Source organism: Spermophilus citellus (genome assembly GCF_964194105.1).
Source record: "Spermophilus citellus genome assembly, chromosome: 1".
NCBI lineage: Eukaryota > Metazoa > Chordata > Mammalia > Rodentia > Sciuridae > Spermophilus > Spermophilus citellus.
In genome coordinates this window covers 246,186,165-246,330,343 of record NC_138182.1, presented here as the reverse complement: position 1 = coordinate 246,330,343, position 144,179 = coordinate 246,186,165, and the positions used below count along the sequence as shown (strand labels likewise).

The 144,179-nt window shown below is 34.8% G+C and overlaps 1 protein-coding gene across 3 annotated transcripts; it reads left to right on the top strand.

Moving 5' to 3' along the window:
• The first annotated feature begins 25,179 nt into the window (after nt 1-25,179).
• Nucleotides 25,180-143,929, top strand: NDUFS4 (NADH:ubiquinone oxidoreductase subunit S4). 3 transcript variants are annotated; one of them, XM_081310681.1, is made up of 6 exons: nt 25,493-25,513; nt 52,957-53,009; nt 76,457-76,535; nt 108,230-108,402; nt 126,337-126,410; nt 143,716-143,929. In XM_081310681.1, exons 1-6 carry the CDS (start codon nt 25,508-25,510, stop codon nt 143,817-143,819), a joined length of 489 nt encoding a protein of 162 aa, XP_081166807.1. In that variant the 5' UTR covers nt 25,493-25,507; the 3' UTR covers nt 143,820-143,929. The 3 variants fall into 3 exon arrangements, with proteins under 3 accessions (XP_081166806.1, XP_081166807.1, XP_081166805.1); XM_081310679.1 differs by having other exon boundaries at nt 25,493-25,711; XM_081310680.1 differs by lacking the exons at nt 25,493-25,513; nt 52,957-53,009 and adding an exon at nt 25,180-25,322.
• The last annotated feature ends 250 nt before the right edge of the window (nt 143,930-144,179 follow it).

Below are 144,179 nucleotides of genomic sequence, written 5' to 3'. Positions count from 1 at the left end.
CTATTTACACATTTCTCTTTATCTAATTACATCCCTATACTAACAAATATGACTACATTAAAATGGCTACATTTGGCTACTTTAATTTTTAATTTGCTCATTAAGGACTACTTAGTTGATTCAATTCTAGCAAAAGTATTTTTTTTAATTTTTTAGTCTTCAATGGATCTTTATTTTAATTATTATTATTATTATTATTATTATTATTTACTTATTTATATGTGGTATTGAGGATTGAACCCAGTTCCTCACACGTACGAGGTAAGTGCCCTGTTACTGAGCTACAGCCCCAGACCTGCAAAAGCATTTTTTGAGGATTAATTCAACCCAGCAATGGGAGACACAGTGACTTATTTAAGCAATAAGTTTAATAATTGCTAGATTCCCTCAAAGCAAAAGCAGTTCTCCAGACTTTTACAATATGGGTTGAAATGTACCCAGAATTACTTAAATATGCAATAATTGCTCCCTGCACCCCTCCTTTTTAATGATCTCATTTTGTCCTGTCAATGATAAAGAAAACTTTATGATCTACCTAAATTTAACTATTCTAACTAAAAGTCTCTTAATCAATTATATTTTTAACTCTATATGAAAGATAACTCTTACAGCTAGAAGGCTTTCTTCTTCCCATCTCTCTTGCCAAGATGGTGTCTGAGTAGAGAAAGAAGCTTCCATATACTTATGTTGGCAGAAAAAAGAAACTTTGTAGATATGGAAATTTTATTTTATTTTATTTTACAGCTTTTAATTAAGGATATTTGATTATTAATAAATTAAATATGTTTTCATATTTATTGTCAACTCTGTTTGTCATATAACACTCATCTGGTAAGGCTATCAATGATTTTTTGTGTGGTGATTTTTCTTATAGAGTTACCCATTTGTACATTACTATTCATCCTTTAAAATATGTGTGAATTTTTCATAATTTTTAATTATTTATTATTTAGTTTGTATACAGTGTTCTTTGCCATAAAGATATTTTAAAATTTAATGCAATTTCTAAGCAATAAAATATAAGCATATGCTCCTATTTTCTACAATCTTTAAAAAAAATTTTTTTTTAGTATAGGGAATTAAACCTAGGGACATTCTACCACTAAGCTACACCCCAGCTCCTTTTATTTTCTTTGAATCATGGTCTTGTCAAGTTGCTCAGACTAGCCTTGAACTTGTGACCATGCTGCCTGAGTCTTCTGGAATTATAGGCATGTACCATCAGGTCCAGCTTTTTCCTCCAAACTGTTTTACACTTATATCACTGATTTACCTTTAAGTTTGTTAAAATCTGAATGTAGGAATTTAATTTATCTTTTCTAAGTCACTAGCCAACTGTTAAATATCATTTGATGAATAATCCATCTTTACTCTGCTAGTTTGAATGCACCTTTACATATAATTAATGACTATACATACATATTGATTCTATTTCTAGAGTTACCAGCTTTTTCTCTAAACCTATCTATCTCTGAGCTAATAACACACTGTTATTGGTAGCTTTCCAGTACATTTCAACACGTAGTAGGTAGTATCATAACTATAGCACAGTTTCTGTAGTCCCCGTGATTTCTGGTTGGGACTTCCAATAAACAGATTAAAGGGATTAAGTGAGATCCAAGTATTTATTCTCTCAATTCCCTACCCTACTCTCTATGGATGACTGTGTCTCTGGTTCTATCAAAAGTTCTTGCTCTGAAAAGCCAGCCTCTCCACTAGCTGATCTCTGATTTCAATGTTTCCTCACCTTAGGCTTTATCTTCACAGTAATAACAGTGCCCTGGGTTTCCAGTCCTATGTGTTGCACTAAAACTTCCAATTTCCCTTATATGCTCTCTAGATCTTTATAAATAATCCCTTTGTTACACTCACAGTATCCCAATTTGAATGTGATCTATTTGTTGCTGGTAACCTAAAGGATACAAAATGGTTTATAGTGAACACTTCTATCTAGGCCAACTTAAATTGGAATGCTTCTAGTGTTCCACCATTAACCGACTGCAACTACAGGAAACTATATATCCTTTAACACCCATCTGACCACCTCCACCCTCTCTCTCAGTAGATCATCTACCCACTACTTTGTAAATAAAATTAGAGCCATCCAATAGAAATATCCTAAACTTCCTGCTTCTGCACCTGTAGACTTGCCTGTGTATCCTTCCTCCTTTCCTTCTCCCACAATGGAAGAGCAATTTCTCCTTCTGCCTCAGCCTAATTCTGATCTTAGCTATGCTCAGGATTCCATCCCTTTCACTTAGGGTTCTTGGGCTATCATCTACTGACTTGAAGATACCAGGTTTAATCATTTCATGCTTATCCCATCTTTAAAAAGAAGTCCTGTTGACTCCTGTCCTCCTTCAGCTTCTTCCTCTCCCTTCTTCTGCATTGTCAAGTGTTTTGAACTTCACTGTGCATCTACTCTTCCACTTCCTCCAATTCCTGTAACTACATGTAAACTGCTCTTGCAAGATCACTGTGTCCCACAAAACTAGACAGAGCTACGAGAGCAAAGGCTTTGATTGGGAAATGTAAAATGGAGAGGAATCAAGATTTGAGCATGGAAGGTCTTTATACAGTGATCAAGATGGGGAAAATTCCTGGGTAGTCCCAGAGGACACTCTGGGACAAAGAAATGTCCTCACTTGAAGCCGCTATTCATCATTGGCTGGAGCTGCTCAGAAATAGTGGACTGAGTATGAAAGCTGAGGTGGCTCTTGAGGATGCCAAAATCTGGGCTCTATCCACACACTGCACTTCTGGTAGCTGCAAAGTTCTGTCTGGAAGAAAAATCTGAGCAGCATACCTTCCATGGGTGCCACCGCCACCAAAATGTCTCTTTTTTGTAAAGGACATTTTGGGTTTTCATTGAAAAAAAAAAATCCTGTAATGTTTTACACTGTTGATAACTTTGTCCTTAGAAACAATTCTTCTGTGATTCTCCCAGATCTGTCTCAACTTCTCAATCACTTTTGAAAGATGTACTTCCAAGCAGGACATGGAGGCCTGTAACCCCAGCCTTCTTTGGAGGCGAAGGCAGGAGGATCATAAGTTCCAGATTAGCCTGGGCAACTCAGTGAAACCAAGTCTCAAAATAAAAAACATAAAGGGCTTGGAATGTAGATCAGTAGTAGAGTGCCTCTGAATTCAATCCCTGGTATCACAAAAAGAAAAAGAAAAAGAGAAAGAAAATCCCATTACTTAATCACATCTTTTGCTATATAAAACAATACTCACCCTTTTGCCATAGAAAGCAATATTCACAGATTTCAAGGATGAGGATGTGGGCATATCTATTGGGGGAATAAAATTATTAGAGTACAAAATTGAATAAAAATACAATGCAAGCAATAGAGCACCCCCCCCCAAAAAAAGCATGTGTAGGTACACTTGCACACAAATTGGAAAGATATAAATCAGTACAACTCTATTCAAAGCATGAATAAGGCAACCATGAATCAAGACCATTAAAAATATTCATATTCAGGCTGGGAATGTAGCTCAGTAGTACAGCACTTGCTTAGCATGCAAAAGGCCTTGAGTTTGATCCCTAACACAGCAGGGGAAAAAAATCCATACTCATATCTAATGATCCCTCACCCAGGAATCTGTCTTAAGGGACTGAATCCAGAGTCTTGCCCAATCTAGGCAAGTGATATACAACTGAGCTACAAATACATTTCATGTGGATAAACAAAAAATTTGAATTCATATATGGATAAAAATTTACATGCCTAGTTAGAAAGACTAGAAAAACATGCAGCAAAATGACTATAGTGGTTATCTCTCGAGAATAACATATGAACAATTTTTATTCTTGTGTATGGTATTTTTTTGACAAGCATGTGTTACTTTAATAATCATTTAAGTTTATTTTTAAGTTTAATTGTATGATATGTGGATTGGAGTTGGATTCACAGAGAAGTAATAAATGAGTAACCATGGAAGAGTTGAGAGTGATTTTCCAAATTATCTAAAATTCTATTTGCCGCCATCTCCAGAGCCAACGCAAAATAGAATAAAAAATAGATTCTGGAAATCAGATTTCTGAAGAACTGTAACTCAGCCACCAAAGATGTCATGGTTCGTCTATCTCTTGAGGAGATTAAAAATAAGAGACAGCTAAGTTAACCTGGAATGGCCTGCTAGGACCACCCTGTTATAAGGGTGAAGGGGCTCTTAAGAAGTCACCTTGTTCATTTTATTCCCTAATGGCAAGATGTACTCAAGTGAAATTTTAAAGTCTCTTTTATAAGAAGTATTTTAGAAAGAGAAACCCAATATCTCCATTGGGCTTATATGTTCTTAAATATATCAATTATATTTGACAATGTTCTGCAGGTTAAGTAACTGGAGGAGAGATGTGAGTCTATGAATTTTCTTTTGGGAACAATTTAAGAAACAAAGGAGAGACTGTTCCTTTGATTCTGCATTCAATCTAGCTATTACAAACAGCACAAAATTAATTTATGATTCTATTTATAACAGACTCCTGTATGAACTCTGGTTTAAGATGTTGATATTGATAACAAAATAATTGTTAAGCAAAGTGTTATCTCTTATGTAAAAGATCAGAAAGTAAAATTTCTCTGCAATTAGAGATTTTTTTATATGCCAAATTCAGCTAGGAATACTGTGTTTAAGCCCTATCATCAACTTTCAAAATCGCTTACTTAGCTCAATAAGACAAATGCTTTCTTCATTATTAAGTGTTAGAATGTATACTTAGATATGACCTGAGAATGAAAATCAGCCTTAAAATATAGAGAATTTATTTAGCATGAGCTTATTTAGTAATTATTAACTTCATCCATTCAATGTATTACTCAATAAAATCACTAAGAAGTAAATATCTTACAGATCCTGTCTCAGGAGGCCTTAGAAGAAATGATGGCTTCCCCATTCACGACACACAAAACATCTTAAGGATTAAGACAATTGTAGTCAAAGGACTCTCTGCTCCTATTATGTAAAGAGATCCTCAAAGCCTTTAACCTAAAGAGATTATGCAGAAAATGTGCATACAGTTTCCCCAAAGGAAATTCAGTTTGGGTGACTAACTCCATGAGAAGATGAAGCACAAAGAAAGGGACAAGAATAACCAAGGAAGACATGCTGGAGTTGTGCAAATATGCTGAGAATTAAGTTCCAGTTAGATGTATTTGTCCTCAAGACAGTAGTTACAGTTCTGAAGGAGATCTTTTAAAGGAAGTGACTGTTCTATAAGCTGGGGGTTTACATAGTCTAGATAGGAAAAAAAAAAAAAAAACATTTGATGGAACTGGCAAAGGTATTTAGGCTTTCTTAACCTTTAGAGGGAATTGTTTTAATTAAAAATAGAGTCTAAAAATAAATATGACAAAAGATAAACACATACATATTTCAAACATACATATAAAAACTCACAAATATCTATGAAGACTGTCCTTGGCACTCTGTTCTTATAAAGTTACAAGAGGATAGAAATATTCAGTTTTGGAGTAAGCTTGAGAAGGCTCTAGCATCCAAGAGAGTGACATGAGGCCATCACTCTCTCATATCAACTGATGTGTTTGATGTCCTCATATCCATCTCTTCATTAAGAAATTAAGAAGGGTCATAACAGAATAGTTACATAAATTGTCTAGGATTGCGTAAAGGAATATTACACAATGGTTTAAAATGATGATACACACGTTTACTTGTTGTCTGTGACACTTTTTATTATAAAAAGCAAGTATTAGAACTGTATGTGTGATATGTTTCTATCAATGTAAAATTGGTTTCTTTTTTTTTTTTTTCTTTTGGTGTGTGTGTGTAGAAAGATCTCTCAGTATTACAGTGAGCATCCAATAAATATTTTGTTGAATAGACATTGTCAATTTCATGGTATAAGACCCAGGGTGAATTTTAGTTGTTTTTTTTTTTTAATCTGTATTATTATGTTTTCATATAAGAAATATTTTTACAAGTAGAGGAAATTTTTCATTTTTTAAGAAAGAAGAAAAAACAAAAATAATAACATTATTTCTCAACATGTGGCTCAGTAATACAATCATCTTGAAACAATAATTCAATTTGAATTTTAGTTGATTTTATGCTGTTGTTCTGAGATTTTTCTTGTTCAAAAGCCTAAGTTTAGGAGATAGAGAAATTTGAATTAGGAAAACTCATTGAAGATAACAATGTATACATGAACTTCTGTAAAGTTAGTAAGGAAAAAAGTGACTTCACATTTCTATGTTTTAATTCAGGTTTCTCACACTTTCCTACTTGGGGACTCTAAAAGTAGAGGAAGAATGAACTTGAGAATATACCTGAATGGCCTCCAGAACAATGAGATTTCTTTTAAGTTTTAATTTTGATCTAAACAATTATGAGAATTTTGCTTTGTATTCCATAATATAACTGTATTTTCAATGCAAAATAAAATTTACAATTACTTATCCTAGAGTAAAATTGATGCTCCAAGAAGCAGCCGACCACATTTTCCTTGCAGATTTGAGTGTCTGGTAGGCAGAGGGGATGGGATGTTCATCTCCATAAAGAACAAGTCACTTGCAATTCTCCTGCCTCAGCCTCCGGCCACTGGGATACAGGAGTGCGTACAGAAGGCAAAATCACCAAGGAACCAAATAATCTTGTGAAATGAGGCTCCAACTTGTTCCGGGTTTCTTAGCTCCTGATGAAAACTTCAGAACAAGGAAGGAGAACACAAGATGAGAATGTCATAGAAGGTGTTGACTTTTACTCACCATGAAAATATTGCACATCTTACCAGTTCTTTTCAACGTCCAAGTCCTTGAAATGAAAATAAAAATTTTAAAAAGAAAAAATATGGACTGGTAGGGTTAGTAAAACATAATCTTTATGCACTAAGTACTTTGATTTTAGCATGTCAAAAAGAAAATCAGGGACAAAACTAATGCAAATTTTTTATTTCAAATATTTCATGTATATGATGATCTTACTGGTATTTGGTATTTTGTTAATATTATATCTTTTTTTGTTGTAGTTCCAGGGGTTGAACTCAGGGGCACTTGACTACTGAACCACATCCCCAGCCCTATTTTTTTGTATTTTATTTGGATACAGGATCTCACTGAGTTGCTTAGCATCTCACTTTTGCTGAAGCTGGCTGAGAACTTGCAATTCTCCTGCCTCAGCCTCCACCCACTGGGATACAGAAGTGCGTCACCACGCCCAGCAATATTATATCTCTACTGCAGATTTTTTTGTGAAATTTAAAATGTTTACAGATATTAGAAAATAAATAAAGCCCATGATATTCAGAAATCAACCACAATACCAAATCTAATTTTAAAATAAGGAATTTTTCCCTCCCAGGACAATAAAACAAAATTTATAATATGTAACTGCCCTCCAGACAACAGAATCCTGTAAAGTATGCACTTTTCTTCTTTCATGAAAACTGTTCTCATTAGGGAGAGAGAGGATGGCAGGGAAATGGAAAATACTGGGGATTGAAATGGAGCAATTATGAAATATGCATTTATGAATATTTCAAAATGAACACCACAATTATGTATGACTATAATGCACTAATTAAAATAACTTCTCACAATCCTAAAAAAAATCTCCAAAAATGTATTTTGATAATTCAAAATCTAATAACTTTGATCACTCTTATTGTATCAAAAGAAAAAAATTACCCAGTGTATCTCAAAAAGAGAAAGGCATGGAGTAATAAGGAAACTAATTGAAACGTATTAAATTAAAACCACACGGAAACTAGTAAGAAGGTCATGACAAAATTAACATTTGGAAATTAATCTTTTTGAATTTGTGGTAAATGAGCAACCAGGAAAAGTAAAATCCTTGTTGTTGTAAACATGTGCTATTCAAAAACTCTGATGTTTGATTTTGCAGAACGCAGCTGGAGCTGACAGTCTGGGGAGTGTTTTCAGTGCTAACTAAAACCTTTAAAAGTTTCTTTTTCTTTTATAATTATTCATTTATTTGGTTTATTGAAATGTTTTGAGTTGCAAAGAATAATTCTATTTTATTTTTCTCCACCCTCCCAAAATAGTGCAATAAAAGTTATGGAGAAAAATTAATCTACTTCTACCCAAAGAAGCATTTCTAAAAGAACTACAAGTAGCTTGTTTTGTTTTGTTTTGTTTTGTTTTTAACTTTCAAAAGCAACTTAATGTAGTAAATAAATTACTGTATCTGAATATCCTGTTTTTGCACCACATCATTTAAATTGTCAGAGCTTGAAAAAAGTAAGTGCCTTTACTTGATTCAAAGAGATATTTATCACATTCTCCAAACTAATGGGAAGAATACGTAGACACAATAGGGATTACAAGTCGCTTTGATGAAGTCTCCCTGATTTGAACCTGTTTTTTCCTCTTTCATGGCACAAGAGATAATCACCCTGAAATAAATATTTCCCCTTTTGAAAAATGATTTAAATAAAAGATAATTGGGCAAAATAAGGTACTAATACATGATTAAAGTGAGAAATAATAAATAAATAAAAACAGTTAAAGCACTAGGATTATATCTCTCCCTTCTATTCTCAAAAGAAAAAAGGTAATGAGCAGACAACCACTTGTAATTTACAAGCTGAAGTCTTCCTTTGACAACTCACAGATCAATTAAATCCTCTTCAAATTAGTTTTGATGTGTTAATGTGCGAGTCTCCCCAACTCCCTAAGTTTCCATGGGCGGTTACTAGGTTTCTATGCTGGCTTTGCACTGAATTGTTTTTGTGTTTTGTTGCACATTAATACCGGCTCATTCAGAACTATGTAAATACAGAGAAAAGTAACCTTGAAGCAGATGATTCCTTACCATGCCTTATTTTCTCACACTATTTTCTGCCTTTTGGGTAATTAAATGTGGGAAATACTTGAATCTTGATTATTTTTCCTTTCCCTATCTGTATTTGTGATCGTTAGCAATATTTAGATTACCAAAATATAGCAGGTGGCCCTATTTTAATTTCTGAGACCTGTTCAAAAACACCTAGATTTTAAAAAGTGTTAATCTGTCATAAATACTTAACTCTAACTCGCAGGGACTAACAGGTAAAGAAAGAATATTTTAAATTTATGACTGGGTAATTCTTTTCATATATGATGGAATCCAAAACAATACCTCAGTTTTATCTGACAGGGAATTACTGTCACGTTTGCCTCCCCAATGCTTCCTGTTGGGGGTGAGTGGTCTATTCTTCAGCATGACAAAGTCTGATTTCTGAATGGCTGGTAGTGTCAAAGGGCCATTAGTATGCTAAGCCTTTTAGTGGCATGGGATAGCTCCATCCTGCTTTCCTCAATTGTTGCAATTGGGCCACATAATTAACTGATGATTTCAAGGCAAGCTTTGGAATCTTGATGTCTTCCAGAAATTAATATTCCTTCTGGAAATATAATCTAGTGATGCCTCTTGCTCAATTCTTTAATTCCTAAAAGGAGGTAACTCCAGAGCTATGAGGCAAGAGAAGACTCAGTGCATAAAATTACTAGTTTCTCTCATAATGAGGTTTTAAGAATTTAAAAAGACAAATCTAACCTTTTTGGAGAACCTGTTGACAGTTTTTAAAAATTCTACAGAAATTGGTGACAATTATACTTTGAAAGCAATTTTTCCAAGTTGAATTAATTATAAAAAAGTTGTAGTACTTTTTTTTTTTTGGTAAACTTTTAAATACTCAGCACTGTTTCTTTTTCATTTCTTGAAAATATTCTTGTCATGCTTATTAAATTCAGCACCAATAGTACAACAGAATAAGGGCAACAACAGTCATTTCAAAATTAAAGGAAGTGGACCGTATGCTTTCTGGTTCTATACTGACTGATTATTTTATTATGCATTATACTTTCTCTACATTTAATCTGATCACCAGATTTGTTGAAATAGTTCAAGACATGAGCAGATGATTTCAAAAGAGACTAGTGGGCAAAACTGACTCGTCTTCTGACCTTGCAGAAATAATATCTATATAGTGCATGTTATTTGGTTAAAGGGTTAGTACAAGAATATCAACCACATACATATTCAAATGCAGACAGAACATACCTCCCAAAGTCCAATACACAATGTTATTTAGATTATGACATTTACATTTTCTACAAATTGGTGAATAACTGAGCACTGAGCAAATCTTGTCACTTCTGTGACCAAAGATAGAAGAGACTGGCAGGCTTTCCAAAAAATCTGTTTCTTCCTTTCTTTGTTTCTTTTTTTCTTTCCTGCACACAACTAGACCACACATCCCTGCCTCCCTTACAGTCAGTATAATTATGTGACTGAGTTTCTGCTAATAGAATGTATTTAACTAATATGATGTGCTCACTGACAGTTCTGGCCCATAAAAGTCTCTCTCATACATGGTCATTTATGCCCTTTCTCCATCTGTCAACCTAGTTCAGAGCATGGCAACTTTGAAAGCTTATGAGGAAGAAGGCTGAGCCATAAGCTAGAATAAGCATTGATTCTAGAAACATTTTAGAGGAGAATCAGCAATCAGGAATATCAATATTGGAATTTATGGGAGTGAGAAATAAATGTATATTATTTCTGAATTATTACACATCTCATATTGGAAGCAACATACTGTAGAAAATAAGAACTTTGGTGACATTGGCTTAGTGGTTGGGCATCAATCAATGAGGAAACTAGAAAGATAGTGAATCATTATATCCAGAAGCAAAACACATGGTAAAACTGTCTCCAAGAAGAACTTGAAGGAAGACTGTGGAACCACTGAACCTATAGTACAAGTGAAAATAAATGGAAAAAGTAAGAGTGCTTTTAGCAAGCAACCAAAAGAGAGCATGAGCTCAGATTCAGGCATTCAGACACATTTTCCATGGATTACGGATACAGAGTCCTTCACACTAAAGGCCCAGGGAAGTGGAGAACCTAATTATGGAGCCAGGTAGCAGTGGGTGCAGTTTTCATGGACAGCAGTGGCCCTGGCTCCAGCAGTGAGGTGTGGGCAGCTGTGCATCTGTATTTAGAACAATACTGGAGTCCTCATGGGACTTGTTTTTGTGGCATGATTTAACTTTGCTACTGCTTTCTATCTGGCTTCCCCTGTTACTGATCTTTTAAAATTTAGCTTATTTCTTCAGACCTCCTGTGATTCTATTTCCTATCTGTTTTCAGTAACTTCCTTTTCTAAAGCCACAGAGGTTTTCATCCCTTACAACTAGGAATCCTAAAAGACAAGAATGTAGAGCAGAGTTAAGGCTCTCAATAAGTGGTAAGGCTCTGGTAGTAAGTGGAAGGTATGGGAATTGGGTGCTTTTGACTTTGGAAAAGGTGGTATGCTGGCCTTTGCTCGCTTACTGTTTCATTCCTTTCCTTCCAGCTTCTAGGTAGGCTCAGCTAGTGGGAGGCAATGGCAGATTGAAGGGCAGGTTAGGAATATTTATCCTCTTCTTCTCCCCCAGTCTACCCTATCCCCCTCTCAGCCCCTACTCCCGCAGGCTTTGGGGTGGGTTTATACTTGGCAGTGCATTTATGGTTTTTCCCATGATTCTAATTCCTGCTGGACATCCTCTCCCTCTGTAGATCTCAGCTTCTATGAACAGTCCTTGCTATGGTATCAGATTTCCTTGGATACCTAGGCTTTGGAGCTCTGGTAACACCCCTAATTCCCTGTGATGCTTTAGCCCTAGGGGTGATAGCACATTCTGTTGACTCTAATATCTGAATTAACTAGTAACTTCCTGGTTTGGCTTCTCAGCAATTCAATCACCTGTATAAACAATTCCCCTGTATTAAATGTCTTCTGTTTGAAATATCCAAAGTGATTTATTTTCCTGACAGGACATTGACTGATATATACATCAGGGAAAGATTCACTAAAAAGGTGACATCTGATCAAAGACTTAAGGAGGGAGTTAGCTATGTTGATATATAGGATAAGTGTATTCCAGGAGGAGAGAGGGAATAATGAAAGCAAAAGCCCTAATGTGAGAACATGTTTGGCATGTTTAAGAAAACATGAGTGAGGAAGGAAAGAATAGTAGTAGTTAAGGCAGGAAAGGTAATGGAGCAGATCAACTACAATGTGAATGCCCATTAGAAGGTGCAGAACAAGGGAGTGGCATAAATTGCCTTATATTTTGAGAAAACCTCCATGTCACCTGTATTGAAAAGATGCTTCAGAAGGGATGGAAGAAAGGAGAAACATTAAAAGATATGGAGCAATCCAGACAAGAGATGTGATAATTTGGGTCTATGTGATAGCGACAAATATGTTGAGAAGTGGTCATACTGTTGTGGTACTTTGAAGGTAGAGACAAAGTAATTTATTGGTGAAAGAGAGGAGTTAAAGTTATGTAGTGCATGCCTGTAATCCCAGCAACTCAGGAGGCAGAGGCAGGAGGATCTCAAGTCTGAGGCCAGCCTTAGCATCTTAGTGAGAGCCTGTCTCAAAATAAAAAATAAAAAGAATTGGGGGAGGGAAGGACTGGGGACTTAGTCCAGTGGTAAAGCTTCTGTGGGTTCAATTCCAGAGGTGTGTGTAGGAGGGTAGTGATGGAGGATTTTGATGGTGTGAATATCACTGTGCTCTCAAATATTGGCACAAGTTTTTTTTTTTTTTTTCTCCTTACGTTCTTCTGGACAGCTCCCAATATTACCGGTAAAAGTCATTAAAGCAGTTTCTGATTTTTTTTTTAAGGTCTTTGTTGTCAAAATCTCACAGATAGGGACTTTGTAGCTACTCTGTAGTATAGAATCACTTTTAAGAAACATCCCAACATGTTTCAGAATTAGTATTCCAAGGAGAAAAGGAGAAGACAAGGAAAACACCAAAGGTTTTAGCTTGAACAACCAAAAAGCTGAAGTTGCCATCAGTTAAGATGAGGAAAAAAGACTGTGAGTTGAACAGATTCTGGAGAAATCAGGGGTGCAGTTTTGGACATGTTAGGTTTGCAGCATCTACTTTATTCAGGCAAGTAAATAAAGGGGTGCAAATATAATTTTCAAATCATGAAAAAGGACGGGGCAGGAGATAAGATGTGGGAATTGTTGGAGTACATGTGAAATTTAAAGGCCATGAGACTGAATGACATCAACAAGGTAGAAGAAAAGAAGACCAAGGATTGATTCCTGGACACTCCAACATTAATAAGTTGGGAAGAGAAGGAGGAACCAGCATTGGAGCCTAAAAGAAGCAGCCAGATAAACTAGTGGGAAACCCAGGACAGTATGATGTCCTGAGAGCAAATTAGGTTGTGTCAAACCATAAAAATCTGAGAATTGATGTTTGGTTTTAGCAACACTGGTGACATTGAAGGAAAGGTTTCAGAGGAGGAAAAGTATGACTGGAGTGGGTTGAAGAGAGAAGCATTGAGGCAGGGCAACTCATTAGAAGAGTTTTGTTGCAAAGAGATAGGGCAATAGTTGGTGGAATACACTGGATCAAAGAAAGTTTAGTCTTTTTGAAATCAAAGAAATGACGCCATGCATGTAAGCCAGACAGAATGTTCCAACAGAGAGTGAAATATTTACCAGTAAAGAGAAGGGGCAGGTCTTAGGCAGGTAGTTCAGGATGGAATTGGATCTCATGCTTAAGTGGAGGGATTAGCTTTTAATAGTGGCATGAATAGTTTATCTATGGTAATAGGAGGGAAGGTAGAGTGTGTGACTAGTTGCTGGAAAGTGAAGGGTAGTGGATGTCTGAAGAAGTGTTCTTCTGATCACTTAAATTTTCCCAGTGAAGTAGCATATCATTGGCAACAAGTGAGGATAGAAGAAGCAGTAACAGATCTGAGGAAAGATAAGAAGGTGTGAAAGATTCAGCTAATAAAGTGAGAAAATGAATGGGGATAAGAAAACAGGGAAGTTCAATATGATTGCCAAAGAGCATTAGGGCCAACTTGAGGTTTGAGAGACAAACCTGTGGTCCAGTGCTCTTCCCCAGTCATGTAAAGCTGTTTGGGTGCAGGTGGAGAAGAGAGTTCGATTCAAGGTAGGCAATAGTTTTGCTGAGTACAAAAAAGTGAAAAAGCAAGGGTATTGTGTATGTAAGCAAGAAAAGAATCACAATAGTTGACCATGGAATTTAATCTGGATAAAAGCAGAGAATCCTCATCCAGGGAGTAGAGAACAAATAAATGGTGATAAAAATCAATATTCTTTGGAATCAAAGTATAGTTATGTATCGAAACTCCTTCCACTTCATTATTCTTTCTTCAAAGAACATAAATCTTGTCCTCCTAATCTGAGTTTATACATTTACATGTAGGTAGTAGAATAGGGGCAGGGATAAAGGTTGGGTGAGATGTAATTGTGATAATTGTTTAGAAGTTGCCACATTATATTTCTCCTTATATTTAATTGGACAGCCTAGTCATGTAGTATTCATAGCAATAAGGAGGCTGAGAAAAAAAAGTGTCTTTATAAATCAATAAAACAACAACAACAAAAACCAAACAACAACAACTAGATTCTAATACTAACGATGAAAGGAAGAAAATACTTGAGGTAGCAAATTACTAAATTTCTTTGCTTCTGATCTGTGCATTTTCTCTCTCTGAAATCAAAATATATAATTGGTTCTGTGTCATGGATCAGTTGCTGATTTTTTTTCTTTCTTAATAGTACAGAAGATAATGATGCATTTTATAGTTGATGACATCTTCAATTGGAAGAAAGATGGTAGTATTTTGCCAAGATAGGGAATACTAGAGAGGAGAAACAGATTTGCTTGGAGTAAGAGAAAGGGAAAAAATATAATTAGTATGGTTTTCTACATGTTAAGTTTGAGAATGCCACATAAGCAGATGAAAATTTAGGACTGGAATTTAAGAGTGTGAAGAGGCATGTGATCGAATTTATGTGGGAAAATTCCTTGAGTTCTTAGGAATTTTGATTGTATCTTTTGTTCTTCAAAGATGATTTCAAACGGCAGTTTCTTACTCTATGTAGAAATTATTTCATTGGTTGCCAAAGTCCCAGAAGCCCTGCCCAGTTGTGACAATTTTTCAAGATGATAAGGTATTACTAATTCAAGGTTTTCAATTAAATTAACAGGGAAAAATTAGATGTGATTTTAAAAAATTAGTTTGTGGCAAATAAGTGATGGTGGAATTTTGTCAGTCTATAGTGTTTGTATATGAAACTTCTGATAGAAATGTCTGATTTTAATTTGTTTTTTTTTTGGATGCTTTATTAAAGACTCATGTGCAAAGGGAAAAATTAAAAACAGACAGCTTTAAATCCATTGTAAACTTCACATGCTATCAGAAAGAATAAATTAAATGTTTCTTTTGGCCTCCATGCATGAAATGAATCAAAAAATAAGGCTGACTCACATTTTAATACTTCTATTTGAAACAATAAAATGACATTGGAACTTAGACATTCTATTAAGCTTACTATTATAATCTATAGTTGGGTGAAATTGTAAAAAAAGAAATGCACACAGCAAATTATTTCTGTTCCATTCTCAGATTTATATCCGATATTTGAAATGTGAAAAATAAGGGAATGAAAGGGGTTAATAATTTTTTAATGCAAGCCTAGTAAAAAGTAGATTTATGCTTTCAGGTCTCTTGTCAACAATACAGAGCCTTTATACCAGATATCCTATCAAGGTCTTCAGGAAATGGCACTTGATCAAAGATGAAATTTTAGAAAACAATAAGATTCACAGACCTGAAAGAACAATCACGTTCAATATAATTTGTGGAAGCTTTCTCTAAGCAAAAAATAGCACTTTTTTTCTTATTTATGACATTTTGAAGTTCTAATTAGCTTCATTCACTCATTCACTTACTCTACACATCCTATTGTAGGAGTCAGTCTGTGTCAGTAAGGAATCGGGAGGTGGGAAAAGCCTGTAAGATACTCACAGTGTTTAATACATGCAGAGACTCTAAAGGAAGTAACTCAGCTGTGACCTGAAGGGCAAGTGAGAAGACTAGCTAAGAGGAAAGGAAGAGCAGTCCAGGAAGCAACAGCCTATGAAGGGCTCAGGGACAGTACAGGTAAGGACATAATGTGCGGTGGACTAGAGAGGAAGATGGGGAAGAGACCATGTGAATTCTGTCAAATCAGGATTTTGTTTTTATTTTGTTTTATTTATTGGAGGGATTTTAGAAGTGATGTTATATAAGCTAAAGGCCAGAATGAATATGAAAATTCAGTGGGGACTATAGTAAATGTCTACGTAAAAGTGAGAATAAAGATATAAAGAAAATGTGGTACATATACACAATATAATATGACTCAGCCTTAAAGAAGAATGAAATTATGGCATTTGCAGGTAAACGGATGGAGCTAGAGAATGTCATGCTAAGCAAAACAAGCCAAACCCCCAAACCAAAGGCCAAATATTTTTCTGATAAATGGATGCTGATCCATAATGGGAGGGGTGGAGAATGAAGGGACTTTGTATTGTGCAGAGGGGAGGCAGAGGAAGTGAGCAGGTGTGTAGGTGGGAAGGACAATGGAATGAGACAGACATTATTACTCCATATACATGTATGATTACACTACCAGTGTGACTCTGTACCATGTTTAGCCAGAGGAAGAAGTTGTGCTCCATTTGTGTACAATGTGTCAAAATACATTCTACTGTCATGTATAACTAATTAGAACAAATTAAAAAATAAAAAATTAAAAAAATAATTTGAAAAAAATAAAACCTAAATAACCAATAGCTATTCAAACATTAAAAAATTATGTAGTTTACTAATTAGTATAAATTAAGTAAAAACTTTTTCATTTGATCAATATTTATTGCTGAATTAGAACAACGGTTCCTGGTAGCATTCCTGTGAAGGCAAGAAAAAGTTTAAGTTTATTGCTGGAGGAAGATAGATCTGACTTATCAAAGGATATTTGCTCTTATTTTTAATTCATATGTATCATAGAAATTTCATAAAGTACTGAAAGTTATAAAATGCTAAGCAAAAAAAAATAAAGCAGGCAAAATGTATAGAAATCCCTGGTGTGGTGCCAAAATTATAGATACGGTGGTTAGAAAAGACTGTAGGAAGAGGGAAGAAGGAAAGGAAAAAGGGAGATAGGGGATATATGGGGGAAGAGTATTCCAGACACAGGGAATAGTATCCTATAGGCATAAGGAACATCAAGTGCAAAGGTCCTTGGATATAGATGTACCTGGTGTGCTCTGGGAATACCAAGGCCAGTGGTTCTAGAGTGCAATGACTAAAGGGGACAAGAGTAGTAAATGAGGTCAGAGAGCCTTCCTTCTTTTTTTCCCTGGAAGCTGGGGATAAAACACAGGGTGTTTCCCATGTGTGCTTGCCCAGGGAAACTACCACTGAGCTATAACCTATAAAGAAGAATGAAATTATGGCAGGCTGTACAGGGCTTTAAATATCATAAGAAGGTCTTTGGCTTTTACTCTGATGAGATAAGAAGGTCATGGAGTGTTCTGAACATAGGAATGGCATGATCTGACTTCTTTTTCAATAATTCTGACTGCTGTGTGAAAGCAAGTGGAAGGCTATTGCAAGAATCAATGCAAGAGGTGATGGTGACTTGGATTACTGTAGTAACAGTAGAGTTAGGAAAATAGTTAATCTGGATATATTTTAAAGATTGAGGTGATATTAAGATATTTAACAAATGAGGTGATATTAAGATATTTAACAAATGGTGCTAGGAAAATTGGAAATCCACATGTAACAAAATGAAATGAAACTCCTATTTCTTCTCCCTCATGAAGCTCAACTGAAAGTGGATCAAAGACCTAGGCACTGGAACAGAGACCCTGCACCTAATAGAAGAAGAACTAAGCCCAAATCTTCACCATGTTGGCCTAGGATCTGACTTCGTTAATGAAACTCCTAAAGTGCAAGAAGTAAAATCAAGAATAAATAAATTGGATGGACTAAAACTAAAGAGCTTCTTCTCAGCAGAGGAAATAATCAATAACATGAAGAGAGAGCCTAGAGAATGGGAGAGAATGGGAGAAAATATTTACCACAGGCACCTCAGATAGAATATTAATCTCCAGGATATATAAAGAACTCAAAAAACTTAACACCAAAAAAAAAAAAAGAAAAAGAAAACCCAATCAATAAATGGGTTTACTGAACACACTTCACAGAAGATAGACAATATATTGAAAAAAATGTTGTGAAAAAAATGTTCCACATCTCTAGCAATTAGAAAAATGCAAATCTGGGTGGGGATGTGGCTCAAGCGGTAGCGCGCTCGCCTGGCATGTGTGCGGCCCGGGTTCGATCCCTAGCACCACATACAAACAAAGATGTTGTGTCTGCCAAAAACTAAATAAATAAATATTGAAATTAAAAAAAAAAGAAAAATGCAAATCAAAACTATTCTAAGATTTCTTCTCACTCTAGTTAGAATGGCAATTATCAAGAATACAAGCAGCAATAAATGTTGATGAATATGTGGGGAAAAAGGTACACTCATACATTGCTGGTGGGACTGCAAATTGGTGCAACCATTATGGGAAGTAGTTTGGAGATTCCTCAGAAAACTTGGAATGGAACCATCATTTGACCCAGCTATCCCACTCCTTGGTTTATACCCAAAGGACTTAAAATTAGCATACTACAGTGACATAGTCACATCAATGTTTATAGCATCTCAATGCATAATAGCTAAACTATGGAACCAACCTAGGTGTACTTCAACAGATGAATGGATAAAGAAAATGTGGTAAATATACACAATGGACTATTACTCAGCCTTAAAGAAGAATGAAATTATGGCATTTGCTGGTAAATGGATGGAGCTGGAGAATATCATGCTAAGTGAAATAAGCCAATCCCAAAAAACAAAAAGCCAAATGTTTTCTCTGATATGTGGATGCTAATTCATAACAAGAGTGGGGTTGGCTAGGGAAAAGTAGAGGTACTCTGGATTAGGCAGAAGGGAGTAAAGGGAGGGGTGTTAGGGTCTGTAAACAAGTCAAGATGGCACCTGGCATTTTGCCAGAGGGAGTGGTTTGTGAAGTAACGCCAGCGAGCCATTAAGTGTGGAGATTCCTTATTGGTTGACTGCTGTATCTAGTTTATGTTAATTAAGATAAGCTGTGTGTAATGTATATACACCCCTCCTGTCCTACAATAAACGGCTCCCACTCCTGCTGTATCAATCTACACAAGTTGCTCCCCCCCCCCCCCCCCCCCCCCCCCCGGTTATTTTGCTGCAGCCGGACTGCGGCAGAGGGGAGAGGTTATGGGGGTAGGAACGGTAGTAGAATGAATCTGACATTATTACTCTATGCACATATATAACTCTACATCATGTACAACCAGAAGAATTGAGAAATTATACTCCATTTATGTATGATGTGTCAAAGTGCATTCTACTGTCATGTATAACTAATTAGAACAACAACAACAAAAGAATTACTCCAAGGATATTATGTGTTCCAAAATCAGGCATTTATTAATAATGTGAAATCATTTTTAAGAAACATCTGTTGCACTCTCGCAAAATTAGTGTTCCCCAGAATATCACTTGGGAAATGATATTACAGTAAATGAAAAACTGTGTCAATACTTGGGAGGATGGGGCAGGAGGATCACCAATTGGCAGCCAGCCTGGCCAACATAGTGAGACCAGACTCTTAAAAGAAAAACAAGGAAATTGATTTGGGTGTCCACATACTTTATATAAACAGAGATATGAAAAATTGTGGTGTATTTGTTTAATAAGAATTGCAATGCAAAAAAAAAAAAACAAAGTACATGTATAAAGACATGAATTGGTGCAAATATACTCTATATATACAAAGATATGAAAAACTGTACTCTATATGTGTAATAAGAATTGTAATGCATTCCGCCGTCATGTATTTAAAAAAATAAAATCAATAAAACAAAACAAACAAACAAAAAAACCAAGGAGAATGGGATGGTAGCTCAGTGGTATAGTACATGCTCAAGGCCCTGAGCCTAATCCCTAGCACCTAAAAAACATTAATAAAATAAATAAAAAAGCAAAGCTATATCAAACTATTGAAGAACCAGATAAAGTTAGATAATACTCATGGTAGTAAATCAAGTGTCTTGGGTTACTGTTTTGTTTAGCAATGCTGAACAAAATGCTTCAGGAAGAAGAGTCTGGTCATAGTACATGAAATATAAGCAAAAGGTAAAACCAATTCACATTTTAGTTCTCCTGCTGAAAAAATAATGTTTAGACCTAGACATTCTATTAAGCTTAATGGTAAAATCTCTGGTTTAAGTGAAAACTACAGCAATCAATCAATCAATTAATAAAGGCACACATAAGGTACTTCTGTTTTTTTCCCCAAACCTATATCCTGTATGTAAGTTCAGTAAGGATCTCAGGTACCTGTGGCTGAGGGAATCCAGCAGAGGTGAAAGGATCCAGAGATTTTGTTGGAGTAGATGCTTGGCAATGCTAATCTTGGGTCACAGGTTGTGTGGAAGATAAAAAGACCACAGAGTGGAGGCTTTCGTAGGGATTCAAAATCCTTAGAAGAGGGGACAAGAATATCAGTACATGAAGAGGCTGAATTTTGATTAATAGGGATAGTAACAGGACTAGAGTAATTTCCTTATTGAACACTGGGACACATCATAAGTTACTCCTTGATATATAAAATCATTATTAAAATTTAGCCCAAACATCAAAACTACCCCTGGGTTTAAAATTCCCTCTGAAATAGAGAACCCAGAAATAGCCACACACAAATATGGCCAACTGACTTATTTTTTCCATTTCTTTTAATTTTTTATTGGCGCATTATAGTTGTATGTAATGATGGGACTTCTTATTATATGTTTATACATGCACACAATATTACAATATAATTTGTCCAATACTATTCCCTAGTATTTCCCCTACCTGCTTTCTCCTCCTTCTTCCTGGTCCCTCTCTTTCCTCTAGTCTACTAATCTCCTTTCAATTTTCATAAGACCTCTCCCCCAGACCCCACACACCTTTTCTTTCCTTTTCCTCTCTGGCTAATACATATGAAAGAAAATATACCCTTGAATTTTTGAGTTTGGCTTCTTTCACTTAACATAATATTCATCAATTTTCCTGAAAATGACATAAGTTCATTCATTTTTTATGGCTGAATAAAACTTCATTGTGTATTTATACCGCATTTGCTTTATCCTCTCATTCATTGATGGACACCTAGGCTGGTTCCATAGTTAGCTATTGTAAATTGTGCTGCTGTAAATGTGGGTATGCATGTATCACCACAGTAGATAACTTCAATTCTTAGGATAAATATTGAGGAGTGTTATAGCTGGGTTATAAGGTGGTTCTATTTCTAGTCTCTTGAGGACCCTCCATACTGATTTCTGAAGCATTGTCCTAATTAACAATTCCACCAAGGGTATAGAAGTGTTCCTTTTACTCTACATCTTCTCTAACATTTATTATTATTGGTATTTTTGATGGTTGCCCCTTCTGACTGCAGTGATATGAAATCTAAGTGTAGTTTTGATTTGATTTACATTTCCTTAATTGTTAGCAATGTTGAATATTTTTTCATGTACTTGACTAACTGACTTTTTTTTTAATTGGCACCAGGGATTGAACCCAGGGACACTTAAACACTGAGCCACATTCCTAGTCCTTTTTAAATTTTTATTTTAAGACAGGGTTTCACTGAGTTATCTAGGTTCTTGCTAAATTGCCAAGGCTGGCTTTGAGCTTGGGATTCTCCTGCCTCATCCCTCCAAGCAGCTAGGATTACAGGTGTGTGTCGTCATGCTCAGGAGGCCCACTAACTTTGAATAAAGGTATAAAAGCAAGTTCACAGAAGAAGGATTATCTTTTCCACAAGTATTCCTGGATTAGGTATGCACAAACTAAAAACGTGAATCTTGACCTAAACCTCACTAAAATTAACTAAAAATGGGTCATAGGTTTAAATGTAAAACTAAAAAACCTTTAAAAGAAAGTCTTTAGGGAGGAAGGCGGTCAACAGTTCTTAGAAAAGACAGAAAAAGCAGAATCCATGAATTTAAAAAGTTAATAAATAGACTACATCAAAATTTAAAATAATTTTCTGTGAAGGACCCTGTTAATAGGATAAAAAGACAAGTTGAGCCACATATCTGATTAAAGGCTCATATCTGGAATACACAAAGAACTCTTAAAGTGTAACAAGAAAAAAGGAAATAATCAAATTAGAAAATGGGCAAAAGACATGAGACATTTAACAGAATATACAAATGGCAAATAAGAACGTAAAAAAATACTCAACACTGCTGGGCACAGTGGTGCATGTGGGTAATTACAGTGGCTCTGGAGGCTGAGGCAGGAGGATCATGAGTTCAAAAGCAGTCTCAGCAATTTAGAGAGGCCCTGAGCAACTCAGTGAGACCCTGTCTCTAAATAAAATACAAAAAGGGCTGGGGGTGTGGCTCTATGGTTAAGTACCCCGGGTTCAATCCCTGGTACAAAACAAACAAACAAACAAACAAACAAAAACTCAATAACTCAACACTTCAACCATTAGAGAAACACAAATTAAGACTCATGATAAGATATCACTAGACTTATTTATTTTAGCTTGGGAAGAGAAAAAAAAAAGCAGTGACAATACCAAATGCTGGTGAGTATATGGAGAAACTGAATTTTTATAACTAGCTGGTGGGAATATAAAATAGTACGATTACTCTGGAAAATAGACAAGTAGTTTTTTTTTTTTAATTTTTTTAGTTGTAGATGGACACAAGATCTTTATCTTTGTTTACTTTTTAAATTTCTTTCATACATGACAATAGTGGATTGCATTACATTCATTATTATTCATTCACAGAACAATTTTTCATAACTCTGTATATAAAGTATGTTCATGCCAAATTATGCCGTTATGCATGAGCTCTCATTGATTTTTTTTGCATTACAATTTTAATATAGCTTTATTACACAAATATACAAAAAAATGCTCATCATCTCTAGCAATCAGAGAAATGTAAATCAAAACTACTCTAAGATACCATCTCACTCCAGTAAGAATGGCAGTTATTATGAAGACAAACAACAACAAGTGTTGGTGAGGATGTGGGGAAAAAGGCACACTCATACACTGCTGGTGGGACTGCAAATTGGTGCAGCCAATTTGGAAAGCAGTAGGGAGATTCCTCGGAAAGCTGGGAATGGAACCACCATTTTACCCAGCTATTCCTCTTCTCAGACTATACTCAAAGGACCTAAAAACAGCGTACTACAGGGACACAGCCACATCAGTGTTTATAGCAGCACAACTCACAATAGCTAAACTGTGGAGCCAACCTAGATGTCCTTCAGTGGATGAATGGATAAAAAAAAAATATGGCATTTATACACAATGGAATATTACTCAACAATAAGAAAGAATAAGATCATGGCACTTGCAGGGAAATGGATGGCATTAGAGAAAATTATGCTAAGTGAAGTTACCCAATCCCCAAAACACAAATGCCGAATGTTTTCTCTGATTTAAGGGGGGGGTGACTCAAAGTGGGGTAAGGAGGGAGAGCATGGGAGGGAATAGGGGGTGGGAGAGAAGGGGAATAGCAAGGATGGTGGAAGGAGATGGTTATCTTTGTTTATTTTTATGTGGTACTGGGGATCCAACTCAGGGTCTCACAGGTGAGAGGCAAGTGCTCTACCACTAAGCCACAACCCCAGCCCTAGACAAGTAGTTTTGTTGTAATTTTGTGGTGCTGAGGATCAAACCCAGGGCCTCATGCATGCTAGGCAAACACTCTAACACTTTGCTATACACCCCCCAGACGTGATGTATACCTCCAGTCCAGTTTGGTAGCTTCTTAAAAAAAAATCTAAACACACATGTTCCACATGACCTAGCAATTGCATTTTGGGACATTTATCTCATAGAAATGAAAACACAAAAGCCTGTACATGATTGCTCAAAGCAGGTATTTGTATTGCCCTAAACAGAGAACAATCAAAATGTTCTGCAGGAGGTGAATGGTTAAATTATCCATACCTTTGAATACTACACAGCAATAAAAAATAGTAAATGAACTATAAATACATGTAAAAACTTGGATGGATCTCAAGGGTATTATGCTGAAAGAAGCCAATCTCAAAAGGTCACAAATTGCATAAATCTATTTATAGTTATATAAATAGAATCATACAGTCTCAAAATGTAGCAGTACAATATCAAAGCTAGGAAACTGATATTGATGTTAAGTGTTTGTATAGTCCTATATTATTCTCTAACATGTCAATTTGTCTCATCACAATCAAAATCCAGTACTACTTCATCACAACAAAGGTCACTCTAGGGCTACTCCTTTCTTGTCCTAACCACTGGCAACTTCTAGTTTCCATTTTTAAATTTTTACAGCTAATCATTGTTCTTAAAAGTCAGTAGTCCACAATACAAACACATATCCAACACTTGTTTTGGAAGACAGGTTTTGTTTTATTGCACTGTGCATTAATATTTAATAAATTAAATTTAATTAAATAAATATTATTAACAATATTTGGGGGACTAGGAGTGTACTTGTGCTTAGCATAAACAAGGCCCTGGGTTCAATTCCCAGCACTAAAATAATAATATCTTTGATGTCTATGAATTATAATCACACGTTCAGGATTTACTGTGGAAATAGTAATATCAAATATAGTGCTCCATATGCAAGATATACCTGTGACGAAACACCACATTATACTTCATACATGTTTAATAATTTGAATCAAAAACGAACGTTAAAATTTTTAAAATTATTAGGTTCTATTGGGTTTCATATGAGTCCACATGTTGAAAAAAATCCTTCACGAGGCCAGATTGTTTATGGAAAATGTGATCATTATAACTACAGAAATTCAAACTGAATACAGTCCTGTCCTGGGGGCTTGCAAACTCAATCTGGTAACACTTTGGGAAAGTGCTACTTTTGTTTCTCAAGGACTCAACGAGCTCTCTGGCTCTCCCAATGGGCTCAGCCCTTGATATTTTGAGTTCTTTGAAAAATTATGAGTTGCAGGCGTTTAAATTTTCAATTATTTTCTTCTGGCCTTTCCATTATCATTTTAAATAATAAGTCCTACCAACTAATAAGGATTATCTTTTTTATGGAGCAATATTTACACTCAATGCACTTCTTCATTTTTCTTTCATCCATTTTCCTTCTTATCTCTTTCAACCAAACCTTTTAACTCTTTTCTAAACCCCAGTATTGGAAGGAAAGCAGACACCAAACGAATCCCTTACGTTGCGGTTGTACTGGCTTGAGAACGAAGGAAGTTAGACCCTTGCGGGGATCCGTCCTCCCATCTGCCTGCAGCAAGATGGCGGCTGTCTTAATGTCAGTGGCGCTGAAGCAGGCGTTGTTGGGGAGAAGAGCAGCGGCTACAGCTGCTGTTTCCGTTTCCAGGGTTCCAACCAGGTAACAGAATTGTCAGGCTTCTCCTTCAAGATTCTCAGGTTCCTCCACAGTTGTGGAGTCCTTGCTGGCCGGGTCCCGAAGGAGGCCTCGGGAAAGCGTCCTCCGCTGACCCTCTCTTCGGGAGAGGGCGGCGGACTTGGGACTAACTGCGTTCGCCGGCGCTGGCCTGGCGAATGGGGGCGTGAATGCGGGTAGGGGGAGCCGGACCTCTGGTTTCCTGGAAACTTTTGGTCCGTGGCCGAGGTAGAGGGTCTTTGGGGAGTGGTTGTCTCGGGAACTCTGAGCGGAACCTTTGCCCTCAGAGAAGGACAGGAGTCTTCTTGGTTTCTCTCCCCACTCTCGCGGCCCTTCCGTTTGTCACCTGTTTGCTCACCACTTCGGTCTTTGGTGTAAGTGGTGTTTATTGGGCTTCCGAACAGAAAGATTGTTTAATTAGTCTGCATGGCAGGAAAACTTTTTTCTTAGGACTTTAGTGTTATTAAAAATGTCATTGCTAGTAATTTTGGAAGACATTTCTTAGTTCTTATTTTTTATGGTGTTGGGGAGGAACCAGTGGCCTCGCTTGCCAGGTGCGAGCTGTTCCGCTGAGCTACATCCCGAGCCAGGGAAGGTAATTTTTTAGACTGATGGTAGTTCCCGAATTGTTCCCATCCATAGTTTTATAAAGCGTCACAATAATTTAGCAATTGTTTTATTGTATTGCTTTGAAGCAATACAGTGTGATGGTGGTTTTTTTTTTTTTTTACTGCCTTACTTAATCCTTCACTTCCATATTTCTCTGAATTTTTCTGAATTTATTTCAGGATTAATAGCGTACACACATTACATACACAGGTTAGCATTTTCATCAGCAAAGTCTTAATGTTTTGTCGCTTTTTACACAGCCTATTATAAATACAACCTGGGGGCTTATATTAAATGTCTACTGCATGCTGTGGAGACTACACTAAATGCTTAGACCAAAGTTGAAAAGATTGTACAGGGGTAGGAGGAGGAATGTGAGTGGTTAAAGATTGAATAGAAAACGTGTTTCAGTGCTATTAATCTAATGCTAAACAAACATAAAAGGAATGCGGTAATGCAGAGTTAAACGAGTTAATTGGAACTTTTGGAGGTGACTTATTAGGCTTTTTTTTTTTTTTTTAAGAGAGAGTGAGGAGAGAGAGAGAGGGGAGAGAGAGAGAATTTTTTTAATATTTATTTTTTAGTTCTCAGTGGACACAACATCTTTGTTGGTATGTGGTGCTGAGGATGGAACCCGGCCGCACACACACCAGGCGAGCGCGCTACCGCTTGAGCCACATCCCCAGCCCAAGGCTTTTAAATACTGTTATGTGGAAAAGAAGAGGATTTGCTAGATAAATTTAGTGGCTTCTGAAAAGACTTGAAGGCAATTGTGGAGCAATATATAATGTAGAATAGCTAAGAAAGTAAGGTTCTCAAATTGGGGAAAGGTAAAGAATTAATTTTTAATTTAGTGTTCTACATTTGGGTAACTTGAAAGTAGTTCTCTAAAGTAAAATACTCTACTAAATAACTTAAGGCTAGTATAGAGGTAATCCTGTTTAGTTCTTCCCCCTGGGACATTTTGGGGATTAATTGTACTTTCATAAATAATAATGTACTCATGGTAACCCTAGAACTGAAATCAAGTTTGACGGGATCATTGCTGTAGGTTAATAAAAACATGTCAATATATCTAAGTTTGGGGCACAGCCATTGTTTTTGGTTTATAGATAAATCTCTAAATCTAAAATGTTAGATTTTGGGAATTGATGATAATTATTGACTACAAATCCAAATTTAAGAGTTTTTTTTGCTTGCAACTGTTATGAGAGATTTGAAAATAAAATTTTAAATCATTCAAGATGACTTTTGATTCACATCTTAAAAAACTTAAGCCAAGGAAAATAGTTTTTAAATACAAATTAATACATTTATTTACTTTTTACACATTTTGTTGTTGTTTTTTCCCCAGAGAGCCAATGATGTTCATCTTACTTTGAGGGAAATTTGTGGTTCCTTTCCCTTAAATGTTATTTTGAAGCTCTCTTTTACTATTATCTTTGAGAGTAATGAGAATCTGAAAAGGTTGAGTGAAAAAAGAACCAACTAATGGGGAAATAATGTATCAAGTTTTATTGTAATGCTTAAAAATTTGCAAATGACATTTCAGATATTTTGAGTAAAATATGAGAGTGGAATCAGAAGGCATATAAGAAGGAGGGGAGTCAGGAATAGAGGAAAAGAACTATCAAGGAAGTAGTAAGCTGCTACATTAACATTTGAATTTACTTACAGTATATCAGTAAAAATCAAAAAGCTAAACAAAATCCAACAACATATACACACAAGCTAGAGAAAAGGTTATTTAAATAGAGCCAGTGATTTCAGCTGATCTACTGAGCTTGTGCCATAGAGTGTCCATTTCCCTGGATTGAGCCTGAGGTGAGAGAAAACTTGATAAATCATCTACATTTATCCTCACTTTCCTAAGGAATTTTCCAGCGTAAATTTAACTATTTAGGATAGCAATGTGTCACCAGATAAATTTGCATTCTTTCAAAATAGCAATACTTGGGACTTAGGTTATTTGATGTGGTGTTATTTATTTATTCATTTTGATGTTTTCATATATATTTGTCTCACCTAGTCCTATATCAACTTCTCAATTTAAACTTGATCTGTGTTTACCTCAAACATAGTTCTTAGGGTGGTAGATCCTCAGTGGGTGTTAATTAATGACTATAATGGGGACTAAGTGATTGAGACCTCTTTGTAAAGTTTATTTTGTGCTCCAATCTATGGTTTTATCCTGTTGCTTTATTTCCCAGTATGCAATTGAGTCTGCAAGGACCACTGATGAGCAAGGGGTCCTAAGGTTAATAACAGTTTTATGTATATTTCATCTTTCGGTGAAACAGGCTCAGCCAAAATTTGAGAAACTTTTGGAACATTTAAAACCAATAGGTTGGCTTCTAATTCAGATAAAATGGATAAACAGATTCCTATCCCTCAGGTGCAGCTAGCTACTTTTGCTGTCTTTGTTAATAATGTATCAGACAGTGTTTGAGAGCTTGAAATATTTTTGAAGTATATTTGAAATATTTTTCCTCATTACAAATTCCCAAACTTGGTTGATCCGTTTTCATCAATAGCATACATGTTTGTTGATTTCTTCTTAGGAAAATTGAATAGTTCAATAATATAAATATTAGAATAGTGTCTGGCACATAGTAAACCTTCCCTAAATAAATGCTAATTTTATTATTGTTTTGAATCGGCTAAATATTTTTCTCTTCTTTAGTACTTTTGATAGGTATTGTGATAGATTGTTATGTCCCTAGTCCTCAGCCAGGCGATTTGCTTTGGCCAGTGAAATGTGAGTGGAAATGATGTGCCATGCCAAACTGAAGCCCAAAGAGCTGTCCTATTCTGCCATGTACCTTTTCTCTTTGCTGTGAGATAATCATGGGCTAGGTGGAGTCTGCTCCTTTAGACCAGAAAAACAACATGGAGCAAAGCAGAAACTGGTTTTTGTAGATTGTATAAAATGTAAATGGAATGAGAAATAAAGCTTTGTTGTAAGCCACAAAGATGTTTGGTTTGTTGATTTCTTCAGCATAACAACCTATACTTTTCTTTTTTAAACACAGACACACAAACATTTGCAAATGAGCAGGTTTTAGCATATGAAATAAGGATATCAGTAGTGAAATCACAAACCTTTTGAAGGCTGCAACAAATCTTTTTTTTTTGTATACTGTACTGCATCTAGTTTAATGGCTTGCACACAGCAAGTAAATTCTTATCACATAGATGAAGAAATATATATTTAGAAATGAGTGAGTGTGAGGAAAAGCAGGAAGCCATAGGCAGTGTTTCTGATAATAGTCTCATCAGTGAAAGCCAGGTAAATAGTAACATACATAAATGTGAATTAAAAAATACCTACAATAAATATTTATTCTTTTCTAATTATTTGTAGTGGCTTGAATTTAGGATTTTCACCTTGAATTCTATTAATTTCTGGATTGAAATTGTGTTATTCATAGATTTTGTACTCATATACTTTGACAAGCATCTTGACCCCACTTTTTATTCAGTTTAAAAAGCAAGAGGCAGAAATAGATTTATTTGGGAAAGGGTATTCATTGGATTATGACAGCCTCATGTAATTAGGGTAACTAACTTCATCTTTATATATAACTTTTTAATTATATGAGGGGCTTAGTGGAGAAAGATGGAATAATTTGATTCCTGTGTAATACCTGCTGGAAGAGGTCAGTTTGGGGATGAGGTAAATGAATAATTCAGGCAGAATACAAATCTACCAAATACAAACAGTGTCAAACGGAAAAACTTCTAAAATGTATCATATCCCTCCGTAAAAGTTGATGTTTTGGGGGTGGGTACAGTCCTGGGGATTGAACCCTTTCCAGGCAAGCTGTCTACTACTGAACTATATTCCCAATCTGAGTATCATTTTTATGTATTTATTTTGAGCTCCAATGAATAACAGCAGCTAGCATTTATTTCTAACTTCCTGAATATCAGCTAGTGTGTCATTATCTCATGTATTTCCCACAGTAACCCTATGAACTCAGTGTTCTCATTTTCTTTCAGATGAGGGTACAAAAGTGAAACTACTAAAGTTTACATTGCTTGGAAAATATTCTGATTTAGTTGTACATGGGAGGCAAGCACTCTTACCAACTGAGCTATATCCGCAGCCCTATTTATCTAAATGAATATTTTGACTTTTGCAGTTAGGAATATTATATCTGATAATTGTACATTAAAACCTCAGTATCTTCTGCCTTTCAGCAAGTTGTGTTCTTTATTTGCAAAACTATCTGATATTCTTGTTATTCTTGTTCCTTTTGTACAATGAAAGGGGTTAATATTTTTAAACTATGGATTTTTTTCCCTCAATTTTGTAATTATTTTGTGAGTGACTTCTTATAGGTGACTTCATTATATTTTTTTACCCTCTTAAACAAAATACATAATTTTGTATGTATTTAAATACATTTAAATGAGGTATGCTGAACATAACTTTTTATGTTTTCCTTACTGCAGTGATAATTAGGAAAACAGTTATTATATTCTGCTACCTTCAAAACCTTATCAAGTGTGTATTATGATACTTGAGTTCTTATGTCAGCTTTTTAATAGTATTTTTTAATAATGTTTTTGTATTTTTAAAATATTTTTTTTAGTTGTTGATGGACCTTTATTATATGTAGTGCTGAGAGTCAAACTCAGTGCCCCACACCTGCCAAGCAAGTACTCTATCACTGAGTTACAATCCCAGCCCTTTGTATTCTTTCTTGCCAGCCTGTTTTCCTTTAGCTGTTTCACCACCTCTTTTCATTTATCATATGCTTGAATATTAAGCAACTAAATCTGTCGATTATGTAGGCTTAATTAAGCTCTGATAATGGCTGAACTTTATTGTGATTAAAATCTTAAACTCTTTAAGGCTGATGGATTATACAGTTAATATTTGAGTTCTAATAACTTTGTTTTGTTTGCACAGTCCAAAGATTCTGGTAGATGGGCTGGGATTGTGGCTCAGAGCTTGCCTGGCATATGTGATTCCATCCTCAGCACCGCATAAGAATAAATAAACAAAATAAAGATGTTGTGCCCATGTATAACTAAAAAAAAATTTTAAAAAAGATTCTGGTAGAACTTTATTGTAACTGAATTAAGCAGTGGCCACTTTTTTTATAGTGACTGTTATTAAAATATTTGAATATTTTAGTAAACTATTTTAAGTCTTGCCTCCTTTACATACTGATAGGAGAACAACTTAAAAGTGCTATTTAAAGTTCAGTTCTTTTTATCTGTTGTTTTGATAGTTAAATACAACCTTGGGTTCTTAATAATTAGTTGCTCAAATGTAATCTTTTCTTCTTGTCTAGAGTCAGTGGACTTAATTTTTTTTTCTGAGATCATTTTTCAGTTCAGTGGTTTTTAGATGTTTGCTGTGCATCAAAATTACTAGTTTTATGTATACAAAATTCAGATGCCTTGGCCCCAATATTTTGGTCCAGTATGTTTAGGTTGAGGCTTAACTCTGTGGTGATTCTGATGGGAAGCTGGCTGAAAACTTTTTTTTTTGTAAGTTTTCATTCAGAAATAGTTTTCTTTGGGAGAGAGATAGGGGAAATCTCCAGAAACAAAATTGCTTTTATTGATGAATATTTTCTTAATCTAAATTAAGTTTTATGCTTTTCACCCATGTGCAATACAAAGGCTTTGGGAGGAGGTTGTTAAAAGGGAGAGAAGGTAGTTTGATAGTTTTGGAGAAAGCCGACCATATTACTCCTCTCTAGAGACTCTTGTTCTTCCTTTTGGAAGGCTCGGGTTTAATATAGAGCAGCTGTTGAACTCTGCCCTTCAACATTTTAAGAAGAAAGTGTTTTATCCTTTAAAATGGAAATGTTTTTGTTTTGTTTTGTTGTGGGGGAGGTGGTCTTTGGCTGACTGTAGTTCTCTAAGAAAGTTTCTTGCTTCTCTAGAGTTCTCTTGTTTCAGTGATTTTTTTTTTTTTAGAATTGTTTCAGATGTTGGGGAGCACCACCTTTGAGTGTAAAGATCTGACTGCTTTTATAATGTTTTGCTATATCCTTAACAAAACTAGATGAAGAGTTTATTTCTTTGTGTTTTCTAGGGCTTAGAAATGTTCTTTCCTTTATTCAGCTGCTTCATACATAAGTAAAGGGTCCTTGAATAGGACTTACTAGACAAAAGATCCTGTTCTAGATGACTGTTAAGAAAGCCATATGGTTCTCCTAAAAATGTCAGTCTGTCTTGATGAGATTTAAAGTGAATACAGATGTTTTGAGTACTACAGTTCTTTTGAGGACTACCACTCTGAATGAAAAGAGCACTTCTTTTTTCAAGAAATTTTTTCAGTATACTTATAGAAATTTGCATGAAACATATAAGCTTTGTTTCTATTTCATTAACCTTAATTAGTAATAATTTTACTATTCTTATTATAAATGAGATTTGGAGAAGTAAAATCATGTCATAGCTTTTGTTCATTTCTTGTATTTATTCAACTTTTTTAAAATGTGGAACTTAAAATGCTTTGTTAACATTGTTGTGTGATAAGAAGTGATGTTTTGACAGGAAGGAATACCTTTGTGTATGGTCAGTGCCTTCTATCATATGTTAACTTTACAAGTTATAGTTCGTAGATTCCTATAATATTTGACTTGAAAGAAAATTCTAGGTTCATCCAACCCAATCCTTTTGTTAATGCAAGAGTCTTGAGAACTTTTCTTCTTGATTATCTAGCTATTGAGGAAGTATGGTGAATTTCTGGGAGCTCTAGAAAAGCTCAATATTTTTAGATTCCTTGATACGTTATATTTCTCTTTAAAACTATACAGAACAGGTTTAACCCCTTGTGAACTTTTCAACCCCTCACATTATTGAAGACGTGGTTTTCACTCATTCTCCCTCCGGTCTATGTTCTAGACTTAGCATCTTCAGATCTCTTACTCTATTAGTGACCATATTTCCTGATGCTTTACTGCCATTTGGTACTCCCTAGGAATGTTTTCCATTTTGTCATTGTCTTTCTTTGAACTGTGTTCTATATTTTAATTAAATGAGATTATCAGATTATAGTTCAGCTAAGTTTGAATTGAAGAAAATTGACACTAGGTTAAATTTTTAATCATTTTATTTTAAAGATTATCATGAAAGAAATTTTACCTTTTTCTTGTGGCATATAAGTTCTTAGAATCTGCCCCCCCACACACACACACATCCATTCTGTTCTTAGAATTTTAACTTGTGTAGAGAGTTCTGTAATAGCCACCATAATCAGTACAGAATACCAAAAGACTTCATTACCCCACTCCCTCATGTTATCCCTCCCTGATTTCTGTAATCCCTGGCCACATTTATCTTTATCTCTATAGATTAATAATTTTCTAACTGTAATATAAATGAAATTATACAGTGCACAACCTTTTGAGATTAGCTTCTTTTAGTCATCACAATGTCTTTGAGATTCATCCAAGTTGTATATATCAAGAGTTCATTCCTTTTTACTGCTAAGTATAGTCCATTATGAGGATGTATCATTTTATTTATCCATTCACCTATTGAAAGACATCTAGATTATTTCTGTTTTTTGGCAATTATGAATAGAACTATTATAAACATTTGTTTACCAGGCTTTATGTGAACATGATTTCATTTCTCTTAAGAGTAAACAAATACCAGGGGAGGGGATTCCTGGATCAGAGTTTAATGAGTGTATGTAGAACTTTATAAGAAACTGTCAAACCATTTTGCAAGAGTGGTTGTCCCATTTTGCTTTCTACCTCCAGTGTATGAAAGTTTTAGTTGTTTTCGCATCTTAATTAACATTGGTATTTTTGGCAAAGCCATTCTAAGTGAGTAACGATTATTCATTGAGTTTGTATTTTGTAACAACTTTATCAACCTATAATTCACATATCATAAAATGTACTCATCAAAGTATATAATTTGATCATTTTTAGTATATTGACACAATTGAACAACCATAACCACAGTCAATTTTAGAACATTTTCATCATTCCAAAAAGAAACCCTATATATATTATCAGTCAGTCCCTGTTTCTCCCTTCCTCCAGCCCTAAGTAAATACTAATCTACTTTTTGTCTATAAATATGCCTGTTCTGGACCTATCATATAAATGGAATTGTAGAGTATATGGTATTTGTGTCAGGCTTCTTTCACTTAGAATAATATTTTCAAGGTTTACCCAAATTATAGATTGTATCAATATTTGATTCCTTTATGTTGATGAATCATCTGTTGTATGGATGTACCACATTTAATTTGTCTGATAAACTGATGGGCACTAGGGTTTTTTCCACCTTGTAGCTATTACAAATAATGTTTTATGAACATTTGTGTACCAGCTTCTTTGTGGACGTGTTTCAATTTTATGGGTCGTATGCCTAGGAATGGAATTGCAGAATAATCTGATAACTATGTTTAGCCTTTTGGATAAAATGCAAATTGTTTTCTTTAGTGGCTACAGCATTTTACATTCTTTTTTTTTAAATTATTTTTTAGTTATAGGTGGACACAATGTCTTTATTTTATATTTATGTGGTGCTGAGGATCGAACCCAGTGCCTCATGCATGCTAGGCGAGCACGCTACCTCTGAGCCACAATCCCAGCCCCCATTTTACATTCTTACCAGCAATGAATGGGGGGTTTGGTGTCTTCATAGCCTTTCAGATTCGTATTATCTTTTTTAAAAAAAATTATAGCCATCTTATTGAGTATAAAGTGATATCATGTCTTTGATTTGCATTTCTGTGATGGCTAATTCATTGTGTTTTTTTGTTATTGCTGTTGTCATTGTTTTAGTGTTGGGGACAAGGTTTTGCTAAGTTGCTCAGGCTGGCTTGGAACTCAAAATCTTCCTGCCTCAGCCTCCCTAGTAGCTGGAATTACAGGTACACACCACTTTGCCTGGCTCATTATGGTTTTAATATGCATTTCCCCATATTGAACTTGTGAAGTATCTGTTTATGTGTTTTGCCCATATTTTAATCGGGCTCTTTATTTTCTTATTCCTTAGCTTTGACAGTTCTTAAATATTCTGGATAAATTTTTTTTTTTGTCACTTAAGGCAGGAAAAAAAAAGTTATTTTTCTCATCCTTGTTGACTTATCCTAGGGACTCATGGATGAGTTCCCCTATAATAAAACACAGATGAACAGAACAGCATACAACTTTATTTAATGTAAGTCTTACTTGATACAGGAGATTTCTTAAGGAAACAAAGACCTAAAGTAACAGTTGAACCTATGTTTTTTATTCTTAGTTTTGATCAAGAGTGAATAGTCAGGAGAGATGCCATAGGGAAAAGAATGTGATCTAAGGGTAGTAGGAGAAACTTTGCAAGCCATATTTGTTCATTCTTTGACACTTCAGAATAAAGGGTGTGCCTTTCCTGTAGGCATAGAGAGAGCACCACTCACATGAGAGTCTTAATGATGTGTGTCAGGGAAGATTGTGAAATCCCTTCCTAGATTTTATAACCTGCTGTAAGGAAGAAGGGTAGGGGACGAAGATGAGAGAGTGCTTCCGAAGTAGCATATTTTGTGGTATAGTTATGTCAGGTATGTAGTTCATGAACTTTTTTTTAATAATCTGTAGCTTTTCATTCTCTTAACAATATCTTTCACAGAGCAAAAGTTCTTAAATTTGATTAAGTCCAGTTTACCAGTTTTTTTTTTAAATGAAGTGTGCTTTTATTGTATTTAAGGGCTTTTGGCCTAACCATAGGCCATGAAGATTTTAAAAAATATTTACTTCTTGAAATTTTGAAGTTTTATGTTTTGCATTTAGATCTTTGATCTATTTCGTATGAACTTTTGTATAAAATGCAATGTTTAAGTCAAGGTTAATATTTTGTGTATATAGATGTACACAGTTCCAATACCACTTATTGAAGTCTTCTTTTTCCTTTTACATTTTCTTTTCTTTATGTTTTTTGGGGGGGTGATGCTGGGGATGGAACCTAGAGCCTCACACTAGTTAGGCAAGTGCCCTATTACTGAGCCACACTCCCAGACTATCTAATTATTCCTATTTTTTTAAAATAGTTTTTGATCTATTTGCCTAAATCCCTTTGTCAGTATCACACAGTTTTTATTACTATACCTTTATGTTTTTTGTAGTTGAGTAGTTATGGTTCTTCTAATATTACTTTTTCTTATTTTTTTTAAAGCTATTCTAGTTTTTTTCCATCTAAATTTTATAATCAATTTGTCTTTTTGAAAAATCCTGCTGGAATATTGATTAGTATTGCTTTAATTCAGTTGGGGGAGTTGACATTTTTTTTCCATGTTGTCTTCTAATTCAGAAACATGGCATGTCTTTTATTTGTTGATTTATTTCATGAATGTTTTGTGACTTGAATATGTGTATCCTATATATATTTCTTTAGATTTATGCTTAAGTATTGCAATTTGGGAACCTTTGATAAATGGCACTTTTTAATTTGTAGGTGGATACAATACCTTTTAGTTTTACATAGTGCTTAGGATCAAACCCAGTGCCCCACATGTACTAAGCGAACACTCTACCATTGAGCCACAACTCAAGCCCATAGCATTGTTTTTTAAGTTTCATTTTCTAATTATATATTTGCTGTATGTAGAAGTAGGATTAATTTTATGTTGATTTTTATATCCTGAAACTTTGCAAAATTCACTTGTTTTGTAATTTTAAAAAATAGATTCTTTGTGATTTTCTAAGTAGATAACCATGCATTTTGGAATGGAACAATTTATTTCTTCCTTTCTAATCTCTAGGTTCTTTATTTCTAAGAGGCTGTTAATGTTAAGTTAGATATACTTAGGGAAAACTTTCAGTTTTTCACCATTAAGTACAATGTTAGGTAAAGTTTCTTTCTTTCTTTTTTTTAAATAGATATTCCATTTGTTAGATTGAAAAGGTTCCCTTTTGATTCTGGTTTGCTAACAGTTTTTTTCTTGAATGGATGTCATATATATATATATATATTTTTTTTACCTGAAGCCTTTTATATATCAATTGGTACGTTTTGGTGGGTCTCTTTCTTTAAACTGTTAAATATGATGGATTACATCTATTTGATTTTCAAATTGGACTAGCCTTTCATTCTCAGAATAAACCCCACTTAGTTGTGTTCTTTTATTTTTGTATAATGCCATATTTGATTTGCTAAGAATTTGTTGAGAATTTTTAAACGTTATGTTTACGAAGAGTACTGATTTTTAGTTTTCTCTCTTTGTACTATCATTGTTTAAATTTGGTATCAGAGTGATGCTGGACTCATAACATAAGCTAGGAAGTGTTTCCTCATCTTGTTTTCTTTTGTATTGCTTTAACATCATTTCACAAATTTTGATATGCTATATTTTATCTTCATTTGGTTCAGAATATTTTATTTTCCCCAAGGCTTGATTTTTGATCCATGGATTTAAATAATCTAAATGAGAGAGGGGAAGATGGCGGCGAAGGGAGTGCATCACACCAGTGCGCCGCGTCACTGTGCAGGAGAAAGACGAGGTGAAACAGCTGAAGGCTATCTTGTTGTGAATTTCCAGTGAAATTGAGGTGCTCCAGAATCTAGTGGACGGATTTCTATCGCGCGAGGTTCGGCTGCAGGGGCTCGGACGCCGGCGATTTCTCCGCACGGAGGGTCGCGCCCCGCAGCTGGAATCTGCGGCGCGCGCTGGGAAGCGGCGAGGTGCTGGAGCGGGGGTGCAGTGATGCGGATTCTGGGGGCTCCTGCCAGTGGTGCAATGGCCATGCTTAGTGCTGAGTTCCGGCTTTGAGACAGAGGAGAGAAGCGGTCCAGTTCGGTTCTCGACACCGGTCGGACCACGGAGGAGGACAGCAGCCGCCATCATGGAGAGCTGATGTAATCATCCCTGTTTTCTACTGATCTCAGCTCATTCAGCTACGGAACAGGTGATTTCAGGCTGGTATTTGCCTGCGTTTCGCAGACAGATCGCTCAGGCTCGGGGCTGGAGAACCAGTGGAGAATACTCCTAGGGGCTCGCTCCTGGTAAGGCGTGCGCCGGGCTCTGAGCGGCCAGAATCTGGTTCTTGGGGCTGCTTAGGCTCAGGGCTGGGGAACCTGCGGAGACTGCGTGTTGAGGCCAGCTCCAAGTGGAGCGTGCGCTGAGCTCGGGGCGGCTGGGTTCTGACTCCCGGAACAGTTTTGGCCCGGGGCTGGGGAGCGCGCGGGGACTGCGTCTTTGAGCCTGCTCCCAGCGGAGCGTGCACCAAGCTCGGAGAGCTTGGAGCGGCCGGGCTCTGACTCCTGGAGTTGCTTTGGCCTGGAGGGGAACCCACGGGGGTCGCTCCTTGGAGCCTGCTCCTAGCGGGGCGTGAGCCGGGATCGGAGAGGCCGGGTTCTGGCTCCCGAAGCTGCTTTGGCCCAGGGTTGGAGAACCTGCGGTGACTGCTTCTCGGTCCGGGTCCTGCTGGGTGCTGTGGGGGCTAGGGGGGCAGAGTGGAGCTGCCCCCTGCGCCCAGAGCAGGCCAAGTGACCCGCCGGCGTGGTAACATGACACCCCAACTGCAGCTGGGGCCGAAGAGAGTAGCCGCCCACACCTAGAACAGGACCGGCGACCCGATGGCGTGGTAGCCAAGTCACCCCATTTGGAGTAGGGGCTGTGCAGAGCCGCCGTCTGAGCCTGCAAGGTAGGCAGACCTGCGTCCCACTGGCAGGACAGGCCCGGTAGCCTGCCAGCGTGGTGGACACGTAGCACCGAGGCAGAGCCGCCGCCCACATCCGGATCAGGACCAACGACCCGAGGGCGTGGTAGTTACGTCACCACAATTGGAGTGCGGGCAGAGCAGAGCTGCCACCCGCGCCCGCAGGGTGGGCAGACCTGCGACCGACCAGAGTGGTAGACAGATCACCCTAATTAGAGGAGGAGCACAGCCACTAGCCGCCCTGAAAGGGAGATTTTCCAACTATACAACAGCAATATAAATAAATAGGGGGAAAATTTCAAAAACACAACAGTTTCACCAAGCAGAAAAAAACGCGAGTAGTATGAAAAGACAAGGAAAGAAAGGACCACAAGCAATGCAGGTCAACTCAGCTTTAGAAGAGGTAATAGCTGCAACAGATGGAATGTCAGAAAAAGACTTCAGGATATACATGCTTCAGATGATCTGGAGTCTCAAGGAAGACATGAGACAGCAAAATCAGACAATGAAAGATCATTTTGACAAGGAATTACATAAACAAATCCAGGAAGTAAAATATCAATTACACAGGGAGATAGAGGTAATAAAAAACAAATAGAAATCCTAGAAATGCAGGAAGCAATGAATCAACTTAAAAACTCAATTGAGAATACTACCAGCAGAGTAGATCACTTAGAAGATAGAACATCAGACAATGAAGACAAAGTATTTCAACTTGAAAAGAACATAGACAGCTCAGCAAGACTGCTAAGAAAGCATGAGCAGAACATCCAAGAAATATGGGATAACATTAAAAGACCAAACTTAAGAGTCACTGGGATACAGGAAGGCACAGAGCTCCAAACCAAAGGAATAAACAATCTATTCAATGAAATAATACGAGAAAACTTCCCAGACTTGAAGAATGAGACAGAATCCCAAATCCTAGAAGCCTACAGGACGCCGAATGTGCAAAATCATAAGAGATCCACACCTAGACACATTGTAATGAAGATGCCCAACATACAGAATAAGGAGAGAATTTTAAAAGCTACAAGAGAAAGGAAGCAGATTACATTTAGGGGTAAACCAATCAGGATAACAGCTGATCTCTCAACACAGACTCTGAAAGCTAGAAGATCCTGTAATAACATATTTCATACACTGAAAGAAAATGGGTTCCAACCAAGAATCGTGTGTCCGGCGAAATTAAGCTTCAGGATGGAAGATGAAATTAAAACCTTCCACGATACACAAAAGTTAAAAAGAATTCGCAGCTAGAAAACCATCTCTTCAAAAAATCCTTGGCAAAACATTACAGGAAGAGGAAATGGAAAATAACATTGAAAACCAACAGTGGGAGGTAGAACAGTAAAGGGGGGAAAGTAATCAAAGAGGAAAACAAATCAGGTTTAGTAACAATAATAAACAAATATGGCTGGAAGAACAAACCATATTTCAATAATAACCCTAAATGTTAATGGCTTAAACTCACCAATTAAGAGATACAGGCTAGTTGAATGGATCATAAAACAAGACCCAACAAAATGCTGCCTACAGGAGACGCATTTGATAGGAAAAGATATACATAGACTGAAGGTGAAAGGTTGGGAAAAATCATACCACTCATATGGACTGCGGAAACAAGCAGGAGTGTCCATACTCATATCAAATAAAATAGATTTGAAGCCAAAGTTAATCAAAAGGGATAAAGAGGGACACTACATACTGCTCAAGGGAACCATACACCAACAAGACATAACAATCATAAATATATATGCCCCAAACAATGGTGCAGCTATGTTCATCAAGCAAACTCTTCTCAAGTTCAAGAGTCTAATAGACCATCATACAATAATCATGGGAGACTTCAACACACCTCTCTCACCACGGCACAGATCTTCCAAACAAAAGTTGAATAAGGAAACTATAGAAATCAATAACACAATTAACAACCTAGACTTAATTGACATATATAGAATATACCACCCAACATCAAGCAGTTACACTTTTTTCTCAGCAGCACATGGATCCTTCTCAAAAATAGATCCTATATTATGTCACAGGGCAACTCTTAGACAATATAAAGGAGTAGAGATAATACCCTGCATCCTATCTGATCATAATGGAATGAAACTGAAAATCAACGATAAAAGAAGGAAGGAAAAATCATGCATCACTTGGAGAATGAACAATAGGTTACTGAATGATCAATGGGTTTTAGAAGACATCAAGGAGGAAATTAAAAACTTCTTAGAGTTAAATGAAAACACAGACACAACATATCGGAATCTATGGGACACATTGAAAGCAGTTCTAAGAGGAAAATTCATTGCTTGGACTTCATTCCTTAAAAAAAGAAAAAAACCAACAAATAAGTGATCTCATACTTCATCTCAAAATCCTAGAAAAAGAAGAGCAAAACAACAGCAAAAGAAGTAGAAGGCAAGAAATAATTAAAATCAGAGCTGAAATTAATGAAATCGAAACAAAAGAAACAATTGAAAAAATTGACAAAACTAAAAGTTGGTTCTTTGAAAAAATAAATAAAATCGACAGACCCTTAGCCATGCTAACGAAGAGAAGAAGAGAGAGAACTCAAATTACTAATATGGGATGAAAAAGGCAATATCACAACAGACACTTCAGAAATACAGAAGATAATCAGAAATTATTTTGAATCCTTATACTCCAATAAAATAGAAGATAGTGAAGGCATCGATAAATTTCGTAAGTCATATGATCTGCCCAGATTGAGTCAGGAGGATATAGACAACCTAAACAGACCAATAACAATTGAGGAAATAGAAGAAACCATCAAAAGACTACCAACTAAGAAAAGCCCAGGACCGGATGGGTATACAGCAGAGTTTTACAAAACCTTTAAAGAGGAACTAACACCAATACTTTTCAAGCTATTTCAGGAAATAGAAAAAGAGGGAGAACTTCCAAATACATTCTACTAGGCCAACATCACCCTGATGCCTAAACCCGACAAAGACACTTCAAAGAAAGAAAACTACAGATCAATATCTCTAATAAACCTAGATGCAAAAATCCTTAATAAAATTCTGGCGAATCGGATTCAAAAACATATCAAAAAAATTATACACCATGATCAATAGGATTCATCCCTGGGATGCAAGGCTGGTTCAATATACGGAAATCAATAAATGTTATTCACCACATCAATAGACTTAAAAATAAGAACCATATGATCATCTCGATAGATGCAGAAAAAGCATTCGACAAAGTGCAGCATCCCTTTATGTTCAAAACTCTAGAAAAATTAGGGATAACAGGATCATACCTCAACATTGTAAATGCAATCTATGATAAGCCAGAGGCCAGCATCATTCTGAATGGAGAAAAATTGAAGGCATTCCCTCTAAGATCTGGTACAAGACAGGGATGCCCTCTCTCACCACTTCTGTTCAACATAGTCCTGGAAACACTGGCCAGAGCAATTAGACAGACAAAAGAAATTAAAGGCATAAAAATAGGAAAAGAAGAACTTACATTATCACTATTTGCAGATGGCATGATTCTATACCTAGCAGACCCAAATGGGTCTACAAAGAAACTATTAGAGCTAATAAATGAATTCAGCAAAGTGGCAGGATATAAAATCAACACGCATAAATCAAATGCATTCCTGTATATCAGCGACAAATCCTCTGAAACGGAAATGAGGACACTACTCCATTCACAATGTCCCCCCAAAAAATAAAATACTTGGGAATCAACCTAACAAAAGAGGTGAAAGACTTATACAATGAAAACTACAGAACCCTAAAGAGAGATATAGAAGAAGACCTTAGAAGATGGAAAAATATACCCTGTTCATGGATAGGCAGAACTAACATCATCAAAATGGCGATATTACCAAAAGTTCTGTATAAGTTCAATGCAATGCCAATCAAAATTCCAACAGCTTTCTTGTAGAAATAGATAAAACAATCATGAATTCATATGGAATAATAAAAGACCCAGAATAGCAAAAACAATGCTAAGCAGGAAGTGTGAATCAGGTGGTATAGCGATACCAGACTTCAAACTATACTACAGAGCAATAGTAACAAAAACAGCATGGTACTGGTACCAAAACAGGCGGGTGGACCAATGGTACAGAATAGAGGACACAGAAACCAATCCACAAAACTACAACTATCTTATATTTGATAAAGGGGCTAAAAGCTTGCAATGGAGGAAGGATAGCATCTTCAACAAATGGTGCTGGGAAAACTGGAAATCCATTTGCATCAAAATGAAACTGAATCCCTTTCTCTCGCCATGCACAAAAGTTAACTCAAAATGGATCAAGGAGCTTGATATTAAATCAGAGACATGGCGTCTGATAGAACAAAAAGTTGTCTATGATCTACATACTGTGAGGTCGGGCTCCAAATTCCTCAATAGGACACCCATAGCACAAGAGTTAACAACTAGAATCAACAAATGGGACTTACTCAAACTAAAAAGTTTTTTCTCAGCAAAAGAAACAATAAGAGAGGTAAACAGGGAGCCTACATCCTGGGAACAAATCTTTACTCCACACACTTCAGATAGAGCCCTAATATCCAGAGTATACAAAGAACTCAAAAAATTAGACAATAAGATAACAAATAACCTAATCAACAAATGGGCCAAGGACCTGAACAGACACTTCTCAGAGGAGGACATACAATCAATTAATAAGTACATGAAAAAATGCTCACCATCTCTAGCAATCAGAGAAATGCAAATCAAAACCATCCTAAGATACCATCTCACTCCAATAAGATTGGCAGCCATTATGAAGTCCAACAACAACAAGTGCTAGAGAGGATGCGGGGAAAAGGGCACACTTGTTCATTGTTGGTGGGACTGCAAATTGGTGCAGCCAATTTGGAAAGCATTATGGAGATTTCTTGGAAAGCTTGGAATGGAACCACCATTTGACCCAGCTATTCCCCTTCTCGGTCTATTCCCTAAAGACCTAATAAGAGCATGCTACAGGGACACGGCTACATCGATGTTCATAGCAGCACAATTCACGATAGCAAGATTGTGGAATCAACCTAGATGCCCTTCAATAGATGTTGGATAAAAAAAAGTGGCATTTATACACAATGGAGTATTACTCTGCATTAAAAAATGACAAAATCATAGAATTTGGAGGGAAATGGATGGCATTAGAGCAGATTATGCTAAGTGAAGCTAGCCAATCCTTAAACAAATGCCAAATGACTGCTTTGATATAAGGGGAGTAACCAAGGACAGGGTAGGGATGAAGAGCTTGAGAAGAAGATTAACATTAAACAGGGATGAGAGGTGGGCGGGAAAGGGAGTGAGAAGGGAAATCCCATGGAAATGAAAGGTGATCCTCAGGGTTTTACAAAATTACATACAAGAGGAAATGAGGGGTAAGAGAAGAATAATACAAATGGAAGAAATGATTTACAGTAGAGGGGGTAGAGAGAGAAATGGGGAAAGGAGGGGAGGGGAGAGGAGGGGGATAGTAGAGAATAGGATAGACAGCACAATACATCAGACACTAGAATGGCAATATATAAATCAATGGAAGTGTAACTGATGTGATACAGCAATCTGTATACGGGGTAAAAATGGGAGTTCATAACCCACTTGAATCAAACTGTGAAATATGATATATTAAGAACTATGTAATGTTTTGAATGACCAACAATAAAAAAAAAAAGTGAAATGTTAGAAAATTCAGCATCTTAATTTTGTTGTATGGTATCAATTATTTTCTGACCGACTTGTGGAATGAATAAAGGGTGATTTATGTGGATATTGAAAAAAAAAATCTAAATGAAGCGTTTTGCTTAATTCCCAGGTATTTAGAGATTTTTCTTTCTTTTATTGATTTCTAGTTTAATTTCATTATTCTCTGAGAATCCAGTTCCTTGGGCTTTCCCTTTGCGGTATCTATCACAAAACTTGTGGCTTTCCTTAGCTTGGTCTATAACATTGTTCTATCAAAAGCAGAAGCTAAGGAACTAGAGGACAGAGGCGGGGGAAATCCAAAAGAGCATTGGATGCTGACCCCACCTTCTTAGAACCACAGCTCCAATGAATGGAGAAAAAACTCCTGTATAGTTTTGGCTCTTGCAGATTTCCATTGTTGCCACTGCATGTGGTCACAGTATTGCTTAAGGCTGGTCCATGGTGTGTAATAATAAAAGGAAGAGAGAAAATAAATGGACATTTTCCATAGTCTCTCAGCATAAATTCCCTTTCTTGCTGCTTGTGGCAGAGGGCTTCTTCTAAGAGCAGTTCTGGTTTCCAGTTAAATTCTGGCAGGGGACCTTTGAGGCAAAAAATAAGGTAAACTGTTAGATCAGTGATTTCTGGTGATCTTGCCTTGTCTGCCTGCTTTTTACTTTTCAGAGGCTCCAAATTTCTGCTGCAAGTATTCTGTCCAGATTTATTATTGCATTCAGTGAGAAAGACAAGGTGAAGTGTGCTAATTAATTACACTTACCATCCTATAATGAATTATTTTTAAAGCTAATTTTGAATATTTCTTGCATTCTAGCATATCTGAGTAGATTTGAAGTATTAAAATGACAAAATCAAAATTCTTATATGGTCAGATTCTCAACCAGTTGATTATCAACTCAGAAGACATGGAAGAATTCATATATCAGAATCTTAGAAAAATGCAGCACAGAAAGAGTTTCAAAATACACGTGCTCTTGGTTGAAAATGATGGCATTTTAATAAAAGACGGAAGTCTGTAAGTGGTTTAGAGGCAGAAAATTATGTTGGATCATTAATTTAGACCATCAAACAATAATTGTTAACTTTTTTGAGAGAATGTGAAGGTCAGAATTTTGAATAACCAGTGGAAGTTTTGGTGATTTAAATTAATAAATAGAATACATACACAAATATGTATATTATATACACACATAAAATTAGAATTATATTGTTTATGCTAGCTCTTGTGTAAGATCTTTTTTTACTTTAACATGTCAGAAGGCTAGAAACTCAGATGACTGTTTTAGGCAGGAAGAAGGAATTGCTGTATATCACCAAGCCATGGAAAGGATAAGGGACAGCTAACTGTCTCAGAGAAAAGAGCAAGAAAGCTACCAGGCTGTCTTTTTATAATATATCTTTGTCTTTCTCTGAGTCACATTACTACTCTTCCACGCGGCCTGCGCAGTGGTTTCATTAATGAGGTTCTAGGCATAAAGTTAGTTAGAAGAGATCGAAATAAAACACACAAACCAGTTACCTTATTTATATTGCTAGGTCCGAGACGGCTCACCTCCCTGGTTCCCGCCTCCAGCCGCCCAGCAGGGCAGCGAGGATTACTCTGGGCTAGCAGGAGAGAGAGAGAGCGAACACGCCTGGGAGTAGCCTTTTATTTGGGGAACAAGAGATTCAGGGGAGAATTCCATCCAATGAAGGTTGAGGGGGGGCTGCACTCCAAGGTCAGGGTCAGTGATTGGGTCTCCGGGGTCAGTGGTCACGCACACCCCCACACGGATGGGCTCTCTCATCAGGAAAGGGTCGGGAAAGCTCCGACACAGCCAGAGCGCCTCAGGCCCTTAACGGGAGTCACCCAATCACGTGTCAGAATGGCTCCCCACAACTACTACAGATTACTTTTTCCATATATTGCAGGTGTCATAACTGATGGTAGTTTTTTTCCAGGTTTATATTTTATAGCTTTATTACCAGAGAAGGACTGAAAAATCTCATTTTTTTGATACCAAATTGAAAAATTCTGGAGAGGGACTGAAGTTGTAGCTCTTGTCTGGTATGTATGAAGCTCTCAGTTCAATATTTAACCTCATCAAAAATAAATAGAGAAAGCAAAAAAAAGAAGAAGAGAGGGAGAGAGGAAAGATGTGTAAGTAGCTGTTAGGGAAAAACTTGATTTGCAGCCTCAGATTTTACTATTATACTCAGTGTTTGTAATTCTACTTATTCTTTGTATCATATGCTATAGATCACAGGAACCTTGGAAGTCAGATGTAATGGAAGCTTCCCTTTGACTTCAAAAATGAAGAATAGGAATATTTTATATAGCGATATCTTTAGGGAATGAATAAAGTTTGTATAATATTATATAGGCTGACCTCCTTTCTAATGAACTCTGAAACTTTTCTGAAGTTTATTCACTCATTCAACAAATTTGTTTCTAGTTTTAAAAGCCTGAATTTCTATAGACTTTATTAGTATGTGTATTTTTGGCATATTTGCTTTCAGGGTAAACAGTGTTTGAACCTAGTGAGACAACTGTTATGTGCCAGGATTGACCAGGAACTGTGTACAGTATAACATTCCAGCAAAGAAAGATCAATCTATAGTTTCCTCTTAAATTTGAGAATATGATAGATAGTCTAATGGCCTAGAAGATCTCATTTCCTGGGTAAGCACATATTTTCATTTTCTTCAACAGCTGCCTTTTAAGCTCTTGTTCTTCCCTTTCTGCTCTCTTTCCCTGATAACTGTGGTGGTAGTCTTGTCTTCCATCTTATTAATGTCTCAGCATACTATTTTAATGCATGATTAGCACTGGGATGAATATAACATTCATCTGAGGTTATTTCACAAATTTAGTTTCCTTATTCCTTGGTTGACATTCACAACTTTATTGATTTGATGAGTCCATCCTAGTTATTTCTTACAAGTGGCCCCTTGTTAGGCCTCAGGTTTTAATTTTGGTCCTAAATTGAATCTTTTGGCTTTTGAGTTCAAACTATTGATATGGCCAGCTCCCTTAATAATTTATTAACAAGTCCTTGATCCAAGTTTTGGGAAACACTGCTTTCTAGAGCTTTTCTATTACACGTTGGTATTAGCCATATTGTTGGGCTATATTCTTAGCCTTTTCATCTTGAACTACTTTATTACATCCATTTATCCTAGTAGTTAGGAGAGCTTGTTCTGTGATTAGTTCTACCTGCACTTGAGTCTCACCTCTGATACTTTTTATTTATGTGCTTTATTTGTTCCTATTTCCATTTCTGTAAAATAGAGATAAAATTGCTGTTTTGCAAAGTATATAAAGTACATAGTGTGGTGCTGAACACCATCATCATTATTCTTTCTTTTTAATTTCTTTTCTCCTTTCTCTGTATTTTTTTTCCTTTTGTAAATTTCTCTTCCTAGGTTGTCAGAACATCCTGAATTTTGTCTTTATTTATTCATAGTGTTTTGTTCACATGTGTATCAAAGAATTTTCTACACCTGACTTTTTCAGATTATGACCTCCCATGTATTCTTCGACCCAAAGCAATTTTTCTTTGGCACTCACCATTCCACTGAAATAGCTTTCATCAAGGTCAGCAGTGACCCTATTGCTAGGTTGAATAGTTTTCTCAGTCTTTATCTTACATAACTTTTGCAATCCAAACAGATGACTTTCTCATTCTTGAAAGATTCTTCCTTTCCCTTCTGTTTTGACTTTGCTCTTTCTCAGTTCCCTTTGGAAACTGTTATCTTTTGATCAATCGTTGAACTGTTAGTGTCTCTTAGAGCTTGATTTATAGCTGTTTACGCTTTTAACAAATTTCTAATTTTTAAATTGTGTAATATTTCACATACACATGAGTATATTTAACAAATATGTTAGGAAGCATAATAGCAAAATAAATTCTGGTGAATTACCAGTACCTTTTTTCTTTGTACATTTTAAAGTTGAAAAATGGTTCCTCAAATATGTCCATATCCTAAATCTTAGATCCTATGAAAGTTACCATATGGCAAATGAGTCTTTGCAGTTATGATTAAGTTTAAGATGTTGAGATGGAGAGTTATCCTGGTGGAACTTGTGGTATCACAATGGTCCTTATAAAAAGAACACAGGAGTTAGAGGAGAAGGCAGTGTAGTCTGAGCAGAGATTGGAAATGATGGGATCACATACCAAGAAATGCAAGCAGTTTCTAAAAGCTGGAAGAGAAAGGAACTACTTCTGCCCTGTAACCTCCAGAAGTAACCACCTCTGCTTGTACATTGATATTAGGCCTAGGAAATTAATTTTTGACTTCTTACTTCCAGAACCGTATGAAAATAAATTTATGGGGCTGGGGTTGTGGCTCAGTGGCAGAACGCTTGCCTCGCACATGTGAGGCGCTGGGTTCGTTCCTCAGCACCACATAAAAATGAATAAACAAAGATATTGCATCCATCTTTAACTAGAAAATATTAAAAAAAAAGAAAAGAAATTTATGTTGTTTTAATCCACCAACTTTATGGTTATTTGTTACAGCAGCTATAGGGAACTCATATATTGTCCTTGTATCTCATTGTCTACCATGATTTCAATTTATCATCTGTTTAAATCCTAAACGTGTATACTTCATTTTTATCATATGTACTTGTTTTTTTTTAAGCATTTTTTCTCTTCTAACCTTTATTTTATTTATTTGTTTTTATGTGGTTCTGAGGATTGAACTCAGTGCCTCATATGTGCTACACTGAGCCACAACCCCAGCCCTCATATGTACTTTTTAACTCAAGAAAATTAATACACATAAATGGCAATCAGAAGTTCATCATTGCATTTTTTTCTACTTGACAGTCATTTAGTTTTAGAGTCTGTAAACAAGTCAGGATGGCGCCTGGCATTTTGCCAGAGGGAGTGGTTTGTGAAGTAACGCCAGCGAGCCATTAAGTGTGGAGATTCCTTATTGGTTGACTGCTGTATCGAGTTTATGTTAAATAAGGTAAGCTGTGTGGAATGTATATATACCGCTCCGGGCCTACAATAAACGGCTCCCACTCCTGCTGTATCAATGTACACAAGGTGTTCGTCACCCCCCCCCCCCCCCCCCCGCCCCATTTTGCTGCAGCCGGACTGCGGCAGTTTACTACTCAACTAGAGGAAGAGTAATTTGTGGAACTGTCTGTCTTAAGAGAGATGGTTGTGGGTCTCCATTGGGGGATTATTCCTAAATAATTTTCGGGGGTTATTTTTATTAGTTACTATTTTTGCCAATCTAAGTCAATCTAAGTGTTTCTAACACTTTAAAATTACTCTCTGCTTAAGATGTGATTCTGTCTTTTTTCTGAATTCTAGACACTTTGATCTAATCTACTTTGGACTTTCACAGGCATATGCTTCCATCTCAGCATATCTCAAACAATTTGATGATCATTTTTCCCTTCTTAGTTACTGTCACCAGTACCCAGTCAGCTGTCTAAGCTAGAAACCTATGCTTTGTTCTTATATCCTTCCTCTCTTGGGCCTCATATCGATTAGTTATTAAATCCTAGTACTCATTTTCTTATTCAGTTTCCATCTTTGCTGCAGTTGTAGCTACTATCATCCTGCTTCTTGACCAGTCTCCATTTGATCAGTGTTAATTTGTACTTCATATTGCATACAGGGTAAAGTCCAAACTTCTTAGAATGTCACTGAGTCCTTCATATTCACTGCTCACATCTTCTGTCCATTCCTAGGCATTCATATTTTCAATAGTTTCTTCCTCGACTGATCTTCAGCTATACATTAAGTCCATGTTGTAGTGTTTCTGAACTACTTGCAATTCCTGAATGCTTTTTCTCTCCCTGTAACTAAGATTCTGTTTTACTAGACTGTTTCTTCTTCCTTTGTCTCTGGGCCTGCTGTGCCCCTGCCTTCCACCCCTAACACCCTTTGCCCGTTTAAGTCCTATTCATTCATTAGCTAACAATTTAAACATTCTTTGAGGAACATTATTTGAATTTACAGAGTTAGATTAAGTACTAATTTGGTGTGGGTTTAGAGTTCCTGTTGTTACCTTGTACCTCTTTCTAGTATCTTTTACCTGAAATGCTTGGGACTGTAATAGTTTTGGATTTTGTAGTTTTTTAAATTTCTGAATATATGTGTATGCATAATAAGATCTCTTGGGGATGGGATTCCAGTCTAAATGTGAATTTCATTTGCTTCATATATACCTTGTACACATAGCTTGAGGATATTTCTGTGTAATGTCTTTAATAATGTGTGCATGAAAAAAGTTTGGTACTATGGAATTTTCCACTTATAGTATCATGTTGGTGCTCATTAAGTTTTGGATGTTGGAGCATTTCCTATTTTGGATTATTAGATTAGGGATGCTCAACCTGTATTTCCTATACTTCATTGTGATTCCTTATTTACTTGTCTTTGTTTCCCTCTAGACCAAGATCTTTGAAATCAGGAACTGTTTTCCTCTTTACCAGTGTGTTTTCACAGCATTACACAATGCTTATTATATAATAGATTTTTAATATACATTTGTGGACTCATTTGATGGTGGAATAGTGTAGAGATTACATATGTTCCACAGCATCATTCCTATAAGCCCAATAATAGCATTTTAGGGATTCTTTTTCTTATGAAATAACTTTGGGTTTTAAATATAACCATCCTGAACAATAAATGTCACAGATTACTGAAAAATGATAGCTTTTGTAGTTTTATGATGCTTCTTGCTTCTTCCATACTATTGAATAATAGCATCATAAACATTAACTTAAGACAATGTTTACTAAAAGGTGCAAGTGGAATTCTGTAAGACAGATTTTTGTGCAATTTGGGTTCTTCTTAGAATATTAAAGTTTTCCATAAAAGAATGGAAATCTATTTCAAATCTAATGAATTGCCAATAGTAAAGTATTATTATTATTATTTTCTGTAATGAATAATGGTACAGCTATTATGCTGTAGATTTTGGAATGGTGGACTGCTCAGAATGCAAAATAAAGTCTCTTGGCTTTGGAGGTTGAAAAGATTCTGTTGTTGAACAACCACATGATTTTATTCAGTTAAATTTATTAATTTGTATTTATGTTAGAAATAAAAGTAATTCAAAAACAATCTCCTATGGCTTAAGGCATATTTGAATATTATAGGTTTGTTACATTTTACCATTTTATTTAATTTATTGGAAGGGAATTTGAAAGAGACAAAAATAAGTATTGGTAGAAATATTTGGGAACATGAATTCATGTCTTTTTCAACCAAAATTAAAATAATGGTTATATGATAGTATGCTTAAATTTAAAAATAAATCATCGATCTGATTGACAAAACTGTACTATTCATAATAAGTGCTCTTTTAGTCAGCTTTTTCGCTGCAATGACTTAAAGATCTGACCAGAACAGTTTTAGGGGAGGAAAAGTTTATTTGGGGGCTCATGGTTTTAGAGGTCTCAATCCATAGACAGCAGGCTCCATTCCTTGGGGCTTGAGGTAAAGCAGGACATCATGGTGGAAGAGTATGGCAGAGGGAAGTGGCCAACATAATGATCTAGAAGTAGAGAGAGAGGTCTCCACTTGCCAGATACAAATATATACCGCAAAGCTACACCCCCAGTGAACCACTTCCTCCAGATACACCCCACCTGCCTCCAGTTACCATTTAATACCATCAAGGATTAATTCACTGATTAGGTTAAGGCTATCCCCAATCATTTCTCTTCCAAACCTTCTTGCATTGTCTAACATGTGAGCTTTTAGGGTACACTCACATCCAAACCATAACAAGTGCTAAATATGTGAATGATTCATGGTAATGTGATGCTAAACATTTTTAAAGTGGCACATAATAATGATACAGAATAATAGGTTTCATTGTACCATATTCATACATGCACATAACATAGTTTGATCAGTTTCATTCCCCAGTACTATTGCTAAACATTTTAAAAATCTTTCCTAATCCTGGGGCATTGGATACTCAGTGAAAGCAAAAGTATCTGGACAGGACAGGCAAATAGGCTTCAGTATGGTTTCCTAAGGAATTTTTTTCTGACAATTCTACATAATTACACCACACTACTCTCAAATACGTAGTTTTTTCCTCTATGCATGGAAAAAATACCTCATATATACCTTTATCATTTGAATAATCATTTGTAATTGGCATTCAAATCAATTACATTGAAATTATGTTTATATGTCTAACTTCTCCTAGTAAACTATAAAATCTTGAAAGCTACCTATTGGGTCTAGCTAGAATTGTGCATAAGATCTATGTATTAGATGTTTCAGTAGATATTTGATGAGTTGAGAATAGCAATTAAAATTTTGGTATATATTTTTAAGTATATATTGTCTACAAAGTTCAACTGAGTTTTTAAAAAAGGTAGATGCACTGTGCACTGTTATATAGTTAATCAGTTTTAACTCTTGCCAAATTTTTACAGTTCCTCTTCAGAGTATTTTATATTTTTTTCTTCCTTTGGTCATTTTCTTTTGTTTTCATTTTCAGTACTGGAAATTGAATCCAGGACCTCAAGCATGCTAGCATGGTTTCTACTACAGAGCTATTCCCCTAAACCCCATGTATTTTATTGCTTCAGTGTTTACTAATATAACAAAAACTATTTTAAAGTTTTAAAATAGCTTCTTTTGGTGAATTTTTTTCCTCTTTATTTTTTTCTTTTTTTGGTACTGGGGCTGGAACCCAAGACTTGGTGCATGCTAGGCAAGTGCTCTACCTATGAGCCACATCCCCAGGCCAGGTAAGTATTTTTTTAAATGAAGAAATGTTAGTATGAATAGTCTGTGGAAAAAGTACTGGTTTTTTTTGCTTATTTTTTTATTATGTTAGTTTTGTGATTAAAATCAAATTGCATATACAATTCTGACAGTAGTTCTTATTAAAAAGTCATTGGCTTAGACTTTTAGTTGGGTAATTTACTAAGAGAAGACAGTGGGAGTTTAAATTAGTCTGGTCACAGTTAAATTGACTGGATTTGGATGAATCATAAAATGATTGGTAAATTTTTCCTAAATGGTACGAAGGCCTATAAAACCAAATTTAATAACAAGTAGGTTATTCTTCATTCAGCTAACTACTATGAAGTTTTATGTGTGTTTGTATCTGTGTGTCATAATTTATTTTTAGGTAGCTTTTAGTACTGGTATTCATATATATTTCATTCTCTTTCATTTTTGAGGTGATAGATGACCATATTTTGTAATTTTGTTTTAAAATTCTACTGGGATTTTCTTTTTTAAGTTTAAACAAATTCATAGGTCTATCAAGTTTACAAACATGAATTATTTTTTTTTCAAATGACACTGCTTTGCCTAGTAGTACAGAATATTTTCAGTTTCTCTTTTATTAATAACTCACCGATAGATAAAGTAATTTGTTATTAAATCTTTCCTTGGTATGTATTTGATTTCAAAACAATGATTGCTTTAGAATAGGCCTTAGATAGAAAATATTATAGTTGTTTAGGAAAATGAATTATTTATTTTTTCAATCTGAATCTATTTTAGCTGAATCCATGCCTTAAAGTTGTCATGGATTTTAAGATTAAGCTAATAAAAACTTTTAAAGCTTCTAAATGGAATTCAGTTGTTAGTTTAACAACTTTAGTTTCTCAAACTTAATAATAATGATTGTTGCTAATAATTTTGCTTGGATTATGTCAGGAACTGTGCTAAGTGTTTAACATTTATATCTCATTTAATCTTCGAAGTAGCTCTATGAGGTGATACTTTGGTTGACTAAAAGGTAGACAATACTAAAGGTAGTATAGGACAATAACATTCTGATGATATGAGTGGTCATTCATATAGTCAAGTCAAACAGCATGTCGTTGATGAAGAAGGCTCTCAGGGACTATGATGAGAATCTTGATTCAGTAAAGCTAAATAACCATAGTAGTTTGATGGCAGGACTGGTCAGATCATAGAACAATGTCTTCCACAATGTAGAAGAGCCTAGGCCTAGATTGAGCTTTTAGCATTGTTAGTGTTAGTGTGCTGAGCTCATTACATTGTGAAATGTTGTTCAGTGGTGCTCATATAGTTTTTCTAGCCAACAATATGTATTTTAAATACCACTCATTACATCAAGGAAAAATCATTTAAACCTTGATTTATGCTAACTAAAAAAATCCCATATTTAATGTAACTTTTTTAAAAAGAGAGAGAAAATTTTTTTAATATTTATTTTTAGTTTTCGGTGGACACAACATCTTTTATTTTTATGTGGTGCTGAGGCTCGAACCTGGGTCCCACCCATGCTAGGCGAGCACTCTACCGCTGAGCCACAATCCCAGTCCCTAATGTAAATTTTAATAATGGTATATAAAGTACATGTCCCTGAATATCCCCTTCTGGAAAGTGTAAATACCTATCCTTAGGGTGTACTTTAAATTAACTTGTATACATTAGGTCGTATTATTAATATTGAAGGTTTTTTTTCCTTGTGTTTACAGCTAGACTAGCAAACATTTATTGACCACGTGCCAAGCACTTGCTAAGACTTTATTATATACATTGTCTCATTTAATCCTCACAGTAACCATATGTCGTAAGTAGAAATACAGTTACCATTGCTTTTCAGTATAATATTGTAGTGGGGAGTACTGGGGATTGAACTCAGGGGCACTCAACTATTGAGCTACATCCCAGCTCTATTTTTGTTTTTTTATTTAAGATAGGGTCTCCCTAGGGTTGAGGCTCAGCGGTAGAGTGCTCGCCTAGCACATGTGTGGTCCTGGGTTCGATCTTCACCACAAATAAATAAATAAATAAATTGTGTCCAACTACAACTAAAAAATAAACATTAAAAAAAAAAAAAAGACAGGGTGTCACTGAGTTGCTTAGCACCTCTCCATTACTGAGACTGGCTTTGAACTCAAGACCCTCCTATCTCAGCCTTCCAAGCTGCTGGGATTTCAGGCATGCCACCGCACCCAGCTGAATAGTGGATGGCAAAGAGATCTTTTCTTCTCCCCCTCCCCCTCCCTTTCCATATATATATATATATATATATATATATATATATATATATATAATTTTGTGTAATTCCCTCTCATCTCTTCTTCTACCTGTTTATTTATTACTGCTCTCTCCACCCAGCACCTTCCAAATCATTGTTATTAGTTTCTAATTGGTGGAATTTGTTTATGCATACTCAAGAAAATCCGCTCTTCTTATTCTGCATTTTTCCAAAAGATGAGGTATATTAATTATGATTTTTATTTCAATTTTACTACTTTTATTAAAATTTCCACACATGCAAAAAATTTGAATACAATGAATCCACAAACATACCACTTAAATTTCACATTTATTAATATTTTGCTATCCTTTTGCTTATTTTGCATATATGTGGATATGAATGAGTAAGATGCATATATGCATATATTCTCTTTTACCTAAGCCATTTGCAGTGTACTTCTCATAACAAGTATACTTGTCATGGTACTCCATCCCCAAATGCTTCTATTTTCTAGGTAAAAATGGAAACTTTTAAATAAAGAGTGGCATGAGTGGTTGGAAGATATTTTTGAGAGAGGACTGGAGGCGGGGAGGCCAGTTAAATGATTGTTCTATTAGTCCAGGTGAGAAAGAATGGAGACAGAAACAGAGAGGTGGATTTGGTAGTACTTTGCAGTTGATGGTATGGAAAAATGTCAGCTATTTACATTTGTTCAGACAAAGTCTGGAAGAGATGTGCTTGATCATCTTTTTGTAGTATTCTCTCTACTCTTGTCACTAAATGAATTGGTTCTGCTTGTTGCTAAAGGAAGAAATGAACATTTGTTTCTACACTAGGCACTGCATACCAATTACTTAACATGTTATTTAATTCTACCAGTAACTCTGTGAGGCATTATTATACTTTCTTGTGCAGATGAGAAAATTGAAGCTTAGTGTTGTGAAATAATTTGTTCAAGATCATGTTGCTGTTAAGTGGCAGATCTGAAATTTTAACATGGGTCTAACACTATTAGAAAAAATTATAAATGTTAATGATTTTTCTTCTAAATACATTGTTATTATTCTTAATCATGTGATCATCAGCCTCGAGAAATATTTGTCCAAGAGTGTCATATTTGCTGGTGGACAGACACATTGTCTTTGAATTGTAGAGCAAGCAGCATCTACCACTAGCTTTTTCTCTGATGTTGTTATGATATAATGTTGTTAGTCTGTTCACTGTCGTCCTGTCTTAGAATTTCAGCATACTTTCTGCAATCTTATTTACTGTTTAAAGAATACCACCCCCCCCACCCCCCACCCCCACCCCCACCGAGATGATTGCACCCAGAGTTGCTTAACCTTTAGCCACAGCCCCAGGTAAAGATCAGGGTCTCACTAAAGTGCTTAGGGCCTTGCTAATTCGCTGAGGCTGGCTTTCAACTTGGGTTCTGAGTCTCTGGGATTATAGGCATGGGCAACCATGAGGGGCTGTTTTAAAGTATTATGATGCAAGGATAATGTCAGTGGTTTATGGCTGATACAGATTCCAAAAGATTCTAAAGTAAAAATTAACAAATTGGAAATTTTTAAATGCATAGCCCTTTCTTCTTTATTTGGGAGTTAGATTGTCCGAGATGAAACAGTAGCTTTAGAGCTGCTGTGAAGAAATTATCCAAAGGCTTTTTGATCCCTTCTGAGCTTCTAAGGCATAATAAAATAAACCGTGCTGTCCTTTAGACCCAAAATGTAGCTTTTCAAATGTAACATCTTTATTCAGTTGAAAATAGGGAACTCTCAAGATATAATACTGTGAACCTCATACAGTATAAACAGACATCATATAGCATATCATATGGCATTCCATAAAGAAATTCATGATTAGAGAATTGCTTATCAAGCTGTATCAGTTTGATACTAAACCCGAAAATATCTCTGACTTAAAATAACATTTGTTTCTTGTTCATGATATAATACATACCTTTTGTGGGACAACTAGGAACGGTATTCCATATGCCCACACTTGGTGTCCTACACTGACCACTGTTGGTTTCTAATGGCAGAGGAATAGTTAGGCATTGATTTTTAAAACTTGTGCAAAATAGTGTTACTTCCTCTCATATTTCATTGGCTGAAGTAAGTCACATTCTTACACCCAACTCCAGAGGTGGCAAGGAAATATAACCTCACCATATGCTTAGAAGAACGGAAATATTAGTGTACAGTTCTAATGCATTAGTGCACAGCCCTAACACAAGTCTTTTGAAGAATATACATATTATTCATAGTTGATTAGTACATTAACTTTTTAAACAGATGCTAACTAAGTTGCTCTGAAGTAATCCTGTTTTGATCAAATCATGGGTTTTGAAACTAAAAGGTAAACTAGGTACCTGAAAATGTCCAGTAGTTATTTATTTACCTAGAGGAGTCACCTGATTTATTGGGCCTACTTTTCCTTGTCTTGTTCATTACATTTTCATAAGGATATTAAGGAAGATTTGATATTATGTATTTGCTTGTAACAAATCTATTAGTAAAGAAAGATTCAAAGTCATCCCCTATTTTTATGCAAGATGTTTTGAATAATGGTGCCAGTGAAAGGTCTGAAAACTCACAAGGTTGGTAATTGGTAGGACATATGGTAACAAAAAGAATCACCATATTTTGTGTTATATAGACATGCACTAGAAGTTTTTAAAAAGTGTATAATTTTGGAAAATTTGCTACATGAGGCAGTACAAATGAATAATTATATTGAAGTTAAACAGTTTCAATCTGGACTTCTAGAATTTTGTGAAATGGGTGGTTAATATATACAGACATAGTATTTCTACATACATATGTGAAGAGGCTTTCTCTAGGCAAAGTTCTGAATCTTTAGCTTAGACAAACTTTTGCATTTGTTATTCTTTATTGGTAGTAGAAACCAGGGTTCAACAGTTTCTTCACAAGGTATACTCTTTATTTTTAAATTATTGTAAAATATAAAATATACATACAAATTTGCCATTTTAACCATCTTTAAGTATAATTCATTGACATTGAGTTTCATGTTGTTATGCAAAACCATCACCACTGTCCATCTCCAGAACCTTTTCATCATCCCAAACTGAAACTCTACCTATTAAACAATAACTCCAGTCACCTTCTCCCATCCCCTGCTTCGGGCAACCACCATTCTATTTTCTTTAAGTTTTACTAACTCTAGACTCTTTATATAAATGGAGTCACATACTGATTTTTCTTAGTGATTGGCTTATTTCACTTAATGTCTTCGGGTTCATTTGTATTGTAGCATGTGCCAAAATTTGTTTCTTTTTAAAGGCTAAATAATATTCTGTTGTATATTTATACTATGTTTTGTTTATTCATTCATGTGTCAGTGAACACTGGAGTTATTTCCACCTTTTGGTCACCGTGAATAATGCTCCTATAATCATGGATATATAAATGTCTGAGTCCTTGCTTTCAGTTTGTTTGATTAAATACCCCAAAGTGGAATTGCTGGATCATACAGTCATTTCAAATGCTTTAAGGAATTGCCACACTATTTTCCATAGTAGTTGCATCATTCTGCATTCCCACCAGAAGTGAACACAAGGGTTCTAGTTTCTCCACATCTTTGCCAATAGTTGATACTTTCTATTTATTTTAGTAATAACAACCATCTTTTTTTGTTTGTTTTGTTTTGTTTTGTTCTTTTTTCCATACTTGGGATTGAATCCAGGGATGCTGTACCACTGAGCTACATCTCCACCTCTTTTTTATTTTGAGACAGAGTCTCACTAAATTGCTGAAGCTGACCCCAAACTTGTGATCCTCCTGCCACAGCCTACTGAGTTGCTTATAAGTTCACATCACCACTACAAATGGCCATTCATTTTAATGGGTATGAAGGAGTATCTTGAGGGGTTTTTGATTTGTTTTGTTTTCCCTAACATTCTGGCACACATTTTTGTGTAGACTTAAGTTTGTAGTTCAGGAACACAATTACTCATTATGTGTTGAGACCATGGCTTAGCTTTGTAAGAAACTGAGACTTATCTTTTAAAGTGACTATTTTTGCATTCCTATTAGCATTCCTATTAGATTTCATGTTCTTCTCATTTGGTGGTCTGTGTTTTGGATTTTAACTATTCTAATAGATGATCAGTATCATTTCACTATTTTAATTTGATTTCTAAATGATGTATGCAGTTGAACATGTTTTCATGTGCCTGTTCATCATTCATATATCTTCTTTAAAAATTTTTTTTTGTAGTTGTAGGTGAAAACAATGTCTTTATTTTATATCTTTATTTATTTATTTGTTTGTTTATTTTTATCTGGTGCTGAGGGTCAAACCCAGTGTCTCACACATGCCAGGCAAGTGCTCTGCCACTGAGCTACAGCTGCAGCCCCTGTATATCTTCTTTGGTGAGATATCTGATCAGATCTTTTGTCTGTGTTTTAATTGGGTTACTTTCTTGTTGAACTTTCTTTTATTTCTTTCTTTTTTTAAAAATACTTATTTCTTTATTTTAAATGATTTTTTAGTTGAACTTTCTTTTAATTGTTTGTTTTCTGATGCTGGGGCTTGAACTGGGGGCCTCTCACATGCTACATCGTTCATAGAACTTAGCTGCACCCCCAGCCCTATTTTTTTTTTTTTTAATTGTGCCCTTGGTATTGCTTCGTTTCTTTCTTTCTTTCATTTTGTAGATGGGTACTTTTATTTTATTTTATTTTTTTTAATGTGATTCCGAGGATCCAACCCAGTGCCTCACATGTGTGAAGCCAGTGCTCTACCACAGAGCCACGTCCCCATCCTGCCCCCAGCCCTATCTTTAAATTTTATTTTGAGACAGTATCTCACTGAGTTGTTCAGGCTGGCTTCAAAATTGTGATCCTCTGCCCCACCCCCTGTTTTTTTGTGACAGTGATCCTTTATCAGATATGTGTTTTACTCATTTTTTTTTTCCTCAGTGCGTGGCTTGTCTTTTTGTTCTCTTAACAATATATATCATAAAACAGGAACTTTTAATTTCAATGAAGTGCAACCTACCCCTTTTTTCCTTCATGAATCATGCTTTTGGTATCTGAAACCCATGGTCACCTAGATATTTTCTTACATTGTCTTTTTAGAAGCTTGGTTTTTCTGTTTTGAATTAATTTTGAGGTTTTTGTTTGGGTGCTGGGGATTGAACCCAGGATCTCACACATGCTAGACAGGGTCTGTCTTTGGCTACACTGCCAGCCCCTTGAATTAATTTCTGTGAAAGCTGGAAGTGTTACCGCTGTTGACCAGTGACGAGTCCTTGCTTCCCCAATGTTGAAGAATAACACCAAAGAAGCATGCCGAGGCAAGGTCAGAGTAGAAATTAGAAGTTTATTAAAGGACAGCAGAAAAGACTTCTCCCGGAGGAAGAAGGGGACCCAAGAGGTAGAATCCGTGGAAGTGCGGTTGTTTCCCCTTTTTATAGTTTTGGTGATAGAATGTAGATTGGAAGGGTTAGGGCACAGGTGGGCCAAAGGGGCAGGAAGGACTTTTGGGATGGACTTATCACTTCTCTGGGATGGGCTATCTCCAAATCTGTTGGGGGCTGTTTCCTGGGCTCCATTAACATTTCTTTGAGGTGGACTTTGGCCTAGGGCCTTTTCAGGACTTCATTAACATTCCATGAGTTGTCCTGTTTTCCCTGAGTCATTCTCAGCATGGCCTCCATTTTAGATTTCACTCGGTATTAGACCCGATCTAACTACACTGACTACCTAACTTTAAATCTGGCTTCAGAAGGTCATTGTATATATTCATTTTTTGCAAGTTGATGCCTAGTTGTTCTAACACCATTGAATTGCCTTTGTTCCTTTCTCAATAACTTTATGTGTTGGCTCTATGTAAATAGTTTATTTCTGGGCTATCAGTTCTGTCCCTTGACCTGGTTATTGTTTAGACAATACAATAGTGAAGCCAGATTTAAAGTTAGGTAGTCAGTGTAGTTAGGTAAATCGGGTCTAATACAGAGTGAAATCTAAAATGGAGGCCATGCTGGGAATGACTCAGGGAAAACACAGGACAACTCATGGAATGATGACGAAGTCCCGAAAAGGCCCTAGGCCAAAGTCCACCTCAAAGAAGTGTTAATGAACAGCCCCCAGCAAACTTAAAGATAGCCCATCACAAAGAAGTGTCCCACCCCTCGGGCCTTTCAACCTACATTCCATCACCAAAACTATAAAAAGGGGAGACAACAGCCCTTCCTCGGATTCCACCTCTTGGGTCCCCTTCTTCCTCCGGGAGAAGTCTTTTCTGCTGTCCTTTAATAAACTTCTAATTTCTACTCTGACCTTGCCTCGGCGTGCTTCTTTGGTGTTATTCTTCAACATCGGGGAAGCAAGGACTCGTCACCGGTCAACAGCGGTATCAATAGTATCTTTATTTTTATTTTTTTTTCTTTTAGTTGTAGGTGGAAACAGTGCCTTTATTTAGTTTATTTATATGTAGTGTTTGTTGGCAAAAGTATAAACGGCAGCCGCACCCCAGAGAAAAACACCAACATGGCACCTAACGACCTCCTCTTCCTACTTTCCCCTTTTTCTCACTGGCGCGAAAAGTTCCCGCCTGTGTGAACTCTCTCTTGCTGGCGGGGAACCTTATCCCCAATAAGAACTAATTCCTGGGCTCTGGAGCTGATATCTGGAAGAACTTGCCAATAAACGGGTGGCCTGCCATTTATCTAAGCCCTGCCATCTCCCCTTAGATCTATATAAGCACACAGCCTTTTGCAAAAAAATTGGAATTCTCCTGGTGAAGTGTCTTTGCTTGGGGAATTCTTTCAGTGCTGAGGATTGAACCCAGGGCCTCACACATGCTAGGCGAGCACTCTACTGCTGAGCCACAACCCCAGCTCCCCAATACTGTCTTTATTAATGTGATTGTGTTGAAAGCTTTAAAATCCAGTAGTGTCAGTCTTCTATCTTTGTTAATTATCTCTCAGTATTGTATTGATTATTTTGGATCATTGGTATTTTCATATGAATTTTAGAATTAGCTTATCAATATCCACAAAGTAACTTGCTGTATTTTTTTTTTCTCTCAGTGAAATTGTGTTCAATCTGTAGAGTAAATCAAGGAGAATTTTAACAATGTGAAATATTTTTATTCATGAGTATGGAATATCCCTTTAGTATTTAGATGTTCATTATTTCCTCCATCAGAGTTTTCTAATTTTCCTTTTAAAGCTTCTATACATATTGTTAGAGTTATACCTAAATGTTTAGTTATATTCCTGTGTCACTTAACTATAGGGATTTCTTTTTATTGTTGGGTCATTATACTTATACATAATAATGATACCGCTGTTGACCGGTGACGAGTCCTTGCTTCCCCAATGTTGAAGAATAACACCAAAGAAGCACGCCGAGGCAAGGTCAGAGTAGAAATTAGAAGTTTATTAAAGGACAGCAGAAAAGACTTCTCCCGGAGGAAGAAGGGGACCCAAGAGGTGGAATCCGTGGCAGTGCAGTTGTTTCTCCTTCTTATAGTTTTGGGGATGGAATGTAGGTTGGAAGACCCGAGGGGTGGGACACTTCTTTGTGATGGGCTATCTTTAAGTTTGCTGGGGGCTGTTCACTAACACTTCTTTGAGGTGGACTTTGGCCTAGGGCCTTTTCGGGACTTCGTCAACATTCCATGAGTTGTCCTGTGTTTCCCTGAGTCATTCCCAGCATGGCCTCCATTTTAGATTTCACTCTGTATTAGACCCGATTTACCTAACTACACTGACTACCTAACTTTAAATCTGGCTTCAATAATGGGATTTATTATGCCATATTTGTGCTTTTGTACAAATATGGCATAATATAATTTGGTTTTTCCACAGTACAGTTCCTTTTTCTCCTTTCTCCCCCAATTCATTTGCTGTATACTACTGATCTCCCTTCTATTATTTTTTAAATGGGTATATTATAATTACATATAAAAGTGGGATTCATTGTGGTATGTTCATATATGGACATGGCTTAATTTGGTAGATTTTGTTCTGAGTATTTCCCCATGCCCTACTCTCTCCTCTCCCTCTAGATCACTTTCCTCTACTCTCTCTCTTCTGTTTTCATGAGACCACCCTCCCCCGACTTTTTTTTTTTTTTTTTTTGGTGATGCTGGGGATTGAACCCAGGGCCTTGAGTAGGTAAGGCAAACACTCTACCATCTGAGCTAAATCCCCAGCCTGAGATCCCTTCTTTATGCCTTTTATTTTTCTCTCTAGCTTCCACATGAAAGAAAACATTTGATCCACAACTTTGAGTCCAGCTTGTTTTACTTAGCATGTTGTTTTCCAGTTCCCTTTGTTTATCAGCAAATGACATTGTTTCATTCTTGTGTAGGCTGAGTCAACTCTATTGTGTATTTATATCATTTTTTAAATCCATTTGTTTGTTAAGGGACACCTAGACTGTTTTCATAACTTGATGTTTGTGACTTGCACTGTTATTAACATTCGTATGCACGTATCTCTAATATGCTGATTTTAGTTCTAGGGTAAATACCAAGGAGTGGGATCTTGGTCATATGGTGGTTCTTTAACCAAAAACTTGGTCTGATAGGAAAACGAGGAACCAGGAGACAGGTGAACCAGATGAAAGATGAGACCAGGGAGAGATATACACAAGAGTTTGTCAGAGCTGACAAATAAAGGCACATCTCTCCATAGAAGGAGAGAGGCAAAACAGGCTTGGGGTTCTGGACTTTTGTGGGGCAGGCTCAGGATTAGAGCCCCAGTGGTTCCTTATGCTGGCGGTTAAGGGGGGGTTGGTAAGGGAAAGAATGTGGTTTGAAGGATTAGATTGGTTTGAGGGAGTGGTGAGACTTTCTCAGAAACGCCCTTGGGTGGGAAAGCAAATTTTTTCTTAAAATGGCAGCTGTCACCGAAGATGGCTGTCCAGATGCCAAGCAAGGACCTTACAGGGTCCCCATCCCCGATGCCAGTCCCCATCCTCAATGCCATCAATGCCAATTTAATAATGAGGATATGATTTTGAGAAAGGGAAAAAAGAAGGTTTATTGCTTTGCTAGCAAAGGAGAAACACAGGGTACTCCTGTCCCAAAGGCTGTGACTCTCCCCATCAGGAAAGACTGGGAGGTTTACAGGAACTCTTCTAGTGTTGTAATCCAGATAAGCTCTGGTAGGGCGTGTCAAGGCGCCCTGGTGGCTGTTGGGATTCACTTGTTAATTTGGAGATATTTACTTCTCAGATCCTCAGCTGGCAACTCTTTCCTGAAGTGGGTGTGTTCAAGGGCAGTTAACTAGGGGAATTAATCTTGTTTGTTAGGGATGGGGAGAGGGGAGAAGAGAGAAAAAACTTTTTTTTTTTTCTTTTTAAAATAAGCCTTACAGCAATGAGGGCTATATTCAGAAAGTGAAGGGACCACTTATACAGTTCCATTCCTTGTCTTTTAAGGAATCTTCATATTGCTTTCCAAAGTGATTGTTCTACCAACAATGTGTAAGGGTACCTTTCCCCTTGTGTTTTCTCCAGCACTTATTGTTATTTGTATTCTTGATGATTGCTGTCCTGACTGAGGTGAGAAGAAATCTCAGTGTACTTTTGATATGTATTTTCCTGATTACTGAGGATGTTGAACCTTTTTTTCATTTATGTGTTGCCCAGTTGTATTTCTTCTTTTGGTAAGTGTCTGTTAAGTTCTTTTGCCCCTTTATTAATTGAATTATTTGCTATTTTGATGTTAATTTTTTGAGTTTTTAATACATTTTAGATACTAATGCTCTATCTTAGGAGCAGGTGGCAATGATCTCCCATTCTGTAGGCTTTCTCCTCATGCTCTTAATTGGTTCCTTTGCTGTGCAGAAGCTTTTTCTTTTTTAACAGTATTCCCTGTTCCAATCATATAGGTTATTTGGACTTGCTTCTTAAAATTAACATCAATTTGAATAGCAAAGTGTTAGGTTTATGAGTATTAACATTCAACTTAAGGGCTGGGGGTTCAGCTCAGTAGTAGAGTACTTGCCTAGCATGCATGAAGCCCTGGATTGGATCCCTAGAACCACATACACACAAAAGATTTGATTTCAGATATATTTCTATATTAAATGTATTTCTGTATGTTTAATAATGTCAATGCAAATAATACATACATTCCACAAATATAATGTGTTAGTAATTTCTAGGTCTTTTGTTGCTAGTTTTGAGATAACTAAATTTCGAATTTTAATAAAAATCCTATTTTTATAAAAAAAGTTGTATTAGTTGTTGATAGACCTTTATTTTATTTATTTATATGTGGTGCTGAGAATCAAACCCAATGCCTCACACGATAGGCAATCGCTGTACATTGGAGCCACATGCCCAGCCCTGCAGAAGCTCTTCAGTTTGATGCCATCCACTGATTTTTTTTTTTTTTTTTAACTTGCACTTTAGGAATCTTGTTAAGGAAGTCTGTTCCTTTGCCAACATGTTGGGCCTATATTTTCTCTTAGCAGTTAGAGTTTCTAGGCTAATTCCTAGGTCTTTGATTCACTTTGCATTGACTTTTGTTCAACTTTTGTATAAGTTTCATTCTTATACATATGGATTTACAATTTTTCCAACACCATATGTTGAAAAGACTATCTTTTTTTCAAAGTATATTTTTGGCACCTTTGTCTAGTATTAGATAACTGTATGTATGTGGGTTCCTCTCTTTGTCTCTAATGATCCTTTGTATTTCTGTGGTATCAAGTGTAATGTCTCTTTTTTTCATTTGTAACTGTATTTGTTTGGGGTTTCTCTTGCCCTGTACCCTTCAGTCTACCTAAATAGGTTTATTGATTTTGCTTATCTTTTTTTTTTTAAACTAACTTTGTTTCATTGAGCTTTTGTATTATTTTTTAGTCTCTATTTCGTTTATTTCTGCTCTGATTTTTGTTATTTTTTTCCTTTTAATTTTTTATCTTTTTTTCTTTTTAGGTCCTTGAGATATATCATTAGGTTGTTTGGAATCTTTCTATTTTTTTTAATGTAGGTGTTAACTCCTATAAATTTCCTTCCTAGTACTGCTTTTGCTATATCCCATTGTTCCTTCAGTAACATGTTACATCTCCATGAATTTATATAATTTATGAAGTTCCTTTTGTTGTTTATTTGTAGCTTTACTCCATTATGCCAGAAAAAGATGCATGATATAATTTTGACTTTTTAAAATTTGTTGAGACTTGTTTTGTGGCTCGATATATGGCTTATGTTAGAAAATGTTCTATGTGCTGATGAAAAGAATTTGTGTTCTATATCTTTGAATGTTAAATCCATTTGATCTATAGTATTGTTTAATTCTGATGTTTCTTTGTTGATTTTTTGGTCTGGATTTTTTTTTCCTGGATAAAGAAAAAGATTCTCTTGAAAGACATTTGCCAGGGCACTCAAATGAGTCAAGCACAAAGAAGAAAAGGATAGTAATAATTGATGGTGAGAGGCACTCTTCTGGGGCTGTATGTTTAATTCATTTAGTTCTTTTTGTTCAAACTAATGAGATAACTTCCGCTGTTGTTCCCCATTTCTAATAAGGAAGTTGAGGAATAGAGTGGTTCTCTTACTGGTCTAACTCATACTGCATGTAAGAGAGGATGCCAGGGTTTGAACTCCAGCTTTTACACTTATAAGTTGTTTTGTCTGTCGATACAAGTGGAGTGTTTATGTTTCCCACTACTATTCTATTGGACTCTCTTTCTTCCTTTAAAACTAATAATATTTGTTTTATGAAAGTGAGATGCTCTGGCATTAGGTGCATATGTAGTTGTGATTGTTATATCTTATTGAATTCATCTCTTGATCATTGTATGGTGAACTTTTTTCTTTTCCTTCAGTTTTTGTTTTTAAGTCTACTTTGCTATAAGAAGAGCTATACCGGCTCACTTTTGTTTTTCATTTGTTTTCTTTCAGTTTGTATGAAATATCTATTTCCATCCTTTCACTTTTGGTCTGTGTGTGTCTTAATTGGTAAAGTGAGTTTCTTGTAGGCAACATATCATTGGATCTTGTTGGTGTATCAATTCAGCTTATGGGAATTGGGGAATTTAGTTCACTTACATTCAAACATGTAGTTATTCCGCTATAAGTGTCAAGTGTGTTGTAGAATGTATGAAAGTGTTGTTTTATCAAGTTGCAAAAATTCCCTTGTTTCTAGTTTGTACAAAGTTTTTAGCTCGGATATGTGTTTTGTCAAATTCCTTTTATATGACAATTAGTATGATCATTTAATTTTTCTTTGTTAGCCTGCCAGTGTGCTAGAACAAATTAATTGATTTTCAAATATTGAGCAAGCCTTGCCTACCTGGAATAAATTCAATTTGGTCATGGTATATTCATCTTTTTTGACATTTTTGGATTCACTGTGCTAACATTTGTTGAGGATTTTTGTAGCTATGTTCATAAAAGAATGATCTGTAATGTTTATTTCTTCCAATGCCTTTATGTAGTTTTGATATTAAGATTATACTGGTCCTAGAGAATAAGTTAGGATGTATTTGTTTGGTATTGTTTATTCTTAAAATGTTTGGTAGAATTTACTTGGAGACCATCTGGGCCTAGTGCTTTCTTTTTTGGAAGGTTATTGATTGAATATCTTTAATCAGATGTAAGTCTATTCAAATTTTTCTCATGTGAATTTTGATACTTTGTGTTTTTAGATGTTAGTCCATTTATGGACTTGAAATATTCATAATTATTTCCTATTATATTTAATGTTCATGAGATCAGAAGTAGTGACACTTGTTTCACTTCTATTTGTGATTTATCCTTTTTTTATTTTTAAACTTTATTAGCCTGGTTAGAGGTATAATAATTTTTTAAAAATATTTTTTTAGTTGTAGTTGGACACAATATTTATTTTTATGCGATGCTGAGGATCGAACCCAGTGCCTCACACATGAGAGGCGGGCGCTTTACCAATGAGCTACAGTCTCAGCCCAGGTATAATAAATTTTATTGATCTTTTCAAACCACAGCCTTTTGGTTTTGTTTATCTTATTTACCAATTTTCTATTTATAATTTCATTGATAACTGCTATAATATTTAAACTTTTTTCCTTTTGTGTTAGGTTTATTGCTCTTTTTCTTTCCTCTTATTTCTTATGGTATGGAAGCTTAGATTATCAAATTTAGACCTTCTTTTCTATTGTATGTGTTCAGTTCTATTAATTTTCCTCTTAGCACTCCTGTTGCCGCATCCCACAAATTTTGAAAGTTGTATTTTCATTTAGTTCAAAATACTTTATTTTTTTTTTTTAAAGAAAGAGTGAGAGGGGAGGGGGTGAGGGAGGGAGGGAGAGAGAGAGAGAGAGAGAGAGAGAGAGAATTTTTAATATTTATTTATTTATTTTAGTTCTCGGCGGACACAACATCTTTGTTGGTATGTGGTGCTGAGGATCGAACCCAAGCGCGCTACCGCTTGAGCCACATCCCCAGCCCCTAGTTCAAAATACTTTAAAAGTTTTCGTTGGGATTTCTTCCATGACTCATGAATCATGTAGGAATGTTGTTTCATCTCCAGATAATTGAGGATTTCCAGTTTATGATAATGATTTACAGTTTAATGCATTCTGTGTTTTCTATTCTTTTCAGTTTGTTAAGGTTCATTTTACGTCTTTAAAATGTCATCTGGTGAATGTTTTGAATTTGAAAAGAATGTGTTCTGCTATTGTTGAATGAAGTAGTTGATAGATGTTATGTTCAATTTGTTAATGGTGCTGCTCAGTTCAACTATGTCCTTACTGGTCCTCTGCCTTCTGGTTCTTTCAATTACAACTAGAAGAATATGGAAGTTTCCAAGTATAACAATGGATTTCTAGCATATTTTGACATTCTCTTGTTAGGTGCAAACACTTTGAAGATGGTTAATATCTTATTTAAGAACTGACCCCTTCATTGTTACATAATGCCCTTCTTTGTCCCTGATAATTTTTTTTACACTAAAGTCTGCTTTTTAGAAAATAAATGTACCTACTACAGAAAGAGTTGATTAGTGTTAGCATGGTATGTATTTTTCCATGACAGTTTTTGCTTTCTTTTTTTTTTTTTTTTTTTTAGAGAGAGTGAGAGAGGGGAGGGAGAGAGAGAGAGAGAGAATTTTTAATATTTATTTTTTAGTTCTCGGCAGACACAACATCTTTGTTGGTATGTGGTGCTGAGGATCGAACCCGGGCCGCACGCATGCCAGGCTAGCGCGCTACTGCTGGAGCCACATCCCCAGCCCACACAGTTTTTGCTTTCTAATTTCATAGTTTGTGGGAATTTTGTCTTGACTTGGAAGACTTTATCTACCCAATAGTTATTTTTAAGAAATCATATTTTAGGGGCTGGGACTGTAGCTGGTGAGGCCCTGGGTTCGATCCTCAGCACCACATAAAAAACAAAAACAACAAAAAATAGAAATAAAGGTTAAATTCTAAAAAAATAAAATAAAGGCATGCTGCCCATCTGCAATTACAAAAATAAAATTTTTAAAAAAGAAATCATAATTTTAGTATTTTTACACACAGGTGCACATGTATAGTGTATATGTGGATACATATATTTTTAAGTCCATCTGGAATTCTTGGTTATACAGTGTAGCTGTTTTAGAAGGGAATTCAGATTTTTTTTCCCCATGAAAGAATAGCCCGTTGTCTAAATATAACTTCAGACTTCTACCACTAATTTGAAATTTCACCTTTATTATATAATGGATCTTCAGATCTGCATAGTCTGTTTTTGTAATCTGATCTGTACTGTTCAATCTATTTGTCTGTGCCTGTGATAATACCCTGGTATTTTAATTACTGTAACATATTATTTGGCAAGGCAAATTCTACTTTATTACTTTTCAAATTTTTCTTGGTTATTTTTGTGAATATTTTTCTTCCCAGTGAGAATCATATAATTTCATAAAAATGTCATTAGGATTTTAACTACTATTGTATTCAATTTTCAGGCTAATAGTTGACATCTTTATGGTAAATTTGCTTCCAGTTATTTGTAAGACATGTGAAAGTACAACAACACAATTTCTTCCTCTAAAACATTTTAGAGCAGTAGAGGTACTGTATTGTTTTGTAGTCATTAGAGTTCAGTGATATGACTTAGCTAAATGTGAACTTACCATATATTCTTTGTGATTTGTAATATAATTATTCTCATTATCATGACATATGTATACTTATTCCCCTTATTTTACTTTATGTATGTTTATCTTGTTAAATTATTGCTATAAATTGAATATATTTCTTTTCTCCTTACATTTTCCATCATTCCCTACAATTTCTTTATTATTACCTCCTAATACATTGCCCACATTCTTCTCATTACTCTTCATTTCCATTCTAAAGTGTAGTATGTGGGCATGATTACCTTTACTTTTCTTTCACTAGTCTTTCCTTAGTCCATTTGAAAAGATTCAGTTTGGGGCTAGACTTTTATCTGAGACACATCTGTTTGTTTGTTTGTTTGTTTGTTTGTTTGGTAGGGGCCTTTAACTCAGTGTTGCTCTACTACTGAATCACATCTTCAGCCATTTTTTATATTTTATTTAGAGATAGGGTCTTGCTAAGTTGCTTAGGGCCTTCTTTGATAAATTGCTTAGGTTGGCTTTGAACTCACAGTCTTCCTACCTAAGTCTCCTGAGCCTCTGGGATTACAGGCATGCACCATAATAGTTCCTGCCACTAGATCTGCCTGGCTCAGAATGAGAAAAAGGACATCAGTAGAAAGTTATTCTAATTTTTTACTAATTTTAACAGCTAAACATTTTAAGATGATATTAAGTACATATTAAGTACTATAGGTAAAGACTAGAAATTGTTGCAATAAATTAGAATTAGGATAAAGGAAATTAGATTCTATAAAGAGATAAGTGAATTTTCTTCACTCTTATTTCCTTTGAAGTAACCAAAGGATTGGTAGAATTTTTTCTTTCATTCGCTCTATTTTTCCCAAATAGTAAGTATTTCCTTCACGCTTTAATTTTCCCATGGACAATTGATTCTGTCTTGCTTTTGTTGAGAGAGTACAATATGATGAACATACTTTAAAGTTTCTCTCTTCAAAATCTTAAAAAGCTTCAGGATCATTAATTTAAAGGTGATTGACTCAAATATCAACATATTTTAGGTCCAAGATGATTATTGTAGCAAGGACAGTGTTTAGTATTATTTATAATAATTTCAGTTAGAACTTTCAGTAATATTTATTATAGTTTAGCATAGAACTAAACCCTTTCTGATTCAATGGGAATTTGGTTTGATAAATTTTTAATAGATTGAAAAAAAACATAATTGGCTCTAATCAAAAGGCTAAGTATTAATTAATTCCTTAAAAGATTTCTAGAAGATTAGGGATTCCATTTTATCTAAAACTCCAACAGATTATTTCTGGTCCCTTAAGACTACTAATTCACTGTTTTTATTTTAATTTATATATGACAGTGGAATGCATTACAATTCTTATTATACATACAGAGTATAATTTTTCATATCTCTGGTTGTATACAAAGTATATTCACACCAATTCGTGTCTTTATACATGTACTTCGGATAATAATGTCCATCACATTCCATCATCATTTCTAACCCCATACCCCTTCCCTTCCCCCCCACATTCCTCCCACGCTCCCCCTCTCTACCCCACTATGAATCAGCCTCCTTATATCAGAGAAAACATTTGGCATTTGTTTTTTTGTCAGAATGGCAGCTATTATGAATACAAACAATTATAAGTTTTGGCGAGGATGTGAAGAAAAAGGCACACTCATACTTTGCTGGTAGGGCTGCAAATTGGTGCAGCCAATATGGAAAGCAGTATGGAGATTTCTTGGAAAATTGGGAATGGAACCACCATTTGACCCAGCTATCCCTCTCCTCGGTCTACTAATTCACTTTTAATGTTTTTAGCCATATTTGGTTATTTGTAGAGTTAAAAAAAAAAAACCCTATAGCTGACATTTCACCAAAGAAAGGCAATATTTATGCACATACTCAGCCACCCACCCCCCACACATATATACCTGTATGTATGTATATATGTGTGTGTGTGTGTGTGTGTATACACACACACACATATATACATACACATGACAAACCACTCCAATATTCAGTTGCTTAAAACAATAATAGTCTACTTAGTTCACAAATCTATAATTTGCACTGGCTTTTTCAAGGAAGCTTGTCTGCCAGAATAGCTCAACTTGAGCTAGAGGTCCAACATAACTTACTTACATAACTTGTAAAGTAGTTTTGGCTGTCAGTTCTTCTTTTGGTGTTCTCTCTATGGGACAGCCTCATCTTCCTCACAAAGTGATGGCTGGGTTCCAAGTGAAATATCTCAAGAAACAGTGTTCTAAAAGTTGAACAGTGTTCAACTGCCACTTCTTAAGTCTTGACCCTAGGAACACATAGCCTTCATTTCTACTGTCATAAAGTGATCATGCAGTCAGAGAATTCATATTCTAGGAGGAGGGATATAAATTTCAAGTTCTTAGTGGCAGAGAGGGGGGGTCAAAGAAATTTGGAGCCTATTTTCAAACTGCCACAGGAAATAGGGGAGTTTGAAAAAATTATTCTTAGTTGATAAAGTTTATTTGCTCCAAAAGGGGTCAGTGATATCATTCTTATTTGGATACTTTTTTTTTTTTTTTTTTTTTTTAGTACAAATGAGTTCTTTTTATCTTTTTACCATTTAAGATTATGAGAAGTATCTTTTCAGTGTTTGTAAGCTAGACATGGTAGCATATGCTTGTAGTTCCAGATACTTGGTAGGTTCAGGGTGGGGGAATGCTTGAGCCTAGGTGTTTGAGGCCAACCTCGACTAGTTGCTGTCTCACAAACAAACAAAAACAGTATTTATATGATCTATATGATTTATATGTACACTTTATAATCCCAACAACTTGGGAGGCTGAGGCAGGAGAATCACAAGTTTGAGGCAACTTAGACCCTGTCTCAAATAAATATAAAAAGGGTTGGTGGTATAATTCAGTGGTGGAGTACCCCTAGGTTCAATCCCCAGTACTGAAAGAAAAGAAATTCTAAGATGATCCTAATAAGCATTTATTATAGATAGGAAGAAATAAAAAACATGATTCATAAAAGAGAAAATTAATATTGGACTTCTCTGTGAAACATACTGCAAAGAAAATGACAAGACAAGCCCGGACTGGGAGAAAATATTTGCAAAACATATCTGATAAAAGACTTGTATCTATAATACCTAAAGAACTGAGCAAAATTGTCCAGTCAAAAAGTGGATATGAGTCTGTAGGGTATAGCTCAATGATAGGGTATAGCTCAATGATAGAGTATGATGTGCTCAGCATGCATGAGGGGCCCTGGGATCAATCTCTAGCAAATAACAATAATAATAATAATAATAGGGTATAGCTCAATGATAGAGTATGATGTATTATAGAGTATTATAACAATAATAATGATGATGATGATGATGATGATGAAGATGGACTAAAGGTCTGAAAAGACAACTTCTCAGAGAGGAGGTGCACACACACATAACACATATATATACATACATGAATGACAAATGAGCAGATAAAAAGATATTCACCATCATGTCATAAGGAAATTGAATATTAAAGCAATAATGATAGCATTGCACACCTGGTAGGATTGCTAATATCCTAAACATTTTGTATGGTCAAGACTGTACAAAATGCTGGCAAAGATGAAAAGAACAAGTAATCCTATTCATTGCTGGTGGGAATGCAATTTGCAAAATGATACAGCCACATTCAAAGACAATTTTGCACTTTTCTACGAAGGTAAAACAGTCTTAGCAGGATCCGCACTTGTGCTACTAGATATTTACTCAAATGAGCTGAAATTGTATGTCCATACAAGAGCATTCACATGAATGTTTTTAGCATAAATAACCCAATGTCTATCAATGAGTGAATGGATAAAGAAACTGTGGTCTACATATATATTTTTATAAATTGTAACTGCACAGACTTTTTTTTTTTTTTTTTTTTTTTTGTACTGGGGATTGAACTTAGGCACTTGACCATTAAACCACATCCCCAGCCCTATTTTATATTTTATTTAGAGACAGGGTCTGGCTGAGTTGCTTAGCGACTTGCCATTGCTGAGGCTGGCTTTGAACTCGTAATTCTCCTGCCTCAGCCTCCCAAGCCACTGGAATTATAGGCGTGCACCACCATGCCTGGCTGCATAGGCTTAAAGAACAAATTATTTTATGAGTTGAGTAATTACTACATAGAATTTCCATAGAGAATTATTAAAATCAACTAGAACCATACTCCATTTCACTAATAGAATTACAGAGATTGTCATTACTGAAAGAGACTTTAGAACAACATGATTCTTATTTTTTACAGACTTACAAAGAATGAAACTTAGATACAGAGAAGTTAAGGGATTTGTTCATAGATATCTAGTAAATTATAGGACCAGTGTTAGAAATAAGATCTCTTGATCTCCAATCTCTTTCTTACAGGAAACTTATACAGAAAAGCTAAATATAATAAATGACTTTGTACTTTAATAATGGTAATTGATAATAATTGTCATGACCCTCAGACTCAAAATTATCCTTTGGGCTCAAAATTAAGATTGATAGTTCAGAAACTGGAAATGAGAACAGACTAATAAAACAAATAGGCAGAAATAAAGGCAAACTATGAGGCAAAGTTTTTCTTATTTTCTCAGAAGATTACTCAATAGTATGTAAATTTACTAAATTTAAGTAAAATTACCATTTATTTTCTGATGATTACATGTTAATCATTATTTCTACATGCATGCTTCCAATTATTATGATATATTGCCCAATAAAAAGTGTGTCTTTTAATTTTGGCTGTTTTTTGCTTTTGACTATTCTAAATAATGCTGTTGTAAACATTTCTGTACAAGTTTCTTTTCAAGTCCCTACTTTCATTTCTTTGGGATATATACCCAGAAATGGAATGGTTGGATCTGTGTTTAATATCTTGAGAAACCAGCATATTGTGTTCCACACTAGCTTTTCGATTTTATATTCTCACAAAGGTTCCAGTTTCTTTACATCTTTGTCAGCACACATATATTTTGTTTTTGCCTAACATTCCTGAAGGGTGTGAAATAGTATCTCCTAGTATTTTTCTTTGTATTTCCCTGATTCTTAGTAATGTTGAGCATCTTTTCATAAGATTATTGACTATGTCTTTTTTGTATAAATGTATAAATGTCCTTTTCCTATTTTTAATTGGGTGGTTCTATTTTCTTTTGTTGAGTTTTGTCTTGTTTTGGTTTTCTTGTGGTACTAGAGATTGAACCCAGGGATACTTTACCACTGAACTACATTACCAGCTTTTTTAACTTTTTATTTTGAGACAGGATCTCTCTTAAGTTGCTTGAGGACTCACTAAATTGCTGAGGCTGGCCTTAAACTTATGATCCCCTTCCCCTCAGCTCCAGAGTAGCTGGGATTACAGGTATGCACCAGCATGCCTAGCACTAGCTTACTTTTGAAAGAAAAATGTATATAAGATGGATTAATAGTTTGGATAAATCTAAAGTGTTAAGTTGTCAGAATTAGGGATTAATATGACATTTTGTTAGTATAAATGACATTGTGTACATGAAATAAAAATAAAAACCCTGTTGGTTTTAAGTAATTTCTTTGCAATGAAATAGGAAGATGCTTAATATAAAGGAAATAGACTTTAATCCTGTTTTACTTACAATTTAATATTTCTGTTTTAACCATTCAGACTTTATTCAAATTTTTTGAACAGGATACAGGATTAATTTGTTAACATTACTTAAATAATCACACATCATTTATATTTAAATTACTTATGGTTTAAATTTAAAGAAATTTTTTCTTATGATTGAGATTTTCCCTCCTTTCTGATGCCATCATTTAGGAATCAGCATTCCAGAGTAGTTGATATAGTTTTGCATGTTTTTGCTTGGTCTTGACAAACCAACCACTGTGTTCTCATAGAGAGCAGTACAGTACTTGTCACTGGTGGCCTTTCAGTGACAGAGAGCCTGTAGACTGACATAAAGTGCTGCCTGTTGTGAACTGTAAAGTGAGAGTCTGCCAAAAACTTAGCAGACAGAACTAATTGGGGAGAAAAAGGACTTTTGTGTCCTCCTCTCTTTCTTTCTTAATTTTTAATAAGACAGATATTGTTAAAGTAGCTTGTTTATGTAAGATTTGTCTGCTTCTCTTTTCTCATTGCGTGGATCACTTTTTAACTTGAAGTCTTGTACTGCAGATTGTTGAGCACATCCACATGGAGGCTGGCACAGGACCAAACTCGAGACACTCAACTTATAACAGTTGATGAAAAATTGGTAAGAATTCTTTACTATATTCTGCTATGGTTTTGCGTTTAGGATTATTTTTGAACAATATTCAATATGGTCTTCTAGGTTCTTTTAGGAAAGTGATACGAGTTTGAATTTCTAGATTATAAATAAATCTTTTTTTTTTTTTTTTTTTTTGTACTTAGGATTGAACTTAGGGGCACTTAGCCACATCCCCAGCCCTTTTTTATTTAGAGACAGGGTCTTACTGGGTTGCTTAGGGCCCTCACTTAGTTGCTGAGGCTGGCTTTGAACTCATGATCCTCCTTCCTCAGCCTCCTGAGCCTCTGGGAATATAGGCGTGCACCACTGTGCACAGTGATTATACATAAATCTTAAGTATTTTCAGAGAAAAAAATCATTTATGTTAAACATGATACAAAAATATTGTCATACAAATATTAAATTAAAATGATGAAAGCTTTCGTGGTGTTTAAGTAGTGATTGGAATGCTTATTTATAATGAAGTATTTTTTATTTTCTCAGTGTAACACTCTTATTTAAGTTGTAAGATACTTAACAGTACTATCTAAAATTAAATATATTGGGTTTTTCCAGAACCATGCAATGTTATTGTTATACATATTATATATACATTTACATACATAGCATTTCTCCTGTGAGAGTTAAGTTAAAACATTACAACTAGAAACAAATGAATAATTCTTTGTTCATCAGTAAATATAATTTTGCCAGCCATCACTGAAATTTTCAGTATGTGGCCTGTTACTTTAAATGCAAGTTGATATTTATGCTTACATGATGTAATAGCATAAATTTTGTAATGTTTCCAAGACTTCTGATAGAAATGTATAATAGTTTAAGTGTGCTTTGCCTTTTATGTCTGGTTTACTATTATCAAGTATGTGGGTGTATTTCTTAACTACTCCCCTTTTTATGGCATAGTGTTTTATCACTTAACTTTGAGCCTGTTAGCATAATCTAAGTAAGAAGTCACACTCAAATTTGTGTTTGCACCATTAAAGATATAGACAGATAAATAGAAAAACAAGCAGACAGTTTGGAAAACTCTTAAGCTTCAGGCTGGCTGGCTGGTTTTATCTTCAGGTTATCTCTTAGGCTATTTACTGATTTTGCCATCATCTAGACTGATTCAAGTCTCCCAGTTGATCTCCTCACACACTTTAATCTTCCTCTGATTGATTTTCCCCAGGATAGGCTATTTATTATTATTTTAAAATGCTATTTTTGTCACCGTCTACTGTGAAATCCTTTGGTGCTTCCTATTGCCCCTAGAATAAACATTAAAATCCTAACATAGTCTTCGAGTTGTTATATGATTTAACTCCTGCCTTCCTCGTAATTTATCTTGTACTAATATCTTTTTTACAGTATTCTGTGTTCCAGCCATACCAACCCTGGAACTTCCTATTCTTTTTCCTGCTTCAGAGCATTCAGAGTTCCTGTTCATGCAGCCTACATGTTTTTGACCAGTCCCTAGATCTTTATCCAGTCACCATCTAAAATTTATTCTTTATTAATGAAACATCATTTGTTTATTTAAGTATGAAAAGATGAGACAGTTATATATGTGTGAGAGAAGGATTTTCACATTCCATGTGCTCATTATTTAATGAGGATAGTATTCTAATTTTTCCTATGACCATCTCTTCGGGGGGAGGGGGGGCGGCGGAGAGAGTACTGGGGACTGAACTTAGGGCCACTCAACCGCTGAGCCACATCCCCAGCCCTATTTTGTGTTTTATTTAGAGACAGAGTTTCACTGACTTGCTTAGCATCTTGCCATTGCTAAGACTAACTTTGAACTCAAGATCCTCCTGCCTCTGCCTCCTGAGTTGCTAGGAGTTACAGGCATGTGCCACCACACCTAGCCCTATGACCATCTCTTTTAAGCCCAAAAGGTTGACTTCTTATTCTAGTGTAATGGTTTGAGTAATACTCAGGAGGCATAAGCGTTTTCAGCCTAAGGCATAAGAGTTTTCCAATAATACTTCTTTCTGAGTTCTCTTATTTCAAGTTTAAGGAATGAATGAATTAACCAATAAACATACTGCTCTAAACAAGGTGTTATTTAGAATACCAGAGAGGTATATAGACTAGTGTGGTATTTTTAATTATATATTTTAAAATTAGTCACGTACCTTTGATGAATTTTGTTGCTCTGTATGTTTTCCTGTTTTATCTTTCTTGAAGTATTTGAATCAAAATGTCAGTATGATATTCCAGGTGAAATCAATGGAGGTCTTATTTATAGTTATTGAAGTAATATTTAATACAAATATTTAATACAAACCTGAGTTTTAACCATTCATTTAATTTTACATCAAAATTAAAGCATTAGGTAATCCAGTAAGTAACATAATGCTAATAGATTTTTGCATCTTGTTCCAATGCACCCCCTAATGGAGGGCTCATCAGTAAGTAAGTAACATAATGACAAGACCAGGAGCTCAAGAGGGTCCTTCTGGAAATACTGAGTAATTGAGTTGATTATATTTGCATTTTGAACAAAAAAAGGGTTGAAATATAAATATATCCCAACATTAATGATAAAGATATTTCAAATTATAAGGCAAAGCCTATGAGTATTATAAAAGATGTGGAAACATCATTTTAACATAACTATTATATAAGCCAATTTTTTAGATTAGTATAATATTTTTATTAACTGTGCAAAACTGGATAATGGTCATATTTGTACCTGAAATTGGATGGAAGCTAGAATCTTAATTGAAATTATGAGAACTTCCCATTATCATGACCTGTATTAGATACTCATATATAATATTTTTTAAATTAAAAAAAAAAGATGAATATGAAGCCTAGGGCTTTTGTGTATGAATTAACTTTAGTTGAGGATTGGTTTTCATGGTTATTTGTAGGTATTTCTCTTTTCTGAAAACAGATCTTAGAAATTTAAGCCTAGTGGATAACTTCAGGTTATCTAGTGATGCTACTGAATCTGATTATTTTTAATTTTAAAGAGACTCAATCTTTTTTTCAAGAGAAATCTTACATGGGAATGTAATAGTAATAAAGTAGATAAAAGCTGAACTGCTTAAAGGAGGTAAGATTTGGGGCAGGGCATACACGAACACTTATAAGGCTCCAGAGTTGAGTTCTGAGAGAATTTCAAGGAGTGAGATTTGGAAAAATAGTTTAATCTTTTGCCCTTTTCATTAGATTGAACATCTGTTTCTCCAACTTTGGTTTTAAAAATTTCCGCTTAACTGACTCATTTCTTTCTGATGCTGCTGTTTTTACCGATCAGCCATAAGTATCAGATAGCTTTTCCTATGGATAAAGAATAGTTTTTTTCAACCAGTGATGATGGAACAATTGTGTATTTATATGAAAATTTTTTTTAAAAGAACCTTCATTTATACCTGTGCCATAGACAATATTTAACTCTCAGGTTCTAAGTATAAACATTGTTCCAAATTTCAAACTAATAAAATATGTAGGAGAAAATCTTTGTAACTCTGGGCTAAATAAATATTTTTTAGTTATGGCACCAAAAGTGTGAACCATATTTTTAAAAGACATTGCTAGGAGAATGAAAGGAGAAGTCACCATCTGGGTGAAAACATTTGCAGAAAACATACCTGATTAAAGAATTATATTCAGAAAATATAAACAACACTTATAAAAGAAACCAACCTCAAAAGGCTACATATTGTGTTATTCCATTTATTCCTATATGATGCAAAACTCTAGGAATAGAAAATTGATCCGTGGTTGTCTAGGCTAGATGTGGTACCTGAAGAAACATGAAATTTGGAGAATTATGTAACTATTCTTGATTGAGGTGGTGTTTTTTTGTTTTTTAAAGCTCATATTTGTATTCATTTGTAAAAGAAGAAAAACCATAAAATTTGTACATTGTTTACAAATTACATCAATTTTTATAAAGGGGATGAAGTTTATTTCTCAGTTTGGTGTTAATCTACTTTTTATAACGTCTATCAATTGGTTCACAATCTGAACTAATAATTCATATGGCTTGCTGTTTTCTATATGACAACCTCTATAAACCGAATTTGAAATCAGCTCTTTGGTCTCCTGATTCAGTGGTTCTTAAAGGATAATCTGTAGAGGAGACTGAGAATTTTTTTAAGAGGTCCACTCAGTCAGACCATTTTTATAATTATACAGTATCTTTATTTGCCCTTTTTTTTTGTGCTGACATTTATACTAGTGGTACAAAATAATTGAGATAAAACTGTTGTCATCTTAGCACAAATCAAGGCAGCACTTCCTTGCAGTCAAGTTTTCTTTAAAAACAAAAACAAACAAACAAACAAACAAACAAAAAAACCCAGACTCCAGTTTACTTAGTGAAGCACTGAAAATATTTTCTTTTTCTTTTTCCTTTTTTGGTACTGGGAATTGAACTTATGGGTATTTTGCCACTTATCTACATCCCCAAATGTTTTGTTGTTGTTTTATCTTGAGACAGGGTCTCATTAAGTTTCTGTTGCTCTCTGGATCTTGTGATCCTCCTACCTCAGCCTCCTAAGTCACTGGTATTACATGTTTGTGCCACCACATCTCTGTAAACATCTTCTTTTAATGTCCCATATAGCAAGACAGAAGAACACATAAAACACAGACTACAGTGTTTAAGGAAAAAACTTTGTATGCTTTTATTGCTGTTATGAACTGAATTAGCCACTTTTTTATATATAACCTTTATTTGAAAAAACAACAGATGACAAATTATGATTAGTAGATATTTTATCAGAAATTAACCTCCCACTTTAAAAATGTTGCTTGTAATAAACTTCAGAGTTTCAAGTGAGAATTAGAATTTTTATAGCATTTGACTCTGCCAGTGATGTGATTCATTTTGACACCTTTCTAGGACTTAAAGACTGCTCTAACGGGATTGGGATTGGAGAAGATATTAATAAATGTATTTTATATGTATACATATACACACACACAAACACATTTAGTAATGAAACATATTAACATTTAGAAGGTAGGCATATTTCCATAGACCATTATTTCCATATGGGGTTATTTTCACGCATAGGTAAAGACTTCTATGTAAAGTTCAAGATGGGGCTGGGGATATATCTTAGTTGGTAGAGTGCTTGCCTTGCATGCATTGGGTTCAATCCCTAGCACCACAAAAACAAAATAAAGTGTAAGACAAAACAATGGATTTTGTTGTAACTAAGTATGAAGTTTTAATTTTATTTACTTATTTATTTTGAGAAGAATATTCACTGTGATGCCCAGGCTGGCCTCGAACTCACTGTCTTCCTGCCTCAACCTCCAAGGAGATGAAATAGGTGTGTGCCACCATGCTTCTTTTTCTTTTCTTTCTTTTTTCTTTTTTGATACCAGGAATTGAACCTAGGGACATTTAACCACTGAGCCACATCCCTAGCTCTTTTTTATATTTTGATACAGAGTTTCACTAAGCTGCTTAGGGCCTTGCTAGGTTGCTGAGGTGACTTTGAACTTGCATTCAGGTGTGTGCCACTATGGATGACATCATGCTTCTTTTTTAAAAAAAATTTTTATATATTTTTAAATTTTATATATTTTTTAGTTGTCAATGAACCTTTATTTTATTTATTTATATGCTGTGCTGAGAATTGAACCCAATGCCTCATATGTGCTAGGCAAGTACTCTACCACTGAGCTACAACCCCAGCCCCCATGTTTCTTTTTCTAACTTCATATCTGTATGATGATGGATTTTCATTATTTATTTAACCAAAAGGACCTGGCACAATAGTTTGAATACAAGAACAGATGTTAGAATTGATCTTGTCTTCTACTAAGCTAGACATTAAAGAATCAATCTTTCTTCATTTTTCCTTTATTCTCTTTCCCTCCCTCCTTCCCTCCCTCTTCTCTCCCTCTCTCCTTTTGTGTCCGTCCGTTCCCCCCCCTCTGTTTCTTAGTTGGGATTAAATCCAGAGACACTTATATCACTGAGTTACATCCCAGCTGTTTTTTATTTTTTAATTTTGAGACAGGATATCACTAAGTAGCCCAGGCTGGCCTTGAACTTACAATCCTCCCCTCACCCTAAGATTTAAGAAAATGCAAATCAGTACCACTCTCCTCACTTGACGTTTTAAATTTTAAAAATATATTTATTTTTTGCTAAAATGTTGTTTATATTAATATTTTGACATTTTAAATTTAGTATACATTTAAATTTTCTATCCATTTTATTTTATTACATGGTAAATATCTATAGAAATGCCTCAAGTAAACAAAATCTCATTGTTGTCCCAGTAACTTTTAAGAGTGTAAAGGAGGGGCTGGAGTTGTGGCTCAGGGATAGAACATTTTCCTGGGATGTATGAGGCCCTGGGTTTGATTCTTAGCATCCCAAATAAATAAATAAATAAATAAATAAATAAATAAATAAATAAAATCCATTGATAACTAAAAGATATTTTAAAAAAACAACAGTGTAAAGGAGTCCTGAGACAAAAATAAATGATGATGATGATGATATTGTTTTCCTAAGTCTTCTCCTTCCTGGTTTAACCATCCCAGGACTTTGATTTATTTCACATGCATTCCAGGTAATTAATCATCTTGATTACCTCCCATTTGCACTAAATCTCTTTAAAATATTGTTGCCATGGTTTCTTATACTACACATGTGGTACAGGGTGTGATAAGGATTATTATCTCTATTCCTTTTAATCACAGCAGTTCTAGTAAGACCACTTAAAATTTAGGTCCTCATACTTTTTATCTGGATTTCAGGGAGAGGTAAAACCTCAGATCCTTTTATGTGTACTGTTATCAAGTCATATTTCTACCTCCTTGAGCTTGTGCTGCTTATGATTTTAACTGTTATTCTCATATTCACTCAAAGGACGTGTTACCAAGTGAGGCTTATTTTTACTGTTACATCTTACATGTAGAATTTGTAGAATTTAATAAATTAAGGAAATTTTCATAGTGTTTTGCAGATGTTAGTACCATTGTAAGTACAAATAAAAATTGTTTTCTTCAATTGTATATTGACAATGTATATCCTATTCTTTTTTTCTTGGCATAAAATGTAGAAAGTGAACAATCTGTGTAGCATTTTTTTTTTTAGCATAAGGAACATTCTGTTATCTTTATTTTAAAATGGGGTGTCTGTTGATAGAGAACAAATTTTCAGAGAATAAAATTGTCATAATTCTATATTACTATTAATAAAGAATTTTATATCAGAATACATATTAAATTTTTGATCAATCACTTTTAAGAATGTCTTGTGTATAAACTGCTAATTAATCTTTTTATTTACTCTTGCAACTAAAAAGAATGTAAATATCAAAAGAATAGATGACAACATCTTAGAATAATCCTGTAAATTTATGTTTAGAAGCACAATGTTTTTAAAAAAGATCTTTTTGTGGGTCGTAACATGGTTTCCAAATATGTGATACTTCCTGCAGATAATAAGGAACTCTTACAAATGGATGTTTGATTGGCCCTTGGGTTTTGTTGCAGGAGAAGCTGTGCCATGGAGGTTGGGTGAAGAATGTCTTTGCCTTTGTGCTTTATTAAGAGGGTAACTTTTTTTCCTTTATGTGTCCCCCCCACCTCAATCTCCTTTCAGTACATTTGATGAATACCCACGTCCAGTGCACGTGTTGTCTTTTTATATTCAGTTTGACTATACAAAAGAGAGAAGTTAAATTTGCAATGTTCTTTAAAGATTTTGAGTAGATGCTCCCCCCTAAAACATACAAAGCATAAATTAGACCTACATAGGTATACTTTCAATTTGCTTTTTAATCATTTTTAGTACCTGTTTTTTACTTATTTCATTTGTCACAGTAGCCTTATATTAATTATTACTATGACGGTTAAAATATTAATACAAAAAATAGATAAATAATTTCCATAAAATGTAGAATGTTTGGATTTATTCATGATTTTGTAAAAATTATGTTGGTTGTCCTCTTTCCTTCATTCTTTATTTATTCAATAAATGCTTGCAGAGCATGTTTTACACACTATGCTTCTGTGTTTATTTGCATACTCTAAATTGTTTTTATTTACATGGTTTATTGTTTAAAAACCATTAAGCATCACCTGATTTAATTTTTATAAATGTATTATGATTAGTTATATATGTATCCTCAATTTAAATGCATGTGGAAAAAAAAGAGACATTTAGTAGTTTATAAATCTTAAATCTGTTGGGAGATGATGTGGAATTGAGAAAGGCAGCTATCATTTCAAAGCATTTTTGAAAAATTATGTCATTGCTATTAAAATGTAAAATCCTAACATTTCAGACATGTGCATGTGAAACAGAATCAGTGCTCTGAATGTTGCCAATTTGTTGTTTTATTTCTTAACAACTTCTTCCAAATAGCAATAAAACAGCAATTAAAACTTTATTTTTGCATTAAGGAATCGCTATTTGATTAATAAGCACATATACTAGCAGCGTGCTTAGTCAATGAGGTTTTCATGTTAGTGTTTTATAATGTATATAAGTGGCAAGTTGTTTAATTCATTTTTTTGTCACTAAGAGTTTTTAAAATTTTTTTCAGGACTTTAACTTGTTCTAAAATTTGTAAGATTGAATGATTTTCACAGACCTTCAAAATTAAACAATTATTATATTGTTATAAGTGTTTTATGTTGTGTTTCTTCCTAATGTACTGAAAGTTTATGGATGAAAATATTTTGTAAATCTGCAGACTTAAAAATTGTTCATTAAGAAGTGACCTGCACAAGAAGATAAACCTCAGTTAAAGGCTTACATTTACTTTGTTTGCTCCCCTCCCACTCCCCTTTAAAGGGTCAGTTTTCTTTTGGTGAGATTACTTTCTTTTGGTGTATGCAGCACTATCTCTGCTAGATTATAAGGAGTAGTGTCTGTGATTGGGGTTATACAGCCTTCTAGCATCTCAAGTGTCTGTTTTGTCTGGACTTTACTCACACAGCATTCTTGTGCAAAAATTTCAAGGCTTTAGTCTGGAGCACTGGGTCAAAGGATATGTCTCTTTGAAGGGAAGACAGGAGTTTTTTTTTTAATGTTTTATTCACTAAGTAGTATTTCATTTTACATCAAAGAATAGCAGCTTTTGAGAACCTACCATGGTGGCAGTTTAGTATGTGAGTTTTTTTTCTTTAAGAGTTTAACTAAATATGGATAATGTTTCTTCAAATTTTTCCGTCTTCATTAATGCTTATTTATATTCTTCTAGTTAGGTAAGACTACTAAAATCAAAAGATAAAAACCACTAAGTGAATATAAATGTTAGTTTGTAATGTATTTTGTATTTTAAAAACAACTGTAGTGTTTTACAACATACTTCCTTATTTTGGTTTTTATGCTACCCAAACTGCTGAAAAAAAATTGATGAATAACCTTTATACTATTGATTAAAATTCTAAGAAATATTGGTTAATGATTTTGAAAATATAAATTTTATAGTGAAATAGTCATTCTTTACTTGGACTGTGTTTTAGTACTCTCTTGCATGGGAGGGAAGGGAGAATTGATTTTGAAAAATATCAAAGACTCAATGAAAAAATGTTAAGACAGTAAAACTAGAAGGAAAGGTTCTTTCTGTAATTTTCAAAAGGTTAATAAGCAAACATATTATGTACCCATAATATTAATCATGAGTGATTGCTTTCATTTGTTTATATTATTAAATTGTGTCTCAAATTCCTATAACATGATATACATACCTAAGCATGTGAACTGATATTAAAATAGTTTTAATGTTTAGGGGTTGAACATGCTGAGAAATTAAAACATTTCTAAATAAAAATTAAAAATTTTCTAAATAGAGTTGCTGGGTCATTTAAAAGAGAAAAGTGTCTAAATGGATAACAATTTAAAACAAGTGCATTTAACTCTTAACAGTGATAATCATTAACCAAGACATATTACTTATTATATGTAATTATTTCTTCAAAAAATTCTTCAGATGATTGCAGGACTTTGTTTTTGTTTTCTTAGATATTTGCCTAGTTGTTTTTTCATATTATCAAGCTACATAAAACTTAATTTAAAAAATATTACAAGGGAGGTGAGTGATAGAAATAATAGTTTTTACATGCACACAGGAACCATTAAAATTTAAAATAGAGAGTGTCTTTCTATATTTTAATTGTTTAAAGAACAAAAGATCTTTCCTCTACAATATTCAGCCATCTTATTATCTGTGATTCTTCAGCAATTAAAGCAGATTTATTTTCCTCTTTGTTCCTACTTGGAATACTTGAACAATGCTGGAGAATTGAACTGTCGGGAATGTTTTATCTTTCAAAAGCTTTAAAGTTCTACGTACCAATTAGCAAAATACAGTAAAGGTTTAAACTGTTAATAGCCACAACATCTTAAATGCATAGACCTGTAGTATGCTAGGGCTGTGTAACAGTTCTCCATTGTATGTCTCTGTTAAGGAAAGTAACTACGTAGGTCTTTCCTTGCTTTACTACCTGCTGTGTATGGAAATTGTGTATAGCACTTGACACTTGCTTTCAAGAATTTTAAATTCTTGCATGTTATTATGTAGAAGCTTTGGCTTTCAATAAAGGAGAATTGATATTTGTTTGGATTTTATATAAAGGGTTTTTGTCATGTTTTAAAGATGATACAATTCATATGTGAAAATACATTAATCTGTTACTCTTTAATGAATTCCAAGTATGTAAAGTGTATATTATCTCCTTGCAAATGGCTTACCTAATTTTTCATTTAACTGAATATAATCTAATTTTAAAATTTATATTAGAATATAAGTACCTGATGGTTTATATTTTTTTATACTATTATGTTTTTGTTGCATATTTTGGGGAGGGTTGTAATCTTGATAGTATTTTGTTTTTAGAGTTAAAGCTTTTTAAATTGGCCAGCTTGCCAGGCAATTTCAAAACATAAGGATTCATCCAAACACCCATATTAACTTGTTAAAGCTTCATACCCATCATTTCATAATAAATTCTAAATAAAGGTAGGGATAAGAGAAAGTAAAAAAAAATAAGAGTACTGTCTTTTGGTGACAGTTATTTTTTTCTCTTCTATGTCATGCGTCTCATGGAGTAGAATTAGAGTAGAGGAAAGAGGAATGCAGACCTTAATGTCTGAGCAGCAAACTTTGATTTTCTTTGTTCAAACTTTCTAAGTTTTTAAGATGTAGTCTCTGTTTCAGTTCTACTCTTCAAAATACCACCTGCAAGTTTGCAAATATTCATGATTTACAGGATGGGTAGGTGTAAAATAATAGGTCAGTAATATGGAGACCTTACCGTATGCAGTATAATGTGCCTCCACAAAACTACGTCTTTATAAGAGATGTTTTTCTAGAAATGTATTAATAGGGTTTTTGTTCAGTTGATATTTCATGTTTAATGCTTTTCTTCAAAAGGCTTTCAGTATATTGCATATCAGTTATTGAAGGTTTTTTTTTTTAATTTTAAGGCTTCTAAGATATATATATATTTTAGTTTTCTCTAAGCAACATATAAAATACAGAGACTTACCAAAATGTTGGGCTAAGAATGCTAATTTAAATTGAAGAACTGAGGTTCTGTCTGTTTACACAACATACACAATGAGTGTATGTTGTTATAATGAAAATCTATCAATGAAAAGCATTTTGGAACTTACTTGGGTAGTTTGAGATTTGACATTAAAGAACTAAAACCAGGTTCCTGATTTTGTAAGATCATAATATATCAAACACTTAATTATGGTCATATAGTCTGTGCCTAGAATATTCAAAGATTAAAACTTCTCTAGGGCTGGTGGTTTTCAGCTAAGACAATCTGAAGTAGTTTGTGAAGATCCATCGAGATTTTTTTTTTTTTTTAACTTTTATTTAAAATATATTGAACTTTTCTTTCATTCATTGAGCACCTACGGTATATCATATTCTAGGCCCTGGGAATACAGTGAATATTCTGGTGCTTAGAGTTTATATTCTCAAGTGAAAGCTCATACCAATTCTATAAATAATTAAGATACATTTCATAAATTAATTAATGTTATAGAAAAAAAGTTAAGCTGGGTGGCAAGATAGAAAGTAGCTGGGAATTGGGATGGATAAGGGTTATTTAAATAGGACAATCAAAGAAAGAGATGTTGTGGTATATGAACTAAGATTAGAATGATAGGAAAGAGCCAATTATGTGAGACTGCAAGAGAGCATTTATTTCACGTAGAGGAAAAACTAATAACCATAAGTGTAAACTAGCTGGTGGTAGTTAAAGAACAGAAGGAAAGTTATGCCATAAGAAAGGGAGAAAATGATCTAAAATGAGGTCAGATATACCAGTAGTGGGGTAGACTCAGGTTATTAGACTCTCTCAGGTCCATGGTGAGAAGTTTAAATTTTATTTTACCTCTAATAGGAAACTTACAGGGTTTTCAGTACAAAAGTGATTTGAGGGGCTGGGGATGTGGCTCAAGTGGTAGTGTGTTCGCCTGGCATGCGTGAGGCACTGGGTTTGAGTCTCAGCACCACATAGAGATAGAAATGAAGATATTGTGTTCACCTACAACTAAAAAATTAAAAAAAGTGATTTGATCTGATTTACTGATCAGAAAAACTGGAGAATAGCTGTTAAGGTTAAAAATCACTTCAAAGGACTTCACAAAGGAAATGATTAGATTATTTTGTTGCTGTTTTTATATGTTCAACTGCCCTTTTTGATGTTCATGACGTGATTTTTACGATTTTTTGCAAAGCATTCTATACACTGACAAAAGTGAATTCTTAATTCTTTTTAACAGGAACAAATTTTTATGTGTTTGCATTTTCAATGTTATATGTGATAAAACAGGTAAATTTTTTTCTATTAAAGAATCTTCAGAATTTGCTCTTCACTGTGGTGGACAGGGGGGTTTCTAGAGATTAAATCTAATTTCTCACTTCTATGACCCTTCATTCTCTATCCCCCAAAAACAGGATAAAAGAGTTGATGGAGGTTTGTCATAGTGTTCAAGAAAGATAAGAAAAAAACAAAATATTTGTCTAAGCTGCTGTCCACCAAGTAGGTGCTGATGAGACCCAAATACTCTAAGCACTGCACCTTGTATCTATCTATCAGCCAGTGGCTTGGCTGGTGGTGATAGTTGTTTCCATCTTAACTTTGACTCCACTTCTTCTCTCTTTTTCTCTTGGAATTTGTCATTCTTCACAGTTGTTTGTGTAACTCTCCTCCTCTACTTTTGTGACTCTGTGTTCCTCTTATTGCTGACTACATATCTGATAGTCATCTCTCTTCCTCTGTGACTATCTTTGCTCCCTCACCCCCAAAATACATACCTATCCCCCTTCCTTTCTGTTTCTTTCTCTGCCCTTCCTCTCAGTCTCTGTCTGGTCTGATTCTTTAGACATTTTTATGATTTAGACACAAGGTGTGCCCCGGCTGCTCATATGTGAGATAGTGCAAGAAGGTTCAGAGGTAAAATAAAATTATTAGATTGAGAGCTGTGACCTAATCAATGGGTTAGTCCGCTGATAGGATTAACTGTGTGTTAATGTAGGCGGATTGGGTGTGATTGGAGGAAGCAGGTCACTGTGAGGCATGTCTTAGGGATTTATATTTTGTCTCTGGTGGACTGAATTCTCTAATTCCTCATGTCACATCCTGAGTTGCTTTCCTCTTCCATGATAGTCTGCCTCACCTCCGGCCCAGAGCTATGGAATTGGCCAACCATGGACTGAATCTCTGAAAGTATGAGCAAAAATAAGAATTTCCTCTCCTAAGTTGTTCTGGTCAGGTCTTTTGGTCACAGTGATGCAAAGCTGAATAAAATGTCATCATCATTATTTTTTTCACTCCTCCTTTCTCTTTTACTTCTGTTCTTCTTCTTTCTCTCTTTTTCTACACTTCTGTTTCTTTCATTCTTTTTCTTCTTCCTCTCCCCAAATGGCTAGGGAACTACATGCAAACTAAATGAGAGAGACAGAGAAGGCCCTGCTGTACAGGTGCTCTTTTAATTTATTTGTTATTTCCCATTTAATAAGTAAATACAACTTTTAGGGTAATGTAGTTACTGGAAAAAGAAATGCTGTGATTTGTACATTATTATATTATTTGAAATTTTCACCCTGATGAGAAACATGAAATAATAAAAAGACCATAGATTTATTTATAGGTATAACCTTAGATCTTTAATCCCATCCTCTTAGCTATATAACCTCAAGCAAGTTATTTAACCACTATAAGTGTCCTCGTCTTATAAAATAAAAATAATAGCTTTGAGATTTCTTTTGAAAGTTAATTGAGTACATACATGAAACAGCAGAGTATAATAGTCTTATTTGTGTTCATCATTCAAATTGGAGTTGTTAGTCTGAAAAGAGAAGTAACCTGGATTATAATTGATATCTTATTGATTGTGAATTAATTAAGCATACCATTCTTCTGAGTTACATCTGCTATTCAGATATTGAGCTCTAGAGGATTTGGGAGCAAGATGTTAGCCTCAGTTTTGTATCAGTTATGTATATATGCAGGTGGTGCTGAGTTTTGTCATATAACTTGCCTTTTCCAACAACCTATGGATTTTAGTAAGTCATCTATAATATTATGACTTCTCTTACATAGTTTTGGACAGTTTTGTAATCCTTTATTGGTAACTGTATTGCTAAACAATTATCCTTCCAATGAGAAATCTCTTTAGTCACTTAAAATCTTTTTCTTTTTTTTTTTTTTTTTGGTACTGGGGATTGAACCCAGGGGTGCTTTACCACTTGCTACATTCCCTCCTCTTTTTATTTTTTTATTTTGAGACAGGGCCTCACTAAGGTGCTGAGGCTGGCCCCAAACTTGTAATCCTCCTGCCTCAGCCTCACCAGTTGCTGGAATTTCAGGCATGCACCTCTGCACCTAGCTATAATCTATTTTTAATGGTGAAAATTTGGAACTATTATTCCAAAGTTTCTAAACAACCTGTTCATATTATACATTATATTTGGTCATCAAACTATGCAATTAAAGATACCTTTTAATGATTTTAGTAGTAACGCATGTATACATCCATGCATTATGTAACAGTGAGGATACATTCTGAGAAATGCATCTGCGTTAGTCAGTGTTTCATCGTTTTGACCAAAATACTTAACAACAACAACTTGAGGAAAGATTTATGGCTCATGATTTGGAGGATTCAGTCCATGGTTGACTTTATTGTTCTAGTCCAGAAGTGAGGCAGAACATGGTGAAAGGGGGTAGTAGAGAATTTCTTAGTTGATGGCAGCCAGAAAGGTGTGGAAGAGAGAAGAGGAGAGGAGAGAATCAATACCTTCATGAGGTCAGAGCCCTCATAGTCAAGACTACTTTCCCAAAGCCTTACCTTTGAACATATGAAGCTTTGGAGGACATTCCAGATCCAAACCACAAAAGCATCATTAGCCAGTTTTATTATGCAAACGTCATGAAGTATAGTTATACAAAACTGATATTAATCACTCACTCAGTAGGGCCTCTTTACTATTTTATAGTAAACTTTAGGAGTATAATGATAAATATGTAGTATAGTAAATACATACATAAACCAATAATGTTTATTATCACTGTTTTACTATACATAACTACATGTCCTATGCTTTTATACAACTAGCAACACAGTAGGTTTGTTTATGCCAGCATCACCACACACGTGAGTAATGTGTTGCACTGCGATAGCTATGATGTCCCTAGGTGATAGGAATGTTTCAGCCCCATTATCATCTCCATCATATATGCTGTTTGTTATTGATTGAAATGTTACACAGCACCTGACTATATTAAGAATCACATTATATACCATAAATACATAGTTTTTCTTATTAAAAAAATAAAGGCAAATACATGTGAAAAATAAAATAGTAATATGTGCTGAGTGCAGTGGTGCACACTTGTAATCCAGTGAATCTGGATGTTGAGGCAGGAGGATTGCAAGTTTGAGGCCAGCCTGGGCAATTTAGCAAACACTCTCAAAATAAAAAGGGCTGGGGATATTGCTCAGTGGTAGATCACCCCTGGGTTCAGTCCCCAGTACCTTTAAAAAACAAAACACAAACACACATTGTAAAAACATTAATTTAGAAATGATAAAATATAAAGAAAATTAAAATTACTTTTTCAGTCTTGGTTAATTCTTTTTTATATGAATATTTAAGCACACTAATATCCAGTATATTTACATATGACAAATCATTTTTATTCTCTTTTTTTCCACTTTATTGTGAATGTCATATTGTTTTAGAAATTGCTCAAAAGCACAATTGTAAATTATTATATAACCACCCATTATATCTACCATAATGCATCAACCAGTATATAGTTGCTATACTGCAGGTTGTTTACAATTTTTCGCAATTATACAAAATACTGGTTATGAATGTCTTTATACCTAAGTTTTGGTCTTTTATAGCATCTTTATTTTAGGTTCACTCTTTCAAGTAAGATTACTAAATCAAAGAACCTAGCATTGACATTTTAAGTTATTTATTAATAACCTAAAGACAATTGACACAGAATACTTCTAGAGATTTTGAACCAATTGATTCTGTATCATTTGAGAGAAATAACTTTTCATAGTCTATATTTTAGTACATATAGTCTAATTCTGTGGATTTCTTCAGTCTCTGACATATGGGGTATAGCAGGTTCCACCTAATAGATAAATACCATATGTCTAAAAATTAGAAAACAATAAAAATATATAATACATAAATGTACTTGAATTAGTACTTCAAAGCTTAGTACATTAACATTATGAATTTAGCTATCATTGTGCTATAAATTTGTGGATATTCCAGTTGACAGAATTTCTGTCATAGATATATAAAATAGCCCAATGTATGGCCAATAATGCTACAGAAGTGTTAATTATAGCTGCTGCTACTAAATTAATATTACCACAACTATTGTAACATTTGTAGTATAAAGAATGAATCTGAGTAAGTTAATGAAACTTTTTTCCTATTTTTATATGTCAGTCTGGTTCTTTTGTTGTTATTTATAAAGCCTTTCCAGAGCACTGGTGAACATCATCATCAGAAATATCTATAAAACTTATCTTTATCATTTATTTGGTGAACTTTGTAGTTACTGATTTCAAATTTATTTACATTGTAGTGAATAACACTCTCTGCAGGATTTTACACTTGAAATTTCTTGAGAACTTTTAATTTTTTTTTTTTTTAGTTGTAGATTGGCATGGTACCTTTATTTTATTTATTTGTTTTTATGTGGTGTTGAATTGAAACCAGTCTCTCACATATGCTAGGCAAGTGCTGAACCACTGAGCCACAACCGCAGCCACTCTTGAGACTTTTTTTTATCACCCAGAATATATATGGTCTTATCACTGAGCTACATCCCCAACCCTAGGTCTGTCTAGATTAATGTTTTGTTTTGGTACTAGGGTTGAATTTAGGGGTGTACTCTCACACTGAGCTACATCCTCAACCCTTTTTATTTTTGATTTTCAGACAGTGTCTCTTACTAAGTTACTGATGGTAAACTCAAAATTGCTATCTTCATTTCTCAGCTTCCTGAGTAGCTAGAATTACAGATGTAAACTACCACACATGGTGAAGTTTATTGTATTTTATTGATGAGTTGACCTTTCTCTTTGTCCTGGTACTATTCCTCATTCTGAAGTCTACTTTGATATTAATATAGCTGCTTCAGATTATTCTTAGTTTGCATGGTACATCTTATTCCACCCATTTATTTTTAGCTTATTTATGAGTTTGTGCATATGTTTGGGTCTTGGGTTTTTATCTATTTTGATAACATCTATCTTTTAATGTTTAAAACTCCTATATGCAACATTTAATGATATGGTAGAGTTTAAGTTATCTTGGTGTTTTCTGCTTGTCCTATGTGATTCTTTTTTCTGTTTTTTTTTTTTTAATTAAAAAAATTCTTTTAGTAGTTGCTTTGGTGATTATAAAATGCATCATCAACTTTTCATTGTCTACCACGGACTAATAATATATCACATATGTAGGGTAAGAACCTAAAACAGTAGTTCCATTTACCATAGTCCTTCATGTTAATGTTGACACATTTCACTTCCATAAATGTTATAAATTCCATGGTAAATTATAATTTTTGTTATAAATACTTATCTTTGTAAGATCTGACAAGAAAATCTTTTTCATATTTACTTACCAGTGTACCATTTCTGTTACTCTTACTTTGTTCATAAATGTATTTATATCCTTTTCCTTCAGCCTGAAGAATTATTTCTCATAGGGCAGATCTGTTGGGACAAAGTCTCTCAGCTTCTGCTTATCTAGAAATGCCTTTATTTTGTGTTCCCCTTAAAAAGATTTTGTATTAGCTTTGACTGCCATAACAAAATATCATAGACTGGGTGCCTTGAACAACAGAAATTTATTTTCTTGTAGTTCAGAAGGCTAGAAGTTGAAGATCAAGGTGCCAGCATGTTTAGTTTCTGTTGAGGGTTCTATTCCTGGTTTATGGAAGCCTGCTTTCTTGCTTGTCCTTACATGGATGAGAGAGAAACAGAGGGAGCAGGGAGAGAACTGTGCATGCACAGTCTATCTGGTTTTCTTTATATAAGGGCACTATTCTCTTCATGAGAGTACTACCCTCATGATCTTATCTAACCCCAGTTACCTCCCAAAGCCTCCATTTCCCAGTACTATCACATTTAGGGTTTGGGCTAACATGAATTTTAAGGGGGATACAAACAATCAATCCATAACAGACATTTTCATTGACTATAGAATCCTAGATTAAAAGTTTTTATTTTAGTACTTTAAAGATGACATCCCAGGTTTCTTTCTTTTTTTTAATTGTGAAATATGCAGAACATAATATTAACCACTTTGTCATTTTTAAGTGTGCAGTTTAGTGGTGTTAACCACACTTATGATGTGCAGCCATAGCCACTATCCATTTCCAAAGCTTTTTCATCATCTCAAACGGAAACTCTGTACCCATTGAACAATAACTTTCCATCATTTTTCTCCCCAGCCCCTTCTAATCTCAATTAGACTTTTGCCTCTATGAATTTGCCTACTTGAGATAACTCATATAATCAGAAACATAATATTTGTCCTTTTGCCGTTTATTCATTTAGCATGTTTTCAGGGTTCATGTTGTATCATCTGTCAGAATTTCTTTTTAAAGGCTATGTAATATTCCATTGTATGTAATATATCACATTATATAGTGATGGACATTTGGGTTTTTCTACCTTTTTGCTATTGTGAATAATGCTGTTGTGAACATATATGTCCACATATTTGTTTGAGTTCCAGCTTTCAATTTTGGAGGGTAGATACTCCATAATAGGATTGTTGGATCATGTGGTTATCCTGTGTTTAACTTTCTGAGGAACTGCCGTACTATTTTTTCAGTAGCTGTACCACTCTCCACAATGTATAAGGGTTGCAGTTTTTCTACATTCTTCCAGTGCTTATTATTTTTCATTTTTTAAATAATCGCCAGCCTATCCATTGCTCAGTGGTAGCTCATTTTGATTTTGAATTTGGATATTTTAATGACTAGTTGAGCATATTTTCATGAGTTTACTACTGATTGTATATCTTTTTTTGAGAAATGTTTATTCAAGTCCTTTCTCCATTTTGAATTTGGATAAGTTTAAGATATTTTTATTAATACTAATAGTTAATATTTTATCAATGTTACTGACTTATTAATATTAATACTGTTAGATGCCTTTTGATAAATGAAAATTTTACTTTTGATGAGATCCAGTATCTCTGTATTTTTCTTTTGTTGCATATACTTTAGTGTTTCATATCTAAGAAATCCTCACCAAATTCAATGTCAAGAATATTTCTCTTATGTTTTCTAAGTTTTAGAGTGTCAGCTTAAATTTAGGTATTTGGTGCATTTTGAGTTTTAATTATTGGATATGGTTAAGGTAAGCTTGTAACTTTATTCTTTAGCATTTAGTTATTCAGTTTTTCTGCACTATTTGTTGGTGCTTTCCCTTTTGAATGGTCTTGGCATTCTTGTTTTAAACCAACTGATTATATATGTAAGGGTTTATTTCTGAGATTTCCATTTCAATGATCTGTGTGTCTGTCTGTTCAGTGCCACTACCACACTGGTTTAATTACCGCTGTAATTAAAGTTTCAAAATTGTTTTGAAATCAAGATAAGTGAGTCTTCCAACCTTGTTATTCTTTTTCTACAGTGTTTTAAAATGAAACTTCTGTATGAATTTTTAGGATGCATTTGTCTGTTGTATTGAATCTGTAGATTAGTTTGGGTAGCATTGTCATTTTTAACAAGACTATATAAATCCATGAACACAAGATACCTTTCATTTATATATTTAATTTCAACAATGTTTATATTTTACAATGTAGAAGTCTTAAACCTTCTTGATTAAGATTATTCCTTAATTATTATTTTAATTATTTTGATACTATTATTAACGGAGTTGTTTATGTTATTTACTTTTCAGATTGTTCATGTATAAAATACAGCTGATTTTTTTTTTTTTTGGCCTCTTACCAGTTTTCTGAATTTATTAGCTCTAACAAGTTTCAATGGTGGAATATTTAAGGATTTTCTACATATTAGTTCATATTATCTGGAAACAAAGATAATTTCTGTACTTCTTTTTCAATTTAGATGCTTTTTATTTTTATTTTTTCCTACCTAATTGATCTGGCTGGAACTTCCAGTATTTTACTGAGTAGAAATAACAAACATGGCCATTGTTGTCTTGTTCTGAATCTTAGAGGAAAAGCTTTTAATCTTTTTTATTTTCTTTTCTCATTATTCCTATGTGTGTATTATGTCTTTACTAAGACTGCTTTTTGAGATTATCTTTGTATCTTTAAACTTCAGAAATTTGATTATTATGTGCTTATGTGTGATTTTCTTTACATTTACCTTGCTGGGGAGCTAATAAGATCCTTGGGTTTTTTTTTGGGGGGGGGTAGTGATATTTTCATCAAATTTGAAAATTTATAGTTATTATTCAAAAATTTTCTGCCTCAATTTTTCTTCTGGAACTCTAACACTATATATTACACCACCTATTATTGTACAACTGTTCACTTAGTTGTGATTTTTTTCTTAGTGTTTTTCTGCCATATGGTTCAGTTTAGTTTAATTTCTGTTGCCCTATCTTCAAGTTTAATGATCATTTCCTCTATAGTGTCCAACTTTTGTTAAATCCTTTACAGTATCATTTTAGATACATGTTTCAGTTCTGTAATTTCTATTCAATTCTTTCTGTATTTTCATTTCTCTACTGAAATTCCCTATCTGGTCACACATTTTGTCCATCATTTCTTATAAATCTTTAAACAATCTCAGCACCTTTATTGTTTCAGGGTATATTTTTATTGATTATGTTATTGTAGGTTTTGGGGGGACAAATTTTCCTTTTTAGGTATGTATTTAGTGGCTTTTGAGTGTGTAATTGATATTCTGATTGCTTTTTTGGTGAGTATGGGGAGCATCTAGATTTTGTTGTCTTTCTTTATAGAGTATTTTGTGTCAGCAGCCAGTTACTGACTGATCAACTTGATTTTTTTCAGTGATTGATAATAAACATTGTCTAGATGGGTTTAGAGTTGCTGTACTTCTGAGGTTTGACCTTTCTTGTGTCTCCACTGAAAGCATGGAGTATTCATAGTGTCTCCACTTGGGCAAGCTTCCATTACCTGTCCTACTTCACAGTCTCCTTTGACTCAAAGACCATGCATTTTTTTAAAAATAATTTTTTAGTTGTCAGTGGACTTTATTTATTTATATGTGGTGCTAAGAATCGAACCCATTGCCTCACACATGCTAGGCAAGCACTGTACACTAAGCCACAACCCCATCTCAACCATGCATTCTCTATGTAACTCTTCCTCTTCATAACTTTGCTTCACAAATGTTTCTCAGTATCTCTGAACTCCAATCACCTTAGCCTTTCTATTCAGTGAGAATGGTGTATCTCTGCACTAGTCTGGAATGTGCCTTAGTGGCATAAGACTACAACAATTATAAGACTACATTTTGAGTTTTCCTTCTGTCCAAAAGCTCAGTACTAGGCTGCGTGTTATCCAGTTGTTCCATATCTGAAAAATAGTTGTTTAAAAGAATTTTCCAAGTCTTACATTTGTATTTGTCAGGGGTGGTAGTCTGTTACCTATTATTGCATTATGGATGATAACAGAATTCCATGTAATTTCTTTGCAATAATAGCTTTGTTAATGAGTCCTTACTTTTTTACCTTTGAGAGTTTGCTCAATTTTTGCACTCAGCTCTGTATCTAAAACATTTTACATATATGGTTTAATTTAGGCTTTATTTAGTATACCGCTAAACTCAGCTCTCAATAATTGAGTCAAATGTTTTACAAAGACTCAGTATGCTTATTTCAAGTACCTTTCTCTGCCAATTTTACTTGACATTATAATTATATAATTTAATTGAATAATATAATCTGATGCTATATGAGGACAAGAGAGTTCTTTCTATGACAGTGCTGTTGAATACTTTGAAAAGACAATAAAGGTGAATTTTTAGTGATGGTTTTCAATTTATGCCACCCCAAAATATGTCACCTGGGTATTTTGAATATTTTGTGAAAATGGCAGAAGCAGGAAAGTCACTCTGGTCTTTACCCCTGCCCATCTTGCTCCCCAAGGTATACTTTTTATGAGTGCATGCTGGCGACGAAAGTTTATTATAAAACAAAGGATTTTCTAACCTTTTCCTGAAGCAGCACATGATCTTTATGGAAGAGATGCCATCCCTACGTATACTTAGAGGAAAGGAACATCCTTATCTTAGAATGTGAAGGACAACAGAGAAGAATCTGAATGAATGAATAGGCCTTGCTTAAGTTTCCCTCAATCCATTGCCATTGGATCATACCTTTTTGCTCTATCATATTTTTCTACAACTATATAGTCTTTATCAAACCTATAAAAACACTCAGGTTTAATTATTTATTTGGGTATTCGTTTTCTCATGAAACCTCCTGTGTTATATAAAACATACATGAAAGAAATTGGTATATTTTTTCTTTTGTTAATCTGCCTTTTTTTTTTTTTTAATGGGACCCACTGTCATAGTAAAGGAAAATATATTTCCTTTCCCTCTGGAATAATTTTGTCAAAGCAGATGGAGCTGAAACAATTGTAAAAGATTGTGTTTTAAAAAGAAGTCATAAAATTTTAGATTTTGGACTCATTATTTTATGATCATCTTTAAATTCTCACTTTATATTTTAAAAATGAAAACTATAAATTGTAGGGGTATATTTTGTTGTTGAAATTCTAGTCACTATCAAAGAAAAAGGCATTGCCGTATATCAGAAGTTTACTAAAAGAATGTACATATATAATTTTTGTGTTACAGTACACTGTTTGAGTGTGTATGTATATATGTGTACGTGGGCACAGTTACATGTGTCTATTACTTAGTGATCCTATTTTTCACTACTGTTTATTTAACTAACCAAATGACCAGTTCCTAACAGCAGAAAGGAGAAGTCTTTTGAGCAGTTTAACTTTTATTACTATGCCAAATTAATAAGAAAGTTGACTTACACTTTTTAAATGTGCTTCCTTGCAACCTAGTGTGTCTAGATATCATTGCCTCATGAGTTTTCCCCCCTTTGTTGCCCTAGTTTCCTGGGCTTTTGCCCTCAATGCCTGGCTTGTCTCGGTAATTTTTTTTTTTGGTTTTTTTAATTAAAGACATTCAACTTTTGATCCATTAAGTTCATTTCTATTATTTCTAGCTTCCTTTTGGGATTTAATTAATTTCACTTATTGCTAAAACCATCACTTGATATTCAGAGTTTATGCATGTTCTTTATATTTAGTTCTCTGCTACCATGCATTTTGTTTTCATAACTTATAGTTCATGTTGCTTTGTTTTTCTGCCTTTAATTTACCAGGGAATGAAAGATACTATTGGATTAAGAAAGTAACAAAATTGATTCTCTTCGAAAAGTAATGTTGTGTAAATTATAAGTGCCTGTGGCCAAACTTGTTTCCCCTTTTATTACAGCTTCTTAAAAGTTACTGTCCTAACCTAACTATATGACTCAATGACTTAAAAATCCAAGAAATTCTGGAATATTGGATTAAAAATAAGCCATTTTAGATATTAAAAATTGATCATTGTCTTAGTAACTATTAAAATAATATTAGTTTCATAATTTTCAGAATGTGTTAGTGGAGCATGCTGGTTTTCATTAAGACGGTATTGATCATGTATTTATTTGTTAAGCACAATTTTTTTTTTTAACAACTTAGCTTTCAGTTGTTACAAAGTAGTAGAAAATAAAGATAGTTTCAAGTGTCTTATAAAAATGAAAGAAGTCTTCCAATAGATTTTCCTGATTTGGGGGAGGGATTATTTTAGATCAGTTTAAAAAATTGTGGCATTTTTTCATAAAATAGCTTTTTAGTAGACTTAATTTGGCTATATAGCATATGTCAATAATGTTCTAATGTAGGGGAAAAATAGTTTCTTTTCCATACCCATCACGAGGTTCATGTCTGACACCTTAAGAGACAGATGAATAAGAGAAAAATTAGAGATTTATTTAACCAAAATTTTATGTGACACAGGAGCCTTCACAAAGGAATACCCAAAGATCCAGGGTGCATTTTTATGTTTAGATTCAATGAAGAATGGACAATCATGTAAAAGTAGGATGGGACAAAAAAGATATGATCTAATGGTAATTAACTGGATGAAATTCAGTAAAGCCTTTTTATTCAGATTCTTCTTGGCCACTGAGTGTAGAGTTGGAAGGACCCCTCATGTGATCTCTTTTCAGGTGAGGTGGGCCAGAGTTTTTTTATGGCCATGGTTCAGGGGAGAGAGGTGGTAGAAAGTCAGAGAGTAATCTCCAACATGCCATGTTAGGGATAATGAGTTCTGACTCTAACATTATAAAATATAAATTCATAAATGGATATCTGAAAATATTTGCCATTCCTACACAAAGAGTTATATTTTTAAGCAGTTAATTAGGGTTTAAGTGAGTGTTTCCTTTGTATTTTTATTTCTTATGGCAGTAGCTCTTACAGAGGAACTTTTCAGTTGGGTCAATTTTGAGGAAATTTTATTACCTTTTGGTTTTATATATCAACAATCAAACTCATCCTCTTTTATGTAATTTTCAATAGAAAAATGTAAACTAAATAGCGTCAAGCCAGTTAACATATAACTGCTTCTAAGTGTCCTGAAAGTCAAAGCAAAATTATACATTATTATTAGCAATATGAAATTTGACCCCCTTTTGGAAAGTAATTGTCTAACATGTCTGGGACTATGGAAATTCTTATAACTTTTGTCTCAGTTTATTCTAATTTTAGTGATTAACCTTAAAAGAATTAAGTGACTGGATTTTCATTGTAGTAATGTATACTTAATAACAATAATTTGATTTTTTCATTGTAAACAAATAGGCTAAGAAATTATGAAATATTGACTTAAGTCAATTATGGTCATTAAAATGGGATTTTAAGACTGGATAACCTCATGGGGGAAATGATGTTATGTTACCTAGGAATGCTCAATGCAGTATAGGTAGTGTAGCCATTGTAAAGTAGATATGCATATGGATAATTATTGGTAGGTAGTACAGATAAGGAGACAGTTGCTAGGGCATTTCACATAAGAATATATTGTTTTTAAATTTAATTTTAATTTTCCATTCTCCTACCCCATGGACATATAAATTATAGACTTCTTAGACTCAGGAATAAAGTCTTATCATTAATTTTAAATTTAATATTCCTATAATATTTAATAATATCTTTTAAAAATAAATATCCTAAAATAATATTCTGCCTCCTTCCTTGGTCAGGTATATTCTAACATTTTTCCATCTTTGAAACCAAATAGGATTTCTCTTTTATTCATGTCCGGAATTAATCCTTCCAACAGAGGTATGAAGTAGGTTTTGTTGTATAGATTTTAAAGGAAGAGAATGACATTCAGAGTTTAAGCAACTAAACTTGTCAGTACCCATAGGTAGCAAATGGTGGAGCTTTGGTTCCTCCAGATGTGCAGAAATCATAATTTCTTGTTCTTAACTAATATTGAAGTATAATTATTTGTTATTCCCATCCTCCTACCCCATGGATACATAGATTATAGACGTCTTAGATTCAGGAATAAAGTCTTATCATTATATCCTTTGCAGCCCCTAGGCTACTTAACTTTGCATACAGTAGGATCTTTGAATTTGAATTGAAACAAACAAGTAACGATATATCATATCTTATTCATTTTCATGAATGTCACTAGATGTCTCTGTGTGTGCCCAGTACACTTAAATTTACTTAACATATTTACAGTTATTGACATAAACAAGCAGGAAGTATTCAGCCCTTAGAAAAGGAAAAACTAAAGTTTTTTTCCTTCCCCCATACACGAAGCTATTCTAATTACAACACTTTAATTACTAACTCATTTTTTTCTGCATCTTGACACCAGCTTCCCATTACTTGTTCATACTATCCTTTAAAAAAATGTCTAGTAATTTCTTCTCAACAGAAATGTCTATACTGTTGAACATTGTATCTATTATCTAATATGTAGTAGGTACTGAGGGTCTTTTTGTTGCTCAAGGTAAGCACTTTATGTTCATCATTTAGCCTTTATTTTACTTTTATGCAGTAAAGTGATTTACAAAGATTAAAGTTGAAAGTTGGGGATTTCAACCAGTTTGACACACCTTTTGCTTTTAGCCGTTGTTCTTCTCTGGCCTGCTCTGAAGGATCTAGGAGTAATAAAAATATTTTGAGTTTGAAATACATCTTGAACTCTTTTTTGAGAAAAAAAATATGATTAGCAGCATCATTTGCATGCTCCACAATAATCCATTTAAAACTATATTTCTGTGTCCATGACACCTTTGCCCAGAGTGTAAAATTTAACAGATGTCACATTCCAACAATTTGTTGTATTAACAAACAAAATTTTGTTTTACTGGCCCAACTCAAATTTACCTTAACATTTTTTATTATATGTGAATCCCTGTGGCCACTAACTTTTTAGAAATGTGTGAAGTTCTTCCATAGTAAGTAAATAGGTATGATTATGCTATCAACTATATTTTAGCTTTAAAACTTATTTTGTAAAATGTCATTAATTATTAGACCTTTAATGAGTTTCTTGTTGTAAGTGTCTGCTGGTTATTTGAAAGGAAGTTTTTGTTACAGATCTAAAATTGTTTTTCTTTTAGCATCTTTCATGGTTGAAGTAGAATATCAATATAGTTATCAATTAGCCAAGAAATATGTTATCTTGTATACATATGTGAATATGTAACAATGAATCCCACCATTGTATACAATATAATGCACCAATAAAAAATGTGGAAAAAATAAAGTCAGTAAATTTAGATTAGTTTTAACTCAAATAAATTTGAGCACCATTGGTAACTAATAGCCTCTAGTAGACGTAAGTTTCTATAATAAATGTTTGTACTTAATGTTCCAATATATGTTCTATTAAAACTGTAACATTGATCAATACTAAATGCAATATTTAGTTAACTTATTTCCCAAAAGCCTGATAAAAATTTTGCCCTCCTTGGGTATGCTAAGAAAGCTAGCAAAATTTTATTACAAAGTGCAAAATCCTTTTATTTCTCTTTATGACTAGTGTAAACTATTAAGGTTAAGTGGGTGGGGCAACCGGAAGTAATTACTAAGGCCAGTGGCATTTTTGTGGTTTAATAAAGGCAGAAGCTAATTATTCAGTTTTTATTTAAGTGAAATGGTGCCAAAAAGGAGGTTCCTGCAGAGCAGCTGCACTCCTTCAGTGTTACCCTAATTTACCAAAGACACAACTGTCACAAACAAAACTTTTAAACTTGATATATAGCCACAAAAGTAAGGAGGCCTTTGTTTGGAGTGCATGCAGAAGAACTCCTTTATACAAATCAACCGGCAGATGACGGACAATGATGAAAATTTGATTCTTTGAAGTTATAATAGTCATTGAAATGTGTGAAATTCTGGTATTGAAAAGAGAGCGGCCAGCAAGACTCTAAATCCTGGGTGGTTGCAAGAAGCTTGCTGGGAGGTTTTTCTGCATTTTGACACCAACTTCCCATTGCTTGTTCCCTGCTTCCTTTGTTTAAAAAAAAAAAAAAGTTGAATTCACACAAGATAAATGGAGACAGTTGATAACCGAATCATACAGTTTTTATATGGAAAACTAATATTTTATAGTGGAAATTGGTATTTGAAAAAAATGACACACATACACATATATATTTATTGAGTTTTCAAATTGCTCTTTCTTTTACCTAGACTTCAAAAATGGAAGGTCAGCTGTTAGTTCTTCCAAAATTTTTAATTATGAAAAAGATGGTACTGAAAGAATGGAATTTTGGAATTATGACATGCGTCTTTTCAGTAGCGAATTTTGATTTGGATGCCCTTCATTTGGGAATTATAATTAACTGACTACCACTTCCTAATAGCATAATTATATATGCATGAAAATTATGTACATAGTCTTTAATAGTAAAAATGTACATTTCATGCATGACTCAATTGTTTACAAATTGAAGGTTAACATTCAGTAAATCTATGTATTATCTCTAGGGTAACCTGCTTCATTATAATATACAGATAATTATTATCTGGTAAGTCTTGAGGTTTTTTACTTGCCAGCTCAAAAGCTTCTCATACCTTGTGTGATTTAATGTTTTTATAATCAGAAGATTTATGAATTATTATTTTAAAATATGTTACCAGTAAGGTGAGAAATTACAAATGGCAATAATAACAACCTTAATGCATTTCTCTTATAAATAGGTTTTTAGAAAATTCATGTGATTTGTATTAGGATATAGAAGTAGAAATATATGGAGAATATCAATTCAGTATAGTTTAAATAATTTGCAGATGTTTTATATGTTTATATTGTTTGTAGAAGTATGAGTCACAGGTAGCTCAGTGAAAATTTAGAGGGATAACACCATGGAAGACAAGTAGAGTTGGACATAGTGCCTTTCAAGTGTTACATTGTTTTAATGGAATCTTGAAGTGAGAGCTTTAGCCCATTGAAAACAGGTTCTTCTGTCACTAGCTGAAGCTGTGTGGATGAAATGATAACAATAGAGTGTCTTGGTGCATTTTAAAAGTGTGAGAAATCAGTTTGTCTAGACTAAGAGTGTGTCTACAGGGACTAGGAATTTTAGAGCTTCTATGCCCTTTAGGTGTCAAGTATGTTAGAGATGCCAAGCCTTTTTATTCTGCATCTTTGGCAGCAGCTCAACTGGGTTACAGTACCTTACCAGTCTTCTGCAGGCAAAAATTGATTTTGTGTCAGGACTTTGGCTTAAAAATTCAGAAACTTGTTTGCTTTTAAATGCCAACTTTAAATTGGGGAAAAGATATCCTATAAGTCATTGCAATAATTTGGGAAGATGTGAAAGATTGGTAGTGATGAGTTCAGAATATAAACAGCTTGTTAGCAAATTTGTGGTCAAATGAAGAGATTTTTCCATCCTAAAATTCACTCTTTCCTTTTCTACTTTATATGGTAAAAATCAAAAGACCTATTTCAATTTTTTAAAAAATTTCATTGGCTTTTTAATTACTTTGGCATGTATGCATCACAATATAGAAATTATAAAGAAAAAGTATTTTCTGTATTCTCATTTTCCTGAGTCAACTTGTGGTAAGAATTTAACATTTCCTTAATATGGGCAGTTTAAAGAAGAGTCAGATAACTGATCCTGTTAGGACAGGTTGCTATGAAATTTGGAGATATCCCACCTTAAAATTCTATAACATGTTTCCAGTGTTTGTTCATTTCTTGCTTCAGCTGTGGCTGAGGAAATAGCATATATCATGAGATTGATATGTCCCTATTAAATTATAAACTAATATGGCAGACTGCAAATATTATAGAACCCAAAGGAGAAATAAGCATTGAGGACCTCCCAGGAGCTGAGTCACTTCACACTCCTGACTAGAGGACTATGCTATAGAAGGTCATTAAAATGTAGTAATACTTAAAATTGCTTTGATTTGAAATTTAACCTGACAATTAAAAATGATCAATTAAAATGTATTTATATTTTTAAGTTATGTACCAATTCTCTTGTCTTTATCCTAGATATAAAGAAACGTAAAAAATAACGTAGGTATGTATTAGGAGAGCATATTTGTTTAAATATTTAGATGGATCATTTTGATATTTGATAGATCATTTCTTTAAACAAACAAGTTGTGACAAAGTAGCCACACCTAATTGGTGTAATTGGAAAAATACTATGTTAAGCAGGGATTGGTTGCTAACTGAAATAAATTTAAAGAATTGTTTTTTAATCTTGTGGATAGAGATGCTACTCAATTCAGAAATGTGCTTAGTGTTTTCCCAGTACATACTGCAGCACCAAGTATTTATGCTAATTCATAGCACTGATAGATTAGAACTGCAAATAGACATTAGCTTTTTTAGGGGATATATGATAAAGAAATGAAAATTCACAAAATGGGTTAAGTTTTCTAGTACTTACAGGTTTGATAAAATCATTTTCTTGCTAACTTTCTTGGTTTTAACTAGAAAAAAAATTGAAAATTTATTGTAGTGATTTTTTTTTTTTTTTTTTTGTGGCACTGAGGATTTATTTTGGAATTCTAGCATATGCTAGGCAAATCGCTCTCCCACTGAATTCTACCTTTTGTTTTAATGATTTTAAAATGGCATACTTATAAACAGTGATATGGTTAACCCTAATGTGATTTTACTTTGCTAGAATAAAGTTTTTGCCTTTATAAACTGGAGATTTTAACTCTGAATTTATTATTTGGTGTTCTGATTGCTACTATGTTTTGACAAATACATCTAATCTGTAGCATCAGGATTCTATGCATGCTCCAGTTGAATGTTTGTTACTAGATAAAAGAATAGAAAATGGGAGTTAAGAAAGTTACTATTGTTTTCATTTCCCATTTCTTCAAAAATTGTGAAACTTTTTATTTACCTTTATAGGTTAGATTTGCTTTACTAGTCTTTCAGTAGGTTTCATTAGAGAGATAAATTGCCAATTAAAGTTGTTATTTGATTTTGATTGTTTACAAAAAGGCTCAGTCCTCCCTCTGAAGGGAGTGTCTTTTAAGCAATTTGACACAGAAACCACTGGTAATAAGATTTTTTTTTCTGCTTACAATTGTCTATTTTCCCATCCTTTTACTTTTAATATCTACTTACATTTTTTTCTTGTCTGACCTGTTGAACCTGCTTGCAAAATAAGAGCATATTGACTACAGGTTTTACAAGTAGATTCCAGAAATTTTCAGTGTTGTACTGAAGGTATAGCTCAATGGTATAGCACTTGCCTGCTGTGCAGGAGGCCCTGGATTAGATCCCCAGCGCTGGGGTGGGGTGGGGAGGGGATGTGGGGGGGGGAGGTGGTAGGGAGTGCTTGGGGTGGAGGAGGTGGTGGGGAGTGTTTGGGGGGCATGAGAAAGTACCAAAGCTTTGTTGGACAAAGGGATTTAAATTTTGTTTAATGATTCCTTTCCCACTGTTCCTAAAACCACCTCTCAAATACACCATTTACAGTTATCAGAATGGCAGTTTATGTAGTAAAATATCCGAGTAGTAGTGAAATAAGCAATAAAGTTTTCTCATTTTATAAATAACTCTGAATAGAATTGCATGATTATAGGGGACAACAAAAGTACATTAGTGGGAACATAGACTGTTAGAAACATATTCGTTTGCTTGTTTTTCTTTAGGATATCACTACATTAACTGGTGTTCCAGAAGAGCATATCAAAACTAGAAAAGTCAGGATCTTTGTTCCTGCTCGAAATAACATGCAGTCTGGAGTAAACAACACAAAAAAATGGAGGATGGAGTTTGATACCAGGGAACGATGGGAAAATCCTTTGATGGGTTGGGCATCAACGTGAGTATTTTGTTTTAACATAAATATTGTTTTCAGTTTTCTGTTTCTGTGTAGATTTTTCTTTAAAATGTTGATTTTCAAATTCTTAATGTACAGTCTACACAGATATGTATTTTTCTTTATATATTTTATATAAATATCAAATAAATATGGTTCAACACATTACACCAGAAATATTATTCTAAATACTATTTATTAGATAAAATGATTGACATTATAAGGATTGTTAGCCTGGTATTCAAGCTAGGTATATTAGTCTAAGATACTATGTGATTGCTAATTTATTGACACTTTTTAACTTGCTTTTAAATTTAAAGTAAAACTCCTTTACATATCTTGTTTGTAAGGAGTTGGGAATTGAGTTCAGAAATTAGCTAATTTGAGGAAAACATGTAACTTCTTGAGAAAAATAAATTACTTTTTCAATGCATTGGAATAAACTATTCAGGGACATCTTTTCAGTATACCTGGGAGAATTTTTGTTAATCTTCCCTGTTGCAATCGAAATAGAATTATATGTTATTAAGCAAATGATATATAGGTATAGTTTGTAGGATTGTTTTTGGGGGGGAGCAGGTCTGATTTTATTGCAGTTACCATGTATATATACTTGGGCAGTAGCTAGGCAGATTACAGGCAGCCACCAATACAATTTTTTGCTAACTGTCCTTGCAGCGACCAATTGAGGAATGGGTGGTGGAGCAAGCTCAGGGACTGCAACACTGTGGTCTCATGCCCAGGGCTGTACCTATGGGTAAGCTGTTTGCTGCTCACACGCCTAACATGAGGGGAGTGGCCTGCCACTTAGCTGCCCTTAACGTAGGTATGTATGCAGTACTCCATGCATTTGTCCCCAGAGAATTAAACATATTATCCTAAGTTCTATAGTTATAAAATGGCAGAGTGTAAAAGGAAAAAGAAAAAGGAATGGAAAAAGGCAAAGGGAAAGGAGGGAGAAAAGGACATAGAGCTGACTGACATGGTAACTGAGTCACAAGAGACTTATAAAAAGCTGGTGATGTCAGGATAGGAAACTCAACAGGCAAAAATCAATAGCTTTCCTATATACCAATACCGAATTTGTTGAAAAAGAAATTAGGAAAGCAGTTTTATTCACAGTAGCTTCAAAATCAATCAATCAGTCAATCAATCAATTCTACCAAGGCAGTGAAAGACCTCATGAACATTATAAAACACTGAAGAAAAATATTAAAGACACTAGAAGATGAAAAGACCTCCCACTATTCATAGATAGGCAGAATTACTATTATCGAAAAGGCTACATTACAAAAGCAATCGACAGATTCAGTGAAATCTCCATCAAATACCAGTGACATTCTTCACCGAATAAGAAAAAACAATCTTAAAATCATTTGGAAGAATAAAAGACCCATAATAGCCAAAGTAGTTCTAAGCCAAAAAAGCAAAACAGGAGGCATCACAATATCCGCCTTCAGATTGTACTACAGAGCGATAGTAACAAAAACTGCATGGTACTGGCATAAAAACATTCACACAGGGTTGGGGTTGTGGCTCAGTGGTAAAGTGATTGCTTTGCACATGTGACACACTGGGTTCGAGCCTCAGCACCATATAAAAATTAAATAAAATAAAGGTATTGTGTCCATCTACAACTAAAAAAAAAAAAAATTAAAAAAACCATACACACAAACCAATGGAACAGAATGGAAGACACAGATACAAACCAACACAGTCATCTGATCATTGACAAAAGCTAGTTTGTAGGTATTTGTATAGCAAATACAAATTTTTTTTTTTTTTAAGAGAGATTGAGAGAGGAGAGAGAGAGAGAGAATTTTCAACATTTATTTTCTAGTTCTCGGTGGACACAACATCCTTGTTGGTATGTGGTGCTGAGGATCGAACCCGGGCCGCACGCACGCCAGGCGAGCGCGCTACCGCCTGAGCCACATCCCCAGCCCCTACAAATTGTTTTGTGTAATATATGAAGTCTTTTTGTAAATCACATTCTTCTAAAGACTAAAGAAATCTTTAAGGAAAAACTTTGTCCATACCCAATGATTGAAATGTTGTGCTCATTCATTTTGAATTATGAGATTTTAATGTGTTTATCTGAGACTCGCTGTAACACATTTCCAACAATATTCAGTAATAAATCATTGTTTGAATATTTGTACCTTGTGTACTCTAAATTGATATACTCTTATTTGAATACTTATTCATGTAAGAATATGAGGTTGAGAGTTGTAGAATAGAAAAAGTAATACTTTTTCCTCATATCCACCACAAGTTTCAAGGCTGAGGCAATTTATAAAAAGATAAATTAATAAGAATAGCATACAGATTCATTTATAGTAATTTTTAAGTGATATAGCCCTATAATGAACACCCAAAGAAACAGGGAGACTTATTTTTATGCTAAAGTTTGGCAAAAAGTTGTATATAATCATGATTGGACAAAGCTGGTATGATCTAATGGTAATAAGCTGGGGGAACTTTGTTCTTGCCTGTTTATTTTCTTTTCTGTGCCCCTGTGTCTTCAGAGATCCCTTTCCTCTAGTTATAGAGTAGACACTTCTAGAATGATGGTCTCAGGTTATTTTGGAAAGAGGTCAGAGAATTGTTACAACTTGCTTCAAGGGAGAAGGACAAGCAAAGACCCGAGATAACTTCCTGATTCTGCTGTTTTCTCATCTGCCAAGATGCCATATTTTGGGGTAGCATGTCCTGAACCCTTTCTATAGGTTAAGTTTTACTTTGCTCTGCTTGCAAAATGTTTTTACAATCATTATCATAGTATTGATTCTAGAAATAGCACAACTAACTTTTGAAATACTTATTATTTAATGCCTTCCTGCTTTTGGAACAAAATTAAACCTACTGTGCCTGAATAGGGAAATACTGCTTTTATTGCATATGAATTGAAAATGAGCTATACTCTATGTTTGGGAAATAAAAGAAATAAAGTTCTTTTCAAAATGTAGTTTTTCCAAAGTAAAGTATTTTTGAAATGATAGAACTCTCTATAAAGTTGGTTTGTCTGAAGCATTGTTTTGAATCTTAAATAACAACAACAGAAAATCTTTACTACTTCTCTTGGTTCTGATATTTAAACCACTAACATGAAAAAAAAATTATGTCTAAATATTTGATTATTTTATTTGATTAAAACAGGGGCTCATTGCTAATATTAGAATCAAAGTTATATTTTTTCATTCTTAGCATTTTAACACAAAAAGATAGTATATAATAAGTATTGCTTGAACATACTAATTTCTGACATTTTAAGCCCTTGTATAAAATTGTTATAATTAGAAAGTGAAGGCTTCTCATCATCTACTTAGTGTTCATCGTTTTAACTAAGAAATCTGTTTCCCAGATAAATCCATGGCTTATTACAGTTTTAAATTCTTAGTCTGCTTATATTTTATCATTATTTATCTAACATTGATTTGTGGAGTATAGCAAAAGTATTTAAAACCTAGGTAGATATATAGGTTTGTAATATTTCCTTTTAATGAGAGAATTACTTTATTTAATGGGAAAAATAGAATGTTAATATTTTAATGTGATTTTTTGCTATTGGTCAAAGAAATAATTCCTGGATATGCTAAAAGAGAAATGACCTTTCATTCTATACTCAAAATATGTTCATTTATAAAGACAAAGTTTCATAAAATAGAGGATGTGTGCTTAACTGCATTCATTTTCTCCGTCTGGCTAGAATCTACCACATGGATGGAGTGGCATGGAGAATTTAATAGACACCTAAAACTGATGACATAGGAGTATTACAGAGAGTTAAGAAGTATGTCGGATAAAAACGATGACAAACATAACACTTAGAGAGATAATCTTTGTATACCTTTGGAGGTTTTTTCCATGCAGTTGCTATTAATACAAAGAAAACGATGCTTTTCCTTGAACAGTAGAAGCAATGCTAATGGAAAAGGTAATTTAAAGTTACCTTTGTGGTAATTTTGTGACAGAAATTTGAAATCTCAAATGTTTTTCAGAGAGGGCAGAAGAAAGGCCTTATATTGAAAGTTGTCTTAATATGATTTTTTTAAAAAATATACTAAATAAATTTTGTTTTTATTTCTGTATAGTATTTTTTATAATTGTAAAAGGTTACATTTGTTCACATGTAGGATTTTAAGATAAATGTGCTTGATCTTTGTTTTTAGATTTTTAAATTCACATTTTAAAATACTATATTTACATTTCTTTTTCATATTTGAAGTGTTCTTATGCTATTTTAATTACTTGAATCTTTAAATGTTAGAATTCAAAGGTAAAAGGTTTATCTTTATGCAAACATGAAAAATATAATAAGATTCAAAATCTTCCCTTGAGTTTGACCCAAGGTTTTTACTGTTTAAATCATCTTGATCTCATGGGGTGGCAAAGGCAGGTGTTTGGTTGATTCTTCCCCATTTAATACTATAGCTATTTATTGGTTAATAATCTTATGTTAATATTGTTAATGTTTCTTAACAATCTTTTATCTGTTGGAATGATAATTGTTTTCATTTACTTGTATAAAGGACTTTAATTTTAGTAAAACCTAAATATATTTGTTTTAAATATAATGAAATTAACACAGAAGTAATGAGTCCAACAGATAATCAGTGTCTTGGACTCATTACCTTCTGTGTTAATTTCATTATATTTAAAAAGTATGACTTCCATATTTAATTTTTAAAATAATTTTCAGTAGAGAATTGTGAACTGTCATTCAGCTTTTGGAAACAAGGATTTGTTCCATGTCATCATGGACATAGAAGGTCATCTAATTTAAGCAGAGGTGTATGCTAATTTAGATGTTGCTAATTCTCTCACTGCCTAACTATTCATGTAGTATACTTGATCCTTAAGCCATAATAAGTCATCAAAGTGGTGGATACTTAGTCTTGTAGATAGTCCTTTGGCTTATAAGTAGCAAACGGAAGTATTATTTGTCCCATCTTTCTGTCTTACACTACTCTACCTCAATGCACAGGCACTTTTAAAATTTGCTTTAATCATATGGCCCATTTTTTTTTTGTTATCTTTCAATAAAGGTTTCTGTTACTATTCTTTATTGACTTTGTTGAACAAGTAAATGAATGTTTTGCACAGGAGATGTAAATAGTATGGATATGTACAGTATAAACTATGAATGTTATCAATTATTCCTCTCCATATCTATTAAACTAGTCTCTTGTCCACATACCTTCCCCCTCCTTAGAAGTGAACTTTGTCAACAATTGTTTTTCCTGGATCCTTTTTCATTGCATGTATATGCATACATGTGACTTCATAGGTCTTCAAGGCAAAACTCGATGGTTTTCTTAACATAGGAAAACCCCATCTCTTATTAAAATTATTCCTAGGTTAGTTTTCACTATTGTTTTGGATGATTTTTTTTTGTTACATTTTCTAGTTGAGTATCACCAGTATTTTAAGTTAATTTTGCACAGAGCCATCCTGTGTATTGTCCCATTAGTTTTTATGACTTTCCAAGGAATTCACTTTGATTTGGTACTTGTATAATCTAAAACGTGAAGTAGTTTGTTTTTTCTTCTTACACTTACAGTTAATTTCTTTTTCTTGCCTTACTTCATTGAGTAGAATTTTCAGACATTGTTGACGGTTAATGGTTATATACAACATTCTTATTGTCTCTTTCCTTCTTCATTGGAAATGTTTCCTATGTCTGTAGTCACAGCTACTCAGGAGGCTGAGGCAGCAGGATCTTTGAGCCCAGGAGTGCAAGATCAGCCTGGGCAACATAGGGAGACTCATCAAAAATCAGGAATGAGTATTGAATTATATTAAATGTTCTCCCAACATCTATTAAGGGACATTTAGTTTGTTGTCATGTAATGGACTTTAATTATATATTTTTTTATCTATTTTCTGATCCAATTAGATAATCATTGATGGGGCACAAATTTATATATTGGCTTGATTTAATTTGTTGAGGTAGTTCAGATTTTCTCACTTAATCAGTGAAATTAGCGTAAGAGTGAAAGAATAGTTTGTGTGTGTGTATGTATGTGTGTGCGCAGGTGCTTGCACGCACATATACGCATACTATCCTTAGTGGAGTATAAGTTTAAAGTTTTATCATTGCCTGACTCTGACATTCCTTACTTCAGAAATATTTTAAAGCAAAAAACCCTAAGATATTGAGTATAAATCTTACTTTTTTCTCTAGTCTTTATCTCTGTTTCTTATTCTGTTTACTGAAAGATGACCTGACATTTTTAAATGATGCTACTCAATGACAGCATTTAGAACCCTTTCTAACAACTAGTGCTACTGAAACTGGAAACAACAACAACAAAAAAACCAAACCTTCCCACATAGACACTCATTTGCTTATCATTTTCTGCCTTCTAGAGAATATCTAATAAAAATTCTCAATGCCAAAGGTTTTGCAAATATTTTTAATGCAGTCATAGCTCTCTTAGGTCAAGTCAAACGTCAGTTGATACTTATGATACTAATTTTCACGTGTTAACCTTAAAATCTTACATATGGGGCTGGAGTAGTGGCTCAGCGGTAGAGCATTTGCCTAGCACATTCAAGGCCCTGGGTTCGATCCTCAGCACCACATAAAACAATAAATAAATAAAATAGAGATACTGTATCCAATACAACTGAAAAATAAATATAAAAAATCTTACATATGAAAAAAATGGCTTTTCAAAATTAAAAAAAAATAATAATACTGTGGGTAATAGTTTACAATGAAATCTATTCAGTATGTACCCAGATTGAGAAATAGCATTTCAGTCCCCATTTCATTCCATGCCCCTTTCCAAAGATAACCACTATTCTGACTTCTAACTATATAGATTTATTTTTTATTAAAGAGAATTATCCTTTATGTACTCTTCTGAAACAGGTTTCTTTTTGCTTAACTTTATGTTTTCAAAATTTATCTATTGCACTATTGATAAAGGAGCATTTTCATTTGGAGTTATGTGTAATACTAAAGTGAAGATCTTTTAGTAATGTGTGAATTCCTGATATGCTAATTAACCCCTAAAACAGTTAATAATCTCAAAAATTTGTAGAGAAGAATCAATAATCTATTAATTCTCTGATTCCTTATTCTTCTTGAGTTAATGATAGCAGCTATGTGATGTGTTTTGTTCTAGCAGAAAAATAACTGGTAGAGCACACCTTGAACTTGGGGAGGATTGATTTTTATGCTTTGTTAGAGTGCATCTGTTTCAGTTTTATGTCTTACAACTAGAACATAGTGTTTAAAATTTTTAATAGGCACAATCTCTCTGAGGTTCTAGTGCAAAACACAAGGTTTACCAATTTCTTACTCCAGACTCATCCTGTAGTAGGCAGCTGCTGAAATCTCTGCTCAGTTCTTTCAGCCTTCCCAGTTATTGTAAGAGCCATACCCATTCATGTATACTTCAGAATCTCCCTTTTATACAACCATCCCTGACCAACAAAATTTCAAACTGCTCTAGCTGTCCTAAACTCCATCTCCATATTCCTTGTGCTGATAAGACTAGACTTTTCCTTGAGTTCCTTATGTTCCTAACTATCTGGACAGGAGGGAGAAAGAAAATAAACTTGAATCTAATTCAGTATGATTTGTTCAGAGTAGTTGTTTGGCACAAATACTGAGTTGTGATCTGTTCTATCATTGCCTCAATTGGAACATTAGTAATTGAGAATTAGCACATTGAATATAAAAATAAAAGCAAACTTATATTTAGTGAAGATTGAAAGAGAAATTATATATAGCTGGAAGAAGGTGGGGTATGAAATACTTGGTATTTATGGTGAACCCTGAGGGATGGTTGGGATGGACTTCCATTAGTGAAGATGGCAGAGTATTCTAAATTGAAGGAACAAATTGAACTGCTGGGAAAGTACAGACTGTGTTTATAAGAAAAATTAAGAGTCTGATTTTGTGGTGCAATGGCTGTGCTTAGTGCTTAGTTCTGGGTTTGAGACGGTGGAGGGAAGCGGTCCAGTTTGGTTCTCCACACCGGTCAGATCACGAAGGAGGCCAGCGGCTGCCATCTTGGAGAGCTGACGTAAATCCCTGTTTTCTACTGATCTCAGCTCACTCAGCTACGGAACAGGTGATTTCAGGCTGTTATTTGCCTGCGTATCGCAGACAGATAGCTCAGGCTCAGGGCTTGAGAACCTGCGGAGACTGCTTCTTGGAGCCTGCTCCTACAGAGCGTGCACCGAGCTTTGAGCGGCCGGGTTCTGGCTCCCGGAGCTGCTTTGGCCCAGGGCTGGGGAACCCGCGGAGACTGCTTCTTGGAGCCTGCTCCTAGCGGACTGTGCACCGAGCTCGGAGCGGCCGGGTGCTGACTCCCGGAATTGTTTTGGCCCAGGGCTGGGGAACCCGCGGAGACTGCTTCTTGGAGCCGGCTCCCAGCAGAGCATGCACCGAGCTCGGGGCAGCCGGGTTCTGGCTCCCAGAGCTGCTTTGGCCCAGGGCTGGGGAACCTGCGGAGACTACTTCTTGGATCCTGCTCCTAGCGGAGCATGCACTGGGCTCGGAGAGGCCGGGTTCTGGCTCCCGGAGCTGCTTTGGCCCAGGGCTGGGGAACCCGCGGAGACTGATTCTTGGAGCCTGCTCCTAGCAGAGCATGCACCGAGCTCAGAGCGGCTGGGTTCTGGCTCCCGGTGCTACTTTGGCCCAGGGCTGGGGAACCCGCGGACACTGCTTCTTGGAGCCTGCTCCTAGCGGACCGTGCACCGAGCTCGGAGCGGCCGGGTTGTGGCTCCCGGAGCTGCTTTGGCCCAGGACTGGGGAACCCGCGGAGACTGCTTCTTGGAGCCTGCTCCTAGCAGAGCATGCACCGAGCTCGGAGTGGCCGGGTTCAGGCTCCCGGAGCTGCTTTAGCCCAGGGCTGGGGAACCTGCGGAAACTGCTTCTCAGTCCGGGTCCTGCTGGGTGCTGTGGGGCCAGAGGGGCAGAGTGGAGCTGCCGCCTGCGCCCAGAACAGGCCAAGCGACCCACCAGCGTAGTACCACGTCACCCCAACTGCAGCTGGGGCCGAAGAGAGCAGCCGCCCACGCCTGGATCAGGACCAGCAACCCGATGGCGTGGTAGTCAAGTCACCCCATTTGGAGTAGGGGCCAAGCAGAGCCGCCGCCCAAGCCTGCAAGGTAGGCAGACCTGCGACCCACCGGCGGGACAGGCCCGGTGGCCTGCCAGCATGGTGGACACGTCGCACCGAGTGGAGTGGGGGCTGAGCGGGGCCGCTGCCTGTGCCCGGAAAAGGCCCAGCGGCCCACCGGCGTGGCAGTCAAGTCACCCCATTTGGAGTGGGGGCCGAGCAGAGCCGCCGCCCGAGCTTGCAAGGTAGGCAGACCAGCGGCCCACCGGCGGAACGGGTTTAACGGCTGGCCGGCGAGGCAGACACGTCACACTGGTTGGAGTGGGGGCGGAGCAGAGCCACCGCCCATGTCCGGAAAAGGCCCAGCGACCCGCCGGAATGGCAGTCAGGTAGCCCCATTTGGAGTGGGGGCCGAGCAGAGCAGCCACCCGAGCCTGCAAGGTAGGCAGACCTGCGACCCACCGGCAAATCAGGCCCAGAGGCCTGCCAGCGTGGTAGACACATCACACCAATTGGAGTAGGGGCCGAGCAGAGCCGCCGCCCGCATCCGGATCAGGCCCAACAACCTGAGGGCATGGTAGTCACGTCACCACAATTGGAGTGGGGGCAGAGCAGAGCCGCCACCCACGCCCGAGGGTGGGCAGACCTGCGACCGGCAGAGCAGGCCTAGCAGCCCGCCAGCGTGGTAGACAGATCACCCCAATTGGAGGAAGAGCACAGCCACTACCCGCCCAACTATACAAGAGCAATATAAATAAATAGGGGGAAAATTTCAAAAACAACAGTTTTACCAAGCATAAAGAAACGCAAGCAGTATGAAAAGACAAGGCAAGAAAGGACCACAAGCAATGCAGGTCAACTCAACTTTAGAAGAGGGAATAGCTGCAACAGATGGAATGTCAGATAAAGAATTCAGGATATACGTGCTTCAGATGATCTGGAGTTTCAAGGAAGACATGAGACAGCAAAATCAGACAATGAAAGATCACTTTGACAAGGAATTACATAAACAAATCCAAGATGCAAAGGATCAGTTATACAGGGAGACAGAGGTTATAAAAAACAAACAAATAGAAATCCTAGAAATGCAGGAAGCAATAAACCAACTTAAAAACTCAATTGAGAATACTACCAGCAGAGTAGAACACTTAGAAGATAGAACATCAGACAATGAAGACAAAGTATTTCAACTTGAAAAGAAATTAGACAGCTCAGCAAGACTGTTAAGAAACCATGAGCAGAACATCCAAGAGATATGGGATAACATAAAGAGACCAAACTTAAGAGTCATTGGGATACAGGAAGGCATAGAGCTCCAAACCAAAGGAATAAACAATCTATTCAATGAAATAATACAAGAAAACTTCCCAGACTTGAAGAGTGAGACAGAATCCCAAATCCTAGAAGCCTACAGGACGCCGAATGTGCAAAATCATAAGAGATCCACACCTAGACACATTATAATGAAGATGCCCAACATACAGAATAAGGAGAGAATTTTAAAAGCTACAAGAGAAAGGAAGCAGATTACATTTAGGGGTAAACCAATCAGGTTAACAGCTGATCTTTCAACACAGACTCTGAAATCTAGAAGATCCTGGAATAACATATTTCAAACACTGAAAGAAAATGGTTTCCAACCAAGAATCGTGTATCCGGCGAAATTAAGCTTCAGGATGGAAGATGAAATTAAAACCTTCCACGATAAACAAAAGTTAAAAGAATTCGCAGCTAGAAAACCATCTCTTCAAAAAATCTTTGGCAAAACATTACAGGAAGAGGAAATGGAAAATAACAATGAAAACCAACAGTGGGAGGTAGGACAGTAAAGGGGGGAAAGTAATCAAAGAGGAAAACAAATCAGATTTAGTAACATTAATAAACAAATATGGCTGGAAGAACAAACCAAATCTCAATAATAACCCTAAATGTTAATGGCTTAAACTCACCAATTAAGACATACAGGCTACTTGAATGGATCACAAAACAAGACCCAACAAAATGCTGCCTACAGGAGACGCATTTGATAGGAAAAGATATACATAGACTGAAGGTGAAAGGTTGGGAAAAATCATACCACTCATGGACTGCGGAAACAAGCAGGAGTGTCCATACTCACATCAAATAAAATAGATTTCAAGCCAAAGTTAATCAAAAGGGATAAAGAGGGACACTACATACTGCTCAAGGGAACCATACACCAACAAGACATAACAATCATAAATATATATGCCCCAAACAATGGTGCAGCTATGTTCATCAAGCAAACTCTTCTCAAGTTCAAGAGTCTAATAGACCACCATACAATAATCATGGGAGACTTCAACACACCTCTCTCACCACTGGACAGATCTTCCAAACAAAAGTTGAATAAGGAAACTATAGAACTCAATAACACAATTAACAACCTAGACTTAATTGACATATATAGAATATACCACCCAACATCAAGCAGTTACACTTTTTTCTCAGCAGCACATGGATCCTTCTCAAAAATAGATCATATATTATGTCACAGGGCAACTCTTAGACAATATAAAGGAGTAGAGATAATACCATGCATCTTATCTGATCATAATGGAATGATACTGAAAATCAACGATAAAAGAAGGAAGGAAAAATCATGCATCACTTGGAGAATGAACAATAGGTTACTGAATGATCAATGGGTTTTAGAAGACATCAAGGAGGAAATTAAAAACTTCTTAGAGTTAAATGAAAACACAGACACAACATATCGGAATCTATGGGACACATTGAAAGCAGGTGTAAGAGGAAAATTCATTGCTTGGAGTTCATTCCTTAAAAAAAGAAAAAACCAACAAATAAATGATCTCATACTTCATCTCAAAATCCTAGAAAAAGAAGAGCAAAACAACAGCAAAAGAAGTAGAAGGCAAGAAATAATTAAAATCAGAGCTGAAATTAATGAAATTGAAACAAAAGAAACAATTGAAAAAATTGACAAAACTAAAAGTTGGTTCTTTGAAAAAATAAATAAAATCGACAGACCCTTAGCCATGCTAACGAAGAGAAGAAGAGAGAGAACCCAAATTACTAGCATACGGGATGAAAAAGGCAATATCACAACAGACACTTCAGAAATACAGAAGATAATCAGAAATTATTTTGAATCCTTATACTCCAATAAAATAGAAGATAGTGAAGGCATAGATAATTTTCTTAAGTCATATGATCTGCCCAGATTGAGTCAGGAGGATATAGACAACCTAAACAGACCAATAACAATTGAGGAAATAGAAGAAACCATCAAAAGACTACCAACTAAGAAAAGCCCAGGACCGGATGGGTATACAGCAGAGTTTTACAAAACCTTTAAAGAGGAACTAGTACCAATACTTTTCAAGCTATTTCAGGAAATAGAAAAAGAGGGAGAACTTCCAAATTCATTCTATGAGGCCAACATCACCCTGATGCCTAAACCAGACAAAGACACTTCAACGAAAGAAAACTACAGACCAATATCTCTAATGAACCTAGATGCAAAAATCCTCAATAAAATTCTGGCGAATCGGATTCAAAAACATATCAAAAAAATTGTACACCATGATCAAGTAGGATTCATCCCTGGGATGCAAGGCTGGTTCAATATATGGAAATCAATAAATGTTATTCACCACATCAATAGACTTAAAAATAAGAACCATATGATCATCTCGATAGATGCAGAAAAAGCATTCGACAAAGTACAGCATCCCTTTATGTTCAAAACTCTAGAAAAATTTGGGATAACAGGATCATACCTCAACATTGTAAAAGCAATCTATGCTAAGCCTCAGGCTAGCATCATTCTGAATGGAGAAAAATTGAAGGCATTCCCTCTAAAATCTGGAACAAGACAGGGATGCCCTCTCTCACCACTTCTGTTCAACATAGTCCTGGAAACACTGGCCAGAGCAATTAGACAAAAGAAATTAAAGGCATAAAAATAGGAAAAGAAGAACTTAAATTATCACTATTTGCAGATGGCATGATTCTATACCTAGCAGACCCAAAAGGGTCTACAAAGAAACTATTAGAGCTAATAAATGAATTCAGCAAAGTGGCAGGATATAAAATCAACATGCATAAATCAAATGCATTCCTGTATATCAGCGACAAATCCTCTGAAACGGAAATGAGGAAAAACACTCCATTCACAATATCCTCAAAAAAAAAAATAAAATACTTGGGAATCAACCTAACAAAAGAGGTGAAAGACTTATACAATGAAAACTACAGAACCCTAAAGAGAGATATAGAAGAAGATCTCAGAAGATGGAAAAATATACCCTGTTCATGGATAGGCAGAACTAACATCATCAAAATGGTGATATTACCAAAAGTTCTCTATAAGTTCAATGTAATGCCAATCAAAATCCCAATGGCATTTCTTGTAGAAATAGATAAAGCAATCATGAAATTCATATGGAAAAATAAAAGACCCAGAATAGCAAAAACAATGCTAAGCAGGAAGTGTGAATCAAGCGGTATAGCGATACCAGACTTCAAACTATACTACAGAGCAATAGTAACAAAAACAGCATGGTACTGGTACCAAAACAGGCGGGTGGACCAATGGTACAGAATAGAGGACACAGAAACCAATCCACAAAACTACAACTATCTTATATTTGATAAAGTGACTAAAAGCATGCAATGGAGGAAGGATAGCATCTTCAACAAATGGTGCTGGGAAAACTGGAAATCCATTTGCATCAAAATGAAACTGAATCCCTTTCTCTTGCCATGCACAAAAGTTAATTCAAAATGGATCAAGGAGCTTGATATCAAATCAGAGACACGGCGTCTGATAGAAGAAAAAGTTGGCTATGATCTACATACTGTGGGGTCGGGCTCCAAATTCCTCAATAGGACACCCATAGCGCAAGAGTTAATAACTAGAATCAACAAATGGGACTTACTCAAACTAAAAAGTTTTTTCTCAGCAAAAGAAACAATAAGAGAGGTAAATAGGGAGCCTACATCCTGGGAACAAATCTTTACTCCTCACACTTCAGATAGAGCCCTAATATCCAGAATATACAAAGAACTCAAAAAATTAGACAATAAGATAACAAATAACCCAATCAACAAATGGGCCAAGGACCTGAACAGACACTTCTCAGAGGAGGATATACAATCAATTAATAAGTACATGAAAACATGCTCACCATCGCTAGCAGAGAAATGCAAATCAAAACCACCCTAAGATACCATCTCACTCCAATAAGGTTGGCAGCCATTACGAAGTCAAACAACAACAAGTGCTGGCGAGGATGTGGGGAAAAGGGTACACTTGTTCATTGTTGGTGGGACTGCAAATTGGTGCAGCCAATTTGGAAAGCAGTATGGAGATTTCTTGGAAAGCTTGGAATGGAACCACCATTTGACCCAGCTATTCCCCTTCTCGGTCTATTCCCTAAAGACCTAATAAGAGCATGCTACAGGGACACTGCTATATCGATGTTCATAGCAGCACAATTCACGATAGCAGGATTGTGGAACCAACCTAGATGCCCTTCAATACATGAATGGATAAAAAAAAAGTGGCATTTATACACAATGGAGTATTACTCTGCATTAAAAAATGACAAAATCATAGAATTTGGAGGGAAATGGATGGCATTAGAGCAGATTATGCTAAGTGAAGCTAGCCAATCCCTAAAAAACAAATGCCAAATGTCTTCTTTGATATAAGGGGAGTAACTAAGGACAGAGTAGGGCCGAAGAGCATGAGTTCAGAAGATTAACATTAAACAGGGATGAGAGGTGGGAGGGAAAGGAAGGAGAAGGGAAATTGCATGGAAATGGAAGGTGATCCTCAGGGTTATACAAAATTACATACAAGAGGAAGTGAGGGGTAAGGGAAGAATAATACAAGTGGAAGAAATGATTTACAGTAGAGGGGGTAGAGAAGAGGGGAGGGGGGATAGTAGAGGATAGGAAAGGCAGCAGAATACAACAGACACTAGAATGGCAATCTGTAAATCAATGGAAGTGTAAATGATGTGATTCAGCAATCTGTATAAGGGGTAAAAATGGGAGTTCATAACCCACTTGAATCAAACTGTGAAATATGATATATCAAGAATTATGTAATGTTTTGAACGACCAACAATAAAAAAAAAAAGGAGAGAGTCTGATTTGACTGGTGGGTTACTTTTAAGGGGAGTAATTAAAAAACAGCCAGGTGCCCAGCTATATCCCAGCTACTTGAGAAACAGAGGTAGGAGAATTCCCAAGTTTGAACCTAGCTAGCCTCCACAGTTAGTAAAACCCTGTGTCAAAAAAGGGGCAGGGGGAGAGATAGGAATGCAGCTCAGTGGTAAAGACCCTGGAGTTCCTGATACCAAAAAAAAAAAAAAAAAAAAGACTGGAAAGTAGGAACTATTTGAAGTTTTTGAGCTTAATCTGGTAACGTAGCAAGGAGTAAATGGGACTTAAGAAAAGAGACAAAAAAGATAAATTAGGGAGATATTGGTGGCAACATATCCATCAAGAATTTCAAAACATAGGAGATTAATAAAGGTAGAAACCAAATAGCTGAATGATGAAGACTTACTGGTACAAATGTTTATTATTAACATATATTTTTTCATAAATAAAGTTAGGATAATTTAAATAAAGGCTATGCTGCCTTTGTAGAAAATAGAGCTCTGTTCTCGTTTTTTTCTACAATTTTTTTGCTATTGTTTCATATTTTCAACTAAGACATTGTGCCTGTCAACACTTATCAAAGTATTGGACCATATTTATGTTGGCACTTCTGTTCTCAGTATAACTAATTTAATTAGAACTGAGAAAACTTATCCGCTTTCAAAAAGAATATCAATATAAAACCATCAGTTATTGATACTAATATAGCCAGGCATTTGAAATTCTTTTGCATACAAGAGGGGTTTATGGTAGGAATGTATATGATTATAGGGAGATCATAGGAGTTCCAGAATAGCAACTATAGTATATGACCAGAATTTCAGCAACAGTTTGTGGGACTTTGACTCAAGGAGACCTACTTTCCATGTTCTCTTTTGTTTATATTTCATTGCTCTCCATTATCCAAATTACTTCTGAAGTCCTTTCTAAATTTTCTTCCATATTTCTAAATGAAGTTCCTCAGAATGCTATGTTTACTTCTGAGAGTTTACTAGTAGCAAACACTGTCCCACCTTTCATATATAAAAAGTAGCATCTTTGAAATAACATTGCACTTTTTAAAAAATATATATGGAATTGTAAATATTAACACTATTCTAAACTGAAGAACTCAACTGGATGTCATATCTTGTAGCATTTTTTTTAAACTAGGCCTGTGCCCTAAAATAATACTATTGATGGTAGAAAGTTGTTAAGAGTGGGTAGTATTGTCTATTTTTTGTGGTAAGCATTTTAAGAGTATCATACCACATTTTGTTAGCCCAAGTAAAGATCAAAATTTAGAATTTAAAGTACAATGCCTACTGAATTTGTATTGCTTTGGCACCACTGTAAAATCAAAATTCCTAAGTCACACCGTTATAAACTGGGGGCCAGTTGTACTGGCAATTGTACTCTTTGGTAATGTTGATATTAAATTTATAAGATCAGTTTGAGAATTTTCCTGGACTTTTTAATTCACCTCTAATTACACACACACACACACACACACACACACACACACACACTGCACTGAGGGTTGAACTCAGGAATTTTACCACTGGCCCTTTTCCAGGGACACCAACCCCCTACCACACTCCCAGCTGCCTTTTTAAAAATTTTATTGTGAGAAAGGTCTCACCAAATTGCCAAGTTTATACTTGAATTTGGAATCTTCCTGCCTTAGCCTCACAAGTAGTGTTAGCCACCATGTCCAGCTCTTTGCTTTTTTTAAAGAGTTGAATAAAATGGGGGCTGGTGTTGCAGCTCAGTGGGAGAGTGCTTGCCTAGCACATGTGAGGCACTGGGTTCGATGATCCTCAGCCCCACTTAAAAATAAATTAATTAATTAAATAAAGGCATTGTGTCTGTACAACTAAAAAATATATTTTAAATGTTGAATAAAATGATTTTATTAAAGACTAGCTGGATGTCTTTGCAATTATAAATTGTATTATTTGACAATACATGTTATAAAATATCTCCCAATAGTTAACACAGAAAAAGGTAAATTAATAAAAAAAAATTGGGGGGGGGTGGCAAGAGGAATATACTGGAGATAGAATCCAGGGGCATTTAAAAACTGAGCAATATCCTCAACCTTTCCTCGCTTCCTTCCTCCCTTGGTTCGTTCGTTCCTTCCTTCCTTCCTTCCTCTCTCCCTTCCTCCCTTGCCTCCCTCTTTCCCTTCCTCCCTTGCCTCCCTCCCTCCCTCTTTCCTTTCTACCCTCTCTCTTTCCCTTCCTTCCTCCTTCCCTCTCTCCCTCCTTTTCTCCCTCCCTCTCTCCCTCTTTCCCTTCCTCCCTCTCTCCCTCTCTTCCTTCCTCCCTCCCTCTCTCCCTTCCTTCCTTCCTTCCTTTCTATTCATTCATTCATTCATTCATTCATTCATTCATTCAAGGTAGGGTCCCGCTAAATTGCCTATGGCCTCACAAATTGCTGAGGATGGCTTTGAACTTGTGATTCCCCTGCCTCATCCTTCAGAGCCACTGAGATTACAGGCATGGGCCACAGCACCCAGCCCACAAACAGTTTTAGATTGTTACAAATAGACTGTTACATCAAGAATGTGTTACAAATAGACTGTTACATCAAGAATGTATGTATTCAATGTTATAGCAACTGTGTATTTTCCAGATATTTATTTTAAATATTGATATATTTTTGTAGCCAAAGCTTTTATTAAATCCTGTTAATAAAAAATTCTTTCTTACAGGGCTGATCCTTTGTCCAATATGGTTCTAACCTTCAGTACTAAAGAAGATGCAGCTGCCTTTGCAGAAAAAAATGGTATGATTGGTCTATTTTTGTTTTTTCTTTTCACAAATAAAGTTAAGATATGATTTTATGTTCTTAACTAAAACCATTCAGGAATATAAAATTTGAGTTGAAAGAAATCTTTCAGTAAATATCTGGTTCAGTAGTGCTTAGCTTTTTTGCTGCAACAGGATGAACAACCCCCTTCCAAAAGAAAAGAAAGTTAAAGAAAAATTTAAAATGGAATGTCCTGTGTTACATGTAAAAGCCAAAATGCTCTAATCTGAAGTCAGATCAGGGCAGGGAATAAGACTACTTGTCTAACACACCTACCTTGTTTCTAAATTCCTCTGCAAAATTACTAACATTTGGTTATTTAAACTCTTATGTCATAAGGTTAGCATAGTGCAGTTTTGACACTTTATTATTAAGTTCTCTTTTACTTTGATCCAGAATCTAATGCATATTATTCTATATAGCAGCTCTTTTATTGAAAATAGTTATCATATTCACTAAATTTTCATTAAGCCTAAATATCTGCGTTTGCTACTTGTCTAGATATGGTTGTATGAATGTAGTCTAAAAGTATATTAGTTTGGGGGACAACTATGTTATATCATTGGATTATGTTGATCTTACTATCAATAATAGTGCAAAATATTTTTCTTATTTTCTGCTGTTAAGTCAATAATACAATGAAAGGAAATGTGCAGTTAGACCACTCTGGGTTCTAATCCTTATCATTCCACCTTGAACCAGTATGATTTTGGATTAATTTCATAGTGGACTTAATGCTTCTTCGTATTTGAAATAGAGAAGCTGGTATATAATAGATACTTGGTAAAGATTAGTTCTGACCCTCATCTCCCTCCATCTGGCATTTCTTTTGTTTATGTCCTGCAGATTTTAATATGCTGATATATATTTGTACCTAATGTATTTTGTTTGGCAATACATAAAATACATTGTTACTATAAGCCGTTATATAAATGTAAAAAAATAGCATTTTCTAATCATTTTTTTCTTTAAATATTTCTTTAAGATGTTGATGGACCTGTATTTCATTCATTTATTTATATGCAGTGCTGAGAATTGAAACCAGTGATTCACACATGTTAGGCAGGCGTTCTGTTCTACCACTGAGCTACAACCCCAGCCCTTTCTAATCTATTTGACATATAAATATGAAAGCACTGTGAAAGCCTTGTGAAGATCATTATTATCTAAAATGTTTTTCTTCCCCACTTAATACTGCAGATTGTAATTAAAAGTCTAAAGCCACAGACCAAGATGTGTAGCATAGTAGTAGAGTATGCTCAAGAGCCTGGGGGGTTTCCAGTCCTGCACACAAAAAAATAGTATAAAACCAAACTACTTTGTGTTTGAATCCATGTTGAGTTGTCATGATATACTGTATTTTTATTTCCTCATCTGTAAAATGGGAATTGCTGTGAGGATTAAATGAGTTAAAAAAACAAAATACTTAAAATTGTTTTTGACACATACTAAGTATATAATAGTATCTAAGTATATCTTATTATGGTTGTTTTTAAAATAGACTTCTAAAACTTACAAAGGACTTAAGTGCATTTCCATATTAATATTTGTTTGGCAAGTTCTAAATTTCTTAATTACATAATTGTTCTCAAAGTGGTCAGTCTTTATTATTTTGACTTAATATTGTCAAGATATTATTTGATTTAGACTAATATTTTAATTAAACTACCAGTTATCAAAAACATTTTGTTAATGTTTTCTATCCTTTCAACCTACTATATTTCATGACTGCCACCTTGAAAATTATTCATTTGAGGTCTGTAACATGAGTTTAATAACAGGAAATCTAATTAAACTGTTAAATCCCTGATTAGTCTCTAAGTGATCACAAGGACTGTATGACTGCAGTTGCCATGTGAATTGTAGGTGTGAATTAGCCACTACTGCTATTGAAATCAGGTGCCTTTTCAATTTCTTTCCCAGGAAAGAAAACTGAAGAATATTGTCCAAAACAGTAGGAAATATAACTTGAAAAAACATAGAGGATAGTGAGTAGGAAAACTGAAGGTTAACAGTGGATTAGGATTTCTAACCTGCTTCACAGCAGGAACTATCTGACTTGGTCACTATTTTGTCCCAAGCACCTGGCACAAAAGCTGACATATGATGTCAGTAGCAAGTGAAGTTATAGACATTCTAAAATATACTGGTCTACTCAATAACTTGAAGCTACTCTGATCACCTGGGGAACTCCTCAGTTATTATATACACCCTAAAATTCATTTGTAATCAGCCTTGTTAACATTTAGCATTATGGTTTCATTTTGGTTTTTTCTGGTACCAGGGATTGAACTCAGGGCACTTAACCACTGAGCCACATCCCCAGCTCTGTCCAGCTCTTTTTGTGTATTTTTATTTAGAGACAGGGTCTCCCTCAGTTGCTTAGGCCTTGCTAAGTTGCTGAACCTGGGATCCTCCTGCCTCAGTGCCTCAGTCTACCGAGCTGCTGGGATTACAGGCATGTGCCACCACACATTATGTATTTTTTAATAAATAAGTCTTGCTTTTTCAACTATAGTGGAAGCTACATCTAAATAAACAGTACTGGAATGCTACAGAATCAAGTGTTAGAGGAATTTTTCCAGATTCCTCAGCAATGCCCTCTATTCTGATTTACCTCTTTTGGATAGGTGATAAGGTGAAAAAGAATCCTTCCCCTCAGACCAATCATCATTTTATTTTGAACCAGTGCTGTTGAAGATTAGGTGAACTAATGTTCTGGTAATTTAAGGACTTTTTTAAAAAATTAGTTGAGAAGTACTATTATGTAAGGTTTATAGGATTAGGAGGCTGGTAACCTAGATTCTAATTCCACAATTATCCCCTTCACAGGAGAGCTTTAACAGTTCTTGCTTCACTGCACTTAATGTTTGATAAACATATTTATCTCATCTTTGAAATGAGAAGTTTGATTGGGCGATGCTCAAAACTATAATCTTTCAGGATTTTAAGTCCTTGAACCAGCTCATATGCCTTTATTTCTTACCGTCTGGCCCAATGACTTTCTTCTTCTTATTTTGGTACTGGGGATTTAACCCAGGGGCACTCTACCCCTGAGCTACATCTCCAGCCCTTTCTATTTTTTTATTTTGTAACAGGGTGTTACTAAGTTGCCCATGCCTCAGCCTCTCTAGTTGCTGGGATTATAGGCATGTGCCATTGGACCCATCTTCTGAATTATATACTTAATAGAGTTCTATTATGAATCAAGGATAAGTGGAAATTTATACTGCATATAATAGTGAAATAAAATATTTAAGACCAGTATTATATTATAAAATCCCCTGTTAACACCTGTTTTAATTTTCTTAAATAAAAAGACCTGTAGAAAAATGGTTAAGAGTACACTCATCTCTGAAACTGTAGTTTCCTACCTGCTGTTGATCATTTCTGTACTTATCTGCTTTTGCTGTTTTTGAAAGCTTGGTTTTCTGAAATTTCATAGTAGGAAGGAAAGAAGAAAAGACTGAGTGCCTCTAACATTTCTTTCCTCCCCCATTTCCCATCCTTCACTTTCCCACCCTCAACATACCAATACACAAAGCAAGAAAATATAAGTACCCCTGTGTCTATGGCTTTCATTGCAAGGCCTCATCCTAAACATCTCTCTTTAAGCTCACCATCTATTCCAAAGGGAACTCTTCAAAGATAACCTTTCTTTATTAGAAGAGAATATCTGGGGCTTCCTCTGAAATGTAGATGAACCTTACTTCAATTCTTTATGTACTGAAAAGACCCACCTTTCTCACCCTTGTGGCTTTTGTCTGTCCTTGTGTTGTGTGAAGGATGGGGAGGAGAAGGAAGCTGTATCATGGAGAGAAGTGGCAGAAAACAGCTGTGGAAAATGTGGGTAGTAGAGGACTAAGATCTACTACCATTTACATGCTAATGAAAAACAGAAATGCCTCTCCATCCCCCCATCCCACCCCTGTTTGATCTGATTTGAAACTTTGTGACTTTTCTTTGGTATGTCATTTTGCCCCCTGTATTTTTCTCATTGCTGTTAGCTATAAAAACTCTTTGAAATTCTCAAAATAAGGGAGGGCAGAGGACAAGCTGTGAAATTGCATTGTGTTCACAGTGGGTCTGTTGGGGAGGAAAACCAACCTCTGAAGTAACAGAAGGTAGAAGCAGGAAAGGAAGCCCACAGGTCCAGCCCTGGATCCTGAAAAAGATAGAACTTTCCTGAGCTGTATCTCCAGCAATTTTTTTTCAGTTAGGTCTGGACTTCCCACCTACTTTAACCTCTTATGAGCTCAACCTCATATCCAGGTGACTTTTAAAAGATAACTTTCAAACTCTTCATAATGGGTACAAAATTCAAGTAAAAGAATTTATTTTTCATGATATAAGTGAACAGTTTATTTTCATGATATAAGTGAACAAGGCAGATGTTCTAACAAGTACAAATTTATATAGAATAAAGAATTTGAAGTCAATTGCAAATGGGGACAAAAGTTATTTTCCTTGGGGAAGAAGGGTGTCTGTAAGAACCAGTGGGACACAGGATAGAATCTGTGTGTGTGTGTGGGTGGGTGGGTGTGGGTGTGTATATATGTGTGTGTGTGTGTATATATATATATATATATATATATATATATATATATATAGTATACAACTTAAAAATAGTTGCTAAATATATAAAGACAAGAAAATGAGCTGAAAGCCTTATAATGTTGAAGGAGAAGGATATGCTAGAGTCTGTATTTTTCTATTGAAATTATGTTAGGCTCTTCCCCTAACCCCATCTTCCAACCCCACATTTTTGGTTTTTGAGGCTGGGTCTCCCTGTGTTACTCAAGATGGTCTGAAACTCCTGTGTTCAAGGTATCCTCCCATCTTGACCTCCCAAGTATCTGGGACTACAGGCATGCAACATTGTACCTGGCTTCTCCCTATTTGATAGGAAATAATCTCAAATAGGGATTATTTATGATCACAAAATAAAATTGATGTACTTTTTTTGCCCTGATTATTTACATAGATTTACATAGATGTAGCAAGAATTAATTTTTAAGAATATTAATTTATCATATGTTTTCTTAAGTTTGCTTTAGTCAGAGTTTTCATAAAGAATCTCAGATTGTTCTTTTTTAAGTCTCTTCAGATTAGGAATCCAAGCCAAGAATTTGCCACTGTATATGTGTTGTGCAGTACCTATTGATTTGGGCAAATCTTCCCTTCTCAAAATCCCCAGAATATTTTCCCTGTAAGACAAGGAACTCTATAAGCCAGGTGCCAGGCCACTTTTCCTGCATAAAGTCAAACTTTGTTCCTTAACAGTGTCTGCTCATATCTATCTGATTAAAGAGCATCATTTTCAAATATCTCATTACAAGTAACGATTAATTCCATATCAATGTTCCAAATCACATCCTATTAAAAGGAGGATAGATTGCTATTAAACATACACAAATAATTATATTACCATAAAATGTAAGCATATTCAGTAAGAAATTCCAAATTCTGGAGGTGTCATGGAGGTAGAATGAGATTTGTAGTATTTCCATTTACAAAGAAAGCTGTACTAAGTTGTAATGAGTTGTAACATCTTAGGAAAAAGAAAGGGTTTCCTGATATATTGAAAATACAGAATAGTAAAACAGTATCAGTAACATCCCAAACACAAAACTAGGGTCATCCTTTATCAGTTCATTCAGTCCTATATAATTCTTATTCTATTGGATCATAATGTTTTTACTTCTTGACTAAAGTACTGGAAATCCTGACCCATTCAACTAGCAATGGTCTTAAAATTAAGGGACAGCATCAAAAACCTGTAATCCCCTAGTCCTTTTCTATGGGATTCTGAGACAGTGCTCCTTTGTTGAAGATGAAGTACTTTGGCCTGTAGCTCATTACAAGAGCTTTTAGGGAAGCATAAGCCTGAAACAAAACTATAGATCATAAAAGACTTAAATTAGTTGTAATTTTCACCAGTGGAATAGTTCACCACAGTGAAATATTTTTCACCAGAGTTCACAACAAAAATAAGGTAACTTAAATTCAAGTCCAAAAAGTTGAGAAAATATCTGTAAAATATAATCACTGAAGCATACTTTCAAAGAAAACAGTGAACACTCCTCTGGTTTATCTAATCAAGGTTTTTTTGCTTTCTTTTTATTGATTTAAAAAATAAGTAAATAAATGGCAGCGGAATGCATTACAATTCTTATTACACATGTATACCACAAGTTTTCTTAAAGTATTTTGACACCCAATTCGTGTCTTTATGCATGTACTTTGGATAATGATGTCTATCACATTCCACCATCCTTGTTAATCCCCTGCCCTCTCCCTTTCCCTCCCACCCATCTTCCCTATCTAGAATTCATCTATTCCTCCCATGCTCCCCCTCCCTACCCTACTATGAGAAAACATTTGGCATTTGTTTTTTTGGGATTGGCTAACTTCACTTAGCATTATCTTCTCCAACACCATCCATTTACCTGTAAATGCCATGGTTTTATTCTCTTTTATTGCTGAGTAAAATTCCATTGTGTATATACAACGCATTTTTAATCCATTCATTCACTGAAGGGCATCTAGGTTGGCTCCACAGTTTACCTATTTTGAATTGTGCTGCTATAAACATTAATATGGCTGTGTCCCTATAGTATGCTGTTTTTAATTCCTTTGGGTATAGTCCAAGGAGAGGGATAGCTGTGTCAAATGGTGGTTCCATTCCCAGATTTCCCAGGAATCTCCATACTGCTTTCCATATTGGCTGCACCAATTTGCAGTCCCACCAGCAATGTATGAGTGTACCTTTTTCCCCACATCCTCTCCAACACTTATTGTTTGTCTTCATAATAGCTGCCATTCTGACTGGAGTGAGATGATATCTTAGAGTAGTTTTGATTTGCATTTCTCTAATTGCTAGAGATGATGACCGTTTTTTTCATATACTTGTTGATTGATTGTATATTCTCTTCTGAGAAGTGTCTGTTCAGGTCCTTGACCCATTTGTTGATTGGGTTATTTGTTTTTTTGGTGCTTAGGTTTTTGAGTTCTTTATATACTCTAGAGATTAGTCCTCTATCTGAAGTGTGAGGGGTAAAAATTTGCTCCCAGGATGTAGGCTCTCTGTTCACCTCACAGATTGTTTCTTTTGCTGAGAAGAAACTTTTTAGTTTGATTCCATCCCATTTATTGATTCTTGCACTATAAGAGTCTTATTAAGGAAGGTGGGGCCTAATCCCACATGATGAAGATCTAATCAAGGCTTTAATATGATACACAAACCTTTGGTACAATGAAAAATTGATAGACCTTTAGAAATGTGTTTGGACAAAGTGAGTGTGACATAATGGTAATAAAATTATCTTTGAGATTCTGCAAGAGGGCGGGGCAGCAAGGCCTATCTGTTCAGATTCTTCTTTGCCTGTTTGTGTGGCATTCTTTCTAGGTAAAGGACAGGACCCACTTCTGAAAGAAGGGTCTTAATGTCTATCAGATAAGGCACTTCAGAGAATTTCCTTATGACTAGCTCTTATATGGAAAGTCAGGGGAGGTTAGAGTAATATTTTAAGATTTTATGGCTAGTTTTGATGAAAAGGAGTTCTAGTGCCAATGACCCACCTTTGGGGAAGAGGAATTCTGGTTCTCTGGCCTGCAGGACCAGGTCAAAAAGATCTTCCTTCTGAGCTCCTTTCCTTTTGTTCAGAAACTTAGCATGCCAAAGCACCATGCTTTGTGGTGTTATTTTTCTGAGTCCCAACAGTAGGCATTATAGAGGAAAAAAACTTGAGAGATGAATATGCCAAGCTTATAGTATTATACAAAAATTCTGAAGAAACATAGAAATTATGAAAAGACTTAGTAAGTCAGGGGTAGGTCCTAAATATCTGTATATTAATATAAGTCAGACAAGAGATGTGGATTCCAACTTGATATTTTCTAGCCTAGAAGATACGAGATTTAAACAAGATATGACTAAAACAGTTATCTGTTTATCAAGCAACATAGTACAAGGTCTCTTATGAATAGAACATATTGTGGACATTGAAGACATTGACAAATCCCTATAACACACAATTTGAGAACACTTACTTTAATAACATTTTACCTATCAAACTTAATGTCAGGGTTGCTCTGCATCTCCTCTCTTCCATAGAACCTCTTTAGTAGTAATATATCAAATAAACCTAATTATTTCAAGCAGTTCTCTTTTTACAGAAAGAAAGTGTATATCTTTGTGATTTTCCAGAGGCCCTCTTGCAAAATCTCAAAGATAATTTTAGGTGCAAAGATATCCTGAAAGTTTTATTTTACATTTAGTATTTAATTTGGGGAAGGCAAAAATCAAAAGTTGTGGTTCTAATCATGTAACTCAGTGGTAGAGCACTTACCTAGCATGTGCAATAAGCCCTAAGTTCAATCTCCACCACTGCAAAAACAAAAAACAAACAAAAGTCATCGGGAGATGTGAACACTTAGGATAGGTACAGGATCATGGGTGCCTAAGAAATGATAAATTTGACTGCTTATTTCAAAGTCACAATAAAACGTGTTGCTTTATACAGAATCTTAATTCTTAAGTGAAAAAGCATAAAAACAGTACAGTAATGAAACAAGCCCAGCAAAATTGAGCAAACTTTGCTAAGATTTTAATATATTTCATAGCTTTTCAGATTTTTTTTTTGCACAAACTCTAACCTAAGGCAAATAAAATTTTATTTCTTGCAAATCTTATATAACTTTCTGTGACCAGTTTTTGTCTTTTACCATTTTTTTTTTTCTGACACACTTTACTTTAGGACATGACTGTTTTTCCTCTAGTATACAATTTATATCTTGTCACTTTGCATACAAAGTTATTTCATTACCTTAATATAAAGTCATAACCTCTCTGCCCCTATTAACTTCTAGTAGAGTTTCATTCATTTACATTGTATCTTTTAACCAAAGCTATTTTGATTTCATAGAGAATCTGGAATAATTTTAAAACTTACCAGTATTTTAGTCGACTGGCAGAACTCATGCTACAGCTTCTCCAAGTGGCAAAAATGAACATGTTCAGTAAAGATAGAGCCTGTCAGTAGCATATAAAAAGGAGAATAATGTATGTATGAACTCAAAATTTAGCTTAGTGCTTATACAGGAGAGAAGATTTCTTTCTCATTTATTACTAGGTTCATAGCTAAGACTTTATAACAAAGGACAGATTAAATAGAGAAAGTACACAAATTCATTTAATATAATTTTATGTGACATGGACTTCAGAAATGAATACTCAGAAAGGGAAACCTGTGTGTTTCAATGAAGTAGTGCATAGTTGTATAGAAATTTGGACAACCAATGGTAATAAACTAGGAGAACTTAGGCCTGGTCAGATTATCCTGTGTCCCTCTGTGGCATTCCTTTCTTCTGGGTATAGGATAAATGACAGGAAGGCCAAGGAATTCTTTTATGTACTGCTTGAAAGGATAAGGGCTTAGAAAGAGTTGCCCTTTGCTTCTGCTATTTCCTTAAATGCCAAGGAGGCACATTTGGAGATAATGTATCCTGAGCCCCATCATAATCAATGGCTCAGTATTCTGTCTTATTTAGAAATGACCTAAGTATCTAATAAATGTCCATTAATACCATCCAAGTTTTTAAGTTACTGAATAATCTTAGAAATTAATTTTTAAGGTAACATAACTGTAGAATATAATTGCTTTTGAAACAAAGATTCCTGAAAAATTGATCAAGTTGGTTAAAAATACAAATTTAAATTTTTCATGACTATACACATTAAACAAAAATGCTAATTTATTCCATCAGTAAACTCTTACAACTTTAGAAAGAACATATTGAAGTAAAATAATTCATGTTTGTATTTTATCTAACAATGACAGTCAGAAACATAATTGTTTTTATTAAGCCAAAATTATTAGTCTTGTTTGCCAAAGATTTACCTACATTATGCAAACTTGAATTCTTAAAATGTTTGTTAATCTCTTTAATAATACTTTTTAAATCTAGAAGGTTGAAGATATTAGAAACTCAGGATGTTTGTTTTGTTTTGTTTTTTAGAATTTTAGGGTTATTCAGTTAGTATAACTTCTGTATAAACTAATCAGAACAGAACTTAAAGAGATTTTATAATTTAATTCATTAATGTCATCTGGAGGTAGAAAGACATTACCTACATACACTTGAGCAGAAAAGGTTTTTCTGTATTATAGTATATAATAACTGTATGTTGGTAGCTCTGTCAGTCACACAGAGAATTTATTACTTCAATTCTAAAGTATCAGCCAAGGGTTAATAAACACAGAATTATGAAATATACTGGTTCATGCCAAAGAGCTGTTCTCTTCTCACTGAGTATAAATTCTTAATTGATTTGAGCTCAAAATACAAAGAACTAATAAACCAGATTCTCTGTCTTACCTTACCCAACAGAGAATAGACCTCTATAAACTATTAATCTGCTTACAGAGATCATCAAATGGTCGAACTGTTGTAAAACCAATTCCCAAAATTAATTCAAAATCAAAGATAGCAAAACAGTCAGCAAAGGTCTCTTGCTGCTTTGGATTCACTTCATGGAGATAAGAAAAGATATATGTGGGCCTAAGAATGGGTGTGCCATTTCTTTGGTGGAGAAGTTTGCCTGCTTTTAGTTTTTGAATCTGTTTGATATCTCAATGGGATTTCCAAAATTGTAGAGAGAAAATTTTCAGGAAAATAGTCATAATTCTAACATAAATATAAAATGAACATGTATTAAATAATTTATGTTATTTATGTGATTCTGGTAGATGTTATAAACCAGTTCAAACAAGTCAAGACAACACAAGTTTATGTGGGGTAAAGGAATATTGAGATAAATTGCAAATGGAAACAAAACTGTTTTTTTCCAGGACAAGGGTAAGTGGGAGGGTGAATTAAATCACAATGAGACAGGACAGAATTTCTGTATCTGTCACTTACAGTTGATTCACCTTATTCATGATAATCATGTTTTGTAAAGTCACCAGGAACACCAAATTAGCAAATACTGAACAATTGTTCCTAAGGAAATAACACAGGTGGGTTTCCACAAGCCTCTGGTTATGTCCTTTCATTAACAGATCAATATCAAGTACTTCTGTTTAAGACACCTCATTTAATATGTATTGTTGATTCATCAACATTGAACTTGAAGCCAACAACACTGTTATTCATACCCGAACAAGCTTATCTAACACCCATATTGATATATCACAATCTTTTTGTGCTTAGGGAAACTAGACAGACTATGCTTTGAGGACCATTTTAAAAAATGAAATCACCAAAAAGAAGTGTGTGTGTGTGTGCACATGTGTGTGTGCACACACACACAAAAATGTGACTCTAAATAGACCTTGAAAAGTACACTTGTTTACAGTGTGAGTGCTGAAACAAGAAGGGCAGAACATTACCTTGTTTGACCTTAACTGGGAACATGTGTATTGGGCAACTCAAATTTTTTGCCATTCTGTGCATGTCATAAATGACCATAGGACCACTAAGAGTGTTAATATGGGAGTTACAAATTTTAGTAAATGAATTCACAAATAATGAGGTTTATTTGTACCTACAAAGGTTTGGGGTTTTATGTGTTTATTTTTTAACCTAGCTCTTTTCCTTCTAGTCTCTAGTCCCAGGGGCTCAGGAGGAAGGCAGGAAGGAAACAGCAAAAGAGGTGGAGGAAGAAGAGAAATTCGAAATAAATTTTCTCATATTGGTAGAGTTACACATAGTGGCTTAGTGTGTTATGGGTCAAATACAATTCTGGAAATTCCTATGCATAGCCCATACCCAAATCAATTACATCAAAATTTCTGGGAGTGATTTTGGGCTATTCATGTATAGTTTCTTTCTTCAGAAAACATGTTATGAATTTCTAACAATTGTTTCAAATGTACTTTTGGAACACAAAGCTACAATAATTAAAATCTTTTGATTTGTGGCAAATTCTGAATACCATTGATTCCAGTTACTGCTTTGAAAATAAGAATAAACTATATAGCAAGTTATTATTTGAAAAGATAAAATTTAAGGGGATCATTTAACTGATATCAAAAGAGTTTTTGTTTAGAGAGGTATTGTAACTGTAGGATATTAATAATATATATTTCAAATGTGCCTCATGTTTGCACATTATTTGCTTGTGAAATCATAGATAATTTCATGGAAATAACTGCTTTGCCCGTGTACAAAACTTTATTATATCTCCTCCATAATATTTCCTAAAAGAATATCTAAGATACTTTTAAATTATTCTAAACCTTCTCTCTCAGAATCGCTATATTAGATACTTGGTTAATTTCAAAGTAGAGGGACATTTTAGAAAGTGAAATTCCTGAAAAGCTATCCCCCCACTTTAAAATATACATTAGGTTTATGCTTTGCTTTCAGTCAGGTATAATGTCAGGGTACAGCCTAGTGAGGAATCTTGAAACATTGCAAGTTCCAATGTCCATCTCTTTAGCTTCCCAAAGCTTTGCTATTCTGATCCCATAGTTAGCAGTAACTTTCAGTTATGTCAGCTTGTGCCAAATTATGTGATGGTTCTTGTTCTGGCATAAATTAAACTTCACTTCCAAACTAAAGTCAGGGTTGTGATTATATTATTAAAGGAGCAAGATCTTTCACAGGACATGAATTAATATTATTAGAGGTAAGACAATAAAAAAATCAATGAAATTTTGTCTTTATTTTTGCTTTACTGAACCGTAAACAAAATGGTTCCATAAACAAAGATGAATGGAATTAATTATCTTTTTGTCTCATATGTGGAAGTTGTTAAGTTCATTGCTGTTGTCTGATTTTGTTCAGGGGCTTTTTCTTCCTTTGGTGTATGAAAAGGTCACACCAAACAGTCATATCATGGGAAATAGAACATTCCAACCACAATATGGTTATCTACAAAATAAATTGACATGTTTCTTGAAAAAAAAATTGGACATTGGCTGTTAAAAGATCACGTTTTAATTTTACTAGAGCATTTTCCAGAGGTACTGCTCCCATAGTAGGGTTTAAAGGATTCCAGTGTGAAATAGCAAAAGGAATCAGCTACTTATCATTTAGGTGCTGGTGGTTGGATTTGTGGCAAATCCATGCCATATGGCTACTCTGCTCAGAGGGAAGTGATGGCAGCCCTAAGAGATTTACCCCATCCTTTTGGGCTGCTGCCTCAGACTCAGTTGCTTTGATCTTCTGTTGCGCAGCTGGGAAGAGTAAAGGCTAGTTTTTAAGTGTCCTAAAAAGAGAACATATGGGACCATTGTTTTAGACTGTACCTTCATTTCATATAAGCATTCTTTTGAGGGTACAAGTATTTTCATTTGAACTCATCAGAAAAATGTTTGGGTTATTTAAAAAAATAAAAAAGCTAAAAATTATTATTTCTTTCCTAAATTCCAGTACTTTATTTCTTGCAAGATACATTGCTTTATTCCCTTTTACAAACAAATTTCAAGTGTATATAGAAAAGACAAGTGTCATTCATGTAACTTTCCCATTCATAAGTATATGTTTAATGTCTTTTCAAGTGCTGTTATTCTTACTTTGTCTTTTTTTGGCCAAAGTTTACCACTTACTCCAGTAGTGTTTACGTTCAAGTATAGTGAGACCAGTAAATGTATTCTTCTAGTCACTGGAAGGTAAAATACTTTGGAGGGGTGATGCTTGAAAATATGATCAGACTCTTTACAGTATAACAAAAAGGAGCAAAATTTACTGTAATAACAGCCGTATATAGTAGAAAAGTTTTCTGAATGATGGATAGAAAAACCAAAAGGAGAGTTTTTCTAGTCTTGTTTTATTTTCCATTTCTACTATGAATTGCCATAAAACTCCCTCATGTCATTCTTTGCTTTGACTTAATGAGAGAAGCATGGTTGTTTATTCATCTTTAGTAACAAAGTTATTTTCCACAGAAAAATTTGAGGGAGATAAACCTAACAATCATAGATGTTTGTAGCATAGTAATAAAGAGATTATGTTGACAAATGCAGGTTTCCTCCACATGTATTTTTGTTAGTTTTTCCTAGGGTGTTTTTTGCATTCACATTCCAAACACTATCATGATATTTCTATTTATTGTTATCACCGTCAACAGCAACTAGAATCTGGCTCACAATTCCCAGGAGAAAACCCAAACCAGTTGTTCCTTTATGGAACAACTCCAGTCTTCTCACATTGCAGTGACCCTGGCAACATTTTGAAACTTTCTGACCACAACAGATATCAGACCTATGTCCAAGTTCTGATGTAGTAAAATAAATTCTTTTTCTCTCAATTGTGTGTTTGTGTGTAGTTCCGATTCCTAAATATTTCCAAATGCTCTCTTGTTTCTTCTGCATTTCCTCTCATAATGGTCTTATTGATCTGGCAGGTGTATTCGGAAACCTTTGAGGGTGAAAAGAACACAAGTTCTCACTCCCATCACTTAGCAAAAAGATTATAGAGGTTTTGAGTAATTTGCTAATGGCCATTATAACCAAATATAAAACTATACTTGAACCTATGTATGTTCTCCATAATTGGGTATGGAGCAGCAGGGACTGGGGAAACAGACTTATTTTCCAGGGATTCTTAAGTCTTTTCAAAATATTTTTTAATTGGAAAAAAATTATACAGTCACATGAGTTGAAAGGAAATGGGCAAAATAAAAATTGCAATTTTGGAATTTTAAAATAATTTAGTTATTTGTATGAGGTGATTAGGTGCATAGCTTTAAAGTCAACCTGGATTAAAATTCTGGCTTTGGGACTCACTAGCCATGTGAACTTAGGATTTATTTTCTCTATGCTTTATTTTTCCTCATGACTAAATATAAAATTAAGGTATACTTCATAATTCAAGGAACTTACAAACTTAAAAATATATATATAAAGTACATTTTTTGCACTTAACACAGGGTCTAGAGCATAGAACAGTACACCATGTATGTTCTTATATCAAAACCTTTGTAGTTGTTGCTGTTCTCTTGTCTGAAAGCTCTTTTCAGAGATGTCGACATGGTTCATTCCTGACCTCCTGAAAGTGAAATGTTACCTTCTCAGAGAAAGGAGCCTTCTTTGTCTTTCTGGTCTGAAATGTTGTCTCCTTAGTGCTCATTAGCCTATAATAAGTATTTTAATGTAGGCATTACTGTGTTAGAACTTAGTATATTATGCACTTACTTGTTAATTTCTCTTTTCTACCTAAAGAAGTTTGGGAAATTTTTGTTTTGTTTATTGTCTTGCATTCTGTGTCTGAAAATTGTTCTTGACACAAATTAGGCAATCAGTAATTAAGTGAATAGCAAATGTTCAGTAAGTATTATTGTTTATACCTGCTATATTGAATTGAGTATTTTTTGTAATTATTAACATTTGCTGATTATTGTGGGATGTATTTAAGAAGTTTATAAAGTTATGCTGAGTTTATTTGAAAATCAAAGCCCCGGTCTGTAGTAAATCACTAGTTTAAATTATAGCAAACTTCTCACAACATTACAAATTAAAATTTAATGAGCTCCAATGTGATGGAAATGTGTTCACATCCACCCTTTATACAAAAGCTATTAATTAGGATAATAGCTTAACCTTTATTGAGTGCTTATGATAAATCACAAGTGATAACACAGCAATATAGTTGAGGCATGGGCTCTAGAATCAAATGTTCAAATCCTAATTGTACCCCTTCCTGGCTGAATGACTTTGTATTAGTTAACCTGTCTGACCCTTGTTTTACTCAGCTATACAAAGGGAATATTATTAATTTATATATAGGTTTTAGAAAAGGTACCTTTCTCATAGAACTCAATAAATGATTAAGTGCCAATGCTTTCTAAGCACTTTACATGCATTTGCTTAATCCTCATGACAGCCTTATGACGTAGGAACTATTTCATGTTCTTTAGTAAATTGTTTGAAAGGGAAATAACTACTTATAAATATACTTACTTTATAGGAGTGAGTTTGAGTAGGAGAGTACTCAAAACAATTTTTTCTACTCTGAAAGTAAGGTTATATGGAGCAAATTATTGAATCAGTATTTTCTCTCTCACATTTTGATGTTTAACTTGCCTTCATGTTTCCCATTTCTATATAGCTAATGAACTTTTCTTTGAAGATGGAGTTCTGGCATTAGGAATAGGGTAGTTTAAAGGATCAATTTGAAGTATTGTGTTAAATGTTATTATTTTCCTTTTTTGGACACAAAGTAGTATATTTCAATGACTTAAGTTTCAAAGATTTTACTTTGTGACAAAATTAAACTTCGGCTAAGGCATTATTGAGACATAAGCTTTGTGGCAGCAAGTACTGAACTCACGAAGAGGCACTAGAGTTCCTCGGAACGCAATAAGATCAAGAAACACTTATTTGAACTGTATGATATTCAGTTTGGACATTTTATACATGACTGACGTGAATCAGATGTTTCAAGGTGAGTTGTTTGAAGAAAGTCCTCAGATAGAAGAATGATAAATTACAGGAATAGAAGATGGATCTTATGATGAAAAGTAAAAGTTAAAGGGGTTGCTCAGTCTTCTCCCCTTTTCTTAGACTGAAGGACAGGGACATGAAGAATATGTAGACATAAATAAAACTGGTTTTCAAAATTATAAACCTTGAAAAGAATGTATAGAGAAACTGTAAACTGTAGGAAATTAGGAGATAGTTTTGACCAGTGGTTCTCAATTTTCCATGCATAAAAGCTACTGGAATTGAGAGTTAAAGGACAGCTCTCTGGTTCCCAACCAGAGACTCTAATCCAATGGGCCTTTAGTCAGGCCTAACCATTTGTAGTTTTCAAGTACTTCCACACTATTCTGATACAGATAGCCCCTGAAACACATGTTGAAAAAAACTGGTGAAGGAACTGAATATATGCCCTGTGCACACAGCGCACACACACAAAGTTTTTCCTACATCTCAGATGAGTTCTAAATTCACATACAGACACCAGAGTTTAGAAGAACAGTGAGACAAATTTTATTGTTCTTCCTTGCAGTTATTAACGAAGTCACATGTTAAGCTTCATAGAGAAAACTAAATTTTAAATCACACATAACCATCAGTACTTGAGTAAGGAGAAATTAAATTATAAATTATACCTTTGAGATCTGATAAGTCATATTCAGATAATGTTTGGACCGTTTTGGCACAGAGGATTATAAAGGAACAAATTACTAAGTATTTATATTTCTGTTGTGTTGACATTTACACTGGTAAATGAACATTAAATTATAATAGCCACTGCTTGCTGTGTTCTTCAGTTATCCTCTTAAATTCTGTTTCTGTTGAGTTTATGTTTTTGTTTATTCCCCCTCTAGGATGGAGCTATGACATTGAAGAGAGGAAAGTTCCGAAACCCAAGTCCAAGTCTTATGGTGCAAACTTTTCTTGGAACAAAAGAACAAGAGTATCCACAAAATAGATTGGCACTTACTGTATCTCTACTTGACTGTGAATAAAGTCAGCTGTGCAGTATTTATAGCCCATGTATACATCTCTTAATCACCTAATAAATTTGACCTTAAAATTATAGATATATTTTGCAGTTTCTGTTTTGTTTTTTAATGTCTCAAACACGTTACAATTTCCTATGTAGAGAGGAGATTTTAGGTGATCATACTTCTAGGAAATTGTGGTACTTAGAATCTATAAAAGGGAATGCTTGAAATCGGTTGCAACCTTGAACTTTTGTGCTTGGCTTTTTATGTAGCTATTTTCAAGTTAATGGTGTTTAAGATATCGGCCATCATTATTAAAATGTTTAGAAATTCTTCTGTTCTAT

What these genes read in the sequence shown, in the direction of transcription:
- NDUFS4 (XM_081310679.1), top strand. Translation starts at nt 25,508, where the DNA reads ATGCGGGTAGGGGGAGCCGGACCTCTGGTTTCCTGGAAACTTTTGGTC. An exon ending in TCACCACTTCGGTCTTTGGT is followed by an intron (nt 25,712 to 52,956) that starts GTAAGTGGTGTT and finishes CTGGAACCCAAG; the next exon opens with ACTTGGTGCATGCTAGGCAA. An exon ending in TTGATGGGTTGGGCATCAAC is followed by an intron (nt 108,403 to 126,336) that starts GTGAGTATTTTG and finishes TCTTTCTTACAG; the next exon opens with GGCTGATCCTTTGTCCAATA.